General features: G+C 34.6%; 3 protein-coding genes, 1 long non-coding RNA gene and 1 pseudogene across 19 annotated transcripts in view; 4 read left to right on the top strand and 1 right to left on the bottom strand.

The window, feature by feature from the left end:
- LOC136040556 (polycomb protein SCMH1-like) overlaps positions 1 to 3,128 on the top strand; it is a 50,352-nt gene extending 47,224 nt beyond the window's left edge. For both annotated transcript variants that reach the window (XM_065724782.1, XM_065724774.1), the window contains exon 10: positions 1 to 3,128. This exon is cut by the window's left edge and continues 112 nt beyond it. In XM_065724782.1, coding sequence (XP_065580854.1) covers positions 1 to 23 — 23 coding nt within the window. In that variant the 3' untranslated portion in view covers positions 24 to 3,128.
- Positions 3,129 to 12,964: 9,836 nt separating this feature from the next.
- On the top strand, positions 12,965 to 73,350 carry LOC136040565 (uncharacterized). 4 transcript variants are annotated; one of them, XM_065724810.1, is made up of 10 exons: positions 12,965 to 13,104; positions 16,454 to 16,518; positions 25,186 to 25,298; positions 35,177 to 35,479; positions 47,927 to 48,190; positions 57,116 to 57,227; positions 60,078 to 61,711; positions 63,013 to 63,192; positions 67,002 to 67,102; positions 71,491 to 73,350. In XM_065724810.1, the coding sequence occupies exons 2-10, from the start codon at positions 16,473 to 16,475 to the stop codon at positions 71,531 to 71,533; spliced, it is 2,796 nt and encodes a 931-aa protein (XP_065580882.1). In that variant the 5' UTR covers positions 12,965 to 13,104; positions 16,454 to 16,472; the 3' UTR covers positions 71,534 to 73,350. The 4 variants fall into 4 exon arrangements, with proteins under 4 accessions (XP_065580882.1, XP_065580892.1, XP_065580875.1 ...); XM_065724796.1 differs by having other exon boundaries at positions 13,021 to 13,058; XM_065724820.1 differs by lacking the exon at positions 67,002 to 67,102 and having other exon boundaries at positions 12,966 to 13,104.
- Positions 73,351 to 97,667: 24,317 nt separating this feature from the next.
- Positions 97,668 to 123,699, top strand: LOC136040582 (uncharacterized). 2 transcript variants are annotated; one of them, XM_065724839.1, is made up of 4 exons: positions 97,668 to 97,845; positions 112,889 to 113,753; positions 117,422 to 117,774; positions 123,324 to 123,699. In XM_065724839.1, exons 1-4 carry the CDS (start codon positions 97,717 to 97,719, stop codon positions 123,606 to 123,608), a joined length of 1,632 nt encoding a protein of 543 aa, XP_065580911.1. In that variant the 5' UTR covers positions 97,668 to 97,716; the 3' UTR covers positions 123,609 to 123,699. The 2 variants fall into 2 exon arrangements, with proteins under 2 accessions (XP_065580911.1, XP_065580903.1); XM_065724831.1 differs by lacking the exon at positions 97,668 to 97,845 and adding an exon at positions 100,679 to 101,104.
- LOC136024581 (small nucleolar RNA U3) lies at positions 121,275 to 121,472 on the top strand (annotated as a pseudogene).
- Positions 123,700 to 130,324: 6,625 nt separating the features above from the next.
- LOC136040592 (uncharacterized) overlaps positions 130,325 to 144,179 on the bottom strand; it is a 19,910-nt gene continuing 6,055 nt past the window's right edge. For 2 of the 11 annotated variants that reach the window (XR_010620827.1, XR_010620820.1), the window contains exons 2-3: positions 133,153 to 133,290; positions 130,325 to 130,736 (exon numbers count right to left, since the gene is read on the bottom strand). This is a non-coding gene — a long non-coding RNA (uncharacterized LOC136040592). Of the gene's footprint in view, positions 130,737 to 133,152; positions 133,299 to 140,330; positions 140,403 to 144,039 lie in introns of all 11 variants that reach the window. The other 9 variants (XR_010620831.1, XR_010620822.1, XR_010620830.1 and 6 more) reach the window with 9 other exon arrangements.

Consider the following 144,179-nt stretch of genomic DNA (forward strand, 5'->3'; position numbering starts at 1 on the left):
CAAAGCGATTAGGAAACGCTTAAAATGTGTTTTATCACGAATCGTGAATCTTAAGGTTGTGGTTTAAGTTGTTGCTAAAGCAACTTATTGCTTGGCTACCGAACTATTATTTTGTGCTTTCTCCTCTGATGCATGATATCCCAGCAAACTGTCAGAATGCGTTCCTGGTTGGAAAAAAAGAACATTAGTCTATTCTGCATTTTGAAATAGACAACTATTTAACGTGTGAAGCTACGATTTTAAAGTTTTTGAATTTTTTTTTCTTAGTTTGGTCAGTTTTACATCCTGATGTTAATTTAAGTATGTTTATAATATGTGGTGTTTTACCATCCACATATAATGTGGCTATTGGTTACGCTAAAAGCATTGAGAAAAATATTCTTGTTGTAATTTTATTGCACATTTAAAATTTTAGTTAAGTAGAACCGCGTCCCAAAAATCATTGAGGGGTGTGATTTATGAATACCAAAATAGTAATAAATTCCTGTATTAAGCATATGAGAATATTCACGAAAAGCTATTGAAAAAAAACTATATGTAAAGTACATTGAATGATTCACAAAAGTTACAGTTGCAAACTGTAATGGAAATCTAGCAATAGTTTGAAAATCCTTCTATATACATGTTTTTGGACACAGATTGATTAACAGCCTTATTCTTTAGGCGAAGGGTCTGAGGATTTTTTTAGGGGTCGGTATTTGATAGTGTAAAAAGTAGGACATGGGACTAGTAGTGGTTTTGAGGTACCACTTAGTTGTACTTCGGAAGAAGCTAAAGCTACTGAACTTTCACTCCAAACCTGTTCTCCTTAGTAGTTAATATTGTTTGTAATAATAAAAGAACTTTAAATTTGAATAGTTTGAGTACTGCAAACTTTCATTTTTATGGTAACGATTAATCGTAGTTATGGAGAGTTGGGTGTGTTAGTGTGTAAAGTTTTAATTGGGTATGTGATACATATCTAACCCAGCAACGGAAGTAAGGAGCAATAGGTTTATGTTGATCATCCCTGTCCAAAACTGTATTTTTATCTCTAAACTTGAGGGTTTTATATATTTCTGCATGTTCATCAAAAATGTATGAGAATTCCCTTCCCATAACGCCCCCTACCCTCTTCAGTATTTTGTAGGTTTGAATGGCTTGAAGAGTTTTTTAATGGATAATTGGCGATGAGATCAACTTGAAAATTGTTAATAAGTTTCTCCGTAAACTTCTGATCTTGGTTCCATTGCAACTTAACCGTGTTTAGATCCACATTTTTCAGCTGAACCTCATTTAGGTGATCCCCTTCAACTTGGGTTAGAACAAAACCTCATAGGCTAAAATGGTTATAACGGTTGAATAAAAAGTTAAGATGAATGAGGTGTTTTTGAGCGGGGTCGAGTGAGTAGTTAGATGGGGTTGAGTTGTTGAGGTTGTTTTGATGTGGTGGTCAAGTTTAATTAGAGGTGAATTTGATGAGGGTTCACCTGAATGGGGTCAGAGATGAGTGGTTGTTGATTTAAATAAGGGGTTGAGTTACATGCAAACCCTCTGATCTTTAATATCCTTGTCTCAGTGATATGAGCGCTAAATAGTCGGTTGATGTTTGCTAGGAATCACTGCTAGCTGCTAAAGCACTGCAAATATTTGAGTATAATTTATAGTTCCTAATTTTAAAACTGTGTAGATAGGTATGTTTAATTCTTTCGTGGAACTATAAAAAAAAACAATGTTTCAATGCTGACGCCGTCTTTTTTATCTCTCTCTTTCTGTATTTAAGTTACGGTTCCGTTTGAAATTTTCCTTGTGACTGTGATTTGGAGTTGGTCAATCCATAATTTGTGAACTTTACTCAGTAGTACCAAGATACCGAGCTCCACTCAGCGAAAAAAAATTGTTTATCTCTTTCCCAATACAACTCTAATATAATTTCAAGCTCGTAGAACATGGGCTAATAAAAGGGTTTTTCCAAATTTTTTCCAACAAAGATATAAAGGGGAAGGTATTTTTCAAACTCGAGGATCAATTGTTCCTCTCTATTTTGTATACATGGTAATTGCAGAGGTTGAGATTTCGTATTCTATTGTACGGGGTTTTACTAACGACAAAAATCAAACCGAACCCAAAATAAAATGTCCACGGCTGTAGATGACCAATTTAAAAATTAAGAGTTTCAAGATATATTATAAATTAGCTTATCTTCAAAAAATTAGAATTTCGGTAATCGTTAATTATGCGCATACAAAGGAAAGGAGCTTTCTTAGCTAAGTCAGGGACAACATTAGTGGGAAGAAATATTTTCGCCAACAAATATAGATCCCTAATATTTTCATGAATTGGTGCCCCTTAACTATACAAAGGGAAAACAAACATACTTTTCTAAAAATCCACTCCAGAATAACAATATGTTGAGTTGAATGCTATCACTCTCTTGCTATTGTCGTTCAAAGTTCAATTGATTTTATCTGTTAATTAGTGTTAAACAAGGCAGAAAATTTATTAACATTAAGGATGGCGGTTACTTAATTAAGCAATGGCTGCATGCAAGTTTGATTAACCTATTAACTATCAGCGTATAACACTTTCATAAATAAACTACCTCCTTTTTCATAATGGAATCTGATTACCACCTCAATGCCATTCATCGCAAGTATTTTGTATTCATGGGTCTATAATTTCAGTCACCAGCCGAAGAAAAACATTAAGGGGACTGCAAGGGGAAATCTAATTTTCCCAAAGTCGTGGCGTATATAGATCCTTTTTTACACCTGAAAATAGTAGACCAATATGCATATATATGATTAATGCTTGTTTTATCAGATATATTCTTTGGAAGACTAGTATTTTTCTTGGGCAAAAAAATTCTTTCCTCGTAAATTTGAACGTATTGATTTAGTCTACTAAGCTCTCGAGGTCCAGTATTTATAAAATGAACCCAAAATAAAGGATTATTCCCTTGTTCCTTTGCTGACAATTATCAGTCACTCCACCTTTTTGTCCCCAAATTATGTTTGCTAAAATTATAACTTGATGTAAATGCTGCTTTAAAAAATGTAATTAGTAGAATTAGACTGTGAAGTAAGCCTTTTTCTGTTTGCTGGCGAAGTCAAATCAGATCTCAAATTTATTGACTGTTGTAGTTGAGGAAAAGAAAAAAAAGTTCAGGTTTCGTCCTATGTAGCCTACACGAATAATATTCTTCGTTTTAATACCGATAGCTTTATTTAACAGTTTTTTTTTTCTAGTTCAAATTGTTGCAATGTAAATTCAAATGCTTATGAAATGGAAAATTAGCTTGCTTTACAGATTGTTTTTCTATTGTTAATGCGGATTTCTTTTTTTTTTATTTGTATTGTAACCAACGTTGTGAAACGTTTTACCTAGATTGTTTAAGAAAAAGGTTATCTCTCTCGGCACTGTTGTATTCTTATATGGCAGTTTGATATTATTTCCTAAAACTTATGCCTATGTCCAAATATTTGAAGAAATTTTGTAGAATTTTCTGGTCAATTTTAATGGCCATGTAAAGCCCCGAAAAAATTGAACAATAAGAGAAAGTCCTACTGTTCTGTTTTTTTTAGCGAGTGAATTTACTCTCTTTTTTAAGTCGCTTCTGCGTTTAGGAATATTTAGGTACGTATATTTTGTCAAAACTAATTGTACTCAAATTCAAAGTTGATGCAGGTACATAGGAGCTATTCTGAAATTCAGGATAGTTCTAAAATTGGATCGGGATGTTAGAATTTTGACATAAAATTTCAAAAAGAGTTAGTATTTAATTCCCTTCAATTCCAGAAACGAACAGTTATCATATTTGGTTGGATTGAGCATATAACGTGCTCTATTGAAATAAAAAACGGTAAATAGTTGAAACTGGCCATAGGAAGTGGGTAATGCTTCGTAAAGAACAGTATTGTGTTATTTTAACTGGGGTATGATTCATTCCTTGAAGGTCCATCAGAAAGCCTCATTATCAGACGTACATAGCTGTCTTGAGCTTAACAATTATTTCATTGTGTTAAAACGTAATCCTGTTTCTAACGAGACAGGTTCGTTAAAGTTTTTATCATTGATACAATCCGCACAATAAAATTGATCTTATCAGTGAATCTAAGCTGGGAATTTAGTGAATATTTAGTTAATACATTTAGTAAGTTTGTTGGGACAGTTTATGTGTCACTAAAAAAATTGTTGAAGGAGTCAAACAGGAAGCAATTTGAATGCAATTTTTGCGACAAGATGTTTGCCTGAGCTTAAGTCCTACCTATGGCAAATCATAAAACTACCCGTACTTTCAGTCTTATTTTAATCTTTATCACATATGTAAATATACCGGTACATGCATATATATATATATATATATATATATATATATATATATATATATATATATATATATATATATATATATATATATATATGTGTGTGTGTATGTGTATAAATATATATTTGAGGATGAGATTATCAATTAGAAATCTTCAGGTGGTTTCAGAAATATTCAGTGATAAAAGGTTTTTTTTTTAATATATTTCATTATATTATTTACAATAGGTTCAACAAATTCATAATGAAACATTTTTGTGTTTCAGCTACTCTTGTGGCCAGTGTTTTTTTTTTTTTTTTTTTTTTTTTTTTTTTTTTTTTTTTTTTTTTTTTTTTTTTTTTATACTTAATTCTGTCCTTTATACAATAGTAATTTCAATTCCTATTTATCGTTGTAACAAAAAGTACTTTATTTTGTTTGACTCTGCTTTCGGTCGTCTTAAAGGTTCATATAATGTAAATGTAGGATAAAAAAAAGATATCTCCAAAATTCACATCGTCTCGGCATTATATGGTAGTATCTTTGCTCTTTTCTTGAAATTAAGCCCGCCTAAATTACAAGAATGTGAGATCCTGTGAATTCTTTGTTACTTTCTTACTGCAAGATTAAAAATAGCCCTTGAAGTGTGTCATCTCTAATGATTATTATGTCTTACCTTTTTATTCGTGCCTAAGTAGAGGTGAAGTTTTGGCATATTAATTTAGTCGTTTATAATACCAGTGAAAGCTTAAATGTTTGTATCCTGTGCCAGGGTTGACCCCAGAATAGAAAAAAATGAAATGTTATGTTCCTCATTTCTGAGTTTTTCTTGTTCACAGAATATAACATTGACCATATTTGGCATTTTCATAAGTTGTCTAAACTTTTTCTATTTCCTTTAAATTGATGTACTGGGAGTACCTGGTTAGAGTGCCTGTGTTGAATCTATGCATATATTTTTGTGTGATTTTACTTCCGTCTGTGCGTGTCTTTTTCTTTGTTTTCTTTTCTTGTTGCTAAATGTGTAATAACTATGAAGTCACGTTTTCTGAGTATTGAATTTTTCAGTATGTCTAAGTTTCGGTTGTCTGATACTCGAATTTTCTTTTAATAATATCCATTTGTGGGTGACCTTTTCTCTTTTTTAGTGATATCATTTAATGCAAGCCTAGCTTGCAATTCAGTTTAATATAGTTCAGTGTTTTGAAATGGTTCTGAGTGGACAATTGCACATTATAGTTGATGCGTGGCTATTGTTAAATTGTACTGCAATGCTTTTTATTGTTAGCAGTTCTCGCAGCAAAAAGCTTTGGTATACTGAACACTCAGGGCTGCCACTTGGTCCTTAAAGTACCTTAAACTGGTGAAGGTCGCTAAAAGTCCCTAAAACAGTTCTCAAGTCCCTAAAAGTCACTTTTTGCTACATTAATACTTCAGCCAAAAACACTTTTAGTGTGTTAGTGACTCATGACCCATGGGCTGAAAAATAATTTCAAGGCTACAGTGTCCAAGTTCTACTGATCATGATGAACTAAAAGGTTTGACACCCTTTGCCTTTGAAGGCTCTTAAGCTGCTGGGCTTCTTTGTTTTCGTTGTTATAGACACGTATTACCGTAGGTTCGCTTTCTCTCAATGGTTTAATAAATTCACCAAAGTAGCCATTGATGTCGAATCCTTGCATACCTAATCCTTACATCACTGTTGTAGCAGTAGCTGCAACCTAGTAAAGGCCTATCCTCGACCCGCAGTAAGCTAAAATTAAAAAAACGATTTAAAAAAAAACTCAACTAAATGGAATCCAGGAGTGGTAATTGTTGTTCACTTTTAGCTCAGCAGGAATTTGCAGCCTCGAAATTTTTATTTCGGAAGAGAAAAAAAGCAATTGCTGATAACTGCACTTCTGAAAAAGTGTACAGGAAGCAAAGCAAAAAAAAAAAGATTTTGAACTTTCGCGGTCTAGTGATTATTTTCTGGTCATTGATTGAACTGGTTACCTATTGATTTTTACATTTTTTGTACCTTCGTGGTTCAAAATCAGGAAGAAAAAAAAGAAGCTTGGGAAGATCCTCATGGAAAGCCTAGAGGTATTTCCATTATCCATTTACAAGCGGTCTTTCCATCTTGATATTATCCATGTCTTTCTAGAAAATGGTGACGCTACAGGTGATCGTTGCTGATTGTCCTGGTTTCAGATTTTGGAGAGACCAGTGTGAATATTGAGTATGATGTTGATTCTATCATTTATACGATAGACAGCAGTTGGACCAGCTCCCTATTGGTACCTTTATTGGTGCCAGGAAGATCCCTTTTTCAGCCAAAAAAGTCCCTATTTTTGACTCCTTGAACCCGTGGCAGCTTTGAATACTGGACTGAGTTGCTCCAGCAGTTCAGCATCGTATATTACAGCACACTTCTAGTAGAGTTTTTTTTGGGGGGTGGGGGGAAGAAGGCTTCAACCACTCAGGTAAATTCTTTAAATACTAAAACAAAAAAAGTAGTTATGTGTCGTCTCGTTCGCAGTATTGCCCAGCCTTTATACGGAAGGGGGGGGGGACTGCCGAAGTAAAAATTTCGAAGAAGGCTGGAATTTCGGCCAGTGCTTGTGCTCGTATCTTATGTTAAACACAAGAATGAGTTTTAGAGGGAAACGGTGTTGCTTGGAGGGGTGTTACAAATAAAAGCCAACACCAAACGTAGAACTTCTCATTTGGGGGATTGATGTCGCACTAAAATGACCATTTGTAGTTGTAACTTTTGCAATCTTATAAGTTTTATGGTTTCCAACATTCACCGCTTCTTTGGCTTAGGGCATACCTTCGCAAGCAGTTTAATCTTAAGAATCTGAAACCTGGCAAGGTTTACACAGCATAGCTAAATATATTTCAAGGGAAGTGGTTATTCACCTATGAAATTGTGAACGAAAACTTGGCAAAATCTTACATAAAGTGCAGAAGTACCAACCTTGTGCAAAAACATAAAAGCGATAAAGAAACAAAAAGCAAAAATCAATTTACAGAGACATGATCAAAGCTTTCGAAAAATTAACACGCCCCTAAGGCATAATTAAAAATTCGTGCAAAAGATATGAAGGATTAGGGTCTAGAAATAGGCGTGTCAAGGTCAACCAAAGACAATATCACTTTAATATTGCATCCTACAAATCGAAGAAATCATGGATATTATGCAAGAATTTTGAAAACAGAATCACTCAGAAACCAAAAAAAAAGACTCGCGTCATTTTGGAATGTTATAAAGCTAACCTTGTAAGCGAGAAAATATTTCGACTTGCGATAGCAAGCTGTGTATTTTTATGTGATCATTGCGTTGATTTTGATTTTATTCTGTGTCTGCATTCCCTTTCCCTTTGAAAATTTTTTCAAATAGTATATATTGTATGTATGTATTCGAAACAATAAAAAAATATAAACCCATATTTTATTGTCTCTAAATTTTGTGTTTTATTTCAATACTCTTGCATAAGAATGCTAAAAGTAGTGGAGGAAAACTACGCAATTGGTGAATCAGGAGGGGGATACGATACACGCGTAAAGAATAGAATTTTAACCGTTATGATTTCCTAATCTGAAATTCAAGAAGCAGTATTTATTATTCAAACGAACAGGAGTAAAAAGTAATGAGAATTTCCTCAGCTTTACTTTCTTTTTCTTTTTTTGTATGTTGATTTTTGAAAAGCCTTTTGCATTCTATTTTTTCGGTATACTTTTGACAAACTTCTAGCTTATATCATGGTACCCTCAAAACAAGATGTATATATTTTTTTTTTTTCGAAATTTAGTCAAAAAGTAAAAAATTCATCTAGTTGCCTCCCCCCTGCAAAATTTTCTTGAATTGGTGCCAATGTTTCCAAATAAGGTTCATGAGGCCAGCTATTATTTTGAATACTACCAAGAACATTTTAGTATAATAATCATTTAATGATCCATCACCTACAAAGAATATAGCGGAGCATAACAAAAGAGAAAGAAAACAACTTCTCAATTAATCAAACAGTTCGTGGTAACGAACTGTTGTAAGGAGCGACCCGGCTCAATAGCAAACAAAACTCTAAAAAATTGAATTTTGATATCAATAGCTACATCAAAAGAATCGCATTTTAATGCTGATTTTAAATATATAAGTTTCATCAAGTTTAGTCTTACCCATCAAAAGTTACGAGCCTGAGAAAATTTGCCTTATTTAAGAAAATAGGGGGGAAACACCCCCTAAAAGTCATAGAATCTTAACGAAAATCACACCATCAGATTCAGCATATCAGAGAACCCTACTGTAGAAGTTTCAAGCTCCTATCTACAAAAATGTGGAATTTTGTATTTTTGGCCAGAAGACAAATCACGGGTGCGTGTTTTTTTTTTTTTTTTTTTTTTTTTTTTTCCAGGGGTCATCGTATCGACCAAGTGGTCCTAGAATGTCGCAAGAGGGCTCATTCTAACGGAAATGAAAAGTTCTAGTGCCCTTTTTAAGTGACCAAAAAAATTGGAGGGCATCTAGGCCCCCTCCCACGCTCATTTTTTCCCCAAAGTCAACAGATCAAAATTTTGAGATAGCCATTTTGTTCAGCATAGTCGAAAACCATAATAACTATGTATTTGGGGATGATTTGCTCCCCCACAATCCCTGGGTGAGGGGCTGCAAGTTACAAACTTTGACCAGTGTTTACATATAGTAATGGTTATTGGGAAGTGTACAGACGTTTTCAGGGGGATTTTGTTTTGTTTAGGAGGTGGGGCTGAGGGGAGGGGGCTATGTTGGAGGATCTTTCCTTGGAGGAATCTGTCATGGGGGAAGAAAAATTCAAGGGAAAGGGCGCATGATTTTCTAGCATTACTATAAGAAAACAATGAAAAATAAAGATGAAAACGTTTTTTTTAATGAAAGGAAGGAGTAGCATTGAAACTTAAAACGAACAGAGATTATTACGCATATGAGGGGTTCTAAAAATACTTTAGCATAAAGAGCGAGGTATTTAGGAGGAGATAAATACCTCGCTCTTTATGCTAAAGTATTTTTAGTAATTTCAACTATTTATTCTACGGCCTTACTGATTCAGGGGTCATTCTTAAAGAATTGGGACAAAACTTAAGATTTAGTGTAAAGAGCGAGACATTAACGAGGATACAAACCCCCTTGTATACATAATAAAAATATAAGATTATGAAAGTTTGTTACGTAAGTTACTAATTTATAAGTTACGTATATTTTTTACTAATAAAAACGTTCGTTAAAAATTAAAAGTTCTAGTTGCCTTTTTTAAGCAACCGAAAAATTGGAGGGCAACGAGGCCTCCTTCTCCACCCCTTATTTCTCAAAATCTTCTGATCAAAACTAAGAGAAAGCCATTTAGCCAAAAAAAGAATTAATATACAAATTTCATTTTAATAATTTATGAGCGGAGAGCCAAAACCAAACATGCATTAATTCAAAAACGTTCAGAAATTAAATAAAAAAAACTAATTTTTTTAGCTGAAAGTAAGGAGCGACATTAAAACTTGAAACGAACAGAAATTACTCCGTATATAAAATGGGTTGTCCCCTCCGCAATCCCTCGCTCTTTACGCTAAAGTTTGACTCTTTGCCACAATTCCACTTTTTAAAACAATTAAAAGCTTTAGCGTAAAGAGCGAGGGTTGCGGAGGGGACAACCCATTTTATATACGGAGTAATTTCTGTTCGTTTTAAGTTTTAATGTCGCTCCTTACTTTCAGCCAAAAAAATTAGTTTTTTTTATTTATCACTCTAAATAAGCATATGACTGCAAATGCAGTGATTGCAAATTATCAGACGGCAGAAGAATATCGTATGCATACAAAAAGTGAATTACATCAATAGATGGCTCGATAAGAAAATGCGGTATTCTACGGTTTGGACAGCGAATGACATTATCTTTTATAGCAGAAGATGTGCGATTATATATCAAACAGTTCGTGGTAACGAATAAATAGTGATAACGAATAAAAAGGTAATTATAAATAGTTTTCGATTGTCCAGCCCCCACTCTCGTAATAAATATTCAAAGGGTGAATTTTTTCTGGGACGACTATCATTGTCATTGCACTATTTTGCAATTATTAAACTTAGATAAAAAAAAAATGAAAGTAGTAGAAGGGGGAAGTAACCCTCCTTTCCATTTAAAAGAGAGTCTTGGCATTTGCTTTTAAGTATTAATGCTACTCTTTTCTTTCTTTTGAGAATTATTTTTTTATTTAATCGCAAAAAGGACGACCTTCTGTCTTTAAAAAAATTTAACCTATCGCCTTACTTAACGCAATTTATATCAAGTTAAAGCCAGCTAAATTATTTTCTTGCATCGAATTAATTTTTTTAACGAATCTCTTTGATGAAAGTAAAGAGCAATACTAAAACCTCAAACAACCAAAAATTGCTGCTTTGAAGTTTATGCAACACATTTTTGAAAAAAAGTTATTCAAATAAATTGGCTCGTAATATTCCGTGTATTTGTAGAATTGTGAAAAAACACGCAGTTTACTAAAAATACAAAACTGACGGAACAAAAAAGGATTATAAGCAGAAAAATCCATAAGTAGCCTGTGAAAACTAAAAGATTGTTATAAAAAGCTCTCGAAGAAGGCGAGGGTTCGGATCCTAGCTTACCCAATTATTTAGTTTGGGACGGGGTCTGTTGTGTGACTCGTTAAGTTCAGCCAGAGTCGACCCAGCCCTAAATGGATACTTGGAGAGGTATGGGGAAGGTAAACAGGAAGGTGTGCGAAAGCACAGGATGGTCGGCCCCCAACCCCCCATTGCACTTCCTGGCTGAAGGGCTAAGAGACAACGATCAGCACCGCCGGTAGAGACTGTAAAATCTAATGCCGTATTCTTTACTTTACTTTTTTTATATTATGATGTTATCCTTTTTATGCTTCACAGCCTTTCTATTCTTGAATCGGCAGGCGGTGTCATTTTTGGGTGCTATATAGCACTTAAAGATAGTGCGATGGTGTCGTTAAGTTGAATTTGCAAAAATTACGAAGAAGTGAAGATCATCTTTCAAATGACCTCTTAAACAGCAGTCCACGATGTTCCAGTACCATATTAGTGGCAAAAAAATAAGAAAAATAAAACAGACGATTTGGTATTCTCTATACGAAAAGTGATATTCCTTTTTGTTTAAAGCAATTAAAATCAAGTTGCCATGAAGCCATGGCTAATTAGAGAAAAGCCAAGACATATAGTTTGAGTAAGAGGTAAAGCTGGCATAAGCCCTTTACGCTAAAGTTTTTTGCTGTTTTAAAAAGTAGAGTTAAGAGAAAGAGTCAAACTTTAGCGTAAAGAGCGGGGCGTTCAGAAGGAAAAGCCCCTTTCGTATACGGAGTAATTTCTGTTCGTTTTAAGTTTTAATGTCGCTCCTTACTTTCAGTTAAAAAAACTTGTTTTTTTTATTCAATTACACTTCCAAATCAAATATAAAATAATTACGTTGGATTTAAGAGATTTATGGGGAAAAATTCTTGCTTGTCTTTGGAAAGATCTTGAAACTTTCTATTTAGTGAAACAAAGGAGTAAAGCCATTTGGAATAAAGAACTTTTGATTAAAACATAAAAAAACGGTTTTGACTTAAATCTCCCACATAAGAAAATTGTCACACTGGGATTTTCTAAGATTCACTCTAAGGCCTCCCTCCCGTCTTTTCAGGCTAGTAAGTACACTCTTAAGGCATAAAAGGTAGGCAAGGGCATTGTGTAAACGTTCCATAACAAGCTTTCAATTGAAAAAACAAGGTTTTACTTTTCTATTTTACCATGCAATGTAGAAATGGGAAATGGTACTTTGTGTAGATGAACCTAAGTGAGGAAAAGGGACTTTTATTAGTTGAGAAAAAAGTTTTATTTTATGGATTAGCAAAATATTGTTTATATTTGATTAACCTTTGCAATTTCAGGGAGCTGAGGTTTATTCAATCTTATTGTCAGCTGTCATTTTCTGGGGTTAGACCCCCTGTGAAAATCCCTTCATCCCCCCTGAAAAACTAAAAAAACGCACCAAACTTGAGAGACGATTCTTTGTGCTCTTAGTGAATATAATTATCAATTGGACAACAAGGTACCTTTTGTTTCCTTAATACTTCGCCCCTTCATTCATATACCAAATATAATTTATCATCCTCAAACTTTAATGCAGTGCCGTTCTCCCGAAAGTAAGGTTAGTGACAAAGCCGTACCCAGGATTATTATTTGGGGGTATTTTTTGGGGGGAGGAGGGAGAGGGATACAGATTAAAAACGGGTCAAACATTTGTTTACACACGTTTTCTTAGGTTTTTATGAGCCGGACATACGGGAATAGGGGAGGCTGAAATGCCTGATCAATGCTTTTTTGCAGGAATGTCCCTACAATATTTTGAATGAAAATCATGCTAACATAGACAAAAAAAAAATGTTAGGCTTAGCATTAAAATATTAAACCTATCAAATTGCTTTCGAGAACAAATGACACCATCTTCATGTTGAAAATTAGAAATTTGAACTGAAACGGCCATTTTCCAGCCTGACATCTTGTAAGACATCACTACGGAAAAGAATGTTGCTCATGCATGAAGCTATGTTTAAAAAAACAAATTGTATTAGTATAGCTGTCTCTAGAACGGCTCCGTTGGCAGTTTCTCTTAAGAACAACTTTTTCCTGAGAGAATCTTGGCTTAGAATGCAAGTAAATATCAAAGTGTTCTTGCCAAGCCACCAAGCGCTAATAGAAAAATCTCTCGTGTTCACCTATGGTCTATTCTAGTTTAAAAAAGTTGGTCTAAGTGTACATTAAGGATTTTATTTGAAAGAAAGTTGAGGTATTTGTATATGGAGAAAACTTCCCCAGTATTTATTGTGGGTTTTTAATGTTGGAGAATTAGATACTTCTTATTGACGGAGTCATTTCAGAATTTTCCAAAAGTAATATAATTAGGAATCTTCTGGTGCGCTGGACACAACGGAAAATAGTAGATTTGTTTACTTACTGTTTTTCAGTTGTAAGCGTGAGTTCCTAAAAAAAAAAAAAAACTTTCTTCAATATTTTCAAGGTCTCAAAACCTTATCTTTTTTCTTCGTTGAAAAATTGACAGATAGCCTACCGTATTTGTAAATACTTCATAAATTGATAAGGTGTTAGTGCTAGTAATTTAAGCAGACTATTACGCAGGAGGTTTTTGTACACCTGCCTACCAAATATCTAATGATTTTGCATTTTTCTTTCATTTCTTATATTTTTAATGTCTCGTTGAAGGATTTTCTTCTCCCCCCCCCGAACTGGTACTTACGTGTCAGCCCGACAACACTCAAGAAATGAAGTTAGGTTAATCATAATGAAATATCCTAAAATATGATGAAAATGCAATTCTTGTATTATTTTCATTAGACGGACGAAAGACATCAGGGCCTAAGGCATATTCTGTTATTTTTTCTTTATTATGTTTACTTTGAGAGACAAGTTCTGCGAAAACAATCAGCTGAAAAAATATCAGTCTAAAAAGTGGATTGTTTACCGCATTGAAATTTGGTGAAGGATAACTATTGGCCCAAAACGGAGAGCGGCGTTTTTAAAACAAGAAGCGGCGTTTTCGTTCCACTAAATTTTAGGAAAACATGAAAGCAGAAGAACAAGAATTGCCTTATTTATGCCTTCTTAAAAATGAGACCCACCACAGCGTTTGAGTTGGATCTTAGAAACCTGTAGATTCTTATTAGGCTTTTTTGATATTGTTAACTGAAATTATTTCACAATTTCCTGTCTATGTTCGAACCAATAAACACTTAGGATCACTAAATGCGTTTATAGTGGTTGATTTAATTTACCTATTTACTATTTAAAAGGGCACTTGACAAAAAAAAAGCTGTTTGAGCGAGTTTTATTTCTCTTCCTATTTATTACAATTCGTTCACTATGATTAACCCTGAAAAATTTGACCTATGAATTGCTATATCCATAGACCCCCCTTCCATTCCCCCGCTCCATTCAGTAAGCTTATGTTTGTAACCTTCCCTTTTAAACTCACAGTCTGTCCGAAATAAAAGGAACACTAACACCCTCGGTACTCATTCTCAACACATTTAAATAAATTGATTTAAAAAAAAGGGAGAATAAAGAATGTATTGCCCCACTTTTCTGGATTAATGGGGAAGTACTAAATTTAAGCCTAGAAATGATTTTTTGAGGCACCAAAAGACCCAGAGGTGCAGTGAAAGATCAACTAACGTTTCCCTAAAATTTGATATACGACAATGAAATGGCGTTCATAATAAACGAAGTGTGAAATAAAGTTTTCAAATTGTTGCCTGTAATTGTAGCATTCAGATTTGAGGAAAAACAAGCACACTTCAAAAAGGCGGATTGCTCTCATGAAAGCGCAGATGAAACTTCAGTTTAAAAAAGGGAAATTCGAGGGGTTAGTAGCTCTTCTCGTATTTAGGTCACTTTTGTTCATTTCAAGTTCCGATTTCTCCGTCTAATTCCGTGTTAAAAAAAAAAAAAAAAAACTTTTTTCAGACTGATTTTTTGGCTTACAATAGCCGCTAAGATTGCCTGTTAAATATGCATCAAGGTGAATATGTGATTTTTCAATTTATTTGAATTAGAATCCCCCTTTCCACCCACCCACATTTTTTTATTGAAATGATTAAATTTTAATAGTAAATTCTAATAAATTTTAATAAATAAGCAATTATTTGACTTTTTTGAATTTTTATTATTGAAATTACTATTAAAAATTGGTTGCGCCAAATTTGAGCTGATCGAAATTTGTCTTTATGTTAAAATTTTGTAAAACATTTAAGTTACGGCTCAAAATTTTAAACCTTGTACAATGAAAATTAAAAAAAGAACATTACAAATATTCCTAATATTTACTAATAGCAAATCCACGACAATAAATTTGAGTAGAGCCTAATTAAAAAAATATTTTCTACAAAAACAAGCCAGACTAAGACAAGCAGAAACAAACCCCTAGAATAATGCAAATGTAAGAAAAGCAATTGGTAGCAAAGAATAAATGCAAGCCAAAACGAACAGAAATTTAAATAAATAATGAAGACAAAAAAAAATCCACTAATGAAGCTAAAAAATCAACTGTCGTTAAAAAAACAAGAGAAGGAATAGGATTGTTGTACTGAACGTCTTTTACATTTTTCTGAAGGCGATTTAAACTTCAGGGAGTCTGTTTTTTATTTTTTATAACATCAGCAACTGCACGAATGACGCAATAAACTTTAGAACTTTTGTGGTTAAGGGAGGTAGTAACCAAAATACTGCTTATGGTAATTTTTCTTCGTTTTAAGTTTGACTTGAATATTCTATTTAGTTTTTACTCGTTTTAAGATTTAATTATTTATCCATATCAGTAACTTATGTTTGATATTGAATTTTAATTTCAGTTCATTTTGGATTTCGCTCATTCCTTAGTAGTAATTTCTGGTATCTTTGAGTTTGAATTATCATAGGGCTTTAATTCTGCTGGTCTTCGTTTAATATGGCTCTTTACTTCTCTTTGAAAAACTTCCTTTAAGGAAAGAGTTTTTAATTAATTAATGGATAAAGCTAATGAGAGTGAACTAATTGTTTAATGCTTATCTTTTTATTTGATTTGATTTTAATTTTAATTTCTGTTCGTTTTGGGTTGTACTTATTAACGATAATAGATTATGCTCGTTTTAAGTTTGAACTATTGTAGGACTTAATATCTCTTTGTCTTAAGTTTCAGTATGGTTCTTTACCTTTCTTAAAAAATCTTCTATACAAATTATTTTTTTTAATAAATAAAAAAAAAACTATGAAAGCAGCACTGTTTCTTCGCAGCACCATTATTTTTTTTTTTGGCGATTAGCAGGACTTAAGCTTGGTGGCGATCTAATTTTAGTTTCCAGTAATTTTTGCATGTTTTACGTTTCAGTCCCTCTTCTATGCCATAAAAAACATTACAGTTTCTTCAATCGTTTTCTATTGTAAATATAAAAACAAAGAGCTTATTTTTTTAGCGTGAATCACATGAGTCATAATCTATATATGTTCAATTATGGACTCGAATCTTTTTCGGGTATCTCTTATTTGAGTGAACGAAGGACGGATGCTGATTTTCTTGTTACTTCAGTCCTCTCAAACTCGATTAATTGTAAATGCACATTCTTTAGCCGTCTATTTATTTTCAGAGAGGAATTAAGTTGGAGAATGAGTGAAACGTTTGAAGCAAAGGATGAATGGAACTCTCGGCTGGGTAAATAGTTTTTGCATTATTCCTAGATTTATCTTTGTAGCATTAATGTGGGTAAATACGCAGTGGTTGGCCACTTCTGAAGGAAACATAGTAAACAGACTCAGGTGGCACCATTACATTCCTTAGTTTATACCGTTTCCAAATATCCAATGCACCCTCCCCTTGGATATGGCCTTGGTCGTAGCTCCTTCATTAAATCGATTTTTTTAGTCTTCAATTTATGTCCTTGCGTAACTGAGTGGGTAACGTAGCAAAAATTATTTAAAATAATCTAGAAAAATGTATAGTAATGAAAGAAAACATGGTCATCTGATTATTACAAATATCCAGCTTATTAAAAAGGAGAAATCACATTGTTTTAGTGTTTTCTTTTAGTTTTTACACATTTCTTGGGCTAAGTATGGGTCCATCACTAGGGGGCGGGGTGTATTGCCGAGTGAATTGATTAGGCTATTATGTTTCGAAAGAGCCTAAAAAAATCAAGTAGTGCGTATCTTGTCTCTATTTTAGATCAAAAAAAATTTTCAACTGAAAGTAAGGAGCAACATTAAAACTTCAATAAAATAAAGGAAATTATTCTGTATGCAAGAGGTTTGCCCCCTCCTCAATACATCCCTCTTCACGCTAAAGTATTTTAGAACTTTTGAAATAGCTTCCGATTCAAATTAAACGGTCTTTGTATTTTAGGAGTGGTTCTTGAAGACTTAGGACAAAAAGTCATATAGTTCGATCCTTTTGATCTAGCCTACCTACACTTATTAAACTGTACTAATATATATTCCTTTTGATTCCATTTCAGCCATAAGAATAGAAAATGGACGATTCAATAGAACTTTCATAGTTTCAATTAGCAATTTTGGTTTAAATGTATTCATTTTGCTCAAGTAATATTTTGATTTGGCTAATAAATAAATTATTTGTCAGTGTGTTTTTCTATCCTTTTGGAAGAAATATAAGTACATGGAGTAAATATTCATGACAGTTTATTCCATACTAGACTAATGAAACTAGACGGAATGTTTAAAATAAATTGATATATAAAGAAAACAGTTCGTTGACGTTAGGGCAGTATTTACTTTTCATTGCTATGATGAAGAAACACATTTTGCAATATATTGTCACGATTATGTTTAAAAGTCGGATCCGATATTTTCAAAGTTCTGAAATTGATGCTTCTGTTTTATAACAAACGCACTCAAGAAGTGAAGTTAGGTTAATCGTAATAAAATATAAATGATGAAAATATAATACTTCGGTTTACATAATAATAATAGAATTTGAACTATACATTTGCACATTAGGGGAATGGGGGATGTTGTTGGTAAAGTAACCACCCCACCCCCTAATGTGCAAATATATAGCCCAAATTATGCAAGTCCAATGTATTGTGTCACCCATTATTTGTCTTTGTGACCATGAAACAGGTTTTCATAGATCTTACATTCAGCAAACTTCTCGATTGTGTTTGATTTAGTACATAAGTACCCTGAAACAGTTACCAAAACCGGAGGGGGCACCTACTGAAATCACACCAGATGACCTGTACCAAGCATGGCCGAAAGTTTGCCTCTCATGGCAGAGATCACGCAAAGTGTGACGGAGCCTTATGGCACACTTAGCATCCTGAGATGTACACCAGGAGTTGGAAAGCGTGTACCACCTCGCAAAGGCCATTTTCTTAGCTGGATCCAAAGGCACGATCAGTACAGCAATGTATGCTTGATCACGCTTCAATCCGCCAGATCTACATTACCTTGCTGCTCCTCCCTTTGAGGACAGCTTAGAAAAGGTTTTTTGACAATTACCTCAGAAGTGCGAAAACATCAATAGTGACCTTTAGGCGTAACAAGGATGATATTTTGTTTTTAAATGTAAAACAGAATACATTACGAATAGAGGTAAATTGTTCTCTCTTCACATACATTCATTATTTAATTCTTTGCATCCTTATACACAATTAAATAAAAAAAAGTTTTTTTTTCAACTGAGAATTAGGACTAACAATAAACCTCAAAACGAACAGAACTTATTCCGTATATGAGTGGGCATGTCCCTTCCTCTATCCTCGCTCTTCACACTAAAGTCTTAGAGCTCTTTAAAGATGCATCTCATTTAAATTTAGCCGCCCAGGTGTTTGAATATTTTTCTGTTAAAGAATGGTCACAAAAAATGAAATGTTTGAGTAAAGAGTGAGGGTTGAGGAAGAGGTATCCCCCTCATATACGGAATAATTCTTGTTTGTTTTTTTAGGTTTTAATGTTAGTCCTTAGGGTAATTGTTAAAAGTATGGAACACGCGACAGAATAACGCTTTAGTTACGTCTCTGAACACCGGTTTTCAGAGCTACAAAAACAAGTGACCGATGATAGAAATCACTGGACTTTGACGGAATGAAACAAAACAAAATGTTATTGTGGATTTGCTTTTGAATACTACCTAGAAATGCAATAATGATTTAAGACTATTCAAGTAATTTTTTCATGACAACAAAAAATAATTCGATAATTTAGAAAATCCTATCCAAAAAGATTCAGTTGATTTGAATCGTAATGTCACTCGATTATTCCTGCTCTTTCTCTAGAAAAGAACACTGTTTAGCGACTGTAAGTAGGTTTCTTTTTGGCGGTGAAAGAGTCAACACTGAAAAAAAAATGTTCAGTTCATGTCCATTATTGATATATACACTGGGCAGTTGGTTGTCCTGTGAGAAATGTACAAATGTTCACGAGTATGATGAAATTTGTAGATTACGTAATTCGTGTAAATTGTGTAGAGGATATGCAGTAGAAATTAAAGACTGATTCCTTCTTGAAGAGCATTGTTACTCTAACACTTGAGGATTCCTATGCTCCAATTATAACTATGATAAACGTGATGAGTGGGAGAATACCATAAAGAAAGAAAAGATCAAAAATGGGGTTTTTAAAGGCCAAATGAAAATACTGGAGAAAACACAGAAAGCGAATGTTTCGAGAGAACAACCGCCTCTCCTCTTCAGCGCGAAGAAAATACTATGATCAAGGAAGGAAAAACAAAAACCAAAACACAAGCGCGGAAAGTACAACAAAACCAATGAAAAACCCTCCAAAAAATCAAATAAAATTCAATAAAAGATCAAAAATTAAAAGAATTAAAATCAAATACCTAACAAACAATGAAGTGAGTTATTTGCCAATATCCGTCATTTGCACAAAATCCAAACGAATATGAACTGCCATCGACGGACACTAACGAAAAACAGTTTCTCGTTAAAACAGGATTTACTCAAAATCCAAACAAATTGTCGAATAACTCACTTTATTGTTTGTTAGGTATTTGATTTTAATTATTTTAATTCTTGGTCTTTTATTGAATTTTATGTAATTTTTTCGGTTTTTTCATTGGTTTTGTTGTACTTTCCGCGCTTGTTTTTTGTTTTTGTTTTTTCCTTGATGATATTATTTTGTTCGCGCTGAAGAAGAGAGGCGGTTGTTCTCTCAAAATATTCGATTTCTGTATTTTCTTCAGTATTTTCACTTGGCCTTTAAAGACCCCATTTTTGATCATTTTCTTTCTTTATGTTATGATAGGCCAATGTGGTTTAAGAAATTATCTCTGTTGAAGAATACCTATCCCGGTATGATTGAAAAGAACCCAAAACATGATTTTAGTTTATTTCTAAGAGACTCGTATTCTCGTATTTTAAATTGTTTTGGGAGGAAGAATCAGGTCTACTCTTCAAATGTTGGAATAACAAGAGAATCTGGTTTATCGCTGTGAAGACAATGGTTACTATGATTATAAGCTTACTGATTATCATTTGGATGTTACAGAAAATGACTCTCCATTTGAAAACACTGTATGTGATAATGCTTCGAGTGAGCAAATTGAAACACGTGAATTTTACAATATGAATGAAAAAATATCATTGACTTCACATACAGATACAATAAGAGTGAAGTTACATTGTACTGTAGAAACTTTGACCCTGGCTTAGCACATTGGTTGTTCGCGACAGCTGCCTATACATAGAAGAAGAAAGGTAAAGAGGAGAAAAAAAATTTTTTACGAACATTTACGAACATTTTTAGAACATTTTATTCATAGGGCACTGAAATCAATATTTTACAGGTATGAAAGTGTATTTTCCACAAGGAAGTCATTCAGGCGATGGTTGTCGATGTAAATGTTGAGAAATTCATTTTAAGTATAGCCACGACATCGGAAAACGAAATATATTAGTGTATACAAACCATAGCTTTTTTTAGTTTTACCACTGCTTTCAATAAAGTTGTTGACGTGCGGAATGTAGAATGTGTAGTGTAGAATGTGTAGTGTAGACCAAGAGGATCAAAAAACTCTATATTCTTTGCTGTTTGAAAGATGCATAGCCAATGACCCGTCTTTACGTCTGATGGACTGCTATTAACAATGATAATGGTATTGTTAACACTTTGAATTTTTTCAAAGAAACCCGATGGTATGCGATAGGATTAGTATTTAGGCATGTACGGATCCACATTAAATACGCTGATTATTTGATTTGTGTTCATGGTGCTAGGTCTGGTTAAAACATTGCCCTCGGGAGTTATTTCCCAGTAAGCTTCACATTGATTGATGAAATTGATTCAATACTCTCAGCTAATGGCCTGGCAAAGGTACACTCTAAACATACACTCTCCCGTTCGTACAACACTTATATCTTGAGTACGAGACAATTCCAATGCAATGATCATGAGTTTTTGCAAACATTGTATCGGCTATACGATTTTCCAACAGTTATGAATTTCGATCTAAGGACTGCATTTTCAACTCATATAGTTTTCTATAGGCTATATCAAAGGATAAATTGTAGAGTGAGATTTCATTTACTTTACACACAAGAGAGGAAATTCCAAACATTTTATGTTTTGTCTGGGGAGCTTGTCCACGATCCTATAGCACAGGTATTTTTTACAAATGTCAATATTCGTTTTGAAGGAACATCACCATTGATAAAAACGAGTTGGTGAAGGTGCGTTAACCCGTGATAATGTGTCGCTGACAGGTGATTGTAAGAGGAGCAAGTAGTTTGATATTATTTCCACTAGCTCTCAGATTTCCACTGCCAAAGCAATAGAGCTTATAACCTGTTGCTTTCGTACGTGAAGTACTGTCGATATGAGAGAGACTGTTACATAGGGTGCTGTAGCAATTACCTTTCGCAAAATGAAATTAGATGGAGCAAGTGTTAATTTTATATCCACCTTGATATTCGGAGGTAGCCAATGGGGTATATTAAATAACTCATGATTTATTTTCCTAACTAAACGTAATTGCCACCTCTAAGATGTATTTGTTGTGTCTGTGTTGGTCTTTTATTCATATCCCTTGGCTGTACCCCTCAATTCCTTGAATGAGGTTGTTGTTATCAACATGAACTGTACGTAGCTCGTATAATTTGAGGGGATTGTTGCTAGTGCTCACCAATATTCCATTTATGTAGCTTTTTGAAATAAATTATGTAATTCACAACTCTTATCGGATGTTTATTTTACTTTGTTGATTTATTGAACACTCATCATTCACATAACATGATAAGACGAAGTAGAGGAAAAAAACACAAAAATAACAAAAACAAACAAAAGAAAAGCGCAAGAACAAGAAGAAACTGATTACTGCATTAAGTCTTGTCATAGCAATGACATTTACGGATAAAAATAAACCATGAATTAGTAACAAATTAAAAATTAGCGCACGATATAAGGTCACGATGCAGACATACAAAAATACAAAGTTTTGAACAAGGTGGAGCAAAAAAGAGAGAGAAAAAAGGAAAACAAACAAACAACACAAACAAAAGTAAAAATATGCACAAAATACGAAGTAAGCAATTCATAAAAAGGCACGGACTACTGAAATAATACGGAATGCCACTCCTTGGCAGTAATATTCATTTTTAATTCTGTTTAACTATTATTCTAGCTACTGCCATATTCGAGTCAGCAATTTTAAACTGATGAATAATTTTTTTCTTGCTTTGCCAGGGTGGAAGGCGGAGTAAGAATTTCGCAAAACGGAAGATTAGTGAACGTATTATAGTTTGGTCAGTATTAGTTAACAGTTTCCAAAAGGGCAAAATATACAGAATGTGAGGGAGCTATTGCATTGAAAAGGCTAGCTAGCAAATGCCGGTTGAATCTGAACTTGCAGGGAATTATTGACGCATAAGAGGTGGAAATGTGACGGGTTAGACGTTCAATAAGGAAGTACCGGGTTTGGCGTGTAGAGGAACATATAGGGAGACCGAGATACCCGATATGATCGAGAGGTTGTACCGAAGAATTCCCAAGTTTTACTGAATTTAGTAGATCGCTCTTCCAGTTAAAAAGGACAATTTCCGACTTGGTAGAATTGTAATGTAGACCAAGCTTAAGGTACATTGCTTGGAGTATAGAAATAACATCACTGACTCGTTGCAGGGTGCGACTAAGATTCAGAGCATCGTCAGCACAACAAATTAGTAACAGATTTCTTGACGAATAAATTAATGAGGAGGGACATAGATCCTGAGCGTCAAGGATTTATTTATTAGATAGACCAGGTGAAGAAACTGCTCTTTGGCGTGCGCCTTTTAAAAGCAGAATAAGCTCTGTTCGAGCAACTGGAGGCATATTCTTATCAGACGGTAATTTTAGTCAAATACACAGTCGAGAATACATATCCCGAAGTGTGAGAATAAATGCAGGGGTTAGCCCTCGCTTGGCAGCTTTCAGAAGAATTGAAGGGTGTATAACCGAGTCAAAGACACGTTTGACGTTATGACTAGCAAGAATAAGATATTCCCCTGCCAATTCTGCATCAATTAGTGCGCTTGGCTGGACTGTAAGTGCATCTGTACATCCTGTTCCTTGTTTGAACCCGAACTGATGTGGTGGAGTGTAGCATATCTTTTCAAAACTTCTCTGAAGAGAAATTTAAAAACTTTACAGAGAGATGTCGCAGAAGTAATAGGTCGAAAAGAGGAATACCGAGGGTCTTCCCTACCTTTTTTAGGAATGGATGTAAGATCGCCAATAGAAAATGTAATTGGAACCTTGTACTGAGTGAAAATCATTTGCGTTGAAAGTGTGATATGCTGCATAAGAAGAGTCACCATGCTTTAGATGTATTTTACTAACATGATCAATACCAGTAGATGATTTCTGCTTTAGTTGATAAATAGCTTTCTTGACGGACTTAGTAGTAACGACAAAATGGGTATGCTGGGAAGCAGCCAACATTTCTTCGAGCTTCGCTACGTAAAGTTGTTCAAGCTCAGGATCTGGTGAAAAATTCGGATTCATAGAACGAATACCATTCATCATCTCAAAAAGCAGAGCCATAAGCAGAAGAATCATCCACCTGCGTTTTTGAAACCATTCTGAAAAAATAATTCTAGTATCACTTTGCCCTAGCAAAATTACTATTTATGAAGAGTTTAAAACTGCAAGAGTTTTTGAAAACATTCTTTTTGTACGGACGCACAAATCATTTGGGATACCAGTTTTTGGACGACCACAATCTTTCCATAACGAAAACCAAAATTTTGCACGGTGGCAAGAGGAAACAAGTTCTGGATTTGAAGACCAACCGGGAACAATACCCTTACGAACTCTACGAAGAGGAACTGCTTGATCTTCCACAAAACGAAGTTCATGACAAATAGCCGCAGAATAAACATCCAAACATAGCTGTATTTCAATGCCAGGAGGCTGAAGAGATTTATGTAAGAGGTGGAAGGGAATACGGATCTTATTCAGAATAAAATCTTATGAAATTGTAGATAATTCCGAATTAATTTTTGGCCAATCGTGATCAAAGTGAGGGACTCGGATTTTACAATTGATGGGATGAGGAGTCAAGTTCTCTATTTGGAAAGGAGAAGCTATTGGAAGATGATCCTAAAGCTGGAATTCGCACAAGACTTTCACCCGGTTAATATCAAGATCAGAGGAAGCTGCGACATGATCCGGGTTCGATGTGTGGGAGGATGTGTGTATATAAGTAAAACCAATTCTTTATCGACAACACACAAAAAAATCACCAAAAGGCTTTTAATCAGACTAGCTCTCATAGATAGTTTAGAGATCACCTTAGATCACTTAGATCACGCCTTGAAAAAAAACAAAAACAAACACTCATCCGTGATGTTCGTTCTGGAAAAAAAACGCAAAATTACGTATTTTTGCAGGTGGGAGCTTGAAACCTTTACAGTAGGTTTTCTGATACTCTTAATCTAATGATGCAATTTTTATTCAGATTCCTTTACTTTTGATGGTTTTCCCCCCTTTTTCAAAGACCTGTCAAATTTTGTCAGGCTCGTAGCTTTTGATATAGAATTGGAATCTAATTCTTTTGGTGTGTCAATTCCTATCAAAAGTCTGTATTTTATAGTTTCGTTTACTATTGAGCCGAATCTCTCCTTACTTGCAGTTCCTTACGACGAACTATTTGATATTCTATCTGTTGTGAATATTGGAAATAATTTTTTAAGCATAAAATAATTAATAAACTGTACACGTCCAACACGGGTAACATGTTTTTCTTTGCAACCTTGTAAGTTCAGGGATTAACTGGGCTAATTCCTTATTTGTTACTTATTGGTAGGCTAAGTGTGTTTTGTCTGTGTCTTAGCTAGTATTTTCTATTTATTTCATTTTTTTCTAGATTACATGTTAGACGACTTGCAGAGGACAGTGTCTCCAAAACCAGAGAGGTACCCGCTCGTTACACAAAGAAAGATAACCACAGGATACGAAAACAGTGATCGCGATTCACCGGTAAGAACGAGGGCTAATCCATAATTTCATTAGTAATGAATGGCTAATAATTAACGACTTGCGCAATCTGTCCAACAGAACGCCCTTTGTACAATATTGACTTTGTACAATATTGCATATGCACAATATTGCATTGGGGGTGTTTTTCTTAGATACATAACCAAAAGTATATCCTCACTAAGGGAATTCCCTTGTAAGCCAGGAGCAAAAGGGGTGCCAGTTCTTATAAAATTTCTAATTCGTTTTCCGTTTATATAATTAAATGTTATGCTACTATTGATACTACTATTTTAGTTAGCTGCAACCGAGTAAAGAGCAAACCGCTGCCCATGGTAACCTGTAGCTTGAAAATGAGTTTGAAGAAAAGCCCATACCCTAATAATTGTCACTTGAAGTTGATTCAGGAACGGTAACTGTTTTTCCGTTAATCTTAATAGTAAAAGTTTATTCCAAAAACAAAATTTATGGGAATTCCCCAAAAAAAGCCTGAAACTTATTGAAAATTTTCTTGGATCGAAATGAAAGGTACACCGCCGGAGTCATTATGGTCAAAAACCCTGTGTGAGAGAACTACAGTGTCCCACCTTGAGGATCAAGGAAAATTACTTTATTGCATGAAAACGAATGGTGTGTCTCCCTTTTTCTTCTTACTTTTCCTCTAGTGATGGTCGTATCTATCCAGTAGTGGTCGTAGCATGTAAGAAGGGACCTCGTCTAAAAGGAAATCACCATATCTTGTGCCCTTTCTGAGTTACAAAAGAGATCATGCAACAAAAAGTTTTGTTTTCTGCCATTTTTGTGCCACAAAATATAACAAAAGGGTCAAAATACAGGTTAATGTAAATTCTAAGGTACCCAATCGACGTTTCGTGGTCTAGAAATTCAAATAGAAGATACTAAGCTCTCCATCTCTCCATCGGAATTACTCCAAGATTTTACTATATCCACCCCACTGACAGTTTTTTTAGCAAGAAAATAGGGATATTGCAGCTTGTTTGAGCCGGATATCATGCCTGGGTTTCGAATCCGTTATGATTGAGGACCTAAGTGGGTCTACGGACTCTTAAATACCCCCAACGTCAATCGTTTCAGCAGAAAGTTAGGAATTTAATTTAGCCAGAGTCACAAACAGGTTCCAGCTGTATCTGTGGAAAACTGATGTGGTGCTGTGCCCCTCTAATATACTCTGCCAAATTTCTGGCACAGAGGAGGACATGTTGCATATTATTTAACACGAATCGTACAAGGATTCTCAATTGCGTGATTTGAGGGTTAAAGTGTGCTCTTTACCAGTTTAACACCCGTGCTCTTCAACAGCTCCAATATTTTACCGGAAAGGAAGGCATATTTACATTGCGAATCTGCAAGAATTTTCAACCCTTTATGATCCTTCTTCCTCAGAATTTGGTGATCACCACTGAGATAATCAATTGCTGAGGAGCAGTGACCAAAATATACCAATGCATGGCCTCTTCTGTTAAAATGTGTACAATTAGGAATAACCTTACCGTACGAAATTTGTAGGTGAGCCGGAGATTAGACCGATCCAATTAAACTGTTTATCAAGCGACATGGAATGTCGCTTTTGTTGGTAATGAAGGGCAGGAGGCCTTAACATTGGAACATACAAACTAGTACTTTTACATATTGATGGAAAGACAGTGGTATGCCAATGCCGACTGCAAATTTTTCGAAGTTTGCCGAAAGCTCCTCCCGAGTGCGGCTCACAATCATGATCAGCGTAAGTGATGAAAGTCATGTTGGTCTCTTTATAAAATAGAGAAGTCTGAAGAAGATATAAACTACTGCCAAAAACACATTTTAAAATGTAAGGTGATAGGACACTCCTGGCGAACGTATTTTAGAACTTTGATGTCCTCTGTCTTCGAAGTACCTCATTTGACCATTTAGCTCCAACAGACATATTAGTGTACATACAATTAAGTACTGAAGCTGCAGACCAATTTGCCCCCTCACGGAAGAGCTGAAATATAGCTTGAGAATGGACTATGTTGTTGAAAGTGCTGGAAATACCAACCGCAAAAATATATAAAGGACGCTTGTCTTTCACTGCGTCTTCCATCAACTTCGTCAGAATTAGACGGGGTTGGTTGCAATCCATGTCTTTTCGAAAGCCAAGTTGGTAAGGCGTGAAAGCGCACTTACTAGTAATATGCGGAAGAAGAACATATTCAAAAATTTTACTTAAGAAATAAGAAACTGTAATAGACCTCAAATTGGCACACACGTTCAGGTCTTTTTTGGGTATAGACGTTACAAGGCCGCTTAGAAAACTAACAGGCACCAATGTCTCCACGAGACACATTTGAAAAAGTAACTGAATATATGACACAAATATCTGACTATCATTAAAAAAAAAAGTATAAAAAAAGATCCAAACTGTCTGTTTTCTTCGCACTTTTCAGAGCTTGGACAACCTGGCTCGTCGAAACAAAGAACAAACACTTTGCGAAAAATACTCTTGGTGCCTCATGATTCATTTTTTAAGCGAAAAATTACGGACCTGCTGATTACGCTCAGACATCACATGCTTATAATGTAACACAAAATCAGAAATTTTCATACTTGAAGAAATCTCGGGAATGCATTTCGCACTGTTGATAACATTTGACCATGATTTTTTGTCCATTGGAGTATCATGGCCGTAGAAACGAGCTAGGCGTAGCGATGATTTATGCTCATGCTTGGTTTTCTATTTCATAGCATATGCTTGTCCTACCTTTAGTCTATCAAATTCACTCAATAAGCCAAAACTTGGACGAATTCTTAGCCTTTTAACTTCAGGGCACAAGTTACATGCGGGTTTTCTAGTCCCAATCCAGATCTTTTCTGTGGGAACTTCGGTACTCGCTGAAAATCTGAGACAACGCACTACGTCGTTGTAATAATCGTTAAAGAGCTTTCTTGCATTTGAGCAAGGGACTGAGGTTTGCAGCAGCTGGCATAGAATCTTGATAACCGAAAGTAGTGTACATAGAATAGTCGAATACAATTCAGCATTAAGACTTTTCTAATTTAGCTTAATGTACCATTTCTGATGGGTGTGAGTTGAAGAGGACTATGCAAAACAGGGAATAGATACCGTGCGCGTGATTGCAAGATGATCGTCTTCAACTTTGCCATCATGGATGCGGACATTCAGAGTGAGGGAAGAAGAAGATGCAATTACGTGGTCTAGATTTTAACTACTCAAGCCTCTATTATGAATGGTCAAGAAAATTTGTCTTCTTGCTGTTGAGTACTCAGCGATCAGATATAATAATGTAACACCATTACATAATATCGCAGATATTAATAAAATGCTTGTGAATTGATAACTCAGTAAAGGGCATGCAGCAAAATTGTTGCTATCATCAAATATACGGGAACCAAATAACAGGTGCTATCTTTTGAAGAAAAGTGACATAGCCTTAGCCTGTATATGTCATATTATTCTATTAATTTTGGATCACTATTAATTCGACGACGTTTTATGTTTCTGGACAAAGCGTAGCATCAGCTTGCATATACGGTGCTTTGTGAAGTAACACCTCTGATTGGATGTCAGAAATGGAGAATAAAGTTGGTTCTCAGCAGAAATTACATGCTCCAAGATCACCTTCAAGGAGCGTTGTCACTCTTTTATAGGGGCGGGAGGGGGTAGGCGACAGAGAAAACGGTCTTGTGACATACTGTTCTCAAATTTTTTAAACTACAGCATTCAACTGAGAGTCAAAAAACGATCACAGCGTTTCTCCCATAATAGGTTTGATGGCGAAGATTTATGTTACCCAGGCAACGTAAACCCGGCTATTGGTTTATTTAGGAATCTAAACACTTGAGTTTTCTTTCAATCAATAAAACACAATAAATCGCACTAAGAATGTTTTTTTTTTATTAAAAAAAAAATCTTCCGAAAAAAGTCAAATTTATTTTTTATTCTAGATCTTTGGCATAATAAAAAATAGACTTACGTAAGCATTAGTTCCATTTTTTAATGCTTGTTCTTTTAAGGCAAAAATGCTTTGACAGGTTTCGCGTAAAAACTTCTTGACGGTGAAGCCAAAGGAAAACAAGTATTTGTAAATATTTAACAGCGCAATTCAACTGGAAATGGAAAGATAAGTTCTGACACGATCTGTTTTGCCAGAACAAACACGTATGAAAAATGTGATGATAACAATGATTGTGACGAGTGCTAGAACCCGATATGGTGCCTCGCAATAATAATTAAACAAATACAAGGGAAGTAGTCGTGATGATACAATGGCTTCAAAAGTTTCATTGAAGTAACAGGGGAATAGGGAGAATTTAGGTTAGAGACGTCCCCAGATAGTTGTGAAAGGTATATCTTGAGGCTGCGTATTCCACTTAATATTTGATTGTTAATTAAAAATCATTATTGTTGTAATTTCTTTTTGAATTTTTAAATTTTCATATGTGTTTTCTAAAACTAAATTGGAGAGCTTATTTTTTTAAGAAAGTCAAAACCGCTTCTAAAAAAGTTTAAACTTAAAACCTAGAGAAATTAACCCTGAATATTAAACAGTTAAGATCCACGAGCAACGGCTCGTTACGCTAGCATTTAATTTGTGCTTTAATGAACAATTAAATAAAAAAACAAGTTTTTTTAAATGAAAGTAAGGAGCAACATTAAAACTTAAAACGAACAGAAATTACTCCGTATATGAAAGGGGCTTTTCCTCCTCAACGCCTCGCTCTTTACGCTAAAGTTTGACTCTTTCTCTTAACTGTATTTTCAAAACAGTAAGAAACTTTAGTGTAAAGAGTGGGGCGTTGAGGAGGAAAAGCCCCTTTCATGTACGGAGTAATTTCTGTTCGTTTTAAGTTTTAATGTTGCTCCTTACTTTCATTTAAAAAAAAAACTTGTTTTTTTATTTAATTTCTGGACGTTTTTGAATTAATGCATGTTTTGATCTTGGCTCTCCGCACATAAATAATTAAAACGAAATTAGCATATTAATTAATTGCAATTAATCGGAAGATTTTGAGAAAAAAGGAGCGATGGAGGAGGCCTAGTTGCCCTCCAAGTTTTTGATTACTTAAAAAAGCAACTAGAGCTTTAAATTTTTTACAAACGTTTTCATAGGTAAAAAATATACTAAACTTACGAATTAACTTAGGTAACGAACTTCTATATTCGTATGTTTTTATTGCGTATATGAGGGGGTTCAACCCTCGTCGATACCTTGCTCTTTACACTAAAGCTTAGATTTTGTCCCAATTCCTTAAGAATGACCTCTGAATCACAAAGGCCGTAGAATAAATATTTGAAATTACTAAAAATACTTTAGCGTAAAGAGTGAGGTATAACGAGGAGGTAAACCCCGCATATGCTTAATAATATTTGTTCGTTTTAAGTTTTAATGCTGCTTATTAGCCTACTTTCAGTAGAAAAAACTTTTCATATTTATTTTTTCATTGTTTTTTCAAATAATGCTAGGAAATCCTGCGCCCCCTTCATTGAAATTCTCTTCCCCCATGAGCAGTTTCTCCATGGAAATATCCTCCTACGCACCCCCCCCCTCAACTCTCCCCCCTAAACCAAAAAAATCCCCTTGAGAACGTCTGTACACTTCCTAGTAACTATTGCTATACGTGAACAAAGGTCAAAGTTTGTAACTTGCAGCCCCTCCCACGGGGACTTCGGGGGAGTAAGTCGTCCCTAAAGACATAGTTATTAGGTTTTTTGACTATGGTTAATATAATGGCTATCTCAGCATTTTGATTCACTGACTTTTGGAAAAAATGAGCGTGGGAGGGGGCCTAGGTGCCCTCCAATTTTTTGGTCACTTAAAAAGGGCAGTAGAACTTTTAATTTCCGTTATAATGAGCCCTCTCGCGACATTCTAGGACTACTCAGTCGATACGATCACTCCTGAAAAAAAAAAAAAAAAAAACACGCATCCGTGATCTGTCTTCTGGCAAAAAATGGGAAATTCCACATTTTTGTGGATAGGAGCTTGAAACTCCTACAACTAGGTTCTCTGATACGCTGAATCTGATGGTGTGATTTTCGTTAAGATTGTATGACTTATGGGGTGTTTCTATTTTCTAAAATAAGGCAAATTTTCTCAGGCTCGTAACTTTTGATAGGTATAACCGATCTTGATGAAACTTATATATTTGAAATCAGCCTTAAAATGCGATTCTTCGGATGTAACTATTGGTATCAAAATTCCATTTTTTAAAGTTTCGGTTACTATTGAGCCGGGTCGCTCCCTACTACAGTTCGCTACCATGAACTGTTTGTTTACCACGAACTGTTTGATTGCTGTTCTTGACTTTCGACTTCGTTCATCTATTACAGAAACTATGAACCGAATACAAAACCCATTATTAAGTCCAGTTGTGTCAATTCGTAAAAATGTAGTGACGGTGGGGGGACTTAATGTGTTTTTGAAAATCAAGCTTCAGCTTCTTCAATGAAATATAAAAAAAAGGCACGAAAGACATGATACGTCAATGTCGTTTGTGTGAGGCAAGACGAAGAGCTGTGTAAATTAATTGGATAAAACAAGTGATAAATTCATAAAGAAAAAAAAATATGCAGCTACGATTAACTAGTTACTACTTGAAACAGTACTGCGAGTCTAGAAATCATGCCACACATGAATGCATTCGGGGTGAGATGAGATTGAAGTTTTAAAAGAAGGCAAACTACGTGGAAAACGAAGGAAATCAGATAAATCGTTAAATTCTTGAGACTTGAAAGAGGGTGCGAGCATTATACCCTCCACATCTGCACAGGTGAATGATGAATGCATATTACAAAAGACTGCTCAGTATTATTTCCTGGTTCGCAAACAAAAAATTCACCTTGGCATTTTGCAGAGTATGCAATTTGGCAACATTCGCTGTCACTATGTTACTAATATTTCAAAGGAGTTTTCAAGAACCGGATTCTAGACTAAGGGTATAGCAAGAATTTTGCGTCTCCTTTATTGGAAAGAACGTATTCTGTACTGCTTTACTCGCAAAAAAATACCAAATTTGGACATGGGCCTAAAGTTTTTGATCCTAAATGTTTGAAAAAATCGATAAGCTCTTGACCACTTCTATCGGAGATAAAACAAAAGCAGTATTGTTAGATTGCTTATTTTATGCTCTTTTCAGTATAATCGTAGCTTTTTTGGAAAATCACCCCGCCTCCGCTGATGACCACATTTGTAGCCCTAGGATAAATGGTCGTAACCAGCAATTTTTTCGGGGTGGTGGTACAAAAGAATTATTTCGGGGGGAGGGGGCGAGGGGCAACAGACATGGTTTATATTCAATTTTTGTTACATTTGTACGAGTCAGACAACCATTTCAGGGGGCTCAAATCTCCTTCCCCCCTCTCGATACGGCCTTGCTAGGATATGTAAGAAAACGGAGAAAAATGTTAAACAATAAAATTATTATTTAATAACATGCAACTTGTTTCTATTAATCAAGTTATCATGTTTCTTTCCATTGAATATAAGTATTTTCAAATCATTTGTTAATAATATATTTATCCACCACTTCTACTGCCATCACTCAGGCTCAGAAAGGATGTTTTTCACTGGGTCAAGAAGGCAACAAACCGATTTGCAAAGAAAACTTGACGTAGGCCTATCAGGATACGAAAAACAACGAATAAATATGCTATTTCGGGCTATATCCGGGACCATCAGGGGGGTGGAACGTATTGTGAGAAAAGTGACTGTAATATTTGGAAAGACCATGAAATAAGGAATCTAATGGTACTGATTCTGTTTTATTGATATTACTTTAGAACGGGTAGTACTTGCGTGTTATAGCACCCGCAGTAAAGAAGTGAAGTTAGGTTAATTCTAATGGATTATGCCTAAATATGACGGAAATATAATGTGTTAGTTACAAAATTATGGAAAATACAACAGAGAATTATGGAAAGCAGGCCGCCCAGAACGCATTATATTAAATACCTAACCTAACCACCTCTATATATCAAAAATGTATTTATATCAATTTTATGTCAATGTATTTTATATCAATTTTATATCAACATGTAATATTTATAATTAAAATATACCTACATAGTTACTGTATCTCGTTGGGGCTAAGCTGATTATCTCCGAGTGGACACAGAAAACCGGTTTCATCACAGATCAAGAACGAAGAGCGGGCGCAAGTGCCGGAGTGGTCAATCGCTAAAAGTTTACCTAAAAATCTCTTCTATGAGTTTTGTTTGGCACAACAACTTTGTTGCGTTGTTTGAAAAACTGCATTGCATTAGAGCTCAATTAGACCGTGGCTGCTATTGAAATTTTTGGCAAAAATGTTGTAAGAAAAGCCAAACTATCATGTCTAGCAATAAAAGTGCCATTTTCTGCAGAGGGGAGGGATAGGAGGCTCAAGACCCCTCTTCTAAGTAGCTGGGTTGCAAAAGTGGGCCCTAGTTACTGCAGAAGAACTTGATATTTTGATGATAGCTCTAATTAGTTGTGATTAAGCTAACAGAGAAAACACTTACAAATAATATGTTTGCTACTTGAATTTGCGTGTCTCTACAATACTTGTTAATTTTATATTTTGCTCTAAAATTCGCAAAACTTTAAATGAAGACCGCCAAAGTAAGTCAAAGCTTTACCGCTCCCCCAGATCCTTATAGCCTGCTCGAAAATTTTTAGCCGAATCAATATTAGCGTCAGCGTTAAGAACATATCTATCAAAAACGAGACTTAGGAAATTCAATCTAAGTCGGCAAAAGAAATTATTGATTCAGTGTTGTAAAGAAAATATTTGTAAAGAGCTGTGCCCTAATTAAGTGCTAGGCAGCCCCGTGCTCACAAAACCACTCACTAAAGATTATTCCTTTGTGTTATACTAGCCAAAAAGAAAAAAAAACAAACTTAGTGTATGGTCTTTTGTTAGGACTGCAGAAAAATTGTCTACCCCATTCCCCCAAACACAGAATTCGAAGTTCTTTCATAATTTCCCCAGATTGCCAGTTGCAGGATGACAGATTGCCAAAGATTGTGCTTTTTGGCCATCCATCTGAAGGCAAAGGTCGGTTACCCCCGAATGGACTAAGAAGAGGTCACAAGGAAGAATATGAAGGGAATCGAAGCTTTATAAGTTTGGTGAAGAGTGGAGCTTTGAATATATTGGGGTGGAGGAGGATCATGCAAAGCCGTGTTGGCTTAGAGTGGCTTGATACTGAAATGAGTTGTTGTTAGTAGTAGACGTATTAATAGTTGTTACCGAAAAAGCTCATCAGGTAAAAAAAAGCTTTTCCGGAGAAATTCGATCCCCAGCCATGGTGCAAAACAGGGTTTACTTACCAAACTACTCATAAAACTCGTCATTTTTTAGCGAAACCTACTGACTGTATGCAATATCTGCAATGAAATTGATTAATGGACACTAAGCTAAGTGACTGGCTAAATCTAATGGGTACTAAGCGATTATATAAAGTAAGAATTATCTTGGTCTTACGTTTCCAAAATTACAACAATATCAATTCAGGCAAGTTTTCATGGTTCTAGATACTTGGTGTCTTGAGTTCTATTAGTTTGACTGATATTAATCATCCCCATTTTCATCTTTTGATCTAAATTTTTATTTTCTGGTAGCTGTAACCTGTACCTAAGCTAGGGGCACTAGTTCACAAAAATGTAAGACCAGTAAAGATTTTAGATTTTTTAATTTTTTTCGTGAAGATACAAAACAAGTATTTTCAAAATTTAAGGGATGGGGCAATTGTTCTTCAAAAAGAAAATATCAAAAATGCCAATTGATGTCCCTGAGATAAACCAGAAGTATACGCAGCTATTTAATGTCAATTGATATATCCGTGTGTAATATTTCCATTATCTACAATCCTTTAAAACATCTACAATTTATTATAGGATATTCCACTGTTAACGTCAACACCATCGGGGATTAAAACCGAGACAAGAATATATAAGGAATGGAGTACGAGTGGGTCCGAGCCAGCTCAGCAAATAAAAATTCCATCCAGAGAACCTATGAGTTTCAGTAATCAATCAACTGGAAATGCCACTAGAAACATTCATAGTTATGAACAGACGGTTAAAAGTGGTTCGAATCTGGAAAAGATACCGCAGCTACAGTTCGGCGGTGTCGGTTCAGGACTTGATGAAATTTTGAAAACCGTCAACGCAATTGATGGAAACGTCAGCACTGTTCAGGTAAAGAAAAAGTTAATTTTCTAACTCCTTCTTCGGATATTAGACCGTCTAGCAATAAAGTTTGGCTCTTGCATCTCCATGCTTCAGAAATATATATTGTAACGCCAAAACAATGTAACAAAAGTATAACTCTTTTCATCTCGGTTTGTAACGGTTTCAGTATGTTGCATTCGAACAATGGAATTTTCAGTACAAGCTTATTACAATTATCAACTGCATATTCTTTTTACTGAACATAACATGCGTTTAGGAAAGAATTAAATAAAAAACAAGTTTTTTTAGCCGAAAGTAAGGAGCGACATTAAAACTTAAAAGGAACTGAAATTACTCGGTATATGAAAGGGGCTGTTCCCTCCTCAACGCCCGCTCTTTACTCTAAAGTTTGACTCTTTCTCTCAACTCTACATTTTGAAACAGTAAAAAACATTAGCGTAAAGAGCGGGACATTGAGTGGGGAACAGCCGATTTCATATACCGAGTAATTTCTGTTCGTTTTAAGTTTTAATATCGCTCCTTACTTTAAGCTAAAAAACTTGTTTTTTATTTAATTTCGGAACGTTTTTGAATTAAAGCATGTTTTGATTTTGGCTTTCCGCACATGAATAATTAAAATGAAATTCGCATATTAATTTTTTGGCTAAATGGCTTTTTCTTAGTTTTGATTGGACGATTTTGAGAAAAAGAGGGCTGGGGGAGGAGGCCTAGTTGTCCTCCAATCTTTTGGTTACTTAAAAAGGCAGCTAGAACTTATAATTTTTTACGAATGTTTTTATTAGTAAAAAATATACGTAAGTTATGAATTAACTCAAGTAACAAACTTCTATATTCGTATATTTTTATTACGTACATGGGGGGCTTTTCCCGATCCTTAATACCTCGCTCTTTACACTAGAGCTTAAATTTTGTCCCAATTCTTTAAGAATGACCCCTGAATCAGTAAGACCGTAGAATAAATAGTTGAAATTGCTAAAAATACTTTAGCGTAAAGAGTGAGATATTTAGGAGGAATGAACCCCTCATATGCGTAATAATTTCTGTTCGTTTTAAGTTTTAATGTTACTCCTTACTTTCAGTTGTAAAAACTTTTTGTATTTACTTTTTCAATATTTTTTATTTTAAATAATGTTATAAAATCCTGCGCCCCTTCATGAAAATTCTCTTCTCCCATGACAAACTCCTTCATGGAAAAATCCTCCCATGTAAACCCCTACCCTCAATCCCCCCAACCAAAAAAATCCCCCTGAAAATGCCAGTACAATTCTCAATAACCATTACTATATGTAAACACTGGTCAAAGTTTGTAACTTGCAGCCCCTCCCCCGGGGACTATGAGGGAGTAACTTGTCCCCGAAGACATAGTTATTAAATTTTTCAACTATGCTGAACAAAATGACTATCTCAAACTTCTGATCCGTTGACTTTGGAAAAAATGAGCGTGGGAGAAGGGCCTAGGTGCCCTCCAATCTTGGTTACTCAAAAAGGGCATTAGAACTTTTAATTTCCGTGAGAATGAGCCCTCTTGCGGTATTCTAGGACCACTGGGTCAATACGATCACCCCTGGAAAAAACAAACAAAAAAAATTACAGAAAAACAAATAAACATGCACCCGTGATCGGTCTTCTGGCAAAAAATACGAAATTCCACATTGTTGTAGATAGGAGCTTGAAACTTCAATAGTAGGGTTCTCTGATACGTTGAATGCGATGATGTGATTTTTGTTAAGATTCTATGACTTTTAGGGGATAGTTTCCCCTATTTTCCAGAATAAGGCATATTTTCTCAGGTTCGTAACGTTTTATGGGTTAGACTAAATTTGATGAAACTTATACAGTTAAAATCAGCATAAAAATCCGATTCTTTTTATGTATCTATTAGTATCAAAATTCCGTTTTTAGAGTTCCGTTTACTATTGAGCCGAGTCGCTCCTTACTACAGTTCGTTACCACGAACTGTTTGACTAGTTAAACCGCAGTGCAAAGAGCAGGGGTTTTGAGGGAGGCAGCCACCCTCCTGATGTAATGGACAATCTTTGTTTAATTCAAAATTCAATTTTGCTTTTTATTTTTGTCTTAAAAACCGTGTGCTTCTTATTCAATTTCTGTTCACTTTTTAAATCATTTTATGATTTGTAGTAATTATAAAAGGGATACCGCCCCCTCAACTCCATGCTCTAAACGTGAAGTTTTATCTTTAGCCATTACAGGCCTTTTTAATAAGTGTCATAAATCGCTTACTCATCTTAAAAGTAAAAGATAATTGCGAAAACAAATCAACTAAAATTAAAAACTTTTCAACTAGAAATCTACCAAAATTTAAGCTTGAGTGATCAACAGTTTTGAATTGAACCTTCAAACTTCACTCGGCGATGAAGCCTCTGTGCTAGTTCTAACGGCGGTAATTGAGGGGAAGGGGCATCCTTGCCTCCTTAATTTTTTGCTCCTGCCTAGATTTTGAGAAACACATTTTTTGGTCATTTTATCAGAAAAGGGACTTTTTTCATTTAAAAAAATGGATGAAGCAACCGAAAGTGCACTTTGTGGAAATGTGCTATCAAGTCAAATTTATAAAGAGCAATTAGGTATAAATATAAGCTTTTAAATGAGCACTTAAACAGCTCTCTCTTGTTACAGTAGTCTTCTAGTTTCAGCTAGTCAGTAGGTGATTTATAAGGCCCTGTCTTCATTATGGCTTTTTCAGGTGAAACGGCCGAGAAAAAAACAGATTTTTGCTCATCGAAAAATAAGCGTTCCTGAAAAACATGTATTGTTTTGTGAAGTATGGATAATGAACTTTATGTTATAGACTGAAAGTTTTTCATAGCTGTCAGGGTTGTTTGCAGTATTTTCTAGAGGTCTCTAATCTCCCCTAGATCAGTGCTAATTAGAAATTATATTAAAAATAAGTTCTCAACTGAAACTAAGGAGTGACATTAAAAACTTAAAACGAACATACATTATTCCGTCTAAATAAAAAAAGCATCATGGCAGCGTTGTTTCTACATTAAATTTTAATCAAAAACGAACAAAGATTAAATTAAAAAACAAAGTTTTTCCGAGGGAAGTAAAGAGCGAAGTTGAAACTTAAATTCAGAAGACCTGCTGGGACTAGAAAAGAACTTTTTGGGGATTCAGGCACCCCCTCCCCAGAAAAAATCACTGATATCTCCTAATAGCTCGCGTGTACTTGTGTAATCAAATAATTCGCGGTAACGAACTGTAAGTAAGAAGTGACGCGGCTTAATTGTAACCGAAACTTTTAAAAAATGCAATTTTGATGTCAATGGATATATAAAAAATCGACTTATTTTTCTGATTTCAAATATGAGATCTAGTAAGTTTAGTTGTACCCATCAAGGGCTACGAGCCTCACACCGTCAGATTCAGCTTATCAGTAAACCCTATTGTAGTTTTTTTTAACTGAAAGTAAATAACAACATTAAAACTTAAACCAAACAGGTATTATGTATATGAAGGGGATTGCCCACTCCTAAACACCTTGTTCTCCACGCTAAAGTTGGATTTGCACCAAACCTTTAATAACGACTCCCGAAACACAAGGATCGTTTGATTAAAACGATAAGAAACTTTTTAAAAGTAATAAAGACATTAGCTTGAAGATCGGGGTGTTGAAGAGGGGGCAACCCCCCTTATATAAGTAATAATTTCTATTCGTTTTGAGTTTTAATGTTGCAACTTACTTTCAGTTGAATTTTTTTTTTATTTAATGCTTGAATTCTACTGTATAAACATTCTACATTAACCGTAAATGTTTTATGGAATCAATATTTAGGCCGAAATGTGCCATGACGTGCCAGTATAGCCTCCTAAATTGGAAAGCTATCTTAAGGACTTTTCATTAATTCTAAGCCATTTCGATGTCTCATTATTTTTTTCTCCATAGCTTTACGGCCTGATCTGCCTTAAGGCTTTGTTTAGTGGCAGAAGATGGCTTAAGTTGGCATTTTGTTATGGCACGTTCTCTTTTCCAAAGCTGCACAAATAAAGTTAAATTGAAATCAGAAAAACATAATATGAAGAAACATCTATCCTTTTGCGAAATTCTTGTCTTGTTTTCAATCAGATCTGACATGCCACATTATGTCACTTTCTGGCAAAGAAACGACTTCTTGCTATGAAACAACAAGGGATTATGAATCACGAATGTTTCACTGAACCGCAGCCAAGTCAACATCCACATATGGATGCTAAAGATGATCCATAACCGTAGAAATACTAATATTGGCACAGCAACTGTATTTTTGCAAAATTACACAACTAATTAAAAAAGAATCAAATGAAGTTATTTATAGTAATATTATAATATTTAAAGTTATTTATAATAAAGTCATTTACTTCGTTGCCCCTTTAGTTTGATTTCTACTGTACAGATCTCTTTTTTTAGCCCCCCCCCCATCACTCCCCACATCCGAATGCAGAGCATATATTTAAACTAAGATTTGTCGTCAATATTCAGTATTTTTGAAACTGCTAGAAGGTCTTTAATCTGCATTGATGGAGCTAAACTGTCCCTTTTCTCAACGTAAAGGCTCTTTTATCTTTCCGATTACAGGAATACTCTTTCTGAAATCTTTTTACTGATCTTCTGAGAATATTTTCCCAACTTTTAATGATTTGTCGATATTGAAATTTTCTGTAGAAGTCGCATCAGTTGAGAGGTCAAGTAGATTTTAGGTAACGGTTAAAAGTGGTTGATAGCTGGAAAAAAGTCGACAGTAGCTTCTGTCTTTTGGTAGCCCCTCTTCTGCTTCTCGATACATTGGTCAATTCATGCGTCAAAAGATCAAAACTAGTAGAGCCTGGATATCAAATCACCAAGTCAATTCGTAATACTTTTGTCGTCCTTTAATATGCGATAATCTTTTTTGATCCACATACAAAGAATTATAGTTCTGTGTGGTAAGGCTCGGCTACACATAGGGCATTGTTTATCTAACATAGCTGTGTTGACCAGTAGTTAAAGAGGTGTAAGCAAGAGGGATGAAAAATGAATCAGCGACAGAGAGGGGGGGGGGTAATATTTGTCCTTCTTTTTTTCGTTAAATACTGGCTTAATGTGCTTTAATTTTAGAGATCCAAGTTGAAATAATAGCATCAGGCTTATAATTTAGAAGCTCCGTAGCTTTTAAATGCCAATTTGATGGTAATCCAGTGTTAGGACTATTTCTAGAAAGTTTTAGGGTCTTAAGCACTAGAGTGGGTGGGAATCAAACACAACTAGCAAAATGTTCTTAGTGTGGTTAATTAAGGACAGTCATACGGTGACTTTACTTGTTTTAATGTTTGATCATTTAGGACAATTTCCATTAAGTCTATCTGTTTGTCCCTCCAATAATTAGAAGAGAAAATACATGCATTAGTCTCTTGTCGACAACTTGACGTGTCCATCCTTTATGAAAATATATAATCAACATATTGATAAGGACACAGGCAAGTACCGGAACACCGAAACCCAAAATAAAAATACATTAAAATCATATTTCGCATGCATTGCTTAATTTAGCCAGAGTTGGTGTTCAATGATTTCTGGATTGTTGATTCTAAATCTTAGGCTATTATCGCAATATAGAAAAATTAAAAGAAAACACGCTCAGGACATATTTCACTAATACTGTTGTCTGTATTGGTTACAATGATGGGGTTTTCTAGATATTTCTCTTTGAATTTGGAAATCCCGCTTTCGCTCTGTACTTTGATGGTTGCAATCCCAGATATCTCCCAGTTTTCAGAGGGTACTGATCAACTACCGACAAATTTTTCTGTAAACATTTTGATAGATCTTGGTTTGACATTTTTGCTTCAACCCATAATTCTAGTTCCATTCCTTCAGTAGCGGAGAACCCTGGTGACTTGACTGATTTGATGTATCCACTCCATATGTTCTACAGACAATTCGTAAACTAGAACCAGACTCATTTCGAGGTTCTTTGTCTCCAAACAACATATGAAATTGTACTACATGGTGCTATTGAGTATTTTTGGCTTATTGCTCCCAGTTCTCGACTTATTTGAACGCTTGTTCTGTTGATGTACGTAAATCTTTTGACCATGTAAACTATTTGAAGCGGCTTTGTATTCTAAATAGTTGTGGAGTCCATTTACCTTGTTTGAGACGTCTTTCGTTTTGGTTGCAGAGACAGCATATACGATTTGTTCATGACTAAGGGGCCTAAACTACACAAATAGCCAATTTAAAACAGAGGCTTGACCAACTTTATATTACGAAAGGAGAAATCACCAATGCAACAGCACAAGCACATTAAAAAAAAAAAAAAAAAAAAGGAGACAGAAGGAGAAAAGGAAGACTGTTTTCCTAAATTAGTGACGAATATAGATCAGCACTTGAATGAGGCCTTAACCCTACCCATCCATACAATCACATAGGTTAAACAGCATAGCCATACACAATCAACCATAAAGAATAATCCATGGACAGGCAGTCATGTCGTCAATAAGTATAAGTCGTCATTTACCAAACAATAAAAACAGTAAAGAGAAATAATTCAGAGGCAACAATATATATATATATATATATATATATATATATATATATATATATATATATATATATATATATATATATATATATATATATATATATATATATTACTTTCAGTCTGTATTATTGGAGGAGCTAAGACTCGCCGCTTGGAACTCACCCCTCAAACCACCCCTTCTCCACTTACCAGTTGAAACATATTGCATTTTTTGGTCCTGATAATTCAGGAATTATTTATGGAATGGTCCGACAGGATCGTATGTTAGTCATAAAAATTTATCTGCCAAGTTCAGCCCATGCAATATTAAACACAGCAAGACTGAACCAAAGATATGTTCTCCCTACAAAAAATTTTACCCGGCAAACTTTACCCAGAAGATCTAAATTCGCAAAAAAAACGCAACCACTGCTTATCTCCGCCCGAGCAAAATTTCAGGAAACTCCAACCATGCAAAATCCAGTACTTGGAAACTTCAGCCCAGGAAATTTGACCATGACCATCGAAAATTTAATGCGCACGTTTTCCCTTTTCCATTTTTCTTACTTCCCTCTCCTAAATAAATTCCTTCGTACATAATTGTTGCGGTTCACCTGCAAAACCCAATACACAGCTCTTTTCATCCAGTTTTGCAACAACAAAACAAGAGCTAAGAGCTCATATGGCACTTGTGACGAGGCGAGAAGAGCTAAGAGCCAAGAGATCATATGGTATGATCTCTAACAAAATTCTATGAATCAATAGATTGATTTAAAAAGGAAAATAAGAGGCTTAATGCCGATCAAAATTTAAAATAAGAGCTCTGAGTCACAAAGTCCTTCTAAATATCAAAATTCATTAAGATCCGATCACCCACTCGTAAGTTATAAATACCTAATTTTTTCTGATTTTTCCTCTCCCTTTTGCCCCCCAGATGGTCGAATCTGGGAAAACGACTTTATCAAGTCAAATTGTGCAGCTCCCTGACACGCCTACCAATTTTCATCGCCCTAGCACGTCCAGAAGCACCGAACTCGCCAAATCACTGAACCTCTCCCCCCAACTCCCCCAAAGAGAGCGAATCCAGTACGATTCTGTCAATCACGTATCAAGGACATTTGTTTATTCTATCCACCAAGTTTCATCCCGATTCCTCAACTCCAAGTGTTTTTCAAAGATTTCCCCCTCCAACTCCCCCCAACTCCCAAATTTCATTACGATCCGATCATCTATTCGTAAGATAAAAATACCCAATTTTCATGTTTTCCAAGAATTCCGGTTTCCCCCTCCAACTCCCCCGAATGTCACAGGATCTGGTCGGAATTTGAAATTAGAACTTTAAAGCACAAGATCCTTCTAAATATCAAATTTCATTAAGATCTGGTCACCCTTTCGTAAGTTACAAATACCTCAATTTTCAAAATTACCCCCCCCCCCAATTTCACCAAAGAGAGCAGATCCGGTCCAGTTATGTCAGTCACGTATCTTAGACAGGTTTCTAGTTACGAGGTCATTCTAAATATGAAGTTTCATGAAGATCCGATCACTCCTTCGTAAGTTAAAAATACGTCATTTTTTCTTATTTTTCAGCATTCCCCCCCCCCAATTGAGCGGATCCATTGCAATTATTTAAATCACGTGTGCAAGACTTCTGCTTATTTTTCCAACCAAGTTTCATCCCAATCCCTCCAATCAAAGCGTTTTCCATCATTTTAGATTTTCCCACCCCAAACTTCCCCCAATGTCACCAGATCCGGTCAGGATTTAAAATAAGAGCTTTGAGACACGATATCCTTCTAAATATCAAATTTCATGGAGATCCAATCACCCGTTCGTAAGTTAAAAATACCTCATTTTTTCTAATTTTTCAGAATTAACCCCCCCCCCAACTACCCCAAAGAGAGCGGATCCGTTCTGGTTATGTCAATCATGTATCTAGGACTCGTGTTTTTTTCCCACCAAGTTTCATCACGATCCCTCCACTCTAAGTGTTTTCCAAGTTTTAGGTTTCCCCCTCCTAATTCCCCCCCCCCAATGTCACCAGACCCGGTCGGGTTTAAAATAAGAGCTCTGAGCCACGATATCCTTCTAAATATCAAATTTCATTGAGATCCGATCACCCGTTCGTAAGTCAAAAATACCTCATTTTTTTAATTTTTCAGAAATACCCCCCCCCCAACTACCCCAAAGAGAGTGGATCCGTTCCGTTTATGTCAGTCATCTATCTAGGACTTGTGTTTATTTTTCCCATCATGTTTCATCCCGATCCCTCCACTCTAAGTGTTTTCCAAGATTTAGGTTTCCCCCTCCCAACTCCCCGCCCCCGTCACCAGATCCGGTCGGGATTTAAAATAAGAGCTCTAAGACACGATATCCTTCCAAACATCAAATTTCATTGAGATCCGATCACCCGTTCGTAAGTTGAAAATGCCTCATTTTTTCTAATTTTTAAGAATTACTCCCCCCCCCAACTACCCCAAAGAGAGCAAATCAGTTCCGATTATGTCAATCATGTATCTGGGACTTGCGCTTATTTTTCCCATCAAGTTTCATCCCGATACCTCCACTCTAAGTGTTTTCCAAGATTTTAGGTTCCCCCCCCCTCCAACTCCCCGAATGTCATCAGATCCGGTCGGGATTTAAAATAAGAGCTCTGAGACACAATATCATTCCAAACATCAAATTTCATTAAGATCCAATCACCCGCTCATAAGTTAAAAATACTTCACTTTTTCTATTTTTTCCGAATTAACCGGCCCCCCACTCCCCCCCCAGATGGTCAAATCGGGAAAACGACTATTTATAATTTAATCTGATCCGGTCCCTGATACGCTTACCAAATTTCATCGTCCTAGCTTACCTGGAAATGCCTAAAGTAGCAAAACCGGGACTTTAGGTTTCCCCCCTCTAACTCCCCCCAATATCATCAGATCCGGTCGGGATTTAAAATAAGAGCTCTGAGACACAATATCATTCCAAACATCAAATTTCATTAAGATCCAATCACCCGCTTATAAGTTAAAAATACCTCATTTTTTCTATTTTTTGCGAATTAACCGGACCCCCACTCTCCCCCAGATGGTCAAATCGGGAATACGACTATTTCTAATTTAATCTGGTCCGGTCCCTGATACGCTTGCCAAATTTCATCGTCCTAGCTTACCTGGAAGTGCCTAAAGTAGCAATACCGGGACCGACAGACAGACATACCGACAGAATTGGCGATTGCTATATGTCACTTGGTTAATACCAAGTGCCATAAAAAGTAGGGAGAGAATAAAGAAGTTTGTCACGATGTGCCATTCTCAGTTCTTTTCGCCCTCGCCATTGTGACAATACGTCAAGAGGAAAATCTGTACGAAAGATGAACGGAGGGAGGGCTGAAAGGTAGGGGGTGAAGGGGATTAAAGTTTTACAGGGATATTTTGAAGGGGGCTCAATTGTAATGACCGAGATTTTTCTATGCTGATTAGACTAATCTTTTCCTGAGTTAAAATCATTGCTAATTGTGTTTTTTAGGTTCATCAATTTTCTTTTTGTTGAATTTTGTCAGATTTACCTTTGCTAGGATGATTCTTGCTGGGTTGGATTTTGTATGGGTTGAATTTTTCGGGTTGAATTTTACCGTGCTTGGTAACTGATATGCTGAATTCTACAGGATTTGAGCGTTTCATGGTTAAATTTTGCATTGGTTCTTTTCACAGGTTGAATTTCGCGTCCGTTAAGTTTTATGATAACCATTAAAAATAATTAAGATCAGACAATGACTGTCTAATTATATATCTCAAAAGTTGGTGTTTTTTTCTACTGAAGTTGGCAAATAAGCATTATTAAGCTTTTCGAATAGAAATCTGAGGCTAACGCTGCAACATAGAATAGGTCAAAAATTTTAATCTAAATAGGACCAAAATTTATTTAGTTGAATGTGGTGGGACTCTAATAAAATGCTTTTTCTAATAAAACTTATTTGGCAACATTTTGATCGTGAGTACGCACAAAAATATGTCAACTATAAAAGGAACAGAAGATAAATATGAAAAAATAAGAAATCTTCATGAAAAGTAAAGAGTTCATTTTAAAAAAATTTCAAAGTAGGAGTTAAAATAATAGAATTTTGCTTGCATAAGATCATAAGTTAAGTATTAAACAAATAACCATGGTGTTGTGGCCCTCAAGCCTCCCTGAAGGTTGGAATGAAATATGCACTTACTGGGGCAATAGATTGGCTGAGTCTTCAATTTAAGCAATCTATCTAGGACGCTTGAGGGGTGGCAATACTACACTATTCGTGTTAATTTCTGATCGTTTTGACTTTACCTTCAATTGGTAATTGTAATTTAGGTTTGTTTCAAGTTTCTTTTCTTAATTTTTAGTAACACTTGCTGTTTTAGCTTTGCGTCTTTATAAACTAATTTTGATCATTTGTAGTTTTAAATTTATTCTTTATTTTTTATTAATTTTTTTAATATAAATTAAATCACTTAAAACGAGAGACTGTTCATAATTTCAAAAATGAAATATGGTTTCACCGGGTGCAAAATGATTAAGATTGACGATGTTAAGTTGTACCAGTCTAATTCAGAGGAGAACCATTATGCTTTCAGTTAATATTCAAACGCCTTCTCTGACCTATCTCTTCGTTTTTATTCCTAGTCCTGAATTGTAAAGCAATACGAGGCACGTTGGCAGAGTTCCTCCGAAGTGTCATTAACATTCATGATGCCAAAAATAGTTTGCAGAAGGTCAAAACCATATGTTTTTTTTTTCTCGCCAAAGGAAGTGCGTGTCTTTGAATCACCCTTAAATTGGGCTCGTTCTTCAAAGTTGTTTGAATTATAACCTAATGCATATTTAAGTTTCTGACATTGTTGCTACTTTTTTGAAATTTACGTAAAGTGATTTATTAATTTTTAAAAAAGTATAAGGAAGAATTTACAGATATGTCTTAACTCTAATGCAATGAACTTGTTGCTAGGTTTATATTATAAGCATCCTGACAAATAATTTCATTTCTTTGATTGATTACCTAATTGTTGTAGCTGCATCACTCAAAGTTGTGCCAAAAATATTAAACTAAAGAAACGAAAATAACGTATTATGTTACTCCTTTTCTCAATTCTTTTTTAAAGCATGTGTCTGGAATCTTTTCACCCAATAAATTTCAGAAATGTGGAGACATCATAGTCCAAAGCTTGAAAAGTTGTGTCACAATAAATAGTACTTGCGTGTTATAGCTACCATATCCAAGAATGAAGTCAGGTTAATCCTAATGAAATTTACCAGACTATTAGCCGTCCTGGCCGTGTGGATGGGTGTGCTGGATTCAAGATCCATTGTCCACGAGGGTGAGGGTTCGAATCCTAGCCAACTCTATATATTAAAAATATAATTAAAATATACTGCATAGTAGTTTATCTCACTGAGACTAAGCTTGATTATCTTTGAATGCAGAGAGAGAAACCAGCTTTACTCGGATCAAGAACAAAACTGTGGTCGCTATAACACGCAAGTAGCCAAAAAAAGTGCTACGTCATTACGCATTTGCAGGAATTTGTCAAAAGGTCAGCTAAAAAGGTGAAACTGTAATTGCCTACTCCAAGAACAAAGCGTTTCGCCAATTCGTTCGCTCCTTTTTACATGTCAGTCTTTAATAGGTTATAGTCTTGCGCTTGTTTTTTTGTAAGTACTAGCACCATTTAGTTGGAATTAAGATTGCTTGTATAAATAAAAGTATTCTGTATAACAAAATTCCCCATTTCATCCATAAGAACAGAGATGTTTTTTAAGCTAGCTGACATGGAAACCAAAGCCTGTTCATCTTTTTTTAATGTTTTGTCAGGTTTTTCTCTTCAGTTCGAATACATTTCCACCAAGTTAAGTTTTTGATAAACATTCAACGAACTAATCACATTTGTTGCCATAGCCTACATAATAAAAACTAGAATGTTTTCAGAATACCTATGAAAGTCCATTTGGTGCCAAGGTGACCAAAGAGAATCAAGGGTTTCGTCAGGAGGTTCACTATTCGACTTCAGGAGGTAATATTAACCAATTAGATTTTGAGCCTAATTTTGGTGTTGCGAAGAATAATAGACTAGCAAGAACATATATAACTACAAGAAGCGTTGATCAACCCAAAGAAGAGACGGCTCTGCCAGCTCTCGGTGTGGAATATTCATTAGCAGCGCCAAATCAAAGTGTCCAGCATTTCTCAGAGGTAAATAATTATTATCTTTGGAGTATAAGAATGAAAACGAATTTATATGACGTGGAAATACTTTAAAGTATTGACCTCTTTATTGTTCAAATCTTAGTCAACTTTGCGACCCCAGAATCAGATGGCACAGACGGGAATTAATTTTGAAGGAGAGGGGATTTGTCAGCAAAAGTGGTGAAATCTATGAGAACCATAAAGACTTGCGGGTCTAAAATCATAAAAGTGGTAAGATTACAAGCCCGTACCACATACGTGCCTGTTGTGAATTTTACGCGTGCCTATTGTGGCACATACGCGTGTATGTTGCAGCATGTTTCATATTACGGAAAATAAAATTTGAAGTTTTTTTTCTGATGACACATCATGAACTAATCTCTTATTTCAAACAAAGCCCTTGTCTTTTTGTCGGTTACACCTTGAAGTATAGAATACACTTTGACACAATAGAATGTAGCAGCTTATTTTATTCACATGTAAGGAAATCTCGATGCCATTGAACCATCGAAAGTGGGTTTTCCTGTATAATTTTCTGCATTTAGTCGAAGAAGGACAACCTTCCCTCCTGAATATAGCTTGAAAATATGTGAACTATTTACTGTTACTATCACTATTACTGTGAACTATTATATGTGAATATATGTATTTACTATTTTTAACTAATTTTTATGTTGATTCTAAATATGCAAAATTTATTGATTTAAGAAAAATTAAGTTATTAGTATAACGACATATGCATAATTTGTTTAAAAAAGGTGAAACACACAAAAGAGGGATTTTATCTTTATGAAAATTACCCAGTAAAATAGCCTAAAACATACCTGAGAACATTAAGGCCGTGATTAAGTGAACTTGAAAACATCGAGCTTCAAAATTGAAGTTAGGTTAGTCTTCTGTCTTTTGATTCTCTAGAGACCGTCGATTGTAAAAACTTCAAATAGTACCAATTATCAAGTCTTTTGAGAGGTTTTGATAGACAGCTTCCTTTGGTGAGATGCTTCAGCCGAGGAATAGTAATATATTTGGCTGGGTCTTACAAAGTTTGGTTACCGACCAAGGGAGAAGAGCAAATGAGCAAAAGAGCACTATCATTCTCAAGTACAAAATGGCCATGTATATGAAGCTGTGATGGCATTCATAGAGTGCATTATTAAAATTTATTGTTTTTTCCACTTTTTTTCCTATGGATAGACTATTTAAAATACCTCAGTTGATTAATTCGAAACTAAATACCAAACTTAGTTGAAAGCTTTCTTCGAGGATTCTTAGAAAACCAAAGTTTTCTTACGAATTAAATTGAAAAAAAATTAACTGAAAGTAAGGAGTGACAATAAAACTTAAGACGAACAGAAATTACTTCGTATACGAAAGGGACTGCTTCCTCGTGAACGCCCCGCTCTTTACGCTAAAGTTTTTTTACTGTTTTAAAAATAGAGTTAAGAGAAAGAGTCGGACTTTAGCGTGAAGAGCGGGGCGTTGATGAGGAAGCAGCCATTTCATATATGCAATAATTTATGTTTGTTTTATGTTTTAATGTCACTTCTTACTTTAAGTTAAAAAACACTTGTTTTTATTTAATTTAATTTCTAACCGTTTTTGAATCAATGCATGTTTTGATTTATGCTCTCCGCAGATGAATAATTAAAACAAAATTTGCTTTTTTTATTTTTTTTTGCTAAATGGCTTTCTGATAGTTTTGATCGAATGATTTTGAGAAAAAAAAGGAGCGGGGATGGAGGTCTAGTTGCCTTCCGATTTTTTGGTTACTTAAAAAGGCAACTAGAACATTTAATTTTTTATGAATGTTTTTATTAGTAAAAATAAATTTTATTAGTTAAAAATATACGTAGCTTACAAATTAGCTTACGTAACGAACTTCTGTTTTCTCATATTTTTATTACATATATGAGGGGGTTCACTCCCTCGTCAGTACCTTGCTCTTAACGCTAAAGCTTAAGTTTTGTCCCAATTTCTTAAGAATGACCCCTGAATCACAAAAGCCGTAGAATAAATAGTTGAAATTTCTAAAAATACTTTAGCGTAAAGAGCGAGGTATTAGGAGGAGGTGAGCCCCTCATATGCGTAATGATTTCTGTTCCTTTTAACAGAAATTATTACAGAATATTTACAGGAATTAATATTTACAGGAAAATGATAACAGGATTATTCTGTTCCTTTCAGTTGAAAAAACTTTGTCATATTTATTTTTTCATTGTTTTTTTTTAATAATGCTAGAAAATCCTGCGCTCCCTTCATGAAAATGTTCTTCCCCCATGACAAATTCCTCCATTAAAAGTTCCCCAACATATCCCCCTCTTCTCAACCCCTGCCCCCAACCAAATGAAAACGACCCTAAAAACGTCTGAACACTTCCCAATAACCATTACTATATGTAAACACTGATCAGTGTTTGCAACTTGTAGCCCCTCCCACGGGGACTGTGGGGGAGTAAGTCGTCCCAAAAGGCATAGTTATAAGGATTTTCGACTACGCTGAATAAAATGGCTATCTCAGAATTTTGATCCAGTGACTTTGGGAAAATAATTAGCGTGGGACGACCTAGGTGCCGTCCCACTAAATCGGAGGGCCTAGGTGCCCTCCGATTTTTTTGGTCACTTAAAAAGGGCACTAGAACTTTTCGTTTCCGTTAGAATGAGCCCTCTCGCAACATTCTAGGACCACTGGGTTGATACGATCACCCCCGAAAAAAAAAAAAAATACACACGTATCCGTGATCTGCCTTCTGACAAAAAATACAAAATTCCACATTTTCAAACAGTTCGTGGTAACGAACTGCAATAAGGAGCGACCAGGCTCAATAGTAACCGAAACACTAAAAAATGGGATTTAAATTTAGATACATCAAAAGAATGGCATTTTAATGCTGATTTTAAATAGATTAGTTTCATCAACATTAGTCCTACCCATCAAAAGTTATGAACCTGAAAAAATTTGCCTCATTTTAGAAAAAAAGGGAAAACACCCCCTAAAAGTCATACAATCTAAACGAAAATCACGCAATTAGATTCAGCGTATCAGAGAACCGTTTTGTAGAAGTTTCAAGTTCCTATCCACAAAAATGTGGAATTTCGCATTTTTTGCCAGAAGAAACAACACGGATGCGTGTTTATTTGTTTTTTTTCCCAGGGGTGATCGTATCGACTCAGTGGTCCTATAATGTCGCGAAAGGGCTCATTCTAACGGAAATTAGAAGTTCTAGTGCCCTTTTTAAGTGACCCAAAAAATTGGAGGGCACCAAGGCCCCCTCCCACGCTCATTTTTCCCCAAAGTCAGCGGATCAAAATTCTGAGATTGCTATTTTATTCACCATAGTCGAAAAACCTAATAACTGTGTCTTTGAGGACGACTTACACCCCCGCAGTCCCCGTGGGAGGGGCTGCAAGTTACAAACTTTGACCTGTGTTTACATATAGTAATGGCTACTGGGAAGTGTACAGACGTTTTCAAGGGGATTTTTTTGGTTTTGGGGGATATTTGATGTAAAGAGCGAGGTATCGACGAGGGGTGAGCCCCCTCATATACGCAATAAAAACATACAAATATTGAAGTTCGCTACGTAATTTAATTCGTAAGTTACGTATAATTTTTACTTACGAAAACGTTCGTAAAAATTATAAGTTATAGTTGCCTTTTTAAGTAATCAAAAAATTGGAGGGCAACTAGGCCTCCTCCCTCGCTCCTTTTTTCTCAAAATCTTACGATTAAAACTATGAAAAAGCCATTTGGCCACAAAAAATTAATATGCAAATTTTGTTTTAATTATTTATATGCGGAGAGCCAAAATCAAACCATGCATTAATTGAAAAATGTCCAGAAATTAAAAAAAAGTTTTTTTAAATGAAAGTAAGGAGCGACATTAAAACTTAAAACGAACAGAAGTTGCTCCGTATGTGAAAAGGGCTTTTCCTCCTCAACGCCCCGCTCTTTACGCTAAAATTTGACTCTTTCTCTTAAATCTAAATTTCTAAACAGTAAAAAACTTTAGCGTAAAGAGCGGAGCGTTGAGGAGGAAAAGTCCCTTTCATATACGGAGTAATTTCTGATCGTTTTAAGTTTTAATGTCACTCCTTGCTTTCACTTAAAAACACTGGTTTTTTTGTTGTTTAATTGTAGATAGGAGGTTGAAATTTCTACAGTAGGTTTCTCTGATACGCTGAATCTGATGGTGTATATTTCGTTAAGGTTCTATGACTTTTAGGGGTTGGTTCCCCCTCACCTCTGCTTCCCAGCTTTAGTCTCTAGATCGCGCATGAAAAATGCAGGATCAAAAATCTGTCGACAATCCTTCAATTCGTCGCAATCCAAGTATCTACCACCTGTCACGATCCGGTAGGGCAACGGGGAAGAAGATACAGGGTTCTGCTCCGCCTCAAGGTTTGTCGCTTGACCGAAATCTCGTGACTTGTCTAGTTCTTCGGCGTACCGTAGTTTTAGGTATTTTGGATATTTGCATCTACCAAATTCCAAATACTTTTTACAAAGGCGCTGTCTATGTGTGGTAACACTTTTAAGATGTATACCTCGCTTTGATTTAATTTTCCCCATGATTTCGGCTTTGTGTGCACAACTTTACTGAAGGCTCCTGACTATTTCTCATTTCTAGGTTTCTTCATTGCATTGAAATAATTTATAAAAAATTCACACTCTATTAACAAGCAGCTGATTATACCAGCTTGTCATTTTGGTCTCTAGGGGGTATTATCGGCGATCTGAAACGATTCTTTCTGGCAACCGACTTGTGAAAATTTCAGGTAGCTGAAAATATTCTAGGGGACTGTTAGAAAACAAGAAAATACATCGAAAAATGGTTCCAATCATCTTACAGGTTATTGTCTTCTGCTCATGATAGTACCGATTTTGTTCCAAAAGCAATATCCTTCATAGAGTACACTTGTGAAAAAGACCTAGACATTTTCTAAGATTTCTAAGCAATTAGAAGAAATAGAGCAAAATCCTTTCAAACATTTTGTAGCCTCTTCAGGAAGCTATGGCCTGATATTAAAAGCGGCATCATCCGCCAATGAATACTTGAGTACTTTTTAAATATAAATTTTCAATTTAACATGGGATTTTCGACTTCCATCAGTTCACTTAATCACGGCCTTAAAACCACTATCTAAAAAAACTAAATTCCAATCAAGTGGAAATTTAAAATCCTTGTGTCCGTTTTTAAGAAGCAAAAGAGATCCATCACGGCAAAAGGCTGATTTTTGCCATTTATTCTTGCAAAGCAACAATTGTAACCGGGACATGGCAAAAATATGCATGGCTAACATTTAACTCGCTTCAAAAATATATTTTTAACAAAGAAATAGCCGGGGGCAGTTGTGTAGCTGGGGGTTTTGGAGGGCTGCGAACCTTATCGAATGGCACTTTCCGGGGGTGGCACGGAGGGATTAGAAAAAGAGAAAAAAGTGTGGAGGGTAACGTCTAAAGGATATTACGACCAGTGAAGACCAAGCTTCGATTTTTGAAGACCTAAAATACAACCGTTAGAAACGTTGTGGCAGAGCATCGTCTGGATTGAGAAGTGAATTGTTGTTATCAAACTTGAATGGGCTTTCGCGGAATCTTCAAGCTGACCTGACAAAGTTTTGTTGCAAAAAACTTCGAAATTTCGAGGAGCAAACTTCGAAACTTCGCTGGCTTTATGACGGAGGTTTTAGTGAAAGCATTAAGGTTTAAATGTGAAGTGACAACCGAAGAGTGTGCCCAGCAGCTAAAATGATGTAGGTTTTTGTATTCGAATTACTTGGAATTCGCTCAATATTTCAATCCGCTTAGCTCTGAAATCACAAGTCACCCAGAATATGTGGCACGAAAGTAGTATCCCCATAGGCACTTCCACAACATCCCTATCCCTTTGAATCCCAGTCCCGACACTTTTTTTAAGTAACTTCTTCATGATGTAGGTGCATGTTACATAATGTGGAATGTTTCAGAGATTCAGGTGTTAATTACCTAATAAAAAGTGTTAAAAAAAACCTCCAGGGCCCCCATAAGCCTACGACACCCCTCCAAATCATATTTTCTCTGGTTTTTCTTTAAAAAACTACGAGGCTCAGGGCTTGTTTACTTCAGGAGTTCTCTAATATGTTCTTAAAAAAACATACGAGGGTCCCACCAAATCAGGATTTAGATTCGTTGTTATGTAATAGTTTCTTTGAGTGTTGAAAAATCTTGAGGGTCTCCGCCAAATCAGAATTTTTTTGGCTGTTATATAATAGTTTCTTTGATTCTTTAAAAACCTGTGAGGGCCCCCGCCAAATTAGGATTTCTTTGGATGCTATGATTAAAAACCTAAGGGTGTAGGGAGAAGACTACGAGACACTACCATATCAGCATTTCCTTGGTTGAGCCTCGAATTTCTGGGGCAGTAATGCCGTACGGTAGCGCATTCGTTTCTAAAGATGCAAGTAGTCCAACAAAATATTGGTTAACCTGGACATTTCATTCAGCCAAAAATACAGTCCTGTAGAAAAGTGGCGTTTTCAGCCATTTTGTGGCGTAACACAACAATTCTAGCCTAAAGAAGGTGGAAAAGCTATTGCGTAAAAATTATGAGATAATTAACTGATTTAATTTAGAATTATCGAAAATGTATTCGCATATGGGACCTTGAGTTTTAGAGAGAGTAATGCAGTACGTTGGCGCTTTCGTTTTTAAGGATGTAGGTAGTCTTAGAAAATAAACGGTTCATATAGACATTCATTTTAGCTGTTTTGTGGCGCAGAACAACAATTCTAGCTAAAAAAGGAATAAAATGCTACTGTTTGAAAATTCTTAGATAGTTAATATATTTAGAATTATCGAACATCTATACACATATTGAGCCTTGAATTTCACAGGCAGTAATGCCGTACGGTAGCGCATTTTTTCAAAAAGATTGTCCCAAAGCAGTGGGGTTTACAGCCATTTTGTTGTGCAAAACAACAATTATAGCCAAAAGAAGTCCAAAAAGCTATTGCGTGAAAGTTCTGAGATAGCTGATTGATTTAGAATTGTCGAAAAACTATATGCACATTGAACCTCGAGTTTAAGAAGCCGTACTTCCGTACGATAGTGCATTCTTTTCTGAAGGTGCAGATAGTTGTACAAAATAACGGTTAACATAGGCCTTTTTGTCAAAAAGATTGTCCCACAGCAAAGCGATGTTTTCAGCCATTTTGTGGTGCAAAACAACAATTTTAGCCAAAAGAAGACTAAAATGCTATTGTTTGAAAATTCTGAGAGAGTCAATTGATTTAAAACTACTGAAAAACTATACGCATATTCAGCTTCGAGTTTCAGAGGCATTAATGCCGTGCGGTAGGGCATTTGTTTCTAAAGGTGCAGGTAGTCTTACAAAATAAAGGGTTAACAAAGACATTTATTTAGCCAAAAGGACTGTCCCACAGCACACACGCATCCATAATCTTTCTTTTAGAAATAAATTGCAAAATTCTTTATTTTTGCTTATAGGAGCCTTGTAAAACGTGAACTAAAGTGTAAATAGAGCTTTATCTCTAATAACAACTTTCCCCCTCTAGAATTGTTTGTTAGGGTGGGCTTTTATTGTCACAGTGGCTTGAATATGCATAGTCTTGGCTCAAAGAAACGTGGCATTTTAATTTAAACCTCTCAGAAATAACTAAATGCAAAAACTAATTCTTTTTCTCTCAGGTGCATCTTATAGAGCAACAGAAACGGTGTATCTTCATTGAGACCTCTCAGAAATACGTCTTAATATGGCTTAAATTTATTTCTAATGTCAACCCACTCCCTGGAAATGCTTGCTAGGGTTCCCGCCTTTCTTTAATTCATCGTTTATTTTGCTTATATTTTATCCTTTATAAGCTTTTTTCACGTTTTGTTTTTCCTTTTGTTGTGTTTTTATTTTTTTTTCTGTGGTTTAATAATGATTGTAAATTTGTTTTGATTAATAAAAGCTGTAAGTATAATAAAAGTTGTACGTACAATAAAAGTTTGTATCTTAGATTTCTTACTCCAGGATATAACTTCAATACATAATCATTTATGTAATGAAATATCTAACGCCGATGCTATGTAATATCTGCAATGTAATATAACCTGTCTAGGCCACTTCAGAAAATTAATAATAGTGTAACATACATGTACATCTAATAGAACGAAAATCAATAGTATTGGTATGTTTGTGCTCTCATGCGGAAAGGGTTGGAAAAATAAGTGGACTAAACTAATGGTCATAGAAAATCGGGAAAGGGCTTAACCAAACTGAAATTAAAAATTCTAGTACATCTTTTAAGTTTAATTGTGTTACAGCAAAGTTGCGTTTTATCCATTTTATCTTGCAAGGCAACAATGTTGGCCCAAAGGGTACCAAAAAGCTATCAAACAAAAATTTTCAGGTATCCAATGATTTCAGTTTTCTTTACGTCAGTTTTCATAATTCTTTAATTGTAGGGAATTGTCTCGAGTCATTTTATGTGAGCTAGGTTTATCACCTTATGTTACATAGGCTGAGTGGAAATAATTTTTTTAGGCTTAATTTCACCCTTCTACTGATCTATTTTAATTACTAGAGTAGGAGAACAGTCTTCCTTTCTCCTTTCTGCCTTTCTATTTTGTTTATATGTCTTTTTTTATGGTGCGCGTTTATTTCTGTGTTTCTGGTGTTGCATTGGTGATTCCTTTTTTGATTATATATATACACACATATATATATATATATATATATATATATATATATATATATATATATATATATATATATATATATATATATATATATATATATATATATATATATATATATATATATATATATATTGATATATATATATATATATATATATATATATATATATATATATATATATATATATATATATATATATTGTGTGTGTGTGTGTGTGTGCATTGTGCGATAATAATATCTTCTTTAAGACTCGAAGACAGCAGCAACGGACTGTCGTTAAGACTTATCAATATGAACAGCAATATATGACATCAGGTAGCGCTGAGAAAACGGAATCACGCTTTGAAGGACCTCGTTCAAGTAAGTTAAGCTTTCATCTTTAAATATGTGGCTTTTATCAGTTAATTTTTCATATCGTTTTTTTTCAGTCTATTTTCACACCTACAATAGCAAGAACGTACCCTTACAAGTTAATAAGTATAATTTGAAACTTCTTAAATTTGCTTTTTTGTGTGGTACAATACAGTCTTTACATTAAAAAAGGTAAAGGGAAACGCTAACGCTGCAAAGTTTCGGAATAAAACTCATGCAGTTAAAAATTAATGGTTCTTCTACATTTGTGCTCTGAAATGGGCGTATTTGGACCTAAAAAGTATTTTTCCTCATTTCCAAAGCCCCCCCCCCTTCACTAGAAAATGTATGTAAACTATTGGTCCCTTAAAGTTTTAAATTTGATTTTCTAATGAGAGTATACTACATCTTGTCCACTTAGAGAGGGCTTGCACAGAGCAGGCTACTTATTTTATGTGATTTCTGGCCTTTTGAAAATGGGGATTTGAAACCTAAAAAGAAACAATGTTTTAAAGGATAAAAATTGCTGTGCATTTTCTCTTTCTGTATTGTATTTTCCTATTATGTCTAATAGACATATTTCATTTCTGTGTTTGCGGAAATGATTACTCCATTAGAACGATTTTCAGTTAGTTGCAATAGAGCGAATGTCGCAATTTTTTAAGCAACTAAATCGATAACTTAACTGTGAGTAAATATTTAAATGTCTTTGCTTGGAACCACATCAATTTTATTTTTACTTGTCGGATCAGAAAGCCCTTGAAGACATGATTCGGTGATACATACTTACTTAGACTTTTGCATCCATTGATCAATATGTAGATTACGTTGTTGCTGAACAGATTTAACTTCAACCTGTCAGAATACTTGTTAGATCTCAAAATGCTATTTAATTGAAAAATGCTGCACCTTCGTATGTAATTCAAAGGATGATCTCTCTGTCACACCTGCCATTTCGAACTACTACCTAGATACTTGAATTCGCTGACTTCATCGATTTTGAATGCCCCAAGCTTACGACATCCAGCCATCGAAGTAATGGCACCATTTGATGTTGCCTTGGTCTTGTTAACGTTAATCTGCAAGACTGTTTGGGAAGTTTTTGGAGCGAGCTCCTTAATGCTCCGTTGCATATCTTCTGTGAAATGAGTAGCAAAAACTATGTCGTTGGCAAAGCAACAGTCATAAAGTTGTCGCTTAGGTTTCAACTGTACTCCGCCATAGAAGTTGCAAAATTTATCAAACAACTTGACAATTATGGGCAATAAAATTGGGTAGAAGAGGCATCTTTTCCTTAAACCAGATTTAGCAGCCAACCAATCCGTCTGTCCCTTTTCGGCCACGTTCAAATGCTCTTCGTGCAGGGCTTTGATCATCTTTATAACTTTTCCAGGGATTCCATGAAACCAAAGAATTTTCCACATCATTCCACGATGGACGGAATCGAAAGCGTTCAGAGGGTCTATAAAAACTAACATGATCTGTTTCTGTCATTTATTCGATTCTTCAAGCAGTACCCGAAGGGTGAAGATAAGGATGCAACACAACTGACTTGGCCAACAATCTTCTTGCTCATATCTTAGCACAGAATCTACTTGTCTTTTAATTCTATCTAATATTTTTTGGCAGCGATCCTTAATTCTAATCGTCTATAATGTTATTTCTCTCCAGTTATTACATACTGATTTCTTTCCCTTCTTGAAAAGAATAGCCTCAGAAGACCATATATTTGTAAGTAGTTTAAAATATGGCTTCTTGATAGCCTTTCTGCCATATTTAATAAGTTCATCTGGGATTCCGTCGTGGCCAGGTATTTTCCTATTTCTTAGGGACTTCAGAGCAGTGTCAACTTCATCATAGAGAATTGGACCTGAGTATATAATAAGATTAAAGAGTTGCGTATCTGGGATGTCAAGGATTTCGTTCTTCTTTTTTTCTTGTTATCATTTTTTAGTCTAATTTAAAAATGGAAAAATATTCCCAAGGATTTTTAGACTTTGATGATGTTTATTTTTCTGGGTTATTCTAGTTTCATCTCTGCGTATTAATTCTTTAACTAACTTTCGTGTTAGATTACATAGTTTTGAATTAAGTCTGTTTATTTCAATGTTCAGGTTTCTGTTTCCTGGAAAATTGAAGCAATTATTGACGTTTCAGAAAGTATTATTGAAAGTCAAGTATTTTATGGTTTAAGCGAATACAAAAGAAAAGTGTCCATTTGTATAGTTAGTTCTGAATTTGTCCTCGTCATGTGAACATTTATTGTTGAAACTTTATTATATTTAAATAAATATTTTGTTCTCCATAAAATTTTTACGAAAGCTGGGGATGCTAAAAAGCCTCCACTGGTCGAATCCACTATCGTCGACCAATGCTACCATAAGACTGCCAAAGAAGGCAAGCACTGCATAGGACTGTAAAAGACGCTATTAAGGAAATAAACTACAAAAGAAAAAACTTTAAAAATGAACTTTTTCTTAAAACTTCGGCTCATAAAACAAGGGGAGGGCGTTGCTTTTGCTTAAAAAGAGGATGGAAAAGAGGACAAATATTAAGAAATCTGGGTTTCTGTTATCATTTTCCTCTTGTTCGTCATCATTTTTCCATTTTACTCAGTCTAGTTTGCGAAATGGAAACAATTTCTGTTCACATTTTTTCTCCTTTTTTTAATATTCTACTGCTTATCAGTAGAATAGAGCAATTGTCTTTGAATTCAAAAGGTTTCTGTTTTTAAAAGAAATACGCAAAAAAAATTTCTATTAATTATAAGCCTACAGTATAATAACTAAGTTTCAAGGTTTGCAAAGATCCTTTGGATTCTTATCAAATGATGGAAATAATGTATGCCTGTTGTTATAGGTGGCAACACTATTGAGTTCAATAAACAGCCTATACCAGTAAGACGAATGAAGCTTATGAGCCCTGATGAACTGGATTCTGAGATAGATGTACGCGCGACTCTGTCCGAAGATGAATATTCAACTATAAAGAAGTCATCAAAGACACTACAAGGACAAACGAGGCAACTTGATAGCCCTATAGAAGGTCAACTGTGCAATATTGAATCACATCCAGATTTTCCTAAGTATTCTCGCACCAAAATGGCTCAAGACGTTGAACCGCTTTGTACTGTATCGTCCCACCCACGCCCTATGTGCAATGTGGAGTTTCATTCAGGTTTTCCAATATTTAAAATTAGCTGTCCGAGTGCAGAAGAACCTTATTGTAACATTGAAGGTCCTGGACACCCAAAAATCATGTGTAATATTGGGTCTCATCCTGAATATCCTCGATTCAGAGCAGGAACTGAAAATGAAAGGCGAAACGTGTGCACCGTTCCAAACCACCCTATAGCCTTTTGTAATCTGCCTGACCATCCCTTCTATCCCAGGTATACTCGTCCAGGATCTGAACACGACGATCCATTTTGTAATATCGAAGACCATCCAACTATCAAATGTAATATCCCAGGCCATCCTTCTTATCCAGATTTTATGCCATTAGGAGAATCACAAACAGAGCCTATTTGTAATATAACAGGCCATCCAACTGGAAGATGTAATGTAAAATTCCATCCAGATTACCCGAAACTTGTTGGAGATAACGGATTTAGTACTGCACCTTTTTGTTTTATACCAAGTCATCCTGAGCTTCTGTGTAATATTCAGGGACATCCAGAATACCCTGGTTACATGACTGAAACTGATGCTCTAAAAGATCCTTATTGCAATGTTCCAGGTCATCCTGAAACTGGGAACTGTAACATCCCAACTCATGAAAACTACCCAAAGTATGCTCAACCGGCGGAACTACTTCCAGGGGCTATGCCATTTTGTAATATCCGCTGTCACCCAAAGAAGCTGCATTTTAACTGTAATATCTCAGGGCACCCAGATTACCCGATTTATATCCCGGATGATAATAAAAGTCCTCCAGTTTGTGACATACCTAATCATCCGGAACTACTTTGTAACGTCCCTAAACACTTAGATTATCCAAAATTCAGTCCTGGTCCTCCAAATGATGGATATTATGTTTGCAATATCCCTCTGCATCCAATAATGGAATGTAACATACCATATCATCCTGAATATGCAATGCATTTGGGAACGCTTAGTACAATAGCTCCACCCAAGTGCACACTGCCAGGCCATCCTTCTCTTCTCTGCAATATTCCCAAACACCCAGACTACCCTAATCATATCGAGGATGAAATAAGCGCAAGAGGTCCGCCAATATGCAATATTCCTGGTCATCCAGAGCTTCTTTGTAATGTGCCACACCATCCAGACTACCCCAGACTGTCAGCTAGAACTCCACAAGAACCATTTTGTAATGTTCCCTCACATCCTCTGACAACGAAACCTAGACTATTCAAACCTGGTGGTGGCTCTCCTCTTCCATTGCGAAGGACTGGTTCACCAGAGCCTCTTTCTCAAGATCCGCCAAAGAAGTTGGATGATCTTCTTGCATCATTAAGCCCTTCACCGATGGTAAGTTCTGTTCTCTTCTCTCTTGCTCTCCTTTCTATCTCCCTTTTTTCATGTATCTTGGAGTAGAACTTCTTTGGGAAGCCGATTTTCAGAAAAGACTCAAAGAAAGCAGCCTCCCTCAGATCTCGAGGGTTGATCTTTCAAATTGGATACAATACTATTAGAATTTATGTATTAAAGAAAAAGATTACAGGGTAAGCCCTTTCCGGAATAAGGAGAATGATTTGAATATTCTTGGAACAATCCCATAATGACACAAAAAAAGCTTTCTTTCTATTTTGAAGAAAAATATTTAGTATTTGTGGCATGTATAATATCCTCTTGTGACATAAACATTTCAAGATTTTTATTAAATGTTCTACGGTAATTTTCCACTTTGTGTTAGTCAATAGGACAACAATTTTTATGAAAAAAAAATGAAAGCCCTTCTATAGAAGGACCTTCTAGAAGGGCGAAAAGATTGAAGTTCGGTTTAAGAATTTGACTTTCATTTTCTGTTGTTTCGCTTATCTTTTTCATATCAAGTTGGTAGGAATAATTGAAACGGCAAATTGGTATATGAATGTTTCTCTTAAATGATTTGCTTCTAAAATTTAAGGATCGTGACCCGTGGATTCCTACTCCTAAGTTAAACTGCCAGGGAAAAGAGAAACAATTGAGTGGATTCGTAAAAACTAATAGATGTAAAATTTACCATGTAGAAAGGTAAATACACTGAAATTTTTATTTTCCTGTTAGTATTATATAAAGAAGAAACTCTAGCTCATCTAGCCGGTGTCGAAGAAATAATTTCAACTGGATCACTATGTTCCAGGACTTGAATAATATGGATGTTTGAAAATATGTGTTTTTTTATGTTAGTTCGAAGAACCTTAGACAAAATTTCTCTGAGAACAATAGAGCCTAAGCTACTAGTCTTTTAGTCAATTGAGTAAAGGGCTGGATGTCTCTGATTAGTCTGGGATGTAATTAATAAATAGACTGCAATTTCTGATACCTCGTGGGCCATGACCAATCTTTTGCTCCCACAGGCAGTAGGAGTAGAATTTTGACAAAAAAAAGGAAATCAGTTTGATAAAATAAGCATATAATCGTACTGATCGAGTAAAAATTATCCCTAATCTGCAACTGCTTAACACTACCAGAAATTCAAGATCTGAAAAGCCATTATTTGAGGCAACTTTTTTTCCTTTGTTGGAAATATAAATATATTTATCTTAAATCTGCGGGAGTGAACTGAAGCAATTTGTAAAAAGTATCTAGAGCACCTATACCCTCGTTAATTTCAGTTTATTTTTAAGCCTCATACGACATCAACACCTGTCCCGAGTCCGACGTTACAGCCAGAACGTATCTCTGAGCCTGCTGCAGTAAAGCCAGTTGAAGTGCCAAAGAAGAAAAAGGAAACCCAGCCATGCTCCGGTGCTCCTGTGTATTATCCACAGGGTGATATATTCACAGGAAAAGAGAAACCTGTTTCGGTAAGTCAAACTTTGGGGATGGTAAATAAAATGCAGAGAACCAAATGGGGTAGGATTAATGTGGCTCGATTTCACCTTCTCTGGCCTTGATTCTTTTCATTCTAAATTCAATTTTAAAAATACTGATTTAACCGCTGCCGATTGCACAAATTTCACCAAACCTTGGGCTGAAAGACGCTGATGACAAGAAGAAAAGTTCGGCTCTCTATTTATATTTACTATCTCTATTGGTCAAGTTTCCTTTTAAACGAATACCTTCCAACTTTGCAAATTTCACAAATATGGAATCAACATAATACGGTAATTCTTTGAACACGTTTTTTGAAGTTCTGTTTTTCAGTTTCAATTAACATTGGCATCGGTTGCCATTTACTTAAAATTTGTTACCCCGAATGTTTGATTGCAAAATCAAAATCCACATTTCCAAGGATTTTAAACGGGACAAGAAAAGAAAATGGTGTTTTCTAAGAGAAAGCTGGTCACAGGTGCGTCTTCATTTGTCTATTTATTTGTTTATTTTTTCACCAGGGGCAATCGTATCGAAAAAAGTCATATGATACCGTAAAAGGAGCCGTTTTAATAGAAATTCAAAGTTCTATTGCCCTTATTAAAAACAAAAAAGATCATGTCTCGACAACGTTCTGATTTCTCGCCGATAACGACAACTCCGGCGTGGAAATTGCGCATCAGTACCGTCTAAAAATTTCCATGGTAGGGGACAAGTGTTACCAGGAGCTTTAATCTCACTAAGATTTAAATTGGAATATTTTTTTTTTCATTTCCTACTTTTTTATAGATTTTAAAATATATTCTTATTTTCCAGGAGCCCATTTTCCTTTCGCCCCAGCGTCAACGAAAGTGCGTTTGCGCCTGTAAATTGGTCGCAAATAACATCACTTACTTACTTACTGGTACTTGTAGCGAAAATCAGGCGTTTCCACCTTGCTTGGTACCGAGGATCTTTGAGACTTTTTTGGACCATGTAGTTCAGTCTATTGCCAGAGGCTCTGCAAGCGGGAGCCATTAAGTTTTCCATTTGTGTCCAAGCTTTCTGAACTTTCACAAGAGGTTCAAGATCTGAATTGTCCAGGTCCCATCAGTTTTTCTACTGCTCTCCTTGGCGTCTTTTCTATAAGATAAGGGGCTGACCCAGAAGGATTTGGTGAGGTGAGTACTCTTATGGCTTCCGCATGGCAATAGCTCAACCATTTCAGTCGGCGTTCTTTTATCATGAGGCAACGTTTCTCTTGATGCCCCAGATTCGTCAAACCAAAGCCAGATAGATTCGGAATTTAGGTCGTAAATTCATTTCTCGCAGGTTCCACAATGGTTTTCTGAGGGAAACAAAGACTGTGTGTTCTTTATGCAATCGCTGTTGGATATCGGCGTCTGACTATGTATCAGCATAAAGCTGGGAGCCAACATATTTGAATTTGTCGACCTGATCAACTGTTCATGGTTTACACTTAGTGAGAAAGGATCAGCGTAGTTTATTGACATTCCGTCTTCCTTGCGCTGACTTTCATGCCAATGCGGTCTGCACATGTCACCACAGTACCGAGCTCAGTTTGGGCTTTCTTTGTGTCTGAGAGGACTCTGACATGATCGGTGTAGTCAAGGTCTTCAACTTAAGGGTTCTGTCCAATCTGAACTCTTGGATGAGAAGATAGGACCTTCTCAAGTACCCAGTGAGTACAGTAGTTGAAATTTGCTGAAGACAGGGCGTAGCCCTGTTTTACTCCAAGCTCAACCAGGAACTCGTCGATACATCTCTGTAAGTTTGAATTCAGCTCACTGACCCCTCATAGTATGGCTTAAGCAGTTCGATAAATTTCAGGAGCATTACTTAATTCTCTAGAATTTTCCAAAGTTTTTGGCGAGTGACCGAGGTGAAGGTGGCAATTAAGTCAAGCAATACCAAACTCAGGGTCAATTTATACCTTTCAAACTGCTTGAGAATGAGGCGAAGTTCAAAAATGTTGTCAGTGAAGTCTGTAACCTGACGGAAGCCGGCTTGGTTTTCACGGGTCCTTTTCTCCCTTTATCCTAGAAGCGGTTACGGAGAATAATCCCAAATATTTTCCTGCGATGTCGATTAAACTTATTCCCAGGTAATTTTTGCACTCAGTTTTATCAGTATTCTTATAGAATGAGAGAATGACTGATGTCTTTGAACCTACTGGGAAAGTGTCGGTTCTCTATACTTCTTCCAAACTCCGTCTAGTTTCAATTGTAGTTTCAAAATTCTATATTATTTTAGTTTAATATGAATGCTTTCCTAATGTAACTTTTGCTAATTTCAAAATATATCCAACTTTTTGCAGTGATCGTAATTTTGGTGTAATAGATTTTTTTTAATTTCCGGTGTTATTTTCATATGTGTAGCATATAGTATTTTGAACTATATGCTTTGAACCATATGTGTAATTTTGTCGAAATCCTTGGAGGGGTGGGGGGGAAGTTGCATCCAGATTTCCCAAATCAAGTGAAAATGACAGTGAAAGCTGAAAAATAAGCCATGTATTGCCATAAAGACAAAGATATACTTAAGTAAACTGTCCTGTGTCTGTGGATACTTAATCCTGCATGCTTATCTTAGTTTTGACAAGATTTTTGAACAAACCGCATTTCAGCTGGGGATGGGGGAATGGCGTCAGGACCCCAATATACAAAACATGTACAAAAATATATATCCCATAATTTCAAGACAGAACCGTTATTTATAGTTTTTTCTAAGAAAGTGATGCAAATCTTGCTTTTTTTCATAAATAGAGTGGATGCATCAAAATTAACTACAAAATCTTTGTTCTCTAAAGTTTTTGAAATCTGTTTTTCCTGCTCTTTTATAAACCAGTCATTTGAATCTATTCTATATAACTGCAATATTTACGGCAATAAACTTTTCGAAACCTTTATCCTGTAAAGTTTTCCAAGCAAAGATGTAATGCTATCGTTTTTCTATTAGGCTTATTTTTATCTTTTTTCTCAAATGTTTCTATGAAAACCTTTTTTTAACTTGCAAAATTTTCCCCCGGTGATTTTAATTTTTATGCAAATTAAAAAAATTAAGTGACAGAATAAAACCTTTTTTTTACTTGGAAACAAAAAGTAATATTTTTATTGCTAGTTTTATGCATTATAAATCTAAGGTAAAAAGAACATACTTTGACGCAACTCCTTAAATTAGGTAACCTTTTCCCAGACGACTTTTGATGGGTAAGACTAAACTTGATGAAACTTATATATTTAAAACCAGCATTAAAATGCGATTCTTTTGATATAGCTATTAGTATCAAAATTGCATTTTTTAGAGTTTTGGTTACTATTGAGCCGGGTCGCTCCTTACTACAGTTCGTTACCACGAACTGTTTGAAAGCTATCTATCTAAAAAAATATGTTTTTTTTAACAAAATTTAAGTTATACATTGAAAATCACCTTGCCATTACATATAATTTTTTTTATTTGTTTATACTATTATACTTATTATACTTTAGGATATTTTACATTATGTGTTTTGTCTATATTTTGGAATGTAGGAAGAATATTACAAAATTCCACCTTTTCTCCATTATAAAAATAAACTTAAACAAAACGCATCAGAAACGTGAAATTGATATCTACTCCTTTATTCTTTCTGGGAATATTTCTGGTCTACGCTGTTATTATGAAAGTAAAGCGTAACATCAAACCCTAAACTGAGCAAAATTTATTCCGTATCCTCATCCACACCTCCACCTCATGGTCTTAGAAAACTTTAGAGGGTACTCATTAGATCAGAAATTGAGAGCTCAAGTCCTTTTTTTATTAGTTGAAAGTGACTGGAGACCAGCAAGCCGCGGGAAGAAGGGGAAGGGAGTATTTTCTGAGACGATTTACCGAGTTTTCTCCTTGGCGGTATTTTCTGAGGGGGTAAGTTTTTTAATTTGGTTTGTAAAGCGTAGGATACAAATTACGAGACATTATCAAAATTTATGATATATATATATATATATATATATATATATATATATATATATATATATATATATATATATATATATATATATATATATATATATATATATATATATATATATATATACTAGCTGTTGGGGTGGCGCTTCGCGCCACCCCAACACCTAGTTGGTGGGGGCGCTTCGCGCCCCCCCCCCCCCCAAGCACCCCCGCGCGCGTAAGTCGTTACGCGCCATAATAGTTACGCGCCATTGTAGTTGTGTCCCTATGTCCCACCTGTGAATATAGATAGATATATATATATATATATATATATATATATATATATATATATATATATATATATATATATATATATATATATATATATGGTTTTAACTACGTAAAACTTGCGAATATACAACATTCTTTGCTGTCCCATTGTCTTTGCATATAAATAGATTGTCAGGTTTACCGACTCTTGAACATGCAACATATAATGGTCCATGGGAAAACAATCTGTATTCAGATCTATACCTCATGATTCTAATGATTGCCCTTGAGCTTTGTTGATGGTGATTGCTAATCGACCATTCCCTGTCCCGGTGTCCCGGTCGTCATTTACATCCCCCTGTTTCCCCCGGTGTCCCCGTTGTAGTTGTGTCCCTGTGTCCCGGTCGTCATTTATATTCCCTGTGTCCCGGTCGTCATTTGTATCCCGGTGTCCCGGTCTGTATATACATTCGTTTTTTAGTTTTGTTTTTCTCCTTTATTTTTTTCCTTTTTTTTTCTTTTTTAGCTTATTTAGATTTTTAGATTTTTTAGTTTTTTTATTAGTTTTTAGTTTTTTTTTCTTTTTAGTTTTTTTGTCCCGGTCGTCATTTATATCCCCCTGTTTCCCCCGGTGTCCCCGATGTAGTTGTGTCCCTGTGTCCCGGTCGTCATTTATATTCCCTGTGTCCCGGTCGTCATTTGTATCCCGGTGTACCGGTCTGTATATACATTCGTTTTTTAGTTTTGTTTTTCTCCTTTATTTTTTTCCTTTTTTTTTCTTTTTTAGTTTATTTAGATTTTTAGATTTTTTAGTTTTTTTATTAGTTTTTAGTTTTTTTTTCTTTTTAGTTTTCTTGTAGTTTTTACCTTCTTTTTAGTTTTGTTAATTTTTTTTTTTACTTATGTCCTGGTCGTCATTTATACTCCCTGTGTCCCGGTGCTTTGTTGATTGCTAATCGAACATTCCTTTTGTCCTGGTCGCTTTCTCTTTGAGTGTCGTCATTTATTTTTTTCTTTTTTAGTTCTTTTAGTTTTTACCTTTTTTAGTTTTTTTTAGTTTTTTAGATGAAAATTTTTTTTATTTTTTTCCTTTTTTTCTTTTTAGTTTTTTATTGGTTTTTACCTTTATGTTAGCTTATTTTTCAGTTTTTTCCTTTTTTTTTAGTTTTTTTTTATTTTTTATTTTTTTTAGTTTTTTACCTTTTTTTAGTTTTTTTAGTTTTTTTAGTTTTTTTAGTTTTTTAGCTTTTTTACTTTTTTTATTAGTTTTTAGTTTTTTTGTAGTTTTTGCCTTTTTTTAGTTTTTTCAGTTTTTTTTTTAGTTTTTTATTGGTTTTTACCTTTATTTTAGCTTATTTTTCAGTTTTTTCCTTTTTTTTAGTTTTTTTTAGTTTTTAGTTTTTTTAGTTTTTTACCTTTTTTAGTTTTTTTAGTTTTTTTAGTTTTTTAGCTTTTTTATTTTTTTTATTAGTTTTTAGTTTTTTTTGTAGTTTTTGCCTTTTTTTTAGTTTTTTTAGTTTTTTAGCTTTTTTATTAGTTTTTAGTTTTTTTGTAGTTTTTGCCTTTTTTTAGTTTTTTTAGTTTTTTAGCTTTTTTATTTTTTTTATTAGTTTTTAGTTTTTTTTGTAGTTTTTGCCTTTTTTTAGTTTTTTCAGTTTTGACGTCACCTGATCCAGTTTTTTCAGGTGACGTCACCTGATCCACGATCCACAGATCCACAGACAACTTATTTTTATATATATAGAAAGTTTTTTTTTTTACTTATGTCCTGGTCGTCATTTATACTCCCTGTGTCCCGGTGCTTTGTTGATTGCTAATCGAACATTCCTTTTGTCCTGGTCGCTTTCTCTTTGAGTTTCGTCATTTATTTTTTTCTTTTTTAGTTCTTTTAGTTTTTACCTTTTTAGTTTTTTTTAGTTTTTTAGATGAAAATTTTTTTTAGTTTTTTCCTTTTTTTCTTTTTAGTTTTTTATTGGTTTTTACCTTTATTTTAGCTTATTTTTCAGTTTTTTCCTTTTTTTAGTTTTTTTTTATTTTTTATTTTTTTAGTTTTTTACCTTTTTTTAGTTTTTTTAGTTTTTTTAGTTTTTTAGCTTTTTTACTTTTTTTATTAGTTTTTAGTTTTTTTTGTAGTTTTTGCCTTTTTTTAGTTTTTTCAGTTTTTTTTTTAGTTTTTTATTGGTTTTTACCTTTATTTTAGCTTATTTTTCAGTTTTTTCCTTTTTTTTTAGTTTTTTTTAGTTTTTAGTTTTTTTAGTTTTTTACCTTTTTTTAGTTTTTTTAGTTTTTTTAGTTTTTTAGCTTTTTTATTTTTTTTATTAGTTTTTAGTTTTTTTTGTAGTTTTTGCCTTTTTTTTAGTTTTTTTAGTTTTTTAGCTTTTTTATTAGTTTTTAGTTTTTTTTGTAGTTTTTGCCTTTTTTTAGTTTTTTTAGTTTTTTAGCTTTTTTATTTTTTTTATTAGTTTTTAGTTTTTTTGTAGTTTTTGCCTTTTTTTAGTTTTTTCAGTTTTGACGTCACCTGATCCAGTTTTTTCAGGTGACGTCACCTGATCCATCCACAGACAGACAGACAACTTATTTTTATATAGATAGATATATATATATTTACAAAATATATTTTAGGGAAAAAAATCGATATTTTACCGAAAATTATTGTCTATTTCAACAATTTACTCTCTTAGGTGATAGGCAAAGAGATCACCTTCTGATGTCAGAGCATTTTCTTTTCTTTTTTGCAAAGAACAAATTTAAATGACAAAATATCATGCAAAAAAAAATGCCTTCCGAGATTACTTTCATGCGTATATCTGAGAGAACATGTATTTGAGAACAAGGATATATAAAAATTTGATGGAAAATTACTTTCCATTTCCATAATTGTTTTCTTTTAGTTATTTTCTTATCATAGACCATTTCTTATTTTATTTATCTTTCTTGTGAAACGTAATTTTATTATCAATTTAAGAAATTACCTTCTATTGCACAATATTTTTTTTTTATTTGTTTTGTAGAACATAAATATAAACGAAAAAAAGTTCTAAACATCCGATATAAATTACAAGAAATGATAGAATATATGTCGAGAATAATGATATTTAATATTGAAAACAATAAGAATAACAATTTTGCTTTGACAATATTAAAGGATAAAGGTTTAGTAGCTAATTTTGCAGTTAAATACCTGTTTTGTCTCGAAAACTATACAAGGATAATGGTATTTTTCATAGGTTATTGCAAGTTATTTTGCTGCGATAACCTTACAAGTTTTTGCAAGGTTTTTGTAGCTAATTTTGTAGTCGTAATGACTAAATATTCTCAGTTTTGACTAACAGTAAGAATTATGGTTTGCTGCAAAAACTTTATAGGATAAAGGATTTTGCTGCTAATTTTGCATTTGTACAGAATATACAGACTCATCTGCTGAAAGAGGAAGAATATAGATTTGCCTTTGCAAACTGTGCAACTCGATAAGAATTTTTTTACAAAGGTTTTCACAAATCATTCCGGAGTTATGTGGTGAAAATCTGTCGTGCTTTTTTTTATAAAGAGAGACTTTTCAACCAATACATTCCATAATTTAAACACCTTCTGGTCAATAAAAATATGGTTAGTCTATACTGTACTAACCGAGTGGGAGGTATCAATTGCGAAAATGAAAAACCTTGTAAACTGGCTATTGTATATTAGAAAGCTGTTTCCAGAAAGGTGTGAAATTTGCAGAGCAAAATTGTGTAGCTAAAAAAAAAAAAAAAAAATTAAACTGACTGTAAATAAAGAAAAATGCATTAACACTGGAAAAAAAATTAACTACTGTTTTAACAAATATTAAAAATATGTAAGTTTAAAAACCTATAGACAATGCCATTTTGCTTTTAATACACAGAGGTATAGATAAACAAAAAGCTATTGATCTTGAAACAAAGCTAGTTCTTGTACCGTTTTCCAATAAACATTTATACCAACTACATGCAGATGAATTATACATGGAACGAGGTCAAGTAAATCCGCTCAGATGAACACCGTTCCAAGGAGTTGGTACCTCCTGGAATATGTGCTTGAATTCCAAATTTCACAAGGCTTTTTTTTTTCAGGGAAATACTCTCCGAAAGCGAAAACCGAAAAATGATCCTTTGAAGGATATCGACGATCCTAAAGCTGGTGCGGCCATCATCCCTGTCTGTTTACCAGTTTGTTGTGCTATGCCTTGTGTGATATTGTGAGTTCGATGATCATACTTAGAAGAACTTTTTTTATGAAAGGGGTCGTTTAAAAGCTTCATATTTTCTGTTGATTCTTTCTTTTTTAAACGGCGTAAAAGCATTGCAGAATACAAGAAGAGGGAAAGAACTTAGTAAAGACCAATTGTGATTTACAACTGTTAACCAAGGACTTCGACTTACTTAAGGAAGAGATAATTCAATTTACCTAAGATACCTATGCACTGTTACATATATAACCCTATGTCAGCTCATTCTACTATTCGCAACAGACCAGAATGCTATAATTGAAATGATGAAACAAAAATAATTACTTGCTCTTTCCGTATTAACCGCTTTATTGAAAGTTAAACTAAACCAAAAGCCACATTTTTCAAAAAAGAAAAAGAAAAAACGTTTCGGAAATCGTAATGCGTATGTTTGATTACCAGGTAATAGCAAGAATAAATCATATGCATCCAGAAATGGAACCTGCTTCAATATTTAAGGTTTATGCATTAAAATACCTACCCCTCTTTTAATTTATGACATATATTGATGTTTGCACTCTAGTTAATCACAAACTAAAAGTTTAAAAATAAAATCAGTGCGAATATTATCAGCCTTAAAAAGTGGCAAGTCACTAAAACCAAATTGGAGTAAACGAGTATGTTTACTGTTTATCTGCAATAATAATATTGCTGCAAACAACTCATTTGAGCACCAAGGCTTCCAAAACCAATACAGCTGTCCACAGTCTTCCTTTACCCCGATATATAATAGGAAAGATGGTATAGTGTATTGAAGGGGATGGGGTATTCTTTTTTCAGAAGAAATGAGGACTTACCTGCAGATTTTAAATAGAAAAAAGTAAAGAACACGGAATTAGATTTTACAGTCCCTATCGGTTTTGCTGATCTCCGTTTCAAGGCTCTCTTAAAGAGAATGTGCATCCCCAAAAATTCGTCTCATATTGTTTCCCCTTTGACAGTTATAGATTAGAAACAAAATATTTGTTCTACTGCATTGTCTGGCTTCCTAATTACTGACTTATCCCATTTTAGCCGTTAACTATTAGGTTACCCTAAATACGTAGATAATTCAGTCGATTAGTTACAACAACTTAGTTGAAAAAGTACTTTTTTTTATAACTGTCTATGAAACAAAAATTTGAGCTGTTATTTTTATGAACGGAAGTATGGGTTCTTAGTCTTCGGAAATATTAGAAACCGTGTGAGTACCTTCTATTGTTCATCTAACACATATAAAATGATGCTTTTTATATTTCCTACTTCTCTAACTGTAATTCCTACTTCTCTAATAGTAATAATCCTGAAATATGTTAATTCTTGTCTCTTTTTCAAAAAGTGTCTAAGAGTCTTTTTTTACTGCTGCTATTAGTATTATTTACGACTTTTTTCCTATTAGACAAAAGGCCAAACTTGTTTATTGAGTGGAACAATTCAAATTTTACACATCTGGTTCTTTTTTACTTTTCAGTTTTGTTATTACTTGGTATCACAGAAGTTCCACAAAAAGTGTTATTTAGTCTTATCTATTTGAGCTAATTCTATTCTAGTTACTAGTTATATTGTAGGACATAGTATAATAACTATAATCTAGTTGGAAATTTGCCGTTTTTGTTATCTTTATGAAAAATGTTATGCTAATTTGCTGTCAATTGGATATAGCGCATAGCGAGTAACGGTTTAGTGTAAATTTTTCTCTAACAAAATATATTTTTGACAACTCCTACGTTCATTGAAGATTTATAAGTTTGAATAGTACTTAAATGCTTTTTACCAACTACTGATCTAAATAAGCCCTCAAAGATTGTTGAGGTTAATTAATTATATATATATATATATATATATATATATATATATATATATATATATATATATATATATATATATATATATATATATATATATATATATATATATATATATATATATATATATATATATATATATATATATATATATATATATATATATATATATATATATATATATATATATATATATATATATATATATATATATATATATATATATATATATATATATATATATATATATATATATATATACCATCCCAACACCTAGTTGGTGGGGGCGCTTCGCGCCCCCCCGCGCGCATAAGTCGTTACACGCCATATTAGTTACGCGCCATTGTAGTTGTGTCCCTGTGTCCCACTTGTGAATATATATATATATATATATATATATATATATATATATATATATATATATATATATATATATATATATATATGTATATATATATATATATATATATATATATATATATATATATATATATATATATATATATATATATATGTTTTTAACTAAGTAAAACTTGCGAATATACAACATTCTTCGCTGTCCCATTGTCTGTGCACTAATGATTGCTCTTGAGCTTTGTTGATGGTGATTGCTAATCGAACATTCCCTGTGTCCCCGTCGTCATTTATATATCCCCCTGTGCCCCCCGGCGTCCCCGTTGTAGTTGTGTCTCTGTGTACCTGTCGTCATTTATATTCCCTGTGTCCCGGTCGTCATTTGTGTCCCGGTGTCCCAGTTTTTAATTTCTCTTTGAGTGTCGCGGTCGTCATTTATATTCCCTGTGTCCCGGTGTCCCGATCGTCATTTGTGTCCCGGTCTGTAATTTCTCTTCGACCAATCCCTGTGTCCCGTTCGTCATTTATATATCCCCCCTGTGCCCCCGGCGTCCCCGTTGTAGTTGTGTCCCTGTGTCCCGGTCTTCATTTATATTCCCTGTGTCCAGGTCGTGATTTGTGTCCCGGTGTCCCAGTCTGTAATTTCTCTTTGAGTGTCCCGGTCGTCATTTATATTCCCTGTGTCCCGATCTGTAATTTCATCAGTTGACAAACATGACGTCAGTCGACAAACAACTTCATGACGACATACAGCTCAATCCTTATAATGACGTCACTCGACAGACAGACAGACAACTTATTTATATATCTTCTATCTATATATATATATAAAAATAAGTTGTCTGTCTGTGGATGTGTGGATGGATGTGTCAGGTGACGTCACCTGAAAAAACTGGATTAGGTGACGTCAAAACTGAAAAAACTAAAAAAAGGCAAAAACTACAAAAAAAACTAAAAACTAATAAAAAAAATAAAAAAGCTAAAAAACTAAAAAAACTATAAAGGTAAAAACCAATAAAAAACTAAAAAAAAAACTGAAAAAACTAAAAAAAGGCAAAAACTACAAAAAAAAACTAAAAACTAATAAAAAAAGTAAAAAAGCTAAAAAACTAAAAAAACTAAAAAAACTAAAAAAAGGTAAAAAACTAAAAAAACTAAAAAATAAAAAAAAACTAAAAAAAAGGAAAAAAATGAAAAATAAGCTAAAATAAAGGTAAAAACCAATAAAAAACTAAAAAAAAAAAGGAAAAAACTAATAAATGACGACACTCAAAGAGAAAGCGACCAGGACAAAAAACTAAAAAAAAAGGCAAAAACTACAAAAAAACTAAAAACTAATAAAAAAAATAAAAAAGCTAAAAAACTAAAAAAACTAAAAAAAGGTAAAAAACTAAAAAAACTAAAAACTAAAAAAAAACTAAAAAAGGTAAAAACTAAAAGAACTAAAAAAGAAAAAAATAAATGACGACTCTCAAAGAGAAAGCGACCAGGACAAAAGGAATGTTCGATTAGCAATCAACAAAGCACCGGGACACAGGGAGTATAAATGACGACCAGGACACAAGTAAAAAAAAAAATTAACAAAACTAAAAAGAAGGTAAAAACTACAAAAAAACTAAAAAGAAAAAAAAACTAAAAACTAATAAAAAAACTAAAAAATCTAAAAATCTAAATAAACTAAAAAAGAAAAAAAAAGGAAAAAAATAAAGGAGAAAAACAAAACTAAAAAACGAATGTATATACAGACCGGTACACCGGGATACAAATGACGACCGGGACACAGGGAATATAAATAACGACCGGGACACAGGGACACAACTACAATACGTAGTTAAAACCATATATATATATATATCTATATTCACAGGTGGGACATAGGGACACAACTACAATGGCGCGTAACTATTATGGCGCGTAACGACTTACGCGCGCGGGGGGGCTTGGGGGGGGGCGCGAAGCGCCCCCACCAACTAGGTGTTGGGGTGGCGCGAAGCGCCACCCTAACAGCTAGTATATATATATATATATATATATATATATATATATATAATAAGGCGCTTCGAGCCCCCCAAGCCCCCCCGCGCGCGTAAGTCGTTACGCGCCATTGTAGTTCTGTCCCTGTGTCCCACCTGTGAATTGATATATATATATATATATATATATATATATATATATATATATATATATATATATATATATATATATATATATATATATATATATATATATATATATATATATATATATATATATATATACTAGCTGTTGGGGTGGCGCTTCGCGCCACCCCAACACCTAGTTGGTGGGGGCGCTTCGCGCCCCCCCCAAGCCCCCCAGCGCGCGTAAGTCGTTACGCGCCATAATAGTTACGCGCCATTGTAGTTGTGTCCCTATGTCCCACCTGTGAATATAGATATATATATATATATGGTTTTAACTACGTAAAACTTGCGAATATACAACATTCTTTGCTGTCCCATTGTCTTTGCATATAAATAGATTGTCAGGTTATCCCCCTGTTTCCCCCGGTGTCCCCGTTGTAGTTGTGTCCCTGTGTCCCGGTCGTCATTTATATTCCCTGTGTCCCGGGTCCCGGTCATCATTTGTATCCCGGTGTCCCGGTCTGTATATACATTCGTTTTTTAGTTTTGTTTTTCTCCTTTATTTTTTTCCTTTTTTTTTCTTTTTTAGCTTATTTAGATTTTTAGATTTTTTAGTTTTTTTTATTAGTTTTCAGTTTTTATTTCTTTTTAGTTTTTTTGTCCCGGTCGTCATTTATATCCCCCTGTTTCCCCCGGTGTCCCCGTTGTAGTTGTGTCCCTGTGTCCCGGTCGTTATTTATTTTTTAGTTTTTTACCTTTTTTTAGTTTTTTTAGTTTTTTAGCTTTTTTATTTTTTTTATTAGTTTTTAGTTTTTTTGTAGTTTTTGCCTTTTTTTTAGTTTTTTTAGTTTTTTAGCTTTTTTATTAGTTTTTGTTTTTTTTTGTAGTTTTTGCCTTTTTTTAGTTTTTTTAGTTTTTTAGCTTTTTTATTTTTTTTATTAGTTTTTAGTTTTTTTTGTAGTTTTTGCCTTTTTTTAGTTTTTTCAGTTTTGACGTCACCTGATCCAGTTTTTTCAGGTGACGTCACCTGATCCACGATCCACAGATCCACAGACAACTTATTTTTATATATATAGATAGTTTTTTTTTTTTACTTATGTCCTGGTCGTCATTTATACTCCCTGTGTCCCGGTGCTTTGTTGATTGCTAATCGAACATTCCTTTTGTCCTGGTCGCTTTCTCTTTGAGTGTCGTCATTTATTAGTTTTTTCCTTTTTTTTTTAGTTTTTTATTGGTTTTTACCTTTATTTTAGCTTATTTTTCAGTTTTTTCCTTTTTTTTAGTTTTTTTTTATTTTTTATTTTTTTTAGTTTTTTACCTTTTTTTAGTTTTTTTAGTTTTTTTAGTTTTTTAGCTTTTTTACTTTTTTTATTAGTTTTTAGTTTTTTTTTGTAGTTTTTGCCTTTTTTTAGTTTTTTCAGTTTTTTTTTTAGTTTTTTATTGGTTTTTACCTTTATAGTTTTTTTAGTTTTTTAGCTTTTTTATTTTTTTTATTAGTTTTTAGTTTTTTTTTGTAGTTTTTGCCTTTTTTTAGTTTTTTCAGTTTTGACGTCACCTAATCCAGTTTTTTCAGGTGACGTCACCTGACACATCCATCCATCCATCCACAGACAACTTATTTTTATATATATAGATATATATATATATATATATATATATATATATATATATATGTTGCATATAAATAGGTTGTCAGGTTTACTTACTCTTGAACATGCAACATATAATTGTCCATGGGAAAAACAATCCGTATTCAGATCTATACCTCATTATTCTAATGATGTATCCCTGTGTCCCGGTCGTCATTTATATTCCCTGTGTCCCGGTCGTCATTTGTGTCCCGGTGTCCCAGTTTGTAATTTCTCTTTGAGTGTCCCGGTCGTCATTTATATTCCCTGTGTCCCGGTGTCCCGGTCTGTAATTTCTATTCGAACAATCCCTGTGTCATTTCTATTCGAACAATCCCTGTGAACAATCCCGGTCGTCATTTATATATCCCGCCTGTCCCCCCGGCGTCCCCGTTGTAGTTGTGTCCCTGTGTTGCGTTCTTTAGCCTCAAGCCTGTTTCCTTGCTGTTCTTTTGATTCCTCGGCACGCTTTCTTTTCTGACTTTCTCTATCAGCAGCAAGTTTTTTGGCATAGACTCTTTGAGCATCTTCATCGGCTTTTGCCATTGTAAGTTCATCAGTCATTTTAAACTTAAACATTAATAGATTTCTACGTGAACATATATGTCTTAAATATCTTTAATGACGTCACCGTCATAGCAAAAATGACGACAACTAACTTCATGACGTCAGCTGACACAGAAACATGACGTCACCTGATCCACAGACAGACACACAGACAGACAACTTATTTTTATATATATAGATATGTATATATATATATTCTATATATATAAAAATAAGTTGTCTGTCTGTGTGTCTGTCTGTGGATCAGGTGACGTCATGTTTCTGTGTTGACTGACGTCATGAAATTAGTTGTCGTCATTTTTGCTTTGACGGTGACGTCATTCAAGATATTTAAGACATATGTTCACGTAGAAATCTATTAATGTTTAAGTTTACAATGACTGATGAACTTACCATGGCAAAAGCCGATGAAGATGCTCAAAGATTCTATGCCAAAAAACTTGCTGCTGATAGAGAAAGTCAGAAAAGAAAGCGTGCCGAGGAACTACCAGAGCAACGCGAAAGCAGACTTGCTGCTAAAAGAGAAAGTGAAAAAAGAAGGCGTGCCGAGGAATCAAAAGAACAGCAAGGAAACAGGCTTGAGGCTGATAGAGAAAGAAAGAACAGAAAGCGTGCCGAGGAATCAAAAGAACAGCAAGGAAACAGGCTTGAGGCTGATAGAGAAAGAAAGAACAGAAAGCGTGCCGAGGAACTACCAGAGCAACGCGGAAGCAGACTTGCTGCTAAAAGAGAAAGTGAAAAAAGAAGGCGTGCCGAGGAATTACAAGAACAGCAAGAAATCAGGCTTGCTGCTGACAGAGAAAGTAAGAAAAGAAAGCGTGCCGAGGAATCACAAGAACAGCAAGAAATCAGGCTTGCTGCTGATAGAGAAAGTAAGAAAAGAAAGCGTGCCGAGGAATCAGAGCAACCTGAAAGTTATCGCCTGGCATTCAGGTACAACCCAGTCGATGATTATAGCTTGAGTAGATGTGTTCAAATCGGGACAATGTCTAAAATTTGTCCCTATTGCAAGGCCTTGAAATTCAATGGTGAAACAATGGGAATGTGTTGCGCCTCAGGAAAAGTTAAACTTTCTCTATTGGCTGCACCACCAGAGCCATTGAAGACTTTCCTTACTGGAACTACGTCAGAATCTAAGCGTTTTTTGTCAAAAATCAGAAAATACAACTCATGTTTCCAAATGACGTCGTTTGGAGCCCAAATCGAAAATCCAGATCAATTTATGTCTACTTTCAAAGTAAAAGGGCAAATTTATCATAGAGCAGGGTCCCTTCTACCATTCTCAGGCGAGAATCATAAATTTTTACAATTGTACTTCATCAGTGATAGAAATTCTGAATTGAATGCACGTTGCGAAATTTCTCCCAACGTTGAAAGGACAATCGTTTCCTAATTGCAATATCTTTTCCACGAAAATAATAATTTAGTGCGTCTGTTCAAAACAGCCATCGATTTGATGCCTACTGATACGCATAAAATTGTTATTTCCGCTGACAAAACGCCTCCTGGCCAACATGTGCGTAGATACAATGCTCCAACTATCGACGAAGTGGCAATCGTTATGGTCGGTGATCAGTTTTTACCTTGAGATATTATTCTTCATAAGCGAAACGCTCAGTTGTTAAGAATTGCTGAAACTCATCGATGCTACGATGCCCTACAATATCCTATCATTTTTTGGGATGGAGCCGACGGCTATCACTTTAATATTAAATTGATGAATCCAGCCACTAACAAAGAAATGAATAAGAAATGCAGTGCAATGCATTATTATTCCTATAGACTAATGATTCGGCAGGATGAAGAAAATTATATTTTAAAATGCCGTGAATTGTTTCACCAATTCGTCGTTGATATGTATGCTAAAATTGAATCAGAACGTTTGCTATATATCCGCCTGAATCAGACCAAGCTCCGCTCTGAACAATACATTCATTTGCGAGATGCAGTTATAAATGACGGTAATACCACAAACGTTGGAAGATTAACAATTACCTTCGTCATATGCTGGCAGTCCCCGTCATATGCATGAATATGCTCAAGATGCTATTGCGTATGTTCGTCTCTATGGTCGTCCAGATTTATTTATTACATTTACATGTAATCAATCTTGGGACGAGATACTGCAGCTTTTACTTCAAGGACAATCGGTGGTTCATAGGCATGACATTACGGCCCGTGTCTTCCGGCAAAAGTTGAAATCACTGATAAACTACATTGTAAAACTTGAAGTGTTTGGGTCAGTGCGATGCTGGATGTACTCAGTGGAATTGCAAAAACGAGGTTTGCCACACGCACATATACTAATCTGGCTACATAAAAAAATTACTTCGAACGAAATTGATGATGTGATTTCCGCTGAAATACCTGATAAAAATGTCGATAAGGGGTTACATGATATTATTGTAAAAAATATGATACATGGACCTTGCGGTGCACTGACCGAAAATTCACCATGCATGGCCAAAGGAAGGTGCACAAAGCAATATCCTCGACTTTTAGTATCAAGCACAATTACTGGCAATGATGGTTACCCACAATATAGAAGAAGATCTACTGAAGATGGCGGTAAAACAGCAATAATAAAGAAGCGTAACGGTACCACCATCGAAGTAGATAACCAGTGGGTTGTTCCATATTCCCCATTATTATCAAAAACATTTAATGCACACATAAACGTTGAATACTGTAACTCCGTAAAGGCAATCAAATACATATTTAAATACGTCAACAAAGGCAGTGACATGGCAGTTTTTGGCTTGCAGCCCGAAATCAAAGATTTCGATGAAATCGTACAATATCAGGCTGGAAGATACATAAGCAGTAATGAAGCTGTTTGGCGAATTCTTTCATTTCTGATACATGAACGTAGTCCAGCTGTTGTTCACTTAGCGGTACATTTACAGAATGGTCAACGTGTTTATTTCACGGAAACCAACGTGCAACAAAGAGTCCTGAATCCATCGGATAAAACATTAACAGCTTTTTTTTTCGCTTTGCAAAAATGATTCTTTTGCAAAAAAACTGCTGTATACTGAAGTGCCTTCGTATTACACGTGGAATACTAAAAATAAAGTATTTGAACGTCGAAAACAGGGTAAGTCAGTCGACGGCCAACCTACCATCTTCAAAGATACCACGATAGGAAGACTCTACACCGTTCACCCCAATCAACATGAATGCTTCTTTCTACGCCTGCTTTTGGTGAATGTACCCGGTCCGACATCCTTTGAGTATTTGAGGACTGTAAATGGTACTATACATGACACTTACCGTAGTGCATGCCAAGCTCTGAATTTATTGGAGAATGACCAACACTGGGATAACTGCATCAATGACGCGTGCGAAACGTCAACCCCAAGTCAAATTCGTGCAATGTTTGGCATCATTTTAACAACTTGCTCTCCATCAGCTCCTACAGAGTTATGGGAAAAATATAAGTCAAAAATGTCCGAAGATGTACTCCATTGAAAACAGTTAGAGACGTCAGATATGACTTTTGATTTTACATCAGAAATTTATAACTACACTTTAGTTGTTATAGAAGATTTGTGCGTACGAATGGCAAACAAACCTCTTCAGGATTTGGGAATGCCTTCACCTAACCGTATCGCTGCTGTTTCGACATTTGTAGAATTGGATCGTGAACAAAGTTACAGTACGAGTGATCTATTGTCGTATGTACAAAATAACATTTCCAAGTTAACGTCGGAACAAAAAGACATTTATGATACGATAATGCATTGTGTCGATAACAACGTTGGAGAAATTTTCTTTTTGGATGCGCCAGGAGGTACTGGTAAAACATTTGTGATAAAACTGATTCTGGCATCAATTCGATCAAAAAATGATATAGCGTTGGCAATTGCGTCGTCCGGAATAGCCGCAACATTGCTGCCTGGTGGAAGAACTGCTCATTCCGCTTTGAAATTGCCTCTGAACTTGCATTCTACAGAAACTCCCACGTGCAATATTTCCAAATCATCTGGGATGGGTAAAGTATTGCAGCAATGCAAACTTATTATTTGGGATGAGTGCACAATGGCACACAAAAAATCGCTCGAGGCTCTGGATCAATGCTTGAAAGATTTGTGAGGGAAGTCGAAACCCTTTGGCAGCACATTAATATTGCTTGCGGGAGATTTCAGGCAAACATTACCTATAATACCTAGATCAACCCCTGCAGACGAAATGAATGCTTGCCTGAAAAATTCTAATTTATGGGCACACGTAAAAACATTAAAATTAACTACAAATATGCGTGTCCGATTGCAAAACGATGACTCTTGTCAAACACTTTCAGATCAATTGCTGGCAATGGGAAACGGAAAGCTCCCAGTAGACTCAATTTCAGGACGTATACAACTACCTGCTGATTTCTGTAATTTAGTGACGTCCAAAAATGAATTGATTGAAAAAGTATTTCCGAATATTCTAAAAAATTACAAAAATAATAAATGGCTAAGTGAAAGAGCGATTCTCGCACCCAAAAATATAGACGTCCACGAAATCAACAATATTGTTTTGACCAAGATTCGAGACCAGGCAGTCCTTTACAAGTCAGTCGACACAGTTTTGGAACCAAATGAAGCGGTTAATTATCCATCTGAATTTTTAAATTCCATAGATCTTTCAGGGTTTCCACCACACGTGCTACAACTAAAAATAGGCGTACCAATAATACTTTTTAAGAAATATAAACCCACCAAAGCTTTGCAATGGCACTCGACTTGCCGTAAAAAAACAATGGAAAACCTAATAGAGGCCACAATCTTGACAGGGCCTTTTGAGGGTGAGGCTGTTCTTATTCCTCGCATTCCCATGATTTCAACGGATCTGCCTTTTCAATTTAGCCCCCCCGCGCGCGTAAGTCGTTACGCGCCATAATAGTTACGCGCCATTGTAGTTGTGTCCCTATGTCCCACCTGTGAATATAGATAGATATATATATATGGTTTTAACTACGTAAAACTTGCGAATATACAACATTCTTTGCTGTCCCATTGTCTTTGCATATAAATAGATTGTCAGGTTTACCGACTCTTGAACATGCAACATATAATGGTCCATGGGAAAACAATCTGTATTCAGATCTATACCTCATGATTCTAATGATTGCCCTTGAGCTTTGTTGATGGTGATTGCTAATCGACCATTCCCTGTCCCGGTGTCCCGGTCGTCATTTACATCCCCCTGTTTCCCCCGGTGTCCCCGTTGTAGTTGTGTCCCTGTGTCCCGGTCGTCATTTATATTCCCTGTGTCCCGGGTCCCGGTCGTCATTTGTATTCCGGTGTCCCGGTCTGTATATACATTCGTTTTTTAGTTTTGTTTTTCTCCTTTATTTTTTTCCTTTTTTTTTCTTTTTTAGCTTATTTAGATTTTTAGATTTTTTAGTTTTTTTATTAGTTTTTAGTTTTTTTTTCTTTTTAGTTTTTTTGTCCCGGTCGTCATTTATATCCCCCTGTTTCCCCCGGTGTCCCCGTTGTAGTTGTGTCCCTGTGTCCCGGTCGTCATTTATATTCCCTGTGTCCCGGTCGTCATTTGTATCCCGGTGTACCGGAGTTGTGTCCCTGTGTCCCGGTCGTCATTTATATTCCCTGTGTCCCGGGTCCCGGTCGTCATTTGTATCCCGGTGTCCCGGTCTGTATATACATTCGTTTTTTAGTTTTGTTTTTCTCCTTTATTTTTTTCCTTTTTTTTTCTTTTTTAGCTTATTTAGATTTTTAGATTTTTTAGTTTTTTTATTAGTTTTTAGTTTTTTTTTCTTTTTAGTTTTTTTGTCCCGGTCGTCATTTATATCCCCCTGTTTCCCCCGGGTCGTCATTTATACTCCCTGTGTCCCGGTGCTTTGTTGATTGCTAATCGAACATTCCTTTTGTCCTGGTCGCTTTCTCTTTGAGTGTCGTCATTTATTTTTTTCTTTTTTAGTTCTTTTAGTTTTTACCTTTTTTAGTTTTTTTTAGTTTTTAGTTTTTTTAGTTTTTTACCTTTTTTTAGTTTTTTTAGTTTTTTTTAGTTTTTTAGCTTTTTTATTTTTTTTATTAGTTTTTAGTTTTTTTGTAGTTTTTGCCTTTTTTTTAGTTTTTTTAGTTTTTTAGCTTTTTTATTAGTTTTTAGTTTTTTTTTGTAGTTTTTGCCTTTTTTTAGTTTTTTTAGTTTTTTAGCTTTTTTATTTTTTTTATTAGTTTTTAGTTTTTTTTGTAGTTTTTGCCTTTTTTTTCTCTTTGAGTGTCGTCATTTATTAGTTTTTTCCTTTTTTTTTTTAGTTTTTTATTGGTTTTTACCTTTATTTTAGCTTATTTTTCAGTTTTTTCCTTTTTTTTAGTTTTTTTTATTTTTTATTTTTTTTAGTTTTTTACCTTTTTTTAGTTTTTTTAGTTTTTTAGCTTTTTTACTTTTTTTATTAGTTTTTAGTTTTTTTTGTAGTTTTTGCCTTTTTTTAGTTTTTTCAGTTTTTTTTTTAGTTTTTTATTGGTTTTTACCTTTATAGTTTTTTTAGTTTTTTAGCTTTTTTATTTTTTTTATTAGTTTTTAGTTTTTTTTGTAGTTTTTGCCTTTTTTTAGTTTTTTCAGTTTTGACGTCACCTGATCCAGTTTTTTCAGGTGACGTCACCTGACACATCCATCCATCCATCCACAGACAACTTATTTTTATATATATAGATATATATATTTATATATATATATATATATATATATTCTAAAACGGCTCCTAATTCTTCTTGAAAACGACTCCATATTTTTCGGGGGGGGGGGGATGGACACGCTGCAATTTTATTGACTGACAAAACGATATAGATAGTTCACGAGTTTGAAAAAAGTCGTTTGGAGCCTTTTCTTAAAGAAAAAATCATATGAGTGACGTCATATTTAGAAGCATATGTCAAAACCGTAAATTACATAATTTTTCACCCAAGAGGGGTCGTATCGTTTTTAATATCTATGACGCATGCAAAATTACAGAAGATGGCAAATGACTGAACAGTTAAAGAAAAAGGCATGGAACACAAAATAACGAAGAACACATTGAATTTTAAAGGAAAACGTTGCACAGCGAAATCTGCTGTTAGAAGACGAAACAAAATTACAACGGATGAAGGAACTTTTTTGTTTAGCTTGTGGGAGTCTGAGGAGGATAAACAGGAAGAAGAATTGGTTTCACGCGAGAATTACTTAATTCAATTGAAATTGCTGATTTTTCACCCCAGATTGAAGAAGTATTATTTTAGCGTCTGAAAAGATACAGAGGAAGGAGAAACTGAATTCACGCCTGAATTTCTCAACCACTCTGGAACGGAATAAAGTTAATTTGGCGTCAGTGAAGGATAAGCAGGAAAGAGGAATTGAATTCGTGCCAGATAAATGTTCATGTCATTGTCGTCACATTTGTGTACATTCAAAGGAATAAAGTTAATTTGGCGTCAGTGATGGATAAGCAGGAAAGAGGAATTGAATTCGTGCCAGATAAGTGTTCATGTCATTGTCGTCACATTTGTGTACATTCAAAGAGCAAAAATTACAACCCTTTTTCCCCGGGGGTGGTTGAATCATTGATGTATCTTTGTGCAAAGTTACAAAATATTACAAATGAATCCGAACAGCTAAAGGAAATGATATGGAATAAGAAATAGGAAAAATCAAATTGCATTTCTAACGAAAATATTGCACAATGAAATATACGGTTTGAAAACAAAGCAAAGTTACAATAGAATGAAGGAACGCGTCAGTTTAGCGTGTATGAGTCTGTGAAGGATAAGCAGGAAAGATAAATTAATTTTTGGTATTTTGGTAATTGGTAATGCGAAGTATGTCATTTTAGCGTCTATATGAGGAATTGAGTTGTAGCGTCTTGTATGAACAATTAGTTTTAGCATGAAGCAAAGATCATATTAATAGCCTTACTTATAAAGGTCAAAAGAGTGGTGGCACTCCCCAAGAGTTTTATTGTCTAATAATGTTCTCCCTTCAAAGATAAACAGGAAGGAGGAATTGTATTCACGTCATAAATTCTAATGCGTAATTTAGCTATTTCAGAGGGCATAAGCATTGGAACATTCCTGGTAGTTACTGAGTTATATAACAACACAGTTAAAGCAAAAATAAAACGACAAGGGGAAAGCTGGGAAGCAAATGATTTGGTATCTATGACGTCATGCGAAATTAAAGATTGTTTTAAATGAATCTGAACAGCTAAAGCAAAAGGCATAGAAAAATATCTGAGGTAATGACGCAAGAAAATGAAGCGCAACAAGATGTGTGGCTAGAAAACATGTTACAACAAGTATCACAACGAATCCCAAATGAAAATAAGAGACAAAGAAATATCAAACAGTTCGTGGTAACGAACTGTAGTAAGGAGTGACCCGGCTCAATAGTAACCAAAACTCTAAAAAATGGAATTTTGATATCAATAGCTACATCAAAAGAATCGCATTTTAATTCTGATTTTAAATGTATAAGTTTCATCAAGTTTAGTCTTACCCATCAAAAGTTACGAGCCTGAGAAAATTTGCATTATTTAAGAAAATGGGGGGAAACATCCCCTAAAAAACGTAGAATCTTAACGAAAATGACATCATTAGATTCAGCGTATCAGAGAACCCTACTTTAGAAGTTTCAAGCTCCTATCTACAAAAATGTGGAATTTTGTATTTTTTGCCAGAAGACAAATCACGGGTGCGTGTTTATTTTTATTTTTTATTTTTATTTTTTTTTTCCCAGGGGTCATCGTATCGACCAAGTGGTCCTAGAATGTCGCAAGAGGGCTCATTCTAACGGAAATAAAAAGTTCTAGTGCCCTTTTTAAGTGACCAAAAAAATTGGAGGGCATCTAGGCCCCCTCCCACGCTCATTTTTCCCTAAGTCAACGGATCAAAATTTTGAGATAGCCATTTTGTTCAGCATATTCGAAAACCATAATAACTATGTCTTTGGGGATGAATTACTCCCCCACAATCCCTGGGGGAGGGGCTGCAAGTTACAAACTTTGACCAGTGTTTACATATAGTAGTGGTTATTGGGAAGTGTACAGACGTTTTCAGGGGGTTTTATTTTGTTTGGGGGTAGGGCTGAGGGGAGGGGGATATGCTGGAGGATCTTTCCTTGGAGGAATCTGTCGTGGGGGAAGAAAAATTCAATGAAAAGGGTGCAGGATTTTCTAGCATTACTATAAGAAAACAATGAAAAATAAACATGAAAACGTTTTTTCAAATGAAAGGAAGGAGTAGCATTGAAACTTAAAATGAACAGAGATTATTACGCCTATGAGGGGTTCTAAAAATACTTAAGCATAAATAGCGAGGTATTTAGGAGGAGATAAATACCTCGCTCTTTATGCTAAAGTATTTTTAGTAATTTCAACTATTTATTCTACGGCCTTTCTCATTTAGGGGTCATTCTTAAAGAATTGGGATAAAACTTAAGATTTAGTGTAAAGGGCGAGGTATTAACGAGGGTACAAACCCCCTCGTATACATAATGAAAATATAAGATTATGAAAGTTTGTTACGTAAGTTAATTCTTAAGTTACGTATATTTTTTACTAATGAAAACTTTCGTTAAAAATTAAAAGTTCTAGTTGCCTTTTTAAGTAACCGAAAAATTGGAGGGCAACTAGACCTCCTTCTCCACCCCTTATTTCTCAAAATCGTCTGATCAAAACTAAGAGAAAGCCATTTAGCCAAAAAAAAGAATTAATATACAAATTTCATTTTGATAATTTATGTGCGGAGAGCCAAAACCAAACATGCATTAATTCAAAAACATTCAGAAATTAAATAAAAAAAACTAATTTTTTAGCTGAAAGTAAGGAGCGACATTAAAACTTAAAACGCACAGAAATTACTCCGTATATGAAATGGGTTGTCCCCTCCGCAATCCCTCGCTCTTTACGCTAAAGTTTGACTCTTTGCCACAATTCTACTTTTTAAAACAATTAAAAACTTCAGCGCAAAGAGCGAGGGATTGTGGAGGGAACAACCCATTTCATATACGGAGTAATTTCTGTTCGTTTTAAGTTTTAATGTCGCTCCTTACTTTCAGCTAAAAAAAATTAGTTTTTTTTTATTTAATACGTTTAGAAGACCAAACGACAGGGATGATCGAATCGAATAGCAAACGAAGAGAAGAGAAACAGCAGTGAAAATCCCAACGAGTCCCAAGAGAAATAAATCCTGTAAAATGAATGATTATTTGATGCATTAACAGGAAGCAGGAATGTAATTCACGGTGGAATTTCTTAATTCAATTGAAAAATCTGATTTGACACCTCATGACTTAAAACTAAAGAATAACACCATGATTATACTATAGCGTTATTAGAGAATCCAATATATACAAGACTGACAAGTGCAAGGGCCCGGTAATATATATATATATATATATATATATATATATATATATATATATATATATATATATATATATATATATATATATATATATATATATATATATATATATATGTATATATATATATATATATATATCCCTTGCTAAAATATGTGCACAAATTTTCGCAATTTACCTGGCCCCGGCACTCGGCATGTGGCAGGCTTCTAATCGCAAACAATTTGCTGTCTTTTCATACAGCAGTTATTTCCAAGATATTTAATTATTAAACAAGTCCCGATATCTACTAATCTTTCAACTTTTGGTTTTCTTTTTTAAGGTTTTTGAATTGTTGTAATCCATTGCTAAATATACGAAAATTTTTGTAATTACCAGCCACCATTCCCTGGGAATCGCCACGCGACAGGCTTCTAATCACAGACAATTTGCTGTCTTTCCATGCTCCAGTTATTTCAAAGATACTTGATTATGAAAGAAATCCCGATTTCTAACAACGATATCTACTAAGCTTCAAACCTTTGATTTTCTTTTTAAGAGTTTTTCAATTACTATAATCCCATTGTTAAACTAGTTGCCTGAGCAACGTGAAGTGTTGCGAGAGCAATACTTTGGTTTTGTTTCTTTGCTATCGGTTAAACGCTGAAGTTGTTAGCTTATCGAAGCTTTTAAAACGCTATGTTCAAAGAAGAACGCGATCAGTAATCACATGATCAAAGGCTATTCCTCAGCGTTGAAAAAACAACAATAACAAAAGAATATCGAAAGAAGGGACTAAATTGACTTTGCAGCCAGTTAAAATTTATCCTTTTCAATCGTAGACATCGTGACGGATCAAGACTTGGAACAATATCTTATATAATCTAGTTGATATTATAAAGCTATCCGTAACTTTTCAGGATCAAAATACCATAGTGGACACTCTAATATTACGAACCTGCCTCGTTCTTTTACGTTATCGTTTGTACCCGTTGCGTAAACACTTAATTCTAGGTTACAGTGAGTATGGGTAGGCTACACCAACTAGCAAAAGAACTTTTAAAGTTTAAGAGGTACATCTGATAACATTTCTCTACCTCAAACCCAAGTCCGAAAAAAACAAATGATAAACCCAGCGAAAATCACGGCAACACTTTCGGACCCGTGGGAAAATGCCGCTTTTTTGCTTCTGTAAATTTTTCTATTTATCACCCAAAGAAGATATATTGGTTGTGGGGCCGGGTAACTAACGCATATATTTAACACTTATAGATTTTAGTCCATCTTCAATTTGAAAGTGGTGCCTGCCTGCTAAAACGAGCTTTTCACTCGAAAACAGAAACATGGTTTGATGAAACGAAAGCTTGGCTGCACAACTTCAGATACACCTCTCAGACCTAGGCTACATAACTCCACTTCACTTCGCACACCATAGGCTCTGGCTCGTGGACAAGCAAAAACCATCCTTTTTGGCCCTAGGCAAGAGTTTTGCGGAGCTTTCCAAAATGTAATGCCATATTCATCAATCCGACCTGAGGTCCACAGTTTCCGTAAAAACCGCACAGGTTAGACCCTTACCAGTTTCCAGGAATAAGCTGACATCGGCGGCATAGGAAAAAAAAGAAAAAAAACGGGACAAAACCAAAGTGTTGCTCTAGCAACACAAATATATCCAAATAACGTCACAGTACTTAGCCCTCTTTTCATTTTGTCCAGAAGAAGCACTTACAGAAAAGGGACAGAAAAACAGAGTAAGTTATTGGAATCTTAGCTTAGCGATTGATGCGTAATTGATGAGTTCGTTCGGAAAACAGCTAATAATGAATAAAATATATATTTATGTAGCCCCAATTGGACACCCCTCCATATCCACACAACTCATATTTTCCAGTTTTCATTTCACCCTCCATAACACCTTGAAAACCCATAGCCGCGCTACCAAGTTCAATAGATTAAAGTTCCAGATATATTGGCGCAAGACAATAGATATTTACACAAGGTCTGGAGAAATAAATAACGTTACAGTAGGTAGCCTTCTTTTGATTTTATTCAGAAAAAGCACTTACACAAAAGCAGAGTACGCTATCGGAGAACTCTCGAAATCTTAGCCTAGCTAGTGGTGCGTGAGAGTTCCTTCAAAATATAACTAATAATGAATAAAAAAGGATTCGGTCCGTTTCCAGTATCACATAAATCCCAACCCCCAAATCTTTGTTTTAATATTAACCTATATATTTGATTATTTTAACTTATTTTCTTAATATATTACACTGGATGCATCTTGAACTACCATTTAAACAAAAGGTTTTTTTACTTCAAAACTATCTACAAAACCTTAATAATAGCAATGTAATGTCAAGCCAAAATTTAAGTCAGTGTAACTTTACCTCTCAATACACATGCACGGTAAGTTATGCACAAATCGCTTAATTAAATAGAAAAAAGTCGAAACCGTAAACTCGATTAGTATCGAACCGTCCAGTTTAATGCTTGCATTTGCTGGAAACAATATGGATTATCGAATTTTTTAAATGTAAATTTTGATCTATGAAAAATTTGGATTTTTATATTACTTAAAAAGATAAATTAATAGGTGATCCATATATTATTCTAAATTAATACATTATTATCTGGCAAGTGTTTGTTCATTTATGAATTGTGTTTCAGAACTGATAGTAAACGCTATTATCAAACTGTTTGTATACAAAAAAATTATGTCATTGAAGCAGTTTTCAGAATTCATTGCACTCGCCCATTAAATAGTGTAACTTGAATTCAAATAAAAACATGTTTTTCCATCTGACATTAACTATGACAACCCTCAGGCGTAGAGTCTATAGTATAGGCAAGCTTTGCACCCAAATAAGGGTGTAAACTTGGAACCCGTCTATATCATACTACTCGGGGCTCTGAAGGTTTCTCCCTACACCCTTGGGTTTTTAAGTAATGAACACATGAATCTCTTAGAAAACCCTCCCTATTATGTAATTAATATCTGCATCTCAGAGAAAATATTCCCCATTACGTAACATACAGGTGTACAATATCGTTACAGATGCGCTATAGTATTGCTTAAGACCCAGGTGCGCGCAATACCATCTTGAGGGACAAGCAGCTCCATTTGTACGCCCCCTATAGATGTTCCCGGATCCATAGATGGGATACTACTCCCCTTATAGTTGTTGTACAATTGTTCAATACTTGGCAATTGATATTTCTGAGGGCATAAGCATTGGAACATTCCTGGTAGCTACTCAGTTATAAAACGACGCAGTTAAAGCAAAAACAACGACGAGGGGAAAGATGTTCTTTTAACCGCGTGTGAATTTGCTCTTCATTTTCATTTTTTATTCGCTCATATGCTGGGTGTTGCATGTTTTCTAACCGCGTATGTCTTTTTTTTATTTTCATTTTTGACACGCCGCCACTTTTCTTTTAACCACGTTTTTTTGCTCTTCATTTTCATTTTTGACTCACTCACATGCTCAGTGTCGCATGTCTTCTAACCGTGCGTGTCATTTTCATTTCTGACACGCTCTACTTGTCGTTTTGCATATCTTCTAACCACCAGTGTCTTTGCTCTTCATTTTCATTTTGGTCACGTTTTTGAATTTTGATTACACGCAATTTAGAAATGGTAACCATGTACATATTACAAAGAAATGAAACTTTTAGAAACATTTGATTCCGAAGACTGTGAAACTCCAATTATCCTACTATTATGTTTAATACGTATATATTTCTAGAATTTTATCAATGAATTTTATTTGATTAGTATTACAAAATAGAATATCTTTCAAATACAATAATTCAGGATCGAGAAATTCCAGGGAACAAATTTTGGATTCTTTAGATCTTTTCTGTAAACATTTAAATAGTTTTGATAAAAATATAAAATTTACACTGGAGATTGAAGAAAATGACAAATCACCTTTTTTTGATATCTTAATAATTAAACAAGATTGCCATTTACTTTTTTCAATATACAGAAAACCTACGCACAATGATATATATTTAAATTTTCATTCATGCCCCCCTATTTCCGTGAAACGAGGGGTTGTGATTTCACTAGTGAATAGAGCTTTCAGGATTTGTCCCCAGAAATTTCTAGATTCTGAATTATTGTATTTGAAAGATATTTTATCTTGTAATAGTTATCCAATTAAATTCACTGATAAAATTCTAGAAAAATAGACGTATTAAACATAATAGCTGGGTAATTGGAGTTTCACAGTCTTCGGAATCAAATGTTTCTAAGTTTTATTTCTTTGCCAAATGTACCTGGTTTGGGAGAGAAGCTCAAACGAATTTTGTGTAATTATAATATTGATATATGTTTCCGATCGTTGAGACCAATAGGTAGTTTTCTTAATTATGGGAAGGATTTAACCCTGAGAAATTTAGTAAGTGGGATCTATAGGATTCCTTATTATTGTGGAAAGTTTTATATTGGTAGAACTCACCAATTCAGAAGCTGGCCGATTGGTAGCAACCAACATAACATCAATTTTCATAAAATTACAAATATTTTAACGTATAATTAAAATCGGTCCTTTCTAACTCGGGTTGTGCCCCGACGGATCTAAAATGGAAATAGCACCTTGTTAATTTTGGTACCCACAACCTCAAAGAAGGTTGTGCAGAAGTTAATATGACAAAAAACATAAAAAAAGTGATTACAATTAAATCATTTACGCAAAATTAAGTTGCGTAATTAACAAAATGCAAAATTAACTTGCACAATTAATAAGAACATAAAGTAATTACAACTAAGAAAATGTTATCAAAAATTGCTCCAAGCAAAGAAGAAGTTTTGGTAAACGATTTGTTGGTTTATCTGGTTGGGTACTGGAAATAGCAAGCTGCTATCACGACTACAGATGTCTTTGGGTCTCTACATTGGGAAGTTACTACCCTGATTTTAGACACCAAGGAGCACCGACCAGGATAATGAGGACCCCATTTAAGTAAGAACAGTGTTTTCATGTTCTTAAGGAAAATATCGAAAATAATGTTGTTTTCAGTAGAGCACCAGTAACACACTATCGTTACATTTTTGTGTTGATTGCTAACAAATCTCAAATCAAACAATTCGTGGTAACGAACTGTAGTAAGGAGCGACCCGGCTCAATAGTAACCAAAACTCTAAAAAACGGAATTTTGATTCCAATAGTTACATCAAAAGAATTGTATTTTAATGCTGATTTTAAATATATAAGTTTCATCATGTTTAGTCTTACCCATCAAAAGTTATGAGCCTAAGGAAATTTGCCTTATTTTAGATTATAGGGGGAAACACCTCCTAAAAGACACTGAATTACACCTTAACGAAAATCACACCATCAGTTTCAGCGTATCAGAGAACCCTACTGCAGAAGTTTCAAGCTCCTATCTACAAAAATGTGGAATTTTGTATTTTTTGCCAGACGACTGAACACGGATGCGTGTTTATTTTATTTTTTTTTCCTCAGGGATGATCATATCCACCCAGCGGTCCTTGAATGCTGCGATAGGGCTTATTCTAACGGAAATTAAAAGTTTTGGTGCCCTTTTTAAGAGACCAAAAAAATTAGGGGGCACCTAGGCCCCCTCCCACGCTCATTTTCCCAAAGTCATCGGATCAATCAGGTGGACTTTTTCTTATTGGGGTGGGTCGTAGTAGGGGGTTACGTGGAAGGATCTTTCCATTGAGGAATTTATCGTGAGGGAAGAGAATTTTAACGAAGAGGGCGTAGGATTTTTTAGCATTATTCAAAAAATAATGAAAAAATAAATAAAAAAGTTTTTTCAACTGGAAGTAGGCCTAAGGAGCAGCATTAAAACTTGAGACAAACATAAAATATTACGTATATAAGGGGGTTCGTCTCCTCCACAATGCTTGCTCTTTACGCTTAAGTATTTTTAGTAATTTCAACTATTTATGCTATGGTCTTTGTGATTCAGGGGTCATTCTTAAAGAATCAGGACAAAATTTAAGCTTTAATGTAAAGAGCAAGGTACTGACGAGGGGAAGAACCCCCTTGTATACGTAATAAAATATACAAATATAGAAGTTCGTCACGTAAGTTAATTCGTAAGTTACGTAAATCTATTACTAATAAAAACGTTCATAAAAAAATTAAAAGTTCTAGGTGCATTTTTTATATAACCAAAAATTGGAGAGCAACTAGGCCCCCTCTCCCAAACCTTTTTAAATCAAAATTGTCCAAACAAAACTATGAGAAAGCCATTTAGCCCCCAAAAAATAATATGCAAGTACCGTTTTAATTATTCATGTGCGGTGAGCTAAAATCAAAACATGTACTAATTCAAAAACTTTCAGAAATTAAATAAAAAAACCAGTTTTTTTGAACTGCAGGTAAGAAACGATATTAAAACTTAAAACGAACATAAATTATTCCGTATATGAAAGGGGTTGTCCCCTTCTCAACGCCACGTTCTTTACCCTACGCTAAAGTTTGGCTCTTTGTCACAGCTCTACTTTTTAAAACCATAAAAAACTTTAGCGTAAAGAACGAGGCGTTGAGGCGGTGACAACCCTTTCATATATGGAATAATTTCTGTTCGTTTAAGTTTTAATGTCGCTCCTTACTTGCAGTTAGAAAAAACTAGTTTTTTTTATTTAATTCCATAAGACCCTAGAATGAAATTAGTATCGTTATTTTAATTATGCAGCAGCGGAAACTTCTATTGACCCGTGACAAACAGAATGGACCGGGAAAAAATAGAAAGGCTGCAAATGCTGGAAAAAAAACAAGAGCTAAGAGCTCATATGGCACTTTTGACGAGGTCGGAAGAGCCAAGAGCTCATATGGCATGAGCTCGAACAAAATTTTAAGAATCAATAGATTGATTTAAAAGGAAAATCAGAGGCTTAATGCCAGTCAGGATTTAAAATAAGAGCTCTGAGTCACGATGTCCTTCTAAATATCTAAATTCATTAAGATCCGATCACCCACTCGTAAGTTATAAACACCTAATTTTTTCTAATTGTTCCTCTCCCTTTAGCCCCCCATATGGTCGAATCTGGGAAAACGACTTTATCAAGTCAATATGTGAAGCTCCCTTACACGCCTACCTATTTTCATCGTCCTAGCACGTCCAGAAGCACCAAACTCGCCAAAGCACTGAACCCCTCCCCCCAACTCCCCCAAAGAGAGCGAATCCAGTACGGTTACGTCAATCACGTATCTACAACATTTGCTTATTCTATACACCAAGCTTCATCCCGATTCCTCCACTCTAAGCGTTTTCCATGATTTCCGATTTCCCCCTCCAACTCCCCCAAATGTCAACAGATCTGGTCGGGATTTGAAATAAGAGCTCTGAGACATGAATTGCTTCTAAATATCAAATTTCATTCAGATCTGGTTACCTGTTCTTAAGTTGAAAAAATCTCAATTTTTCTAATTTTTCCAAATTAACACCCCCCAGCTCCTCCAAAGAGAACGGATCCGTTCCAATTATGTCAATCACGTACCTAGAACTTGTGTTTATTCTTCCCATCAAGTTTCACCTTAATCTCTCCACTCTAAGCGCATTCCAAGATTTCTGTTTCCCTCCTCCAAACCCCTATGTCACCAGATCCAGTTCGAGTCAAAAATGGAGCATCTGAGACATAAGATCCTTCTATATATCAAGTTTCATTAAGATCCGATAATCTATTCGTAAGATAAATATACCCCAATTTTCACGTTTTCCAATAATTCCGGTTTCCCCCTCCAACTCCCCCAATGTCACAGGATCTGGTCGGAATTTAAAATAAGAGCTTTAAAGCACAAGATCCTTCTAAATATCAAATTTCATTAATATCAGATGACCTGTTCGTAAGTTACAAATACCTCATTTTTCCGAATTAACCCCCCCCCCCCCAACTCCACAAAAGAGAGCGGATCCGATCCGGTTATGTCAGTCACGTATCTTAGACTTGTTTTTATTCTTCCCATCCAGTTTCATCCTGATCTCTCCGCTTTAAATATTTTCTAAGATTTCCGGTCCCCCTCCCCACCGAAGCTGGATCCGGTTGAGATTTCAAATAAGGGATCTGAGTTATGAGATCCTTCTAACTATGAAGTTTCATGAAGATCCGATCACTCCTTCGTAAGTTAAGAATACGTCGTTCTTTTCAAGTTTTTTAGAATTAACCCTCTCCCCTCCCCCCAACTACCCCAATAAAAGCGGATCCATTCCGGTTATGTCAATCATGTATCTAGGACTTGTGCTTATTTTTCCCACCAATTTTCATCCCGATCCCTCGACTCTAAGTGTTTTCCAAGATTTTAGGTTTCCCCCTCCCAACTCCCCCCAGCGTCACCAGATCCAGACGGGATTTAAAATAAGAGCTCTGAGACACGATACCCTTCCAAACATCAAATTTCATTAAGATCTCATCAACCGTTCGTAAGTTGAAAATACTTTATTTTTTCTATTTTTTCCGAATTAAACGGCCCCCACTCCCCCCCCCATATGGTCAAATCGGGAAAACGACTATTTCTAATTTAATCTGGTTCGGTCCCTGATACTCCTGCCAATTTCATCGTCCTAGTTTACCTGGAAGTGCCTAAAGTAGCAAAACCGGGACCGACACAGACCGACAGAATTTGCGATTGCTATATGTCACTTGATTAATACCAAGTGCAATAAAAACAGTAATTTTTTCAAAGCCTGAGTAGTTCTAAATCTAAGAAAAATTATAGCAGTACGCGAGAAAAGCTCATAAATATCGATATATCAAATATCGATTATCAAAAAGAAAAACAATAACAGACTATACCAACAATAAATACACTGCCCATGATTAAGTAGAATCCGCTGGAGTGCAATCCTCAAGGAGCATTTCAAAATTTGTGGCTATTAACAGGTGGACATCAGTCAACATTGTCCAAAAGTGGACTGATGTACAGAGAAATTAAAAAATGTATTATATTTATGTTAAAGAGAAAGTTAACGTTTTGATTATGAAACATTAAATCCGCTAAATATTATGATATTTGTTTATAGTTTTACTTTAATTTAAGCGTTTTTAAAATTAATATTGCAATCTTATGCGCAAGAATAGTGCCTTCGTCTTCTAATCAGTCTTGGTTGTCTGTATCATAGTCCATCTAGGAAGAAACTTATCAAATATTTCGGAACATTGCTAAGTTTATTGTTTTCACACGGGCTCTACCCATTACAAATAGATCGAATGTGCTGTTTCATCCCTTTGTTTATGCTTTATCATGAGAATGCAAATTAGAAAGGTTCATTTTTACGTCGTTCAAAACCTTATCAGTGGCGAAACTCAATTGATCGACTTAGTTTATGGAAGATGCCCGTGGCAGATAGAATAGTATACAACGAGGAAGAGTGTATTCCACCTCCTTTTGTTCCTGTTCACCAGCTACTTTTTGATAAACTGACAGAAAATTTGGACGAAGTTGGTGATATTGAATGGCTCGTAAGAATTTCTTCCTTATCATTCTTTTATATAATTCACCTAATTTTCTCCTTAACTTGTTCTTCCAGTTTATACAGGAGTTAGGTTTCGACCACACGTCCCTCAAAAATCTAAATCTGTTAATTATAGGTAAATGTTTAGTTTCGTCAAAGGCTGTCTAAACTGGAACTATGCTGCGAAGCGGCATATTCCACACTATAGTAATTAGAAATGCTAATTGTAGAAGCGCATTCATTTCTGGTTGACCCTCCTCCTCCGTGGGGCAAACGTAAAAATGCGTAAAGTGGTCTTGCTTACAGGTAACATTACCTATAGCGCGAAGCGTATTAGTCCATGAGCCCGGTCTGTATTCTATAGTGAAAAAAGAATATATATATATATATATATATATATATATATATATATATATATATATATATATATATATATATATATATATATATAATGAAAAAAGAAATCACCAATGCAACAGCACAAACACATAATATATATATATATATATATATATATATATATATATATATATATATATATATATAAGATACATACATATATATATATATATATATATATATATATATATATATATATATATATATATATATATATATATATATATATATATATATATATATTTATATATATATATATATATATATATATGAGAAAAAAATTAAGGACAAAATAAATATAATAATCTATAATAAATATGGAATACAGACCTCGCCCCGCTGCCCGCGGGGCTCATGACTAATGCGTTTCGCTCTATAGGTAATGCTACCTTTAAGCCTTTAATGACAAAGGAACAATATGCGATCATCAGAATCTTGCTCTATACAGTAATACGCATTTTAGACAGATTGTGACGAAACTGAACATTTACCTGATTATATTATGCTAGTAGCGAAGCTTGTCGGACAGATAAATGTTAAGTTGGCAAATATTAACTTTCTTCACCCGAAGCAATAATAAAGAATGGTCCTCTTTGCCAGCTACTCTTCAAATAGAAAAATCCTAGATAGCATCGCTAATTTTGTTTAAAAGGTGAACACATTATTGCAGGAGTGACGAAAATGAACGTTCAGCGTGACGATCCCGGTCATTAAAAGGGTTAAAAGCTCCTGGTTTAACCAATATCCTATCAATTTCCAGAAGTTTCTGAAGTGTTTTTACGACATTGTCCTCATCACAGGCGAACCTCGAGTCTCCCATTTTTCCTTATCCCTTATGTGCTATTTTATATAATCATTCAGGGGATTCTACCTTCGTAAATGCTGACGGCAAGTTTGAGTTATCTAAATCTCTTTTCAGTATCTAACAGTCGTGGTAACGAACTGTATTAAGGAGCGACCCGGCTCAATAGTAACCGAAACTCTAAAAAACTCTAAAAAAAAACTCTAATGTTGATACCAATAGTTACATCAAAAGAATTGCATTTTAATGCTGATTTTAAATATATAAGTTTCATCAAGGTCAGTTATACCCATCAAAAGTTACGAGCCTGAGAAAATTTGCCTCATTTTAGAAAATAGGGGGAAACACCCCCTAAAAGCCATACAATCTCAGCGAAAATCACACCATTAGATTCAGCGTAACAGAGAACCGTATTGTAGAAGTTTCAAGCTCCTATCTACAAATTAAATAAAAAAAAGCAAGTTTTTTTAACTGGAAGTAAGGAGCGACATTAAAACTTAAAACGCACAGAAATTACTTCGTATATGAAAGAGGCTGCTACCTCATCAACGCCCCGTTCTTTACGCTAAGGTTTGACTCTTTCTCTCAATTCTTCTTTTTAAAACAGTAAAAAATCTTAGCGTAAAGAGCGGGGTGTTGATGAGGTAGCAGCCTCTTTCATATACGAAGTAATTTATGTGCGTTTTAAGTTTTAATGTCGCTCCTTACTTCCAGTTAAAAAAACTTGTTTTTTTTTATTTAATTTCTGAACGTTTTTGAATCAATGCATGTTTTGATTTTGGCTCTCCGCAGAGAAATAATCAAAACGAAATTTGCATATTTATTTTTTTTTTTGCTAAATAGCTTTCTCGTAATTTTGATCGAATGATTTTGAGAAAAAAAGAGCGGGGGACGAAGCCTAGTTGCCCTCCGATTTTTTGGTTAATTAAAAAAGCAACTAGAACTTTTAATTTTTTACGAATATTTTTATTGGTAAAAGATTTACGTAACTTATAATTAGCTTACGTAAAGAACTTTTGTATTCTCGTGTTTTTATTACATATTTGAGGGGATTCACCCCATCGTCAGTACCTCGCTCTTTACACAAAAGCTTAAATTTTATCCCAATTCATTAAGAATGACCCCTGAATCACAAAAGCCGTAGAATAAATAGTTGAAATTACTAAAAATACTTTAGCGTAAAGAGCGAGGTATTAGAAGGAGGTGAGCCCCTCATATGGGTAATAATTTCTGTTTGTTTTAAGTTTTATTGCTGTTCCTTACTTCCAGCTGAAAAAGCTTTTTCACATTTATTTTTTAATTGTTTTTTTTTTTAAATAATGCTAGTAAATCCTGCTCTCCCTTCATGGAAATTTTCTTCTCCCATGACAAATTCTCGATGGAAAGTTCCCCCAGCATATCCCTCTCTTCTCAACCCCTCCCCCCAACCAAAAAAAATCCTCCTGAAAACGCCTGTATACTACGCTGAATCAAAAAAAGAAAGAAATGAAGGAGAAAGGTTTTATTGCATGGATCCCACCCACGGTACCACCCACATTATGCTACATAGACCAAGACGGAGTGAAACAAAAAAAGAAGTGGTATAACGTCCCACCAGTCGAATAAATTGTGTAATTTTAAAAAAAAATTTCGCATTATTAGTGATTTGTTAGGATTTGTTCATAACAGTCATTATATAAACCCGCAAATATGTGTTGGTGTGCCCACATTGTTGCCAAAATATGCGTGTTCTCTGTTGAATGAAAAAGAATGAACATACCTCCACCGAAACGCAATGGATTTCTCCGACGTATGCGGTTGTTATATGTGATTAGCTTAGTTTTCTTTTTTGAGTGGTCTTTTGTTAAATTATTGATTAACTGGAGTGAGGCTTTTTTGTTCATTTATGATATTGAGTTTACATAATTTACCTGATCTTGCAAGCAGAACTAAACTGTTAGAGGAAAATCCTTTTGATATACTGGAATGCTTGAAAGATGTGAAGGATGATGAAGCAGTAATTTTGGAAGATAGCCCGAAAAACAAATATTCATTTATGGATGATTCTATCCCCACATGCAGTAATGTACGTTTTTCTAGCTTTAACTGCAGAGGTTTACTTAATAGCATTGAGTTCATAAATGACATAATTAATAAAAATAAAATTGAAGCTTTAGCGGTAAACGAAACTTTCTTAAATGATAGAAATATTAATGATGTAAAGTTTTTTGATTATGATTTTGTTCACGAGAGTAGAAAACACCATCAGCATGGTGGATTAGGATTTATCATAAGAAAAGAGTCAAAATCGAAAATAAGACGAGACCTAATGATTTGGAATGTAGAAATGATTTTTGAAACGTGTATTCTGGAATGTGAAGTTAATAAAAAATCAACAATCATGATATCTTTATATCGCCCACCTTCCGGAAGTATAGATCAATTTTTGATGCAACTTGAAATTTTATTAAATAAAATATCACAGATGAATAAGCAAATATTTATTTTTGGTGATTTCAACCTAGACCTAATGAAAATTCAAGCAAAGCAAAATGATTCGAAGATAAGAGAATTTTTAGAACTAATGCTTTGTCAAGGACTGCTCCCATCATGTCTGATTCCAACTCGAATAGATGATATTGGAGCAACATTAATTGATAATATTTTTTCTAATAGTATTTGTTTTTCAACTTTTGTAATATTAAACGATATTTCAGATCACGGTGTGATAATTTCTGAATTTAATTTGGCCAGATCTAAAAAAAATAAACGGATTGAAAAAACAGGTCGTATAATAAATGATGAATCAATTGCGCGTTTAATTATTAAGCTAGGAGATATAGATTGGAAGGAAGTAGTCAGTACTGAGGATGCAAACAAGGCATTGGAAATGTTTTATAAATCATTTAATGATGTTTATAATGATATATGTCCGAAAGTTAAAAGGAAAACACCCAAGTCAATGCCACAAAAACCATGGATATCTCCGAGACTGTTAAAATGTATTAATGAAAAAAATAGACTATACAAAATTAAATGCAACTATCCGTCTGATGAAAACATCCAGAAATTCAAATTGTACAAAAACACTCTGACTAGAACTTTGAGAGAAAGTGAAAGAAATTATTATGAGAAGGAAATATCTTCAGCTGCGTCCCAACAGAAAATGTGGGAAATATTGCGTGATAAATTAAATAAAAATAAACGAAGATCAATACCGACTTTTCTTAATAATGGAAATGACGCTAATGAATCAACTGAAAAAAAGGATATCGCAGAATTATTTGCTAAGCATTTCAGTAAAATTGGTGAAGAATTGGTTAGAGATCTTTTGGATAAGCCATCAGATTATACACGATTTATGCCCCAAAACGAAGATAAATCATTGTATATGCTACCAGTATCATTTGATGAATACCAAAAAGCTATTAGTGATTTAAAGAGAGGAAATTCGGCTTCATTAGATGATATATCGACAAATCTCTTAAAGAAAATATCAGGAGTAATATATGAACCTCTTGCAGATGTTATAAATAAGAGCATAAAAAATGGTGTTTTCCCTGATCTTCTGAAAAAGGCTAAAATAATCCTTATATTTAAAAAAGGGGAGGCTCAAGATCCCAATAATTACCGTCCTATTGCACTCCTTTCCCCACTGGCTAAAGTTTTTGAAAAAATAATGAAATATAGACTTACATCATTTCTGGAAAAGATAAATTTTTTTTCGAAGTTCCAGTTTGGTTTTTTAAAAGAAAGATCGACAGAAGATGCTGTCGCCGCAACACATATTTTCATTAATGATGCTTTAGATGATGATTGTTTAGCAGCTACATTGTTTTTTGATATTAAGAAAGCTTTCGACACTTTAAATCACGAAATTCTATTTAAAAAACTTGAAAATACGGGAATAAGAGGAGTACCTTTAAAATTAATCAAATCATATTTGCACAATCGAAGGTTTGTGGTAGATATTGATGGTGAATATTCGTCTGAGACATCGAATAATAATATCGGTGTACCGCAAGGTTCAATTTTAGGACCTCTATTATTTTTAATATATATAAATGATCTCCCAAATTCTACTACTGAAAATGCATTAACAATTATGTTTGCGGATGATACTGCAGCAAGTTTAAAAGCACCAACATTAGATGCACTGAAAGAAAAACTGATTGAACTTGCAAAATCCGTCACAAATTGGTTCCAAATTAACAAACTTGTCCCTAATTTTGTTAAAACAGAATTTATTATTAATGGAAGATCAAATCAAAAGTTGAAAAACATTTCTCTGAATGAAATTACCATTGATACTATTCATGAAATCAAAAGAGTATACACAGCAAAATATTTAGGTATCGTTTTTGACCCTACCATGAATTTTAAAACACATATTTCGTTGTTGAGATTAAAATTATCAAGATATATAGGTTTGCTCCACCGACTAAAATTTTTATTCTCATATAAGGTTCTAAGAATCCTATATTTTTGCCTAATTGATGCACAAATCCAATATTGCTCAGCTATATTTTTGCTGACTTTTAAATCACATATTAAACCACTACAAACCCTGCAAAACAAAGCTATTCGAATTCTAGATAAGTTTTTACAACACCCGTGGAGTACAGATATCCACTCTGAAACACGTACCTCTTACCTGTTTCTAGACATAATGACTCTCACACAGAAATCTCATCTCCTATTATCTAGTTGGTTTTTTAAGATTCAACATGTACATAATTTCTTTTTTGACCAGAATTTACTGTCCAAACATCAAAATTCACTGACAACTAGATGTGTTCACCCATACAAACTTCCTCTGGTGAAAAATGAAAGATCCCGTTTCAACCTCCGGTATATGATCCCATCAATAGCCAACAAATATTCATTAAATAAATTTGTTGAGTTACCAAAAGGATCTTTCAAGAGACGATTAAAAAGTCATATAATGGAATCTGCTTGCAAGAACGGTTGGTAAAAATTTTTAATTCTTAATTTTATTTTGGCCTCACTCCACTTACTCCACCTTAAATACTCTCATTAAAGATACTCTTTTTTTTATTTATTGATGAAATAGTATTTTTAAGTATTTTTAGTAATTTCAACTGTTTATTCTACGGCCTTTGTGATTCAGAGCTCATTCTTAAGGAATTGGGACAAAATTTAAGCTTTAGGGTAAAGAACGAGGGATCGACGAGGGTTGAGCCTTTCATACACGCAATAAAGACATACGAATATAGAAGTTCGTTACGTAAATTAATGTGTAAGTTACGTATCTTTTTACCAATGAAAACGTTTGTAAAAAATTAAAAATTGTAGTTGCTTTTTTAAGTAATCAAAAAATTGGAGGGCAACTAGGCATCCTCCCTCACTCCTTTTTTCTCAAAATCTCCCGATTAATTGCAATTAATTAATATACAAATTTCGTCTTAATTATTTATGTGCGGAGAGCCAAGATCAAAACATGCATTAATTCAAAAACGTCCAGAAATTAAATAAAAAAACAAGTTTTTTAAATGAAAGTAAGGTTCTAAGAATCCTATATTTTTGCCTAATTGATGCACAAATCCAATATTGCTCAGCTATATTTTTGCTGACTTTTAAATCACATATTAAACCACTACAAACCCTGCAAAACAAAGCTATTCGAATTCTAGATAAGTTTTTACAACACCCGTGGAGTACAGATATCCACTCTGAAACACGTACCTCTTACCTGTTTCTAGACATAATGACTCTCACACAGAAATCTCATCTCCTATTATCTAGTTGGTTTTTTAAGATTCAACATGTACATAATTTCGTCTTAATTATTTATGTGCGGAGAGCCAAGATCAAAACATGCATTAATTCAAAAACGTCCAGAAATTAAATAAAAAAACAAGTTTTTTAAATGAAAGTAAGGTTCTAAGAATCTTAGAACCTAAGAACTTAGAGCAACATTAAAACTTAAAACGAACAGAAATTACTCCATATATGAAAGGGGCTTTTCCTCCCCGCTCTTTACGCTAAAGTTTCTTACTGTTTTAAACACAGAGTTAAGAGAAAGAGTCAAACTTTAGCGTAAAGAGCGGGGCGTTGAGGAGGAAAAGCCCCTTTCATATACGGAGTAATTTCTGTTCGTTTTAAGTTTTAATGTTGCTCCTTACTTTCATTTAAAAAACTTGTTTTTTTATTTAATTGCACATTAGGGCTAGAGGTAAATTTTTCGTTGTTCATATTATTGACTTAGGAATAAAGTGAACGTACCACTTGGTGTCTTTTTTTAAAGCTCTTGGTAATTGTTTAGTTTTCGTCTCAAGCTGTCTAAAGGGGAAACTAAGCTACGAAGCAGCATAGTTTCCACACTATAGCACTTAGAAATGCTAATTCTAGAAGCGCATCCGTTTCTGGTTAACCCTTCCTCCATGGGGCTAACTAAAAATGCGTAAAGTGGGCAGGGTTTTGAAGCCGAGGGAAAAGTTGGGGTTGTACAATACGAATGAAATTATATTTTAAAACTAATTCCAGTTGTCACTGGTAATTTCTGTATAGTACGAAGTCGAAAGATAATTAAAACACTCACGCATCCATTAATGTTCATATCCAAGATGGTTCACTTTTACTTTCGAGTTTAAACTAGCCAGCTGTTTGTTAACAAAACAAACGTCCGATTTTGCTTACAGGTAATATTACCTATAGAGCGAAGCGTATTAGTAAATGACCCCCGCAGGCAGCGTCCGTATTCTACATTTATTAAATTAACATAGAATACAGACCACACCCTGCTGCCCGCGGGGATCATGAACTAATACGTTTCGCTCTATAGATAATGTTACCTGTAAGCAAGCCCACCTTACGCATTTTTAGTTTGCCCCATGGAGGAGGAAGGTCAACCAGAAATGGATGCGCTTCTAGAATTAGCATTTCTAAGTGCTATAGTATGGAAACTATTCTGCTTCGCAGCATAGTTCCCAGTTTAGACAGCTTGTGATGAAACTAAACAATTACCAAGCTCTTTACGAATATAATAATCGCTTCTATCGCAAATTCAAATTTAAGCCCTTTTAGAGCTTTTGAGAATGACCAAAATATTTCCCGTTTTTGGGTATAAAAAAACGCTTAAAATAGCATAACTAACCTAACCATTCTACAGCTTCTTCCGTCGGCTTTTATATTCTTGATATTTTATTGAAAACGTAGTCAATACTATGAACAGCGAAAAATTTACCGGGCTAGGCTGTCGAAAAATTTTATGAAAGAGATAAGATTATTTTAAATTCACAAATAAAAAATGTTCAAATAAATACATTCCACTCTTCCCCACAAAGACTCCACAGCATGTAAAAAGGGAGAGGGTGAGGGGGCTCCGCAATGGTCCGTAAACAGATACTATTCAAAATCAAAGCGAAAAACAGAGATAAACTGGAGGGGGAAACGTAAATGCGGAATGGCTTTGGAAACTATTCAGCAATCCGGCCTCTTTGGATACACTGACCAAAAAAAAACAATAGAAATCTCAAAAATTAAGGTATTTGAAGGCACCAAACGAGTGATACTTTTGAAGTTTGGCGTGCCGGTAGAGTAAGAAAAGTTTCAAGGTTGTTTGTGTTAAGATATTATTAAATTGATCGGAGTCAAAAGATGCAGGATTACTAAGGTCCTTAAGAAGATAAGACATGAGTTGGTAGAAAGTAAAACTTACTCTTGAAGGAAAATGAAGTGATATTGAGTCAAATTAGCAGTTTAATAGCCGAACAATTAGCTCCCTGAACAAAATTTCATGCTTTAATATTAACCAATTAGGGGAATAGTGCTAAGTGGCAAAGATTTGTGTTGTAATTCTGGCTGAGGAATGATAACTATTATTACTGTAAGTTTTATACTTGAGTATGTGTAGAAGAAATAAAACTTCTGCAATTGAGAAAGTGGGCACCGAGCCCCTGTTATACCAGGCAGGATTCTTTCTGGCGAGGTATTCTAGAAGCTTATGTTCCTGTCATTTCTTTTCGAGTTCCCCCATGACATTTAATGTGCGTTGACATTAGTGGCGCCAATGCATGAGAATGTTGGGAGGGCGAGGGCAAAATTTCATTTTTCAAAATCTAAGGGGGGGGGCATTTTTTTATTTTTCAATAAAATGCAAACAAAAATACATTTTTCCATAAAAACACTGAAAAAAGGTAATCAAAAATTATTTTATGTTCAAAATAATTATTGACGGCAAGGGTTAAATTCTCTTAAATATTTTCAAAAAAAAGAACAAGAAAAGATTACATAAGAAATACACTTTTGTATATAAGGAGTCAGATTCAAACTCAAACACACAAAAATTACCAAAGGCAAAGAGTAAGATGTAATCCCAGAAATTTACTTGTATTGTAATAGAATGTGTGCTTTACTAAAACACCACCCTTTAATACAACTTTCAGAAACGTTTTAAATTTGAGTTTCACCTTAAATCATAATTGCAGCAATAGCTGCTATCTAGTAAAGAGCGAATCACAGCCCATAGCAACTAAAAGTTTAATGCGTTCTTAAAAAACTGCCTTGTAATAAAAATCGCCATTTGAAGACAAGTCTACGGGAACTTCAAACAAGAGCCTCAACCCCCTCAAAATGGTATCAGAGTACAATGAGTAGTGAGCCATTGGAATAGCCCTGGTCTAAAACCCCTTTCATGAGAATTAGAGTTCCCCACCTCGAACACCAACAAAAATCGTTTTGGGCATGGGAAGCATTGATGTTCTCTTTTTCTTTGCTGCTAGCAGGGTGCTGGAACACAATAGAGAACTGCTCAAGAGCTTATTTGGAAGCTAATTTTTATATCTACGTGCTTCTTGTAAGTTTTACATGATACGTCATCATACAGTACCATATGCACTTATGTGCATATGAAATGCATATATTTCTGAAATGATGTGATTTCTGAAATGGAAAGGCTTCGAAAACCGAAAAGTTCACCATCATGATATCTATGGTGGAAAACCCCAAACCTGAAGTTTATGATCCCCCTCTTACATGATCTCCCTTATAATCCCCTAATATTTCTCATAAAACATCTGCTGACTAACAGAACGAGGTCAGTTTTAAAGGCTGGACTAGTGACATCAATCCACTAAAATTTAGTGGGGAATAAGGCAAAATCTTAGTATATTATCAAGAGAGGTTCATTTTTTTTTTTCGATTTTTCAATCATCTTTTATATGAAGATGCATTTTTTTGCCAAAAATTGCATTGCATTGTAATTATTACTTTTTGTTAATTATAGAAAGGCACTAGATATAGTAATTGACTTCCAATTGAGCCTTTAAACATATCTCCATATTGTTCCAATGTCCCACAAGCAGTGAATAAAAAAACAGTAAGAAAGAGGACACGGTGCGGCCAATGCAAAAAAGTAATTTTCCTTGTTGGTTCAAGCCAGGAAACTCTAAGTTTTCTGTATAGAATTTTCGGCAAAGATGATCCCAATGGTGTTCTTTTTGTTTCGATCCGACCCCATTTTTTAGGAGGTTTTCTGGCTATTTCTCGAAATTCCCACAAAATTGTTTCCACGAAAACTTATACTATTAATTCCAATCGAGATAATAATTCATGATACCTGATTCAGCAAAAACGCTGATTTCTTCTCGCAAGACTGTTTTTTTTAAATATTTTTTTAAGCGTTTGATTGCTGTGGGCTATGGTTTGTTCTTCAAGTAGTTCGTTTTCTAACTATTTATACATACATAATCCGTCTTTTGAATTGTTCTAATCAAAAAGTAATCCGTTCAAAAAATATGATTTCATCTCACTTTCTAGCCTTAGGAAGTGGAATGTAACAAAACTTGTCGTATAGCATACTGTTTAAAATACGGTCGGTCAAACTGTTACCCAAACCTATACGTAGAAAATTCATTTTGAAAATTTCTAAAATTTTCTCTGTCTTCCGAAGCGCCGACATTTCAGAACCATGCTTGACCAGTGCCATTATTGTAGCTTAGAATGTTCAAAAATCTTGGTTTGCAGACTTATATTCCTAGTCTTCTAAACTTTTTCAACTATGAAAAAACAACAACCTGGGTAATCTATTTTGTATATTACTGCTATTTCTGCTACTAATGCTAAGGATGTTACGGTGAAATTTCCTGGGATTGTTGAACTAAATCAAAGTCGATATCTGCATGTAGGTTGTCAAATGGACGTATCAGCAATATCTCAGGAACGGCTTAGAGTGTCTTTGACCTAACAACCACCATATTTCGAAAACTGATTTACCTCACTATCAGCGCCTGAAAACTTATTAGTTCTTAATCCTTTTAGCACTTCCTCTAACTCTTCCTCACAAAATAAATATTTTTTCACTTCCAAATTGTCACAAGGTTTTAATTGTTTTCTATATTCTTTCTTATAGCTTTGTCATGGTTTAACACACTCTCAAAATGTTCTTTTAGCACTTTATCTCACTCTTCTTCACAAGATAAATCTTCTTTCACTTCCAAATTGTCACAAGCTGACTGCTCCCTCTTAATTTCTTAACATATCATACAGTATTTCACTATTATGCTTTCTACGGTCATTTTCCAGACCTTCTTGAATTTTATCCATGGCCTCCACTTCACATATCCTTTTTTCATACTTTTAGGTTTTCTGTGCTTCCCTTACTTTCCTCTTGTTTTCATATGATCTATCACTCAAATATTTCTTGTACAAGCCCCTCTTTCTTTCTACCTCCTCTAAATTTGAAGAGTTTTCGCTACTAGTCCTAGTTTTATTTCGAAATTTCCTCTCAAAGACATCATCTGCTAATTCAAAAACTAACTTTGTGAATAACTATGCCAACAACTAACTATCTGAATAACTAACAAACAAATAAATTTGTTAATTGACCTTCTAGTAGTGGCTATGTTTGTTTAATTTGATTTGTGGTTTTGTGAATTGATCAATAAAGGAATCTCATCTCTCTATTTTACTAAAATTATTCTATCCAATTTCTATGTTTTCTATTTTTAAACTCTCCAGATTCATATTCAACAGTTCCTGGAAACTCACTCCAAGATTCTCATCCTTAAAAGGCGGTTACCCTCCTAAATTTCAGTTTTAAACTAACTTTAGACATTACTAGATGGCGATTTTTACTTTTAACGTCAATAAAAGCACTCCCATATACCTTAGTATCTTGTATCAATCCTGCCAATCTTCGATTTACAATAACATAATAAGTAAGGTTGGTCGTCGTATCCTCGTGTGAGCACCATTTTTACGGTCGGGCCATTACTATATTAGTTATAACTAGATTGTTATAACTACAAAATTTCAGTGGTCTATAACCGTTGCTATTTTTTTGCCTAGGCTACGATACAATCTATCCATATTACTACCAGCCTGGGCGTTAAATTCCCTAATGAAAATACCATATTTCTTCCTGGAATCCTGTCTGTGGTGTTCCTGCAACTGTAAGTAAAATTCATTCGGGTTAATACTTTTTCTATTAGTTGATTCTACAGGCGCATATGCTACTATGACTTAACAAGACTTAGAAGGTTTTCAATTCTTCATAAGAACTAGCCCCTGCCTTTACAGCCCATCCTTCCTGCCTGAGTAAATAAATTCTGTATTACATAATTTCACGTTTTCTACCCTCGGGAGATCAAGTTTCTGAATCTTGTAACAAGTCAAGTTCACAACATCTGAATCCTTCAGTTTTCTAACTTTGTAAGTCGCAATTATCAGATAACTTAAGTAATTGAAATTGCTAAGGCATCGGGAAAAGCAATGTTTCCCGCCAGTGTAGGTCAGGGACTAACATATCTTCTCGAGTCTACACGAAGCACTTAAGCTAAATTAGAGCCGGTCCCTGGGGTGTCCAACAAGAAGTCCCTGGGGTGTCCAGCTGAATGGAAGCTTTGTACAATCCTGGACTCATTTAGGACACTACACGGTTTTCAGCACCTGGCGATGCTCTTCTATCAACAAGAGGAGACGTCCTTCACAATAAATCCCAAGCCTATTACCTCCGAGTCATTATGTATTCACGCCTACAAATACTATATAACAGGAGAGGTCATTCACTCCAAAAAAACCACCAAAGCAAACAAAAGGGAGAAAGATTATGAATTAATCAGAATCAAGTATAATCTTGTGTTGTGTACTAGGTTAGAATTTCTCCGAGGGGAGCCACTCCTCAAGGTCACCCTAAAGCGTCGTTTACAGTTATGGTTCTGGTTTGGTAAACGCTTGAAAGGTTGATCCTGACTCCAAGCAAGCAGGGTTTTCCTATCGTGGGTAGGAAAGAAACAAGGAGCTTATGACAGAGCCGAGACACCAAACCATCTCACACAACTGGAACAGCTCCAACCTCTTTTACCCAGCCTATTCTTGTCACGGCATTCGAAAACTTACTGAAAATCCAGCAAAAATTCGATTAACTTGCAACTTCCATGCATTTTTGCCAGAAACTCGTTTATTTTAATTTTTCTTTATATTGCTGTGTTGCCATTTATAGCAATCGAAGCCTCTTTGAACCATGACAAAAAAACATATTTACACACAAAATAATAAACCACGATAATAACGCAAATAATAATAACAAAACACAGTGAATAAAAATAACATAAAAATTACAAAAACCAAAACGCACATATTAAGGCACATAATTTCATAAACATAACTCAAAGTGCTTAAAAATTAGCCACATGGTAAAGATGAATTCTATAATTGTTTAGTTCATTCAGGTTTTTTGCAATGTGTTAATATTTGTGATTTGGTAAAATTTATAATATTTAATTTACCTATTGTTGTTAAAGGGAGGGATATATTAACAGGATAAGCTTGTTTTGGTTTTACTTGGTTGTTTTACATTTGCTGTTTTTTTTTTTCATAGGCATATATTTTGGGGGTGATACCTGACGCGGGGATGCCATGGATATTCTGTGGTAGCCACAACACTGTGCTGGGTAGAGAATTTAGAGTGGCGAAACCCTATATAGGCCAGTGTATTCTCCTGATGAGCCCTTATGTTGGGTGTTGCCTCTGAATTATTTGTCTATATTATTTTTTCTATTGTTTGGTAAATGACGACTTATACTTATTGACGACATGACTGCCTGTCCATGGATTATTCTTTATGGTTGATTGTGTGTGGCTATGCTGTTTGACCTATGTGATTGTATGGATGAGTAGGGTTAAGGCCTCATTCAAGTGCTGGTCTATATTAATCACTAATTTAGGAAAACAGTCTTCCTTTTCTCCTTCTGTCTCTCTTTTTTTTTGTGTTTGTGCTGTTGCATTGGTGATTTCTCTTTTCATGACATAATGTCGCACACATAATAGGTAGATAGATTAATATATATTTATTGCTTTAAAGCCAAACAAGCCATGGCTACCAAAAGGAAAATTAACAAACAAAGAAAACAACTCACAAACATTCAAAAACACTTCCAGCACTCACCCCCTCCCCTTTTCAAAAATCTCTCTCAATGGGCTATTGCCAATTTAATATATATTGGAATCTTTTTTATTGTCCCATAATCTTTTCATAATTTATATTGTCCCATAATCTTTTGGTCCTTTTATTCTTTTCATAATCTTTCGTATTCATAATCTTTTGACTGTTGTGCTCCCTGAGAATGCATTTTGTCACTGAATTTTATCCAAATGCATCTAAATAAAAACATGCATCAAGGAAATCTTCCATGTAGACCCCCGAATGTATTCAATCAAGAGGATATTACTAGGCCCTCAATGCCCATTCTTAACTCCCGAATGAAATATACGAGTACTTGTAAAAATAATCTGTGAGGAGCTTCATAGTTCAGTTAGGTACTATTAACTGAACTAATCATTGCTTTGAACTATTTTGAGTTTCCATGATTTTAAGTCATCGATGACCTTATATTTTCTTTACTTTTAGGTAAATGGAGTTACCGGGGAATCAATCAAATATGGGGAAATTATTCCATCGGTTGATAAGCTCTCTTCTTACTTGAAGAGAAAAGGCTTTCGGACTGGAGATATTTTGATGATGTATTGTGCAAATCATCGATATTTTTTCTTACCTCTTTTCGCAGCATGGAGATGTGGCGGGGGTGCAACCTTTACATCTCCTGGCTTACTTCCTTCCTCAGTTATAGATCAAGCTTTAGATTCCAAAACAAAATTCATATTTGTAGACAACAGTACAGCAGAAAAGGCGAAGAAGGTCATGCAAGAAGTTGATACGGTTGTGGAAATAATCACTTTCGAGTCAGAAATTAAAAACTGTACATCCTTTTCGGATATATTAGAAAACAAAATGGAGGGTAATAATAAGGTTGATAAGGTTGAAATAGATGTTGACAATGTAATTGCATACTTGCCATATTCAAGTGGAACAACAGGATTACCAAAAGGAATAGTACATACACACAGGTCAGTCTGGGCTATGCTTCAGATTTTTCGAAGATCAGACATTGGGACTAGCTATGCAACAGGATGTCAAATGTTTCACATGAGTGGCTTCTTTATTGGTACTTCTTCGCTTTTGACGTTTAACAGGAACGTTTTTCTACAGAATTATGAAGAAGAAGCTTTCATAAAGATGTTGGAAAAATACCAGCCCACTTTCTTGTTTTCTTTGCCACCTCCTCTTATTATGATGCTTAAACATCCCAACTTGGAAAGTTATAATTTAAAAAGCATAGAAATTATAATTACTGGTGGAGCTTGCATGACTGCCGAGAGTCAAAGGGCCCTTATGAAGCGATTGCCAGCTTTGCATGACGTAAGATGTCTCTATGGTAAGTTATAGTCTGTCAACGCTATCACATTTCTCTTTAGTTCTGAAAAAATATTGTCTTTGCCGTTGAATATAACTAGTTGTAAAATTGAACAAAATTCAAATTAAATATAAACTAGGACTCATATAATCAAACAGAACAGGAGACGTATTAAGTATGGAACTTGTACAAGAAGGATTGGCGAAAGATTGAGAAAAATGTAAATTTACACATTTTATTGCTTATAACATATATTGCTGCACCATCTCACACGTCTTCAAAGCTATCTCTTGAATGTTAACACAACTTTACCAGGGGCTTTCGGCCAATTTGAAGGCTCCCTAGTAGATGATTTCTGGAACGTCCTTATAGGAACCATGTGAGCTTTTTTGAAGGAATTTAGGGTCCCTGATAAAGTCTTTTGAGGAAGAAGTTTGATTTTAGGAATAGGAAATAGTCTGCCAATGCCAATTCGGAAATTTCAAGGGGTTTGGTAAAGTCACGATTCTGTGCAACTTTCCATTTCAGGCGATAGCTGATCTCACTGACATAATACTTTTCTTTGAGCATCTTATCACCTCTAGTTGAAAATCACTTAGCCAAGGGTCTCAATTAAGCATTCAACGCATGCATCGCTTGTTGTTGTAAGCTCGGCCGTGACTGTCGTTTAGCAGGGGTTCATCTTCAAAACTATCTTGACCATCTTTGAAGGGTTTCTGCCATATCGAACTGCTATTTGTGATATAATATCATCCTTTAAAACTTTGGAAATTATGCCTGAAACCTCAAAACAACTTAAACCTGGTGATAATCTTTGTCGAAATGTTCTAATTTGCGTCAGACAAGGGGACAAAGCTATGTAGTAAATAGTCTTCCGACTATTTTCTTTCCAGAACATTTTAATATCTTATAACTAGCTGCTTACACGGTTACGTTCTACTAATGATCCCATGCTCTCTTAATTTTGATAAATGTAAATCCTTTCTATCAATGTTAAAACACCAAGAACGTCAAAATAAAATGATATTTTGCCCGCTAGACCCATCTTAGGTCTAATCATACCTGAAAACTATAATTTTCTAAGATTTTTCGTTTTAAATTTAACATTTTCATTAGTGTTGCCCACCTGAACAGCGAAAATAAATACACAAAATTATTTAGTTAAATTTGGCAACACTTTTCGAACGTAAAAATTCTAGCATTAACAATCTGTAAGTTTCCTAAGCTGTTTGTTGTCATATGTTTTTAGCTTCTTTTTTTTAATGATCTTTCATTCACGTCTCTTTTCTTTAATTTGGCACATGTTACTTGAAAAACTCCATGAATATCGAGGTCTTATTCATTACTTTTAATGCTACTACAAACAACTCAGTACAGCACCAAACCGCCTGAGGCCAACACAGCTACGCACGCTCCTACTCCATCCTAATCTTTTCAAAGAATTCCTCTTTACACCCTCCCAAGAGGTTTCTATTTTCCCTTAAATCTTTCGTTACGATCCCTTCCATCCTATTTGGGGACTTTCTATTGTTCGGTTGGCCGAAAGGGACAATCTGGAATTCTTCTTCCGAAGAACGTTTCCTAGCCATCTCAACCTTTCTCTCATTAAAGCCCTAGAAAGCGGAATTGAGTCAAATTTTTCGTGCAGCTTTCTGTTTAAGATACGGTTAGTGAGTCGGGTACCCAAAACAAATCGTAGGCAATTTCTCTGGGAAACAACTAGCAAATCCTCCTCCATTTCCTGGAGAGCCCACTCCTCAGAACCACACTTGACCACTGTCATCATTGCGGCTTCCAGTATTCAAAACTTGAGCCGCAGACCTATATTCCTATTCTAAAACTCCTTTTTACTGTCAAAAAACATCCCAGGGCTTGGCTATTTTCCTTTTAACATCTTCACTGCACCGCCCGTCTTTACTAATAATACTACTCAGGTAAGTGAAGCTGTCCACTTGATTGATCTTCTCGTTAACCAAAACCACCTCTTCACCTTCACTTATTCCTAGTATGAACAACTTAGTCCTTTTAACATTAGAGACTGAATTACTGACTCCTCCTTTTTTTCATTGAATATATGTGGCTGTGTAATTTTGTAAAAACAATTCAAACACTCCTATTTTGTTTTACTGCCCTTGACACTTTAAACCTCCTGCTAGATCCCTGCTTAGAAGCCGAAACTTGTACATATCTCTCGGTGAATTTACCAGGGGGTAGGAGTTTCGATTACATACAATATACGGCCTTTTCGTTAGTGTATGGTCTCTGACGGTAAGCTTCAGCTCCAAATTGGGTACTCAATAATTGCTGCAAATAGAAGCGACAACTCTTATGTTTATCGTAAAACTGTTCATTAAGTTATATTTATCTGATTAATTTCCAATTTTCCGAAAGAACAAAACATATCTGAGCGTTTTCGAGTACAGTTGTTTTCGGTATTTGAGATTTTCACTGCATTTCCCACTGGGGAATAAAAACCAAAAATTGTGCAGACTTTGAACACTCCAGATATAAAGGCGAACTTGATCTTGCTACACGAGGGCTTTTAAAGTCTCCTTTATTAAGATTAGAGCCATTTATGGCCTTTTCCTATGTTACACCTTGTCGTTCTTATTTTGGCTTTTTTTTTGTTTATGTTTCATTATTTCCCTTTTTTAGTCAGCTATGAAAAAAATATTATTATTCCTGATTTACCCATATTCTGGGCTAGCGGTGTGGATTGGTCATTGTTTTACAAAACAGGACCGGAATTTCGGTCCCAGTTGCCACAGGGTTAAGTGACAGACCTGCTAACTGTCCCTGTAAAAAGACCCAGTGACTAAAACAGTACCAGTTGTCTACGCCTTATGCTCCACCAGAGGCACATGATAATCTTTACCCTATCCAGTAGTACCGCTTCCCTATCTCCATAGATTATATCTTTTACGATAATGAACTAGTTATAAGATTTTTTCTCTTAGTCCGGTTCAGTGTTTCTTCTTGTTTTCATTATATCCTCCTTCTTTTCTTTGCTTGTGCTATTGTTTCTCATTTTATTCTGTGGCCTTTTAACGTCGTCTTCCTTTTACAATACAAATTTTCATTCGTTCCTTCCGTTCTGTTTGATTCTATTTCCTCGTGTTGACCCCTTTTTATTATAAATGGTGTCTAAACCATTGAAAGTGACTTTTTCTATCTTGCATCTTGATTGTCTTTTCTTTTTTTTTCTGATGCATGTTCTTTTTTTTTATTTATTCATTCTTTCTCAGTTACTGCTCCCTTCTATTTCCTAATTTTTGTCTCCTTTTCTATGCTCCATCCCAGATAGGCTTCTTGGACATAACATTCATTGATTTTAATTAAATATTCAACAAATAAATAAATGTAATGTAGTACTGCATTCATGGTTCTTTTTATGTTTTTCTGTAATTTTCGTGTCTTTAAATTGGAGGTAAGGAATTCAGGTTCTTGCTATAAACCATCTTGCTATATACAATCAGATAAATTAGTGCTTCCTTGACAAAATGGTGTAAGCATTTTTACTTACATCACATACACGTATACTGTTGATATTATGAACATGGCATGACTTATAACACATAATTGCTAGTATTTTGCGTAGCAATTTGATATTTTGGAGTTAGCTGGTAATTACTAATAATAACAGGATTGCCCATTCATTACAAAAGTACAAACATTTTTTAAATTTACAGGGATGACAGAAATCGGAGGTGTAACTTCGTTTGGTTTGGGATATGACCTCAATCCCAACTTGGCAAATGTGCGAGAAAAGCACAGAGGCAGTGTAGGCAGGCCTAATCCTGGTAATGAGATAAAAGTAATTAATGAACAAGGCATTGCACTTGGTCCTTATGAGAAGGGAGAAATATGCGTAAGAAATTTATCATCAATGAAAGAGTACCTTCATAATCCGGAAGCAACGAGAAACACTAAAATTGATGGAGGTTGGATTAAGACGGGTGATATTGGTTATTACACAGAAGATGGGTTTATCTACTGGACAGAACGAAAAAAGGAATTGCTAAAATACAGAGGATATCATGTAGTAAGTAACAAAACGGATTTGAAATTATTTATAAATAAGGGTATTTGTCAAAAAAAAAAAAAAAATACAGTGTCCATTATTTTTTGTCATCTAAAAACGTTAGTTTCTTCTGAAGATGAAAGGTAACTGATTTTAATTCAAATCTTATTTGTCATTCGGGTACTATAAATTATTTCATTAGGAGTTCTTGCCCCAAATTACTATAAACTGAATAATACTTGATTTCATATGTAATAAGGATTTATTTGTTAACAAAGAAATATAACAGACTGAAAAACACTTAACCCGAACACTGTCTTTCCATATCCTTGAAAAGTATGTTTGTTTTGTTGTTGTTTTTAGTTTTAGTCAAGATTCTAGGTTTTCATCAATAAGTCACTGTAGTCTTGATAAAATCTATATTTCAAATACATTTTTTTCATGGATATGTACAACACAAAGGGAATAGAACAGGAAGCACAATTTGGCAGCGCTTAGAAATTCAAAAAAATAAAGATTTTGGGGAGGGTACGGCCCAGATTCCTTCACCCCCTCCGCATGCACATACTTGCCCAAGGGTAACGCTCCTTGGCAGGCAAGTCAGAAGGATGACGGTCTTTGGGCCAGCTCCCCTTAAACCCCAATATTTGATTTTTTTTTCTATAATTTCCTTTATCCATATAATTTACCATTAACAAACCAATAAATATTAGACAAGAACGTAGATAGATGGAAACTTGACCATGCAAAAATTCAAATACCTTATGGTCTTTAGGCCAGCCCCCCTTAAACCCCAATATTTTATTTTTACCAATCATAGTGTTCCTCCCTCCCTGCCAAAAAATGGCCTGGAAATTACAAAAATGGATACTGAAATGTATAGAGATCCTGACACTTCCCCTCAAAATACAAATGTTGGGTATGTCACAAGCTTTCCATACAGAAAACCCCATAGCACTGGTATTACGTTTTCGATGTGACTTGATAGTTGGAAATAAGTGAAAATTACAAAAAAAAGGCACAGGAGTGCTTTGTTTACTTATCATCTTGTTTATTGTAAGGATTTCATTGATATTTCTAAAAATATATATCCATCAGAGCTTATTCTTGAGCCTAGTCATGGCGCTGGTCATGAAGATCATTTCTTAGATTTAAATATTAATATTTGTGATAATAATAAATTAAGTTTTAAAATGTATAATAAAACGGATGATTTTGATTTTGAAGTGATTAGTTTCCCATTCCCTGAAAGTAATATACACTCAAATATCACATATTCAGCGTTTTTCTCGCAGTTACTTCGTTATGCAAGGATTTGTAGTAATTATATTGATTTTAAAAATAGATGTAAAATCTTAAGCCAAAAATTGATATCAAGAGGTTTTCCTGCAAATAAATTAACTTGGCAATTTAAAAAATTTAGTTTTCATTATAACGAACTTTTAAATAAATATCAAAAGAATTATCTAGAAATACTTAAAGAAATTTTTAACTAATTTCGGAGGTTCGAGAAATGTTGTCACAGCGCCATTTATTTTGAATTGTGTTTCTAATTGAGCGCATTTTTTTAAAAATTAGCCACATGGTAAAGATGAATTCTATAATTGTTTAGTTCATTCAGGTTTTTTGCAATGTGTTAATATTTGTGATTTGGTAAAATTTATAATATTTAGTTTACCTATTGTTGCTAAAGGGAGGGATATATTAACAGGATAAGCTTGTTTTGGTTTTACTTGGTTGTTTTACATTTGCTGTTTTTTTTTCATAGGCATGTATTTTGGGGGTGATACCTGACGCGGGGATGCCATGGATATTCTGTGGTAGCCACAACACTGTGCTGGGTAGAGAATTTAGAGTGGCGAAACCCTATATAGGCCAGTGTATTCTCCTGATGAGCCCTTATGTTGGGTGTTGCCTCTGAATTATTTGTCTATATTATTTTTTCTATTGTTCGGTAAATGACGACTTATACTTATTGACGACATGACTGCCTGTCCATGGATTATTCTTTATGGTTGATTGTGTGTGGCTATACTGTTTGACCTATGTGATTGTATGGATGAGTAGGGTTAAGGCCTCATTCAAGTGCTGGTATATATTAATCACTAATTTAGGAAAACAGTCTTCCTTTTCTCCTTCTGTCTCTTTTTTTTTTTTTTTTTTTTTTTTTTTCTTTTTTTTTTTGTGTTTGTGCTGTAGCATTGGTGATTTCTCTTTTCATGTTATCATCTTGTTTATTGTAGCAAAGGAGATGAGGACGAATAATATTATTTATGGATGCAAGAATACAAACTTTTAAAGTTTCACATAGTACGCTACTTGGAAAAACCTGGTTTGTTTGATTTTCAGGAAGATATCGGGGGCAAATTTTGTTTCAGAGAAAAGAATAAAAAATACTGGAGATTTGCTCGAAAATTCAGGGATAGGCCTAGCAGAATCAACACTGCTGGCCAACACTAAACAGGCTTATTGAAACGCACTAGTCTCCCCCGTACTATATACCCTTTACTTGGTAACTGACAAATACTCAGCCTTTATGAGTCTCAACGTGAGTTTTGTCACAGAGCAGTGTACTTTAAGTTTAGTTATTTCCTTTTTTTAATTAAACTCGATTGAGCCTAACTCTCAGCGTGACTGAGCTATTTTTGTTAAAGCCACACTTAAGTGGCCAAAGAGCCACAAGTTGCGGTGACTATTTTAACATATTACTACTTATTTTCGAAATTGTCTAAGCAGGGATGGCGAGTCTGATGTTGAAAGTCAGACTGCAGGCATTTCAGGGTAGGGGCTATGAGATGTTTTACGAAATCTCGTTTCCAAGGAAATCCAAGAAAGCAAATTTAAAACATCCACACAAGTTCTGAAAGAAGAATAAATTATAATCTCTAAAACTCTCCTTTTTTAAATTATTTAAAATCTTAGGTGTTTAGATCAAACGATTATGCCAATGATGAAAACATGATCAAGAAAAGGCCGGACATACATTGAAAAAGAATAGAATTTCCAACAAAATTTGTTGCTGGAATTTAAACCATTAAAAAAAAAATCATTTTTTAATCGAAATCGTGGTTCGTGTTGGAGGTCCAACAAACTATTGAAATTATTAAGATTTACTTACTTTTCAGAATTAATAAAGGAAATTGTCAACACAAAAGGGTTTTATTAATCAAAATGGTTAGGATTTCAATTGTAGATAGAAGTTTCTTGAATATCATGTTAAAACTGAATATGGTACCATTTAAAGTAATATGTTCAATAAAAATTCAAATCAAATATTGGGATTAGGACAGAAAAAAAGCGGAAGCTAGATATATTTTTTACTTTGAAATGAATTTTCAAAAGGCACACACAGAAATTTATCTAAAGACATTTCTAGCTTATAATTATTATTTTGGAACAGTGGAAGAATATTATATGAATTTTTGAATCTCGTATTGCTTATAAAACAGTTACAGTATATTAAAAAAAACGTCATTTTTGGCCATTTCTGAATAAATCTAAGACAGGAAAACTGTAAATTTAAGATAACCACAGGATCATTTCTGTAGCATGAATACTTAGGTTCCGCTGGGAAACCGACACTTCCACAAACAATGACGATGACCTATATCTGAGCGGGAGAAGGGCCTATTCTGGCCTATGTCGGAACTTGGTTATTGAGGACCGTCCCTGGCTGATGTTGTAGCCAGTTATGATGGGATACATGTAATCCGAGTGGTTGTGGAAGTGTTAATCCCTGTGATATTTCTGATTGCCATGGATATAGGATTTGGCTTATATTCATTTTATTCCAATTAAGGTTGCCACTGTTAGTGATTTACCATTAAATTTGTTGATTTTACAGGTAATTCAGTAGCCATAATGAACTTTGATTTATTTACTATTCAAAAAATTGGGGATCCAATAAGGATCTTGAAATTAAACACGATTGTTCTTCAACTAATTAAAATTTCAATTCGGGTTTGTAAATCTAATATTTTTTGTTTCTCAACAAGTCGGAAATTCAATAGTAATTAGGGAATTCCAATAAGGCCTTAAATATTCAATTCCAAAGATTTTTATCTGTTGGAACTCGTTTTTTTGTTGATAAACATTTTTACAAACAATTTTTATTGAATCTCAAGCAAATTTTTTTTAGAGTGTAAAAAAGATAAGTCGTTTTTAGACATGTCACTGAAACTAAATCTTCTAAGTTGAGACTGATTTTTATGAAACTTATAAGACTGAATACTTTAGGTACATAAAAGTTAAACTTGAGGTTTCTATCAAATCAAACGCCTAAAAAGTGAACATTGTCATGCAAGCTAGGTCATCGCCTTCTTTCGTTAAACTACCGAGTAAATTCAAGTGCAATGGAAACCAGTCCCTAAAGACTTACTCATCTTTCGTGATACTACCTTTAAAGTGCCCCTAACTAATGTGGCATCCCGCTCTCTCGATCGAATTTTGTAATTAAACTGAATCAATCTATAAGCATTCTTTCGGATTTTTTCTTAATGGGGGTAAAAGATATTATGCGGTCTTTGCTAGGACCAGATGCCAAGCTACCTTGAAAGATAAAGTGGGTTAGTTAGTTTTACAACCTCGTCAAAAGTCCCAAAAGACACTTATGGTTCACCCTCTCGCTGAAAGATCCCGAAAAAGTGATAGAACTATCCAGAAAATAAAATATTTTCTTTTCCTCTCCCCCCGCTCTTAATTTGTTCTTCTTGGAGGGGGGGACAGTTCGCAATTTTACCTCTAGTTGTGTGTCTTTTGTTACTATATTTTATTTTTTACTTTAACCTGACATGCTATTTATATTCGCGTTGTTCATTGTTTTATTTCATTTGTTTTTTTCTACGGTTGAGCAGAATTTACGTGATCATGGTGCATGAGACGTAAAACACGACCTCAGTTTTTATATAGCAACTTACAGCCATTTTAAAATAATATCTTGTCATAATTCAAATAAATAACGAAAATAGTCTTTTAGTGTAAGACTACATTCAGGAAGGGGAGTGGGGGAAGGTTTTCCCAAGATTGTGCTGTAGAACCTTTTTAGGAGCAACTGAAGAAATTTGGCTGAAAAATATACTTTATTTTATAATTTTGAACCTCAGCTCAACCTCCTCTAAAAAAAAGTCTCCCTCGTAAAATTTTCGCCGAGTTCACCTATGTTTTCGGATAGTTCAAATCTAAGAAGATTTAAAATGATGGCATTTGCTATTACTACATCATCTAATTAACACAAATAGATTGATGAATATAAAAGAATTAGCAATTTGAAAAAAAGTACCTAATGTATTTTCCGCCCAAAAAGGATTAATTCTTGCTCTGTGGTGTTCAGACCAGTCACACATTGTTTAATGAGCCACTACGATCTAATAAACTGTTCAGCAATCAGTTGCAATTTTCATACAATACACAACAGGTGTTTTTTTTAGAAATTTATTTCCTTCTCTCCCCCCTCCCAGGAAAAAAATTCCTGCAACCTTGCCTAGTTGGAAGCACTCTTGCACCAACAATACACCTTAAAGCATTGCTGTAAAATATTGAGAGACAGTACTGTCTAACATTTACATTTGTAGGTTCCAGCAAAACTAGAATCGATGTTGCTGCAGCATCCAGCCATTAAAGATGCTGGAATAATTGGAGTTCCAGATGAAGAAGTCGGAGAATTGGTAGGAGCAGCTGTAGTTCTTAAAGACGGCGCGAAAATAGATCCGAATGATATTATCAGTTATATGAATTCTTCATTAAGTGAATATGAGCAGCTACGAGCAGGCGTTAAAGTGTTCAAAAATTTGCCTTACAACGATGTTGGAAAGTTAGTTAGGAAACAACTATTAAGACACTGGACGGAGGGTAGTTAAGTTGAATGTGGCTGAATGTATATTTAAAATCATGTGTGGAAAAACATAAAATAAATTTGAATTAGAACAATACTAAAACCAGAATGGATAACATATTCATTTTTAGATTTTCTTCGAACCGTCAAACGTAATGTCTTGATCAAATGTATAATATTTCTTGGTGTTAAATGTATTAAACATTTTGGTCTTCAAAGACAACTTCACTTATCATAGTCTTCACTAGTATTAAAAGTGGCTAAATATTTTTCCAAACAGGGACTATGGGCTACTTCAAACTAAACCTTTATGGGCGCATATAAAAAACCTACTGATCTTACAGAGTTCCTTGAGCATTGTTTAGTGCTAAGAAAAGTGATGTCTCACTGAGATGATTACAATACGGTAATCCAATACAGGTTTTATGAAGATATATAAAAATTCAACAGGTTTATTTTTTATAATAACATTTATTGCTCTTCTCACGTGCAGACCCAGTGTAAAAATTAAATAAATTTTTGGGAACAGGAAAAAACAAATTTTTGCACTTTTTTTCATTGTAAAAAAAGGGGAGGCAATTCGCAACAAGCATGGCAGAAACCAATGCGAAACATACACGAGGTACGCCCACAACAATTAAATTGTATACATTTAGCCAAAATTGTTGCGTATTAAACTTTAACGGAACAACCGCATTATACACAACCTGCACTATTTTAGCTTCTCACCTCCTGCAGACAATTCATCTGATTGACTTCACCCCTTAAACATTGCACCAGCATGGATCGTTGATATAACTACATCCAATTGATAAAGAAAAGGTAAAGAATATGGACTTAGACCTTGCAGTCCCAACCAGCGCTGCTGATCTCCATTTCATGGCCCTTTATCCAGGAAGTGCAATGGAAGATTGTGGCCAACCACCCTGTGCTTTCGAACACCATTCTTGTTTACCATCCCCGGATTTCTCCAGGTGCCCATTTACAGCTGGATAAACTCTGGCTGAGCTTACAGAATCGACTACTGATCCCTATTCTAAAACAAATAACCAGGGACAACAAGCCTCTAATCCTCGTCCTGACGGGCAAAGTTCATGTCCTGACAAGCGTGCTAACCACTCGGCTAGGACGGCCATAAAACATTAGAATTGTTACAGGAAGATAATGATGCGTTCTTGATAGGTCTCTAATGCTGGTTTTCGATCTTTCTTATGTCTCCTATACCCTTCGGAAGAAATTTCCCAGCAAATACAACTTGCACTGCAGTTCTTTTAATATGTCAAACATTTAAACAAGGTTTCACTCTGCTTCTTTCGGTTTGTTGTACGTGATTAACTCAACTGACTTTCAGTATAACACAGTGGCCTTGTCCAATTCATTCTGGCTTTTGTAAACAAATTCTACTACAAAGGGAACAATTTTAAACACATTTTTGACTAAGAAACAAGATATAGGGTAAAACTTACGCTCTTTGACAGGGTGCTAGTCAGTATTGAAATCCATAGTATGCGCAGGGTGTTACACATATCAAACAGTTCGTGATAACGAACTGTAGTAAGGAGCGACCCGGCTCAATAGTAAACTAAACTCTAAAAAACGGAATTTTGATACTAATAGATACATCAAAAGAATCGGATTTTCATGCTGATTTTAAATATATAAGTTTTATCAAATTTAGTGTTTGTCATCAAAAGTTACGAGCCTGAAAAATAAATAATGAAAAAATAAACATGAAAAAGTTTTTTCAATTGAAAGTAAGGAGTAGCATTAAAACTTAAAACGAACAGAGATTATTACGCATATGAGGGGTTCTAAAAATACTTTAGCATAAACAGCGAGGTATTTAGGAGGAGATAAATACCTCGCTCTTTATGCTAAAGTATTTTTAGTAATTTCAACTATTTATTCTACGGCCTTTCTGATTCAGGCGTCATTCTTAAAGAATTAGGACAAAACTTAAGATTTAGCGTAAAGAGCGAGGTATTAACGAGGGGACTAACTCCCTTATAAATATAATTAAAATATAAGAATATAAAAGTTTGTTACGTAAGTCAATTCTTAAGTTACGTATATTTTTTACTAATAAAAACGTTCGTTAAAAATTAAAAGTTCTAGTTGCCTTTTTAAGTAACCGAAAAATTGGAGGACGACTAGGCCTCCTTCCCCGCCCCTTATTTCTCAAAATCGTCCGATCAAAACTAATAGAAAGCCATTTAGCCAAAAAAAAAGAATTAATATGCAAATTTCATTTTAATAATTTATGTGTGGAGAGCCAAAATCAAACATGCATTAATTCAAAAACGTTCAGAAATTAAATAAAACAAGAGCTAAGAGCTCATATGGCACTTGTGACGAGGCGAGAAGACCTAAGAGCCAAGAGATCATATGTTATGAGCTCCAACAAAATTCTATGAATCAACAGATTGATTTAAAAAAGGAAAATAAGAGGCTTAATGCCGGTCAAGATTTAAAATAAGAGCTTTGAGTCACAAAGTCTTTCTAAATATCAAAATTCATCAAGATCCGATCACCCACTCGTAAGTTACAAATCCCTAATTCTTTCTAATTTTTCCTCTCCCTTTTGCCCCCCAGATGGTCGAATCTGGGAAAAAGACTTTATCAAGTCAAATTGTGCAGCTCCCTGACACGCCTACCAATTTTCATCGCCCTAGCACGTCCTGAAGCACCGAACTCGCCAAATCACTGAACCCCTCCCCCCGACTCCCCCAAAGAGAGCGAATCCAGTACGATTCTGTCAGTCACGTATCAAGGACATTTGTTTATTCCATCCACCAAGCTTCATCCCGATTCCTCCACTCCAAGTGTTTTTCCAAGATTCCCCCCTCCAACTCCCCCCAATGTCAAAAGATCTGGTCGGGATTTGAAATAGCTCTGAGACATGAATTCCTTCTAAAAATCAAATTTCATTACGATCCGATCATCTATTCGTAAGATAAAAATACCCCAATTTTCATGTTTTCCAAGAATTCCGGTTTCCCCCTCCAACTCCCCCGAATGTCACAGGATCTGGTCGGAATTTGAAATTGCAACTTTAAAGCACAAGATCCTTCTAAATATCAAATTTCATTAAGACCTGGTCACCCTTTCGTAAGTTACAAATACCTCAATTTTCAGAATTACCCCCCCCCAATTCCACCAAAGAGAGCAGATACGGTCCAGTTATGTCAGTCACGTATCTTAGACAGGTTTCTATTCTTCCCATCCAGTTTCATCCTGATTTCACCGCTTTAAGTATTTTCTAAGATTTCCGGTCCCCCCAACTGCCCCCCCCCAATTATGCTTGATCCGGCCGAGATTTAAAATAAGATATCTGAGTTACGAGGTCCTTCTAAATATGAAGCTTCATGAAGATCCGATCACTCCTTCGTAAGTTAAAAGTACGTCATTTTTTCTTATTTTTCAGAATTACCCCCCCCCCCCCCAAAAAAAGAGCGGATCCGTTCCAATTATGTAAATCACGTATGCAAGACTTCTGCTTATTTTTCCAACCAAGTTTCATCCCAATCCCTCCAATCTAAGCGTTTTCCATCATTTTAGGTTTCCCCACCCCAAACTTCCCCCAATGTCACCAGATCCGGCCAGGATTTAAAATAAGAGCTTTGAGACACGATATCCTTCTAAATATCAAATTTCATGGAGATCCGATCACCCGTTCGTAAGTTAAAAATACCTCATTTTTTTCTAATTTTTCAGAATTAACCCCCCCCCCAACTACCCCAAAGAGAGCGGATCTGTTCTGGTTGTGTCAATCATGTATCTAGGACTCGTGTTTTTTTCCCCACCAAGTTTCATCCCGATCCCTCTACTCTAAGTGTTTTCCAAGTTTTAGGTTTCCCCCTCCCAACTCCCCCCCCCAATGTCACCAGATCCGGTCGGTTTAAAATAAGAGCTCTGAGCCACGATATCCTTCTAAATATCAAATTTCATTGAGATCCGATCACCCGTTCGTAAGTTAAAAATACATCATTTTTTTAATTTTTCAGAAATACCCCCCCCCCCCAACTACCCCAAAGAGAGCGGATCCGTTCCGTTTATGTCAATCATCTATCTAGGACTTGTAATTGTTTTTCCCACCATGTTTCATCCCGATCCCTCCACTCTAAGTGTTTTCCAAGTTTTAGGTTTCCCCCTCCCAACTCCCCGCCCCCGTCACCAGATCCGGTCGGGATTTAAAATAAGAGCTCTAAGACACGATATCCTTCTAAACATCAAATTTCATTGAGATCCGATCACCCGTTCGTAAGTTGAAAATATCTCATTTTTTCTAATTTTAACAATTACTCCCCCCCCCCAACTACCCCAAAGAGAGCGAATCAGTTCCGATTATGTCAATCATGTATCTGGGACTTGCGCTTATTTTTCCCATCAAGTTTCATCCCGATCCCTCCACTCTAAGTGTTTTCCAAGATTTTAGGTTCCCCCCCTCCAACTCCCCCCAATGTCATCATATCCGGTCGGGATTTAAAATAAGAGCTCTGAGACACAATATCATTCCAAAAATCAAATTTCATTAAGATCCAATCACCCGCTCATAAGTCAAAAATACTTCATTTTTTCTATTTTTTCCGAATTAACTGCCCCCCCCCCTCTAGATGGTCAAATCGGGAAAACGACTATTCCTAATTTAATCTGGTCCGGTCCCTGATACGCTTGCCAAATTTCATCGTCCTAGCTTACCTGGAAGTGCCTAAAGTAGCAAAACCAGGACCGACAGACAGACAGACCGACAGAATTGGCGATTGCTATATGTCACTTGGTTAATACCAAGTGCCATAAAAACTTTTTTTTTTAACTCAAAGTAAGGAGCGATATTAAAACTTAAAACGAACAGAAATTACTCCGTATATGAAATGGGTTGTCCCCTCCGCAATCCCTCGCTCTTTACGCTAAAGTTTGACTCTTTGCCACAATTCTACTTTTTAAAACAATTAAAAACTTTAGCGTAAAGAGCAAGGCGTTGAAGAGGGGACAACCCATTTCATATACGGAGTAATTTCTGTAAGTTTTAAGTTTTAATGTCGCTTCTTACTTTCAGTTAAAAAAGCTAGTTTTTTTTTTATTTAATAGTATTAAGAAGTATATATCTCCAAAACTAACTCTTAGGCCGACGATTTTTTAGTGTTGATTAAAGTCACAGGGAAGTATATTGACACAGCTTGTCAGGGACAAAGAAGAAGAAATGGACTTTGCCTGCAAATGTTTAAAAGTAAACCAGTCTTATGCCCGCGGCCACATTACAATTAACTTGTGGTCAAAATAAAAACAGCGGACAACTACAAGACCAACGTGTCCTGTTTATAATTTGTCGAGTTAAACATTGTTTGACTTCCCAGCGGAATATTTATGATTGGTCAATCAGAATAAAGATTTAAGGCATATTTTATTTTTAATTTGAAAGCGTGGAACAGTGGAACAGCTGTTTTCCTGTCTGTAAGACGAATCTAACAATTAAAAACTTACCGCGTTGGTATATTATGCCTTAGGAAAAAATAAGGCTAGGGACAAATAAGCGTTGATACAAACTTTTCAAACCAATCTTGCTTCTACAGCAGAGGTGCGGTGTTAAATTCCAGAAAAAAATAACTACTTATAAATCCGTGCTTTTTTATTGACAGGTATAACTCCGGTTTGATCCGGGCATTGCTTTTGAAGAAAATTAGAATATAAGTTCAACTAAAGCAAATTTTACAAGCCAAAAAGTGAGTGATTAGATAAAAAACAGTTCTTTAACAAGTTGTATGCAGTCATAGTGCATAATTTCTCTAAAAGTCAGGGCACCCAAATCTTCCCTTAGATGGACATTGGCGGAAACTTGGAAATCCAAAATGGCAGCACGCTATTAAACACTAAATGTCTGTAATCAAGACAGCGGAAAAAAAGACGATTTTGCTTGAAATAGTTATTCAGAATATCCTCCAATTTTACCTTAAGGCTCAATTCCTTTCATTTGGCCCTTAAATTCTTTTAATTTTGTATGGGATTTTCACCAGAAAAGAAGTTTCAGACCAAACCAGATTCACAGGATTCCAAATACTTAAAATTTCGCAGGAGGTGCTGTTTGAAATTTTTAAATGTTTCTCAGCACACATCAAACAGGGGATCCAGTTTTGTTTTTGACTAGCTTTTTGAAATACTGATCCAGAGGACGATACAGACAAATTAATTTTTTAATAAATACAAATTTAAAAAAGTGGAAAAGTGCATGTCACAGATTTTTCTGGAAACTAATCTTTTTAGGAGGTGACAGAGGAGGTGATTCATAATTCCCAAGTTTCCTGAGGGAGGGTTTGAAAACTATAATAGGTATTTTTTTTATCATTAGTGTAAGAATAGGCTGTTTTTTTTTTGTTTTTGTTTTTTTTTTTACATAAAACAACCATAGCAATTTTTATTCTTCGAAAAGTTGAATAGTATAAAACTAATAAAAAATTTAATATTTTTACATTTTACATAAAATAATCTTTTACTTTAATATTGCATAAAATCCCCTTTTATATTACATAACATTAATTAATTTTTCCTAACAAATGGTATTCGAAGGTGCTTTCTTTTCTCTTTCTTTTTTTTAACTGTGAGTGAAACCACAGGAAATTTCAAGTTTTACAAGATTTTCGAAAAACTTCCTTCTGTTTGGCATGTATTCCATGAATATTTCAACTTAGGAAGGAGACCCTACCCCACATCATTTTAATCGCCCTAACTATCTAATTAGTTTAATAATTGAATTTATCATTTAATTATTCTAATTAATTCAACATAAAATTATAGTCTAGGCATTTCACGAGATCATAAGAACAGACGTCAAAATTAACCTAACCGTTAGACCAAGGACTAAAAAAGGTATGTTATTTCCACTTTTAAGCCTCCTCTACAATTTGGCCAGTCTTTTTTTCAACTTTCGAAGCCTCTGATCCCAGACAATATCAGTGGGAGTAACTTGCTTTGGTAATCTTGGTTTTGATGAATTTTCAACTGGCATTTCTTCCCATTGCTGCCTTTTATTCCTTTTTCTGTTACTAGGATCTTGCTGTCGTAGTTCATAAGGCAAAGTTTCTACGCACGGAGGAGTTAACTGATTCTTAGCTATTGATTCTTGGATGACGCAACCAACATTATGACTTGGAGTAGTTGCCTATAAGATAGAAAAAACATTCATGTCCAACAGATCAGGTTAGTTCATGATAGGCATACCAAACAGTTTGCGGCAACGACCTACGAGTGAAGCTTTTTTTTAAACTCTAATAAAGAGTTTTGCCAGAAATATATACATCAATAGAATCGACTTCTGATGAGTAATTCCAAATCCATAAAATTTATCTTGTTTGTAGGCTATCCATCAAAATCTATGAGACTGAGGAAATTCGCCTGATTTAAAAAAAGGGGAAGAAAACTCCTCAGAGGGCAAACAATTTTGACAAAAATTACACCATCTAATTCAGCACTTCATACAAACCTATTGTAGCGGTTTCAAGCTGCCATCTGTAAAAATTGAGAATTTTCCCTTTCTTTCGAGAAGAAAAATCACGGATGTCTTTCGTTCCCAAGGGTGATCATATCGAACAAAGAGTGCTAGAATATCCATCATATTCAAACAAAATTGAAAATTCTAGTGTCCTTTTTAAGTAGCTGAAAAGATTGTGCCAAATTAAAGTAGCGTTTTCTGCCATTTTGTGGAACAGTTATAATTTTGTCTCAAAGAGGGCCAAGTTGATATGGATTACAAATAATGAGAGAGCCAATCGATTTAAAACTACCAAAAAAGTGTATATTAAACTTTCCAGTTTCAGAGGCACTAATACGGCACGGTGGCACATTCGTTAAAAAAGAATCATAAAATTCAAACAAAATAAAAGGTTGATACTGATGTTTATTTAAGAGCTTCACATAATTTGACTTACTAGATGTTAGATGCAAATATGAATAGTGACGACGGCTGTGCGTCAGGTATTACGGAGGACGGTTAGTGGGCTATTGTGTAGGAGGAGGGGGGAGTTACCTGACCCCTCAAGAAGTCCATTTTTACATCGAATTTCCCAAATCACGGTGTGCCTTAAGATAAATATAATAGATAGTCTGGGGATGGGGAGGGGCATAAATTAATCTCGTATCTCCTTTCATTTGGATTAAGCCAGAATTTAAGTCTTGCCTAGAGATAGTTCCCTTCTTATTACAGAAAAATGTTTTCTTTTCAAGATATTTTTTATTTTAAGGCTTCATGTAACTAATTTTAACCATTTAAGGCTTGGTAAATTACGCACAGAGGTGTAAAATTGTGATAAGCCATTATGGAGGAGAGCCGGTGGACCTTTGTGTAGATAGGGGAGGGCGCCTTAATCCTTAATCAGTGTACTTCCGTGCCAACATTTTTTAACTCTCCGTGAGCCTTCAGATAAATATAGAAGGGAGGTTTGGGGGAGAGGAAGTGGTAGAAATTGATCTCTAATCCTCTTGATTTCCCGGGATATTTTTAGACTACGCCTGTAATATTGGAGATGTGGTGTGAGAATATCCCTGTTATTGCGGAAAATATTTTTTAACTAACATAAAAGATCACATTCACATCACGCTAACCGGCAGTAATGTGGAGAGTTGTTTTCCGGGGCATTGCATCACTACTGGCAACCATGGGGATATCCCTATAAAAAGAATTGCTCAAAGAATTTCTCGTCAAAACCGTGGAAAAGATGAATATAAAATTGATTACTGATATTGCAGCCTCCTCCCTTGTTATAAATGCATGGCGGGGTATATTATTTTAGCAGTGACGGTCATTCTTAAGACAGTGATCTACGAAAATAAAACCTAAATAAAAAAATAACAAAATGCGGTTGATGGATGGAGAAGTAGTAACCCTTCTTCATATTTAAGAGAGCATTGGACAAAAAAACTTGTAGTAGACACTTGTCAATAGAACACTAAAATAAAAAAACGAAGTTTTTTTTTTATTGCAATGCATGCAAAAACTAAATCTATTATTGATGTTGGTTCTCAGTGTGTAAAACGTATTAATTTTGAAGTTGTTCATTAAACTATATTAGCAAGTGAGAATATGCATAACTTTAGAAATAGGAATGAAACTCCCGTAAAAAGAGTTCAATCTTGACAGAAATTATTCAGTGGATTTCAATAAATATAAGAGCCCTGGAGGCATTATTTAATATATATATATATATATATATATATATATATATATATATATATATATATATATATAAACCATATGGTACTTTAAGAAAACCATAGAAATAAAATAAGAAAAAGAGTGAAAAGGTATCTATCAACCCTTCAATATATTTTGTTTTTATAGTCAAAGTTTAGTTGCAGTATCTTGCGAAAAAACAACACCTACAACTGCAAGATTGTTTTGCACAGTGACATTAATCCATTGCAAACATCCTTCAATAAACTATACTTCAAGGAAAAATTTAATAAAATTTAAAATGACACAAAATTGTCTTTGAAAACAGAAACGAAAACAATTAACAATTTTTTTGAGTTGGACTCTAAAACAATAAAAGAACTCAATATAAAAAAAAACTATATGATACCTTCCCAGGGATAAAATTTAGGTTAATCTGACCAGAATCAGGTTGTTTTTCATACCTCCTGCGTTTTTGCTTAGATGAAATTGTTTGGGCATCCATAATTCCAAATTAGTGCATCATACCGTAAGCCACATGAAAAACCTGAAATGCTTTAGGTCATAAGTTAGATTAATAAATGCAATAATAGATTTGTGCCTCTCTTACTAGAAGGGCACAAAAGGCACTTCTGAACTACAAGATATATCACAACTTTTTACATTTTTTTTTTTCACTCATCAAATAGAATAAGACCCACTATTTCATTAAATAAAATAAACATATAAAAGTTTCATTTTTTTTACATTTGATTTATATTGGGCTGATGACGCAAGACCCAGTTTTGGTTAATTGACACAGTAAGCATTTTTATATGTATTTTTTCTTCAATGAACTAGTCAATTTTTATCTTTACTTTATATTTGGTCAAGGATGGAAGGTACGCATTTCCTAAATGAACACAGACATCTTTTTCATACAGATTTGAGGAGCTTCTCTTGGAAAAATACGAGGTTTTTTGAACAAATTATGCACTTAAATTAAGATTGGTGTGCCTTAGAAACGGCCATTGACACACACAAAGCAGGAGTTGCTGATTTTATCATGGGTGTATGTTTTTGCTACTTTAATCTGTTCTTTATTTTTAAGCTCAACTAAATGCTTTAAATTTCGTACAAAAACTGAAAAGACCATGGTTAGTTCTCTAACATACTTGCTTCTTGTGCCAAAACAATGCAAAATCAAGGACAGGACACAGAAGAACTGTAATCTTGAACAGGGTTTTGAAAAAAAGGCTCGCTTAATGTATCTGCTTACCAAAGTAACACGTAAATTTTCAAATAAACTATTGTTCTTGCATTAAGAGGGGAACTCAACACAATCAGCATCCAAACCACAGGCTTTAGCTTATATTCATTTACACATATCCTTCCTAATGGAGGCAGGTCACTGGTTAAATGCATGATTATTTGAATATCTAATGAACTCATGTGATACACCTTCCATCGAAAGGTTTATACCTTGGGCTTAGAAGAATCTTGAGGCATTTGGTGGCCCCCGGGCTGCTGGACTCTCCCCTATTAGTTGTTTTGGAAATATGACACAAGTTACAGTATGGGCATTAGTTTTATTGAACACAGTAATGGTGTATATTGCATGGATTCCAGCCGTGTTTAGGAAAGAATGGTGGAATGTATTCCACTGAAGCTTCTTAGATTGAGAGGTTACATGACATTCTTTTGATAGTTTAATACTATTTCAGAACCATTCAGGACAAAACAGTTATGATGAGAAAAAGAAAATGCTTGAAAACAGCATTTTCTCTTTTGTTACCTAAAAAGGGCACTAAATCTTTTACAATTTCATCCAAACGAGCCCTCTGTAAATAATCTACACTTAATGGTTTTATAGAACTACCCCTGGCGAAATACAGAAACCTTCCTTCTCTCTAAGGGACAAAAATTTCAGACATTTGCAAATTGTGGGTTTAAGTTTTTATATAAGTCATATTTTATTGAATGATTTTCAAAAATATTCTCTCATTTCTGGGAATATTTTACCCCTTCTTCAAAAACCATACAAATTTTCATCTGCTTATAGCTTTGATTAGGAAATTTAAGATTAACGAGTGTTCCCTATATACAGCCGTTATTATATATTAGGTGTAAATTAACAGTATATATATATATATATATATATATATATATATATATATATATATATATATATATATATATATATATATATATATATATATATATATATATATATATATATATATATATATATATATATATATAGTACAATATAATAGTACTAAACTTGAGAGTTTAAAATTTGACAATGTGAAAGATGGTTGGAATAATTTTAGAAAAACAATTTGTGAAGTTGCTGATGGTGTCTTAGGGAAGAAAGTTAAGACTGCAGCTAGGAGTATTAGTGAAAAAGCTTTATGTTTAATAGAGAGGAACAGGGGTTTTTACAAGAATTATCTGAGTGATAGATCATATGAAAACAAAAGGAATGTAAAGAAAGTTGAGAAGCATTAAAGTATGAACAAAGAAGGTGTGAAGTGGAGGCCATGGATAAAATTGCCGAGGAACTGGAAGATACAGCTAAACGGCATAATAGTAAAGTAGTGTACTGGCATGTTGATAAATTAAGAAGGGGTTGTCGATCTGGACTTGTCCTCGTTAAAGATGGAAACAGGGTCACAATTAGTGATAAAGAAAGAGTTAAAGAGAGATGGGTGACATATTTTGAGAACTTACTAAACCGAGATACAATAGCAGGAAAATATATAGAGAAAAATGAAAAAGTTTGTGATACCTTCGATGTGAAAGAAGATTTGTTTTGTGAAGAAGAATTAGCAACACTGCTAAAAGGATTAAAAACAATAAGGCTCTAAATGCTGATAGTGTAGTACATGATTTTCTTAAATATGGTGGCTCTGAGGTTAGAAATAAGTTACTGAAGATTATGAATATGATTTTTGTAAAAGAAGAAGTACCTAACAATATTAGTAAAACCTTAATTAAACCACTTTATAAGAAAGGTGATAAGAATGAGTGCTATAATTATTGAGGCATTAGTCTGGTCTCGACTGGTAGCAAATAATAAGCAATATGACACTTTTTGGACTGAGAGATGCTGTAGGCAAAGTTTTAAGAAAAGAATTGAACAGTTTTAGAAAAGGTAGGGGATGTGTCAACCAAATTTTAACTCTTAGGTTAATAATTGAGAAGTGCCTTAGTTGTCAAACACCTTTGGCCCTCAGTTTTATAGATTATGAGCAAGCGTTAGATTCTCTTTATAGAAGAGCTTTAGCAAAGGTCTTATCCTTGCATTGTTTACCAGATAAATACATTAAAGTGATTGGTGCTATGTACGAGAATAACACTGCTGCGGTTACGGTAGGAAGTGACGTTAGTCGCTGGTTTTGTATTAAATCAGGATTTAAACAGGGTTGTGTTCTATCCCCTTTTATATGAATCATTTTGATTTACTTTGTCTTAAGGAGCACAGGAAGGGCAATAGGAGACCACAGAATATAATGGGGACAAGAAATTCCTGATTTAGATTATGCTGATGATTTAAGCATCCTAGATGAAAGTGTGAGCAAAATGAATGAACTTTTATAGGTTTTGCGAGTTCAGGGTGCAAGAACAGGTTTGAAAATTAATGTTAAGAAGACTAAGTCATTAAGGCTAGGAATAAGTGGAGATGAATAGGTGACGCTGGGAAACGAATAGATTGATTAGGTGGGCAGCTTCACTTACCTTGGTAGTATTATTAGTAAAGAATTAGCCAAGGTTCATGGTGTTTTTTCACAATTGAAAAAACGTTTGGAAGAATAGGAAGATAAGCTTGCAAACCAAGATTAGAATAATGGAAGGTACAGTGATGACAGTGGTCAAATATGGTTCTGAAGCATGGCCGCTCCGAAAAGCGAATGAAGATTTACTAGAAGTTTTCCAGAGAAATTGCCAACGGATTGTTCTGGGTATCCGGCTGACTGACCGTATTTCAAACAGTAGGCTGTACGAAAAATGTGGTTCAATCCCACTTTCTACGGCTACAATGAAAGAAAGGTCGGGATGGCTAGGGCACCTTGTGCGGATGAAGGATTACAGATTGCCGAAGATTGTCCCTTTCGGCCAACCATCTTAACAGGAAGCAGGCTGTCCTCACCTAGGGTGGGAGGATGCTATAAAGAAAGATTTAAAGGAAATAGGAACTTCCAGGGACGGTGTAAAGAGGGAGGCTTTGAATATATTGGATGGAGGAGGGGCGTAAGTAGCTGTGTTGACCTCAGGCGGCTTGGTGCTGCGGTAACTTGTTAGTAGTAGTAGTATTAATAGTAGAATCTGTTGATGTAATTATTACGATTAAACATCTTTTTTTAGAGTTTTGGTTTCCAGTGACACGGTTTACTCTTTACTTACAGTTTGTAACTAAAAGCTGTTTGGTCTGGAGCCTCAAAATTGAGGGAGGGTACAATATCCTCCTCTAGCCCCTGTTTCTGCATTAATATTTAGCGCATATTTAATTTTATAAATTTATATAATCTTATATTAATATGAAAAAATATCTGAAATATAAAAAAAAAACTTTAGGTCCGTTATTTTTAATGTTTTTCCAGTAGAACTATTTGAACAAATATTTTATAGGGATGCTTCTTACCCCTTCCCCTTCCATTTCTGTGCAGGTAAGCATAAACATTTCATCTTAACAATTCTGTAACAATATGGAGGCTGCCCCACAACACCATTAATATTACATTAGAAAATGAATCATCAATATCAAGATACGACCAAGATTTTCCTTGTCCAAGACTCGGCGGAATCTTCACCAAATATTAAATATCCTGATTTACCCCTCGGTAGCTCGGTTCTACGAAATCAGCAAGTAAGGAGTTCTGTGTATGGTCGATCGAGAGTATGCAGTTCAATTAGCGCTAGTTATTTCTGCGTCCGTTCAAGGCGCTAGCTTCTGGGAAATAGATTCTGCAGCTAAGGTTGGGTTAAAGGGATCACTTTAAAAAGACTTTGGGCACTGAGGAATTTTAACAGGTGTGCTGGTTTAATGTGAAGGTTGAAGCATTACTTGTCATGGTTTTCATTATGGTATCAAACATTTATTTTGCTCTGAATCATTCTAATAGCAACTATTGTTCTCTGGTATTTTTATATAGCCTACATTTAAAAGCTATATTAAGCCAATTCATATTTTAGAAAATAAAGCCCTAAAAGGCTGACCAAACGTATTTTTTTTTTGGCACCTATTTACTAAATCGGCACCAATTTGCAAAGGAAACGGCACTGATTTGAGCTTGAAAAACTTTCTAGTTTTTGGTGCCAATTTACAAAAGCGGCGCCGAATTTCATTATGATCATCAAAAAAAGAAATCCTCAATTGTTTCTTTCTCTTAGGCAGGAAATTAAACCTACTACATATCTACCTACTTTTTTTAATTCCACGATCTGCAAATGCCATATGGCACTAAAGTGGCGCTTTTTGTGTCATTTCTCAAGGGGTGGCACAAACAGGCTACCAGAACATCATAGACAGATCTTTTATAGCTTATATAAAAGATTTTGATCATATCCACGTTCTTCCTAAAAATTCCCCTCTCCGCAAGTTCCAAATAGCACTAAAAACTGCACTTTTGGTGCCATGTCTCAAGTGGAAAAGCTGGGTATGGGGCTAGCAGAACTTACAATAGTTATGCTTAATGGCTCATTTGAAAGCTATTGCTCATATCTATGCGCTTTTTTAAAATCAATACTGTTATTTGTAAGTGCAATATACCACTGAAAACAGCACTTATGGTGCCACTTCTTAAGTGGAAAAGCTCTGAAGTACAAAACAGGTAAGTTTTAGTAAGTTTCATAAATTGTTGCTCATCAGTAAGCTACTGAAACACTAGCAAGCTACCACAGCATCATAGATAGATGTTTAATGGCTCAATTAAAAGCTATTGCTTATATTTACTAGGTTTTTACAAATTCTATCTTTTGGATTTTACAGATTTCAATGTTAACTAGTTTCTGGGGAGAATTTGCAATAAACTCTTTGTCATGGTTGAAGCATTAGCTGCAATCTAGTAAAGAGCAAACCACAGCCCATAGTATCAAAAAGTTTTAAAAGGTTATTAAAATGGTCTATTTCTTCTTCTTTTTTCCAGGCCTAGCGGGTTATTAGAACATCATACAGATGCTTTGAAACTCATTCAAAAGCTATTTTCATATGTACGTGGTTTATATAAATTCTTCCATCTGCAAGTGCCATATGGCACAAAAAAGAACTTTTATGCCGTTTCTAAAGGGGTGGGGTTAGCGGGGTACCAAAACATCTTAGATAGATTTTTGATAGATCATTTAAAAATAATACTCATATCGACGAGTTTCAAATGGCAGTAAAAACGGCACTTTTGGTGTCATTTCTCAAGTGGAAAAACTGGGGCTAGTGGGCTTCCAGAACCTTTTAGAGTGATGTTTCATGGCTCATTTGAAAACTTTTGCTCATATCTATGTGCTTTTTTTTCAATCCTACAAACATAAGTGAGATATAGCACTGAAAAAAGCAATTTCGGTGTCACTTCTTAATTGGAAAATCTTGGAAGAATAAAATGTTATCATTGTAATAATTATGGTCCAAAACCCTTTACTGGAGGTTTGCAGGAATACCTCCCCCATGTTTCTCCTCCAGGGCTCCTTCATAAACTACACAATTAAAGTCCTACAAACACCAATATGTTAAGTTACATTGCTGGACTGGACTTCAGAGTGGTGTACTTCAAATTAGATTATCATGCATTCAATTCCAGCTTGGATTTTTTTTTTCAATCATTGTTTGTCCCTTCTTATGGACAAATCATAAGGGACAAATCATGATTTGTCCCTTCTTATGATTACTTTTCAGATAATTCACTATTTTTGCAAATGTGATTGTACTTGTTTTTCAAAGCATATCCTAGGAAGGCTCATTTTCAACCTATTACTGATATCTACATGCTTTCTATCAATTTTACCATCCATAAGTGTCATATAACACTAAAAACAACACTGGTGGAAGAGTTTGGAAGCATAAAACGGTACCTTTGAATGATTCCAATGCCCTTAAATGGAGGTTTATAAGAATCCCTCATATATATACAACCTCCAGACCCTCTTAGTAAGTTTTATATATCACCTACTCATCTTAAAAGCAAAAGATTGTTGCAAAAACAAATCAACTAAAACTAAAAACTTTTCAACTAAAAATCTACCAAAAATTAAGCTTGAATGATCAATACTTTTGAATTGAACCTTCAAATTTCACTCTGTGATGAAGCCTGTGTGCTAGTTCTAACAGCGGTAGTTGAGGGGAAGGGACACCCTTGCCCCCTTAGTTTTTTTCTCCTGCCTAGGTTTTAAAAAAGACCTTTTTTGGTCATTTCATTGAAAAAGGCACTTTTTTTCATTAGAAGAAAAAAATCAGAGAAACAACTGCAAGTAGACTTTGTGGAAATGGACTATCAAGTCAAATTTATAAAAGCGATTAGGTATAAATAAAAACTTTTAAATGAGCCCTTAAACAGATCTTTTTTTGTTACAGTAGCCTTCTAGTTTCTGCTAGTCAGTAAGTGATTTATAAAGCCTTGCCTTCATTATGGCTTTTTCAGGTGAAGTCTGCCAAGTAAAAACAGCTTTTTGTTCAATGAAAAACAAATGTTCCTGAAAAACATCAATTTATAAAACAACGTTTTTTGGGGTAAGTAAAGAGCAAAGTTGAAACTTAAAACAAACAAAAATTATTGCTTCACAGTCTAATATATATCAATAAAGCTAGCACAAATAAACCAAATAATCATATTCCCCTATGTTTGTAGGATTATAGAAATCTAGCGCTTTACTGAAAACACAAAACCAAGTACAGAAAACGAGAATGTTGATTTATTAGTTAAAGGTGAGTATGTAGCCTGACAACAACTAACTAATATATAAAGCTTTTCATAGTCTCACACTAGCTGTAATTTCAGTAGGTTCCAGTATACAATTAAAATTATCTGAAATACATAAGCATAAAAATAAATACTTTTCTAATAACCACAGTCACTGAACAGCATACAGAAATATTGGATTGATTTATCAGGTAACATTTTGGTCTCACCAACTTTAATACCAATAGTGAGTAATAAACAATCTTAAATTGTAAGAAATACACTCTAGTGTTACTCAAAAAATGCTTTATTTGTATACTGTAAAAAGTGTCCATAACTGATTTACTTTTACTGTACCAAAACTCCTATGTTGTTTTGTGTCTTCAGTAAAGTGCTAGTTTTTTATAACTCCAAAAACATAAGGGAATATGATTATTTGGTTTATTTGCACTAGCTTTATTGATATATGTTAGACTTTGAAGCAATAACTTTTGTTTGTTTTAAGTTTCGACTTTGCTCTTTACTTCCCTAAAAAAGCTTTGTTTTTTTAAATTAATGTTTTTTAAGATTATTTGTTTTTCAATGAACAAAAAGCTGTTTTTACTTGACAGACTTCACCTGAAAAAGCCATAATGAAGGCAATGCTTTAGAAATCATACAGGCAATGCGGGAAATATGATTATTTGGTTTATTTGCACTAGCTTTATTAATATATGTTAGATAGACTGTAAAGCAGTAATTTTTGTTCATTGTAAGTTTCAACTTTCCTCTTTACTTCCCTCAAAAAACTAGTTTTTTTAAAATTAATTTTTGCCTGGTTTTAATTTGAATTTAATGCAGAAGCAACACTACAACAATCTTTATAATTTTTCTCAAGGGGGGCAGCACCCTCTTTTATGGAATAATTTCTGTCCATTCTAAGTTTTAACGTTTCTCCTTGCTTTCAGTTGAAAAAAAATTATTTGATTTCTGATCTTTTTCAAATAATGCCAAGAAATCCATGCTACAAAAAATGGTGTACATAATTTTTGAAGGCGGGCAACCTTGACAGTTAGGAAAGAGTAACTAATTTTCTAAAGAAGGCTTTTTAAGCAAAAACTTAAGCAACATTTTGGTATGTCTAACTTATTTCACTAAAAATCTCCCCCCCCCTGATAAACACCAAAAAACATTAGACTTACAAGTGTCAAATAGCAATAAACAAGAAAAAGTTGGAAAGTAACCTGACAACCAGAAACATATCACAGAAACAAAATGCTAATAGGTTCTTAGTGCTATAATTTCTCTATATACCTTACAAATAATTTTATTCTGTCTATTAAATAGTTAAAAAAAGGAAATGATATGAATAAATAAATATAACAATAAGTAATCCTTCTTTGAAGATACAACTTTGAGTGGTTCTAGAACCATATGCCTACACTTCTCCAAGCCCTAAGTGGCAAGGGGTTGGAGTCCGGGGGCGTAATTTGTTCCAAAATAGTGAATTGCCTGAAAAACAATCATATACAAGGCAGAAAACCATGATCGAAATAAAAATGCCTGATTAAGGAACTGGACCCTTATCATTCTGATTCAAATTCTAAAGCGCTAGTAATGGAACAACAGTGGCTGATGATCAAATTCAATATATGTGTTCTTGTAGGATCAAGTTGTGAAACTTAAACCCATTATCCCAAAGACTATTGAGAGCTATGTGATCACCAAAGGCACAATTATTGAACCTTATTCAGCAAATACACTTGTAATTGGCTATTATAAAGCATTGAGTAAATGAAAGCTTCTATTATAAAGAGCAAGACATTAAACTATATTTGGTGAAGCTCAACTTTTGCAAACAGGAGGAGGGGAGGGGCATGTCAAGGAATAGTCATTTATTTATTTATTAATACCAAATATGGTAACAATAAACATAATAAATAGAAGTTATGACAATACTGACATAATAATACACACATACAAATCAATGAAAATAATGACTACAACAAATATTGACAAATAATACTATAAATTATTTAAAAATGATTTACTTTGAAAATTTGTTTCTGCTAGTTTTGTTTTTAATCTGTTTATGTCATCTGTTAGAAATGTCTTAGGTGGAAGGTCATTCCATGGCTTCCACACCCTGCTGTAAAATGAATGTTGGCCTATTTTCCTTTTTGAAATTGAGGGGTACAATTTATGTGGGTGATAATGGGTCCTGTCAGTGTCATTAAACGTGAAGAACTTTGATGTACTTGTATTATCAATGCCTTTGATTATACGGAATGTGTTAATAATGTCTGCCCTATCCCTTCAGAATTGAAGACTTGGCAATCCTAGCCTGTGCAGTCTATTTTCATACAGCAAATGTTTCAAATAAGGTACAAGCTTAGTTGCTCTTTATTGTATTTTTTCAACCCTTGCTCTGTCTTTTTTATTCAATGGATACCATACTGACGAATTGTATTCGAGTATAGGTCAAACTGTTGATTTATAAATGGCAATGAATGATTGGAGATTAAAATTAATCTCCATCATTTGGAATTTTGAGATTCAATTATTTGTTCTTTGGTGAATTTCTTCCTTTTAAGAACATTCTATATTTTAAAATCATTTTGCATGCCCCAACACTGGCTGACCATGTTTTAGAGCTCATAGTGAATTCTCCCAACAGACTAATGAGACTTACTAAGGGGGATGGGAGGGGGAATATAGGGGAAGGATTCGTGTAAATCTCCAGTTAAGGGTTTCAGACCATAACTATTACAACAGTACCTTTTTATACTTCCAAGTTTGTCCACTTACGAAGTGGCACCACAAGTGCCGTTTTTAGTGCTATATTGCACTTACAGATGGTAGAACTACAAAAATCACATAGATACCAGCAATAGCTTTAAATTGAGCCATTAAACATCTCTCTAAGAAGTTCTGGATGGCCAATGGACCCAGCTTTTCCACTTGAGACATGGCACCAATAATGCCATTTGATACTTGCAGATTGTGGATTTTACAAGGGAAACATAGATATGAACAATATCATTTATATGAGCTATTAAAATCAGTCTATGGTGTTTTGGTAGCCTGCTAGCCCCACCCTTTAGAAATGGCACAAGAAGTGCCATAGAGCACATGCAGATGGCAGAATTTATACACAGCACATAGATATGTGTCTATTTTTCTCTTTTATTAGTGTCATCTTACAGATTTTGCAGTGGTAGATATGAAATACCAGGATCCTGGTTTGGTCACTAATAAATTATCAATCTATATACCTATCCCACTATTGTGCAAATATACAGCCTAAATTATATACCCTTCATGGATTCTGTCAATAATTTGGACTATATATTTGCCTATTAGGGGGGGGGGATAAAGTATAGTAGAGCTGTAGTAAAACTGTGCTGGCCACAAATATTCTATACATAATGAAGTAGAAACCATTTTCTTACTATGTTTCTCAACAAGTTTTTCTTTGTTTTCAATTGTTTTCTTACTCAATAGCCCATCATCTAAAACTTTACAAGGTAGGTTATTTTATATTTGAGAGAGAAAAATGTAGTCTAATGGTGAATTTACTAATTAAATCAGT

This window comes from Artemia franciscana, chromosome 2 (assembly GCF_032884065.1).
Source record: "Artemia franciscana chromosome 2, ASM3288406v1, whole genome shotgun sequence".
Lineage (NCBI taxonomy): Eukaryota > Metazoa > Arthropoda > Branchiopoda > Anostraca > Artemiidae > Artemia > Artemia franciscana.

Coding starts and splice junctions, on each gene's coding strand:
- LOC136040565 (XM_065724796.1), top strand. CDS start 13,036: ATGGTCTATTCTAGTTTAAAAAA. Junction 35,480..47,926: donor GAAACGTCAGCACTGTTCAG/GTAAAGAAAAAG, acceptor GAATGTTTTCAG/AATACCTATGAAAGTCCATT. Junction 48,191..57,115: donor GTGTCCAGCATTTCTCAGAG/GTAAATAATTAT, acceptor ATCTTCTTTAAG/ACTCGAAGACAGCAGCAACG.
- LOC136040582 (XM_065724831.1), top strand. CDS start 100,925: ATGATATTGAGTTTACATAATTTACCTGATCTTGCAAGCAGAACTAAA. Junction 101,105..112,888: donor CTATCCCCACATGCAGTAAT/GTACGTTTTTCT, acceptor CTTTACTTTTAG/GTAAATGGAGTTACCGGGGA. Junction 117,775..123,323: donor AATACAGAGGATATCATGTA/GTAAGTAACAAA, acceptor TTACATTTGTAG/GTTCCAGCAAAACTAGAATC.